Source organism: Schistocerca piceifrons, chromosome 1, assembly GCF_021461385.2.
Source record: "Schistocerca piceifrons isolate TAMUIC-IGC-003096 chromosome 1, iqSchPice1.1, whole genome shotgun sequence".
In the NCBI taxonomy this organism is placed as follows: Eukaryota; Metazoa; Arthropoda; class Insecta; order Orthoptera; family Acrididae; genus Schistocerca; species Schistocerca piceifrons.
In genome coordinates this window covers 310,525,399-310,669,577 of record NC_060138.1, presented here as the reverse complement: position 1 = coordinate 310,669,577, position 144,179 = coordinate 310,525,399, and the positions used below count along the sequence as shown (strand labels likewise).

Sequence of the window (144,179 nt, the reverse complement as noted above, 5' to 3'; positions counted from 1 at the left end):
TCGTTTACACATATGAGGAACAAAGTGGATGTAAGACTGAGTCTTGGGAATGCCATATGTGATTTCTTCCCAGTCAGAATTACGTCTTGGGATTGTATTGGTTGGATTAATAAGTAAAATTTTCTGCATTGTTTTGATTGGATATGACATTACTGTTGGTTGCATATACTATCAGTCCCATAAAACTTCAATTTATCCAGGAGAATACTGGATGAATGCCCTAGATAGGTTGCAGAAAATACTAGTTGATGCTATTTTTATTTAATGCCTGTAAAATTCGGTGAGTGATCATGTAAATGGCATTATCAGTAGAGCAAAACTTCTGAAACCCAAACTGTGATTTGGAAGAAGATATCAGTAGTCAAACAGGTTCGTAGTTATTGACATCTCTCCTATCACCTTTCATAAAGAGCAGTTTAAGAAAGCCGTATTTCAGTCTCTCCGCGAAAATGCCTTGAGTCAGTGATTCATTACATATTTCAGATAAGACCACACTTAAAATATGGGAATAAATATTAAGTACTCTATAGGAAACACCATAAAAACTGGATGAGCTTTTCTTTTTGAGAAAATGTATATTTTTCTTAATTTCAGAAGGAGAAGTTGGTGATCTATTCATATGACTGAATTTTACGAATGGGTACAAAAATATCGTTCTATAAACATGTATTTCAATGTATTCTTCTTGGAGAGATATTAATGTAGCCTGCAGTAATTATGTTTTTGTAGTTATTTCCGCTAAATTCACCTTCTTTGTCTCAGCATCATTCCCTTGAGACCCTGCAGTTTTTGCATATAATAACCTTAGCTGTAGTTCTTTCATTAACTCTATATACTTTCACATATAAATAGTTCCTTAGGTAATGCCATGCATACTCTTCCTTCTTGTATATAGTATATAGTTAAGTAGCTCACTGTGTAAATAATTAGTTTCTTTAGCTGTATGTAATGTGGTAAGTGGTTGTAGATGGCTCGTAGCTTTCCTGCTCATTTAACTGTAAGTTATATATTCTTTTCAGTGGTGGATAATTATACAAATGGTATGCTATGTGAAATGGAGGCGATATCTCGACCAATTGTTTCCAATCCGCAATAGGATTAAAACATATAGGTACTGTACTTACACTTCAAGGGGAAAACAAAGTAAGATGTAAAGAATCTTTACACAGTACAAGACATTGTAACTAAAACTAATAAAATCGTATGCTATACACATACAGCTCTGCAAATATCAACGTAGCTATGGTGATGTGATTCAGAAACATTACAGTCGGTTTTGCGAAAAGAAAAATATTCCTCTAAGGTATAGTTTTAATACTAAACATGTTTGCACTTAGGATTCACTGTGTGAACTTCCATAAGTGGCTAGTTTCCATATGAAAGGCATTACCCTGTCGCTATTTATATGGTCTCAAAACTACTATATACAATACAATAATTTAAATATTTTTGGGTGCAGCACTACTGCTTATTTCCCTTCCCTTCTATACGAAAAAAATCCCACAGTTCATGCAAATGTGCATCGATTTCAACAGAAATTACGTTGAAAAATAGCAGCAAGTCCAGGCGTTCCATCTGTGTATAATTCATTGCCAGAAAACATGTTTTACATGTGAAAAGAATTGGAGACTTTATTTTATGGACATGACTGAAACTTGTTAACAGTCATAACTCTGTTACCAATGTCTTTATCTTTTGTTCGATTTATATCCATCATAACTGAGTAATTGTTTTATCATACATAATTTCGAAGATCTTTATGTGGGAATAGGCCATATAACTTACCTGAGTAGGGCTGCTCTAATAAAAAGCAACCAGGATGTAGGATATCTATAATTAAAAATGGACCTGAGTATAACAATTGCACATTACAGTTTAATTGTTCTAATTTAGTTGATTTAGGGTAGCTTCATAATAAAACTTCATCTCCTTTATTGTAAGTGCAGGTGCGTTTTAACTGAGTGTCAAATGATTTTTCTTAATTGCTTTGACAATCAACATTATTACAGTTTGGCAAATCTTTCCCTCTAATGATTCATCGCCAAGTGGTGTCGAGGGTTATAGTTTAACTAATCCTTCTCACGAGACATAAGTTCGGTTGGTGTGAAACCTGTGGGTCAGTGTGGAAGGTTATTCACTATCTACTTGAAAGGAGCGAATATCTGTAAATTGTTTATTGATTGGAGCAAATTGCCAATTGGTTTGATCAAACTGCTCATCTTGATTTTTAAACTAAGTGTTCATTTGCTGACTATTTTGAGCAGTTTGTTGACTGACACTCTCAATCTGTTGATTTAACGTCTCAACATATTGTAATATTATGTCATGCCATTTCACATATCTGCCCATAGACCTTGTATTACCAGTAATGAGCGATTACTACTAACTGGATGTGGATTGTCTAACATGTGAATTGTGAGAACTTCTAATTTCAGCACTATTAGTTCATATTCATTTTATTCGTTGTATGAGTTTGGACTGAGGAGGCTTGCTAGGGTTGTCACTGCAGTTGTGCTAAGCTGATGTACCAGTGTGGTGTAGTGGTTAGTGCATCCACCTATAATCTGCCCAAAATTACTTCAGGATTGACAGAGAGGACAGAAATGGTGGTGGTGTTGGTGGGGGGGGGGGGGAGTGGGCGAGAGAACCCACACAGCAAGCCCTGGCCACTTTGCGCCAATACTACACTACCTGCAGTTTGCATCAAATTCTTGAAGTTGCCAAACCTTCACCCCACACAACACTTCCTGCTTGCTGTGGCCTTCAGTAGCAGCCAGCTTCCTGTCCTGTGTGATCCTTGTGCACTGTGACTTTCTGTGTGTTCATTTTTAAGTTGTTGCAGTTGTTACTGTTATTCATTGTTATTGCTACTTGGTACTCAACGGCGTCAGTGGGAAGTTCGTCAAAAGCTGTAAATGCAAAAGTTCGACGTCGTTCTTTTTGCCATGGGGTTGCCATATGAGGGCAGTCAAGAGAAATTGTTTGCGTGTTATGTGCCTACCTTGAGAATGAAAAACTTAATGATGACCGGCTGCTATCCGTTAACAAGGTGTTTGACAGAACTACTGCAGCTTTGAGTATAAACAAAAACACTGTTGTGAAGATGGGAAAGGAAATGGTCAACAAAGAAAGGGAAGCTCAAGAACATCGAAACTGAACACACCAAGGAAAAAACGTCATATGGATAAGCGGATTGCCGATATCGATTCGTTTGCAGAGGATGCGATTTGTCGTCACGTTTATGATTACTACCACAGGAACATCAGACGTTCAGGAAGTTGTTGGTCACACTCAAAGAATCAGGATTTTTTCAAATGAGCCACACATCCTTGTCCACAGTTTTACACAACCTTGGCTTTCACTATGGACATTTCTGTGACCTTAAGCTGTTGATGGAGAGAAAGGATATAGCTGTATGACAATGCCAATTTTTGAGGGTCATCCATAACATAAATATCTATGAAGTGGTGTGACTTGACGAAATGTTGTGGTCACGATGTCTAGCAGGGCTGGACAGAGGACACAGCTAAAGCAACAATGAAAATGCCTTCTGACAAGGGTGTCAAACTTATTCTTCTTCACGCAGGCACCTCCAGGGTTTTCTCCCAAACAGTCTCAAAGAAAACAGGAGATTATCACGAAGAAATGAACTGCGTTACATTTACAAAGTGGTTCGAAGATTCACGAATATCAAATCTTGGAAAAAGTCAACAATTGCAGTAGATAATGCTCCTTACCATTCAGTTGTTGTTGATAAGGCACCTACCATGTCAAACCGAAAAGAGGAAATGATTCATTGGCTCAGTGTCATAATGGCGTTGTGATTGATGACATTTAAAAGGTGGAGCTCATGGAAAAAACATCTCTCCATGAGCCACAGATCCCCTGTACGAAATCGACGAACTGGAAAAAAAATATTGGCAAACAGTCGGTAGGCTATCACCTTACTGCCATCACTTCAACCCAGTGGTGTTAATATGGGTCAAATTAAAGTGTTACATTGCCAGGAGTAATAATAATTTTACCATCGCTGTAGTTGAAGCACTTACAAGTAAAGCTGTCAGGAATGTCACCACTGAAGACTGGTAGAAAGCCATGAAACATACGCAGGACATCATGAAAAGGATATGGCAGATAGAAACTCTTTTGGAAAATTCAGTGGAGGAGATTACAATTTCACTAAATGACAACAGTGACAGTGAGAGTGACATCAGTGGAGTTCATTATTCCCGGAGAAATCGAGCACAGGCGGATCCAGCTACTGTACGTGTTTGGTGTGCACAGTTTACACTTGAAACTGCCAACACAACGAAATATACCTTCTTAAGTTTTCAAATTATTATAATAAGGCCTCAATAGCAACTAATTTAAAGAGAAATTCATCTCAGACACAGGGTCCAAAAGATATGTTGTACGTTAAGTAGACCCTAGATAGTCAATAAAATTACGCAATATTTTGTAGTGCACAGTGTTATTGACCGTCTGTAGATTAGGTTGAAGACTGTGCAATATGTTGCTGGATCTAATGAAACTAGAAAATGGGACAAATTGCTTAGATTGTATAGTCTCTGGCCAATACTGTACATATGTTTATCTTTTTAGTTCAGTGTCTTTTGCTAAACTATTTATTTTGCGCGATTTGGTTTGTTGTGAAATGGAAATGGCTTCGAAATCAGCAGCCTTCTTGTTCATTTGAGAGTTGTTATAACTAAATTGTGGTTTATCAGCTGTACAGTGTTTTAAATGAAACGAGTTTAGTACTCACAAAAGAAAAGAGAGAATTACAATAAGTTGTTGTCCAAATGAAGAGAAATGTACTTGGAAGCACGTAACCTTCCATTAGGAAAGAATTTAAATCTATTGTGGGCGAATTATAAGGGAGAACTTTAAAGAAATGTGAGTGCATCAAAATGTGAAGCTGTTGCTGATGAGCTACTGGAGCCAACACACTGACAGTTTAATGCCATGAAATTTTTGCAACTTTTTAAAAAATGTTGGATCTAAATAAATGAAAAACTTACAGAGATATAATCATAATTATAAATGTAACCATTCACTAAAGTACATCAAACGAACTAGGGCCACTCCTCAGGTATTTTTGATAATCATTTGGCTTATCTCAAATCACTTAGTAATTTTCATGTGCCAATATTCCTCTCTTCTTTACCACTACTTCTTCCATCTACACTTCGTATTTTCTTTATGTGAGCGCAAAGACAGCCCAAGAGCCAAAGAACAGCTGGTGTTCATGTCCACCATGTTTTCAAGTCTGAAATATTACACTAATATCGTACAATATCGATTCACTGTCTGAGTTAACATTATTTCCCATTATTATTGATAATCTAGGGACCAATTTAAGAGAATAGTAACTACAAAAATATCAGCCATTGCCACAAGCCAGTTGTAGCTTTCCTTAATGTTGTGTGCAAAACTGAAGGCAGATTAATGACCTTATTAGGAGAAACTGGCAATTGAATATGGGAGAACACACAAGTCTTTACTTTGGAGGTCTATAAAAAATAAATATTTGCCATCACAGCATACTGCTTGCAGCATTTATAGTAGATTGCTTATATTATTTCTTAAAAAAAGAATACAGAATACGAACATTTTAGAGAGACTGGCAATTAAATCACCACATAATACCTCCCATATTCAATTGCTGGTTTTTCCTAGTCATCTCTATTATATCGCTTCATTTTTTCACACAACACTACAAAAAATGTTTATTGTGAATACTGCAAGTGGTATCTTGTGACGCTGAATATTTATTTATAGCTCTGGTCAGGTATACTGACAGATAGTTATTAGTATACTGTTGCCAGACTGTAAGTCACAGGACTGTATAGTCATTTGCACCTCTATTGCGTGTTGTAATAGTTTCTACTTTCGTTAAAATCAACATAATTACGTTTTTATGGTGAAATATTAATATAGGTTATGTCAGTCATTTTCTTATGTAAGCGATGTACATGTGCATTACTTGAATTTAAAAACATTTTAAAAGCCTTGCGAGTCAATTCATTACTTGCAGTCTACATTGTGTAGAATTATTATAAGCATTAGGTATTGTAAGTATAAATGTACATAAATGAGTGATAAAAATGCATGTCAGGCTAAAAAAAATATAACCACTAGAATTTAAAGCAAATTAGCATGCTAAAGAAATTGCATAATAATTAATATGATACATTCTAAATGCATTATTGTTAACTCTATGATAGCTGAAATCTATTTCTGCAATAAAGCCAGATTCCTGTGTGACAGATTGCTGTAAATACCTGCCTTGCATTTCAAATCAAACAGTCGTTCAGCACACCAGTTCCCCATGGAGTCCAATCTGTTATCTGTATGGGTAGACTTGACAGTGTCTTAATCAGAGTAGTTTGATTTGCTTAAAGAGCATTGTTGTTTGGTATTTTTCCTGGGAGAATCGGAAGTTGGGTAATTTCCTTCAAGATGTAAGCAGCCTGTTTGTATCTTGGCAGCACTATAGACAATGTTAATATCGCTGACAAAGCTCTGTGCCCTTGGCAAGAGATTCTGTGGTTGGAGAGACTAGCAGTTAGCGAGTGGATAGAGAAGAGTATGGACATGTTTTTCCCTTAGTGGAGCCTCTGTGTTAGTAGGACATGCATTGTAAAGTGAGATGATATGTATGATGACATATGCTTGATTGGTAATGTCTGGGCAGTGGAATTATTGGCAGCTATATAATTTTTGGATCTGGATGTCACAGGAATAAGGTAAAAGTTTCTAAATGCATTGTTTGTTCTTCATAAAAATCTTTCTTTTGCTAACAATATGCCTCCTAGTAGTTAGAGTCTATAGTACTTAGAATCTTTTTATTTACCTGGCTATAGTTGCTGCTTACTGTAATTGCTTTAGTTTATGCTATGAAGATTTTCTGTGAGGTAACTGACAAAGAAATGGGGTTTCCACTATTGGGATTCGTGACTGAAATGAGTTGGAGGAATACTCATATTTCTTTAATTTCAAATGTTTTGAATTTTTATTATTGTTAGGATTTCTTGGAATTCAAGGACACACATTTGCGTTAATTATTGGGAGACATGTTGTCACTGTATAGCAATCAGATTACATTGCTCTTTATATTGTATGCAATAAATGAATAGGTTAAATTTGACTTGTCTTTGTCAAAGAAAATTCTGTAGGTCAGTGTTTGAATGATAAAAATAATTAAAGACTAAGTTTCACCTGCTGATCCTCAGCCAAGGATGCTTCACTGAAATCTTCTGATTTCCTTGTAGTCTGAATAATTAGAAAGTAGTTATTGTTTACGGCTAGCATGTAATTGTACGTACAGAATTTCCTTTGTAGTTGTAGTTTCTTATTTTTGTACTTTATTCTCATCAGCAAAATGGCTGTGGCGTTCATGTGAATTTGCACTAAGTATCTTGCAGTCTCTTTTGCAACTAATTAGATATTTATTATTTTCAGTGCTATTTTAGTGTTTCTTATTATTTTTGCTTTTCAAATGGTTTTTGTGTGAGATTGTGCAAAATAGTGTGATAATCATGGCGAGTGAAAAGCGTAACACTATGCTATAAATCAAATTGAGAAATGACAGCAACAACAAGTGTAACTTGTTAGCACCACCTAGTAACGAACTGACAAATGTTCAAGACGATAATTTGATATCAGTGGATAGAAACGTGGACCAGACAGTAACTAATGGGGCAGAAGTTAAAACAATCAGTGAACAGAGAACTATTGACGATAGATCGGTCGGTAACAGTTCGCATCAGGAATGCGAAATAACAGAATAAAATCTTGCAAATACTGTAGATTCAGGTTTTTGCATCAATACACTTTTCTCATTTAAGTCAAGACACACTCTATGCTTTTCAAAATACTAATATTGCCGGTGCAAACGCGCTGATGAAGAACACAAGGAAACATGTTTCAGTCACTAATGCATTGGTATTGCAATTAATTAAAAAATTTGATGAAACAGAGAAACAAACCCAGCAACAACTTCAAAAGTTAGACATAATTGACGAAATTAAACAAACACTTGAACAAACATGTGAATGTTCAACTGCAGAGATATACAGAATCGAATCGAAATATCAAAACATTTCAGAAGATGTAAAAACACAAATTTGTGAGCATTTTCAGCCTATTTTATCGCAACATGACGACACGTTACAGAACAATGAAGAAGCAACGAAAGAACTGCAGATCATTGTACACGAAAATCACGATACATTGCAGGCTAAAGTTGACTCTGTTGCATCTACTGATATGGTCGCACAACTTGTTAAAAAATCAGGAAAACTTAAAGGACACAGTAGATACGATTACAGCACAAATGGACACTCTAAATCTTGGTTCAGAAAAACACGTGGAGGAAATCAGTACATTATCGGAAAAAGTAACCGAACTTTCGGATCAGTGAACAAATTTATCAATAAAGGTAGATGATGATTTGCATGATACAAGAGGAGTACGAGACATTAGGAAATTTAAATAGAGTTAAAAACAAATTAATATGCAACACAAAGCAGAAATACGGGAATTACGAGACCAGTTTGGCACAGGTGACACAAGAATTACATATTTCAGAAGATACTCGTGTTCCAACACGGGAAGAGGGATTTAGAAATACTGAAAAGTCACACAGTAATAATTCATGGTATTTCCGAGATCTTGAAAAGAGTGAGCATGGTGCACTGAGCTTTGAAATGGAGCCACCAATACAATGTAACAATGAGTGATTTGCGATACTGTGACACGATGACTTCGACTAGAAGCTCTACATCACAACGCGTAAATTTAAAACATTCAAGAATTCTAGTAATAATATATGTCCACGAGATTCGCTTCATCAAATTTCTCATTCTTTTCCTCCTAATCGGTCATTAGAGCATAGATTAGAATTTATGTGTGGCTATTTAGAAAATGAACAAGCTGTAAGAATGCGATCGGTTATTCGCTATCTAAAACAATATACCCATGACAAACAATATCCTAAAGAGTGTGCATTATTTTTGATAGTATGTCAATTAGGAAACAGCTTGCGTGGAACAAGTACAAAAAAGTGTTTGCAGGCTATGTTGATCTTGGCAACATTGTGAATACAGATTGAGAAGAACAGGCTACTGAAGCTTTACTTTTTCAGATAGTGTCATGCACTGAAAGTTTTAAGTGACTAATTGCATATTTCTTTGTGCATAAACTATCATCAGAGATAATGACTGAAATTGTGAGAGTTTGTCAACATTCACACACTGAAAAGTCTTCAGTGCTCATTGAATCTGGATAATTTTGACCCTTACTTCAAGCATCCACACAATTTCCCTAATGTCCACACAATTCTTGATCCATGTCATGTGCTGAAATTATTTAGTAATACCTTAGCTGAAAAGAAAATTATTGACTGTTAAGCCGGATGTGAAGTGAGACTTTGCATTATTTACAAGAGTGTGAAACTTTAAAAATTTCCAATTTATTCTCTGGTTCACATGTGAATTTCTACAATAAGGAAAGGAACATCTCTTTAGGAGCCCAGACAATAAGTTCCAGTGTTGCTGATGCCATTTAATTTCTAGAGAGTTCCCAGCACCTAGATTTTCAGGAGGCTTTTGCCACAGTAGAATTTATGAGAATTATTGACAAACTTTTTGATGTGTAACTCTAGGAATGTTCAAGCTAAGGGCTTTAGACAACCATTGCGAGCTGAAAATGTAAATTATTGGACGGAATTTCTTTGTCACACAGAAAAATTTCTTAAAACATTAAGGGTTGATGGTGTGTCTGCATTAGTACATTCATGAAAAACATTTGTGCTGGGATTTTTGATGTGGATACATGGTGTTAGAAACCTCTCACGAGAGTTTGTGTTTTGGGATACTGAATGTCAAAAGTATTTTTTAACATACAAACTCTCACAAGAACATCTAACATTTTTAGATTTGCTGAGTGCAAGGAACTTATTACTATACCTTGCATGTAACCAACTGATCACACTTACTGTAAGACACCTGCGGCAAATCCAGCTGCCTTTACTAAGAAGGTTGACAGAAGTGGTTTGCTTCATCCATCTGTAGCAGTGTTTGAAATAGTGCAACATACAGAAAAATGCTTCTGCTCTAGTAAGATTTACCTTAAACTTAAACCATTCTTGTGACAGACTTATTAATTCTATTCGTTGTTTCTTTGGTGAACAACCAATGTATGTGGCAAAGCACGTATTCTAGGCTGCCAAAGACTGTGAAGACATGTTTGAGTCACAGTTAATACAATATATTGCTACTGCACACCTTCAGATTAGATTAAAGGCATGCACAAAAAAACCAACAGCTGCTGCACAAGGTAACTATTCTGGCATGAGGCAAAGGTTGGGGAAGCTAATTACTTTTGCCAGTGTATGACATGTGGATATATATAGTATGAAGAAAAACAATAAATTAAAATTAAAATTTGATGTTGACCACCTCATGCCTTCCCCAAAATTCTTGCCTGTTAATTGTTAACATAGTCTGTTAAACGATTCCTGTTAACATTAAAGGTATTTCCCCTGTCAGCAGCTGAAATTAGCAACAAAGCAATGGTTTAGCAGTTTTTTTCTAATGTTGTGTACAGATCTTTTATCGTTACACTTTCAATCATGTGTGTTATTGTGTGAAAGTTCTCCACATATGTGATGGGGTAACTATAATAAGAACTTTTTCATGTCAATGTTTTGGTCATTTTGAATACAGTTCCCCCATTCTGGAAATAAAACGCAAAAATCTTTTGCACAGAGGTAAGATTTTTGAGAATCATAATTTGTCAGCAGCTTTAGGGGCAGCATAGAAAATACGTATGTGAACACAGCAGAATAACTGTGAAATTGCACTTGCAGGGAATGGTTAGACGGTATAAGGCAATAGTTAACAGTGAGCTATAAACTAATCACACACAACGTTATATAGTGTACATAAATGATAACTGTATTTTTTCTGTTTAGCAGAACATGTGACACATTGTCCCGGTTTAACATGGCGACTGTGACCTCAAGTGTCATAGCTTTTCTTCATATAGTAGTCTCTCCAGTTTAGTATTGTGCTCAGTGGTTCACACACATAACTAATGTGATGCCACAGCTTGTATCTTTCCTTAATGGCACCCCACTACCATTCATACAGGATGCTAAAAATTCTATGTGGTTTCACAGTTTCCAATATGGCAGCAATTGGAATCATATGAGCGGATATTAAGCTGGGTTCACACTCACAACGTATGTGGCGCCACGGCTAGTGGCTCTTGTGTAATAGCTTCGCAAGCTACTGCTCACACAGAACACCACAAATTCTACATAGTTACACTGCTTTCAATATTGTGTCAATTGAAATCATTTCAGTGGGAATGGATGGTACAGTGTAGGTTATGGTATCGGAGCTGTGAAAAAAGTTAAATACTAGAAAGACAAATTTTGGATCCAAAAATAGATTTGGCACAGGGAAAAATCAGAGGCCACAAACTGATTTATAAAAGAAATGACGCTAGGAGACGAAAATGCTGTCTGGAGTGGAAACTAACCAACAGCTGGCATATAAGTATCTTCATGAGACGCTTCCAAGATTTTAGAATCTTATTCTATTAGCTGATATAGGCACTTCAGATATCTAACTTTTAGTTTAACAGTTACCACACCAAACTTGGGAGCTATTTTTTTGCATACAATCCACAGTTTATAAGATGCTTGGTCTCACAGATCATGAAGTTTATACAATTTACTTTTTTTGTTACATATGTTAAGTATATTTATTTATTCATCCAAAAATCGTTAAAGATTATGAGATGGGTCATTTATTTGTGTCAACACACACACACACACACACACACACACACACACACACACACACACACATTCGTACAAAAGTGTGCCCACTCACTGCTGCTGAAAATTAAACATAGGTTGTTGTTCTTCTACATTACATTGTATTACATTAGTACTTGTTCCATAGTTCATGAATAAGACATTTTGTAATGTGGTGGAAAATATCAGTTTAACATAAGTTTTCATTACACATTTTTTATGATTGCTACACTTATATCATCAGCAAAAATAGCTAGCCTTGCATCTTCATCAACATAGAGCAGCAATTTATTAATATATACACTCCTGGAAATTGAAATACGAACACCGTGAATTCATTGTCCCAGGAAGGGGAAACTTTATTGACACATTCCTGGGGTCAGATACATCACATGATCACACTGACACAACCACAGGCACATAGACACAGGCAACAGAGCATGCACAATGTCGGCACTAGTACAGTGTATATCCACCTTTCGCAGCAATGCAGGCTGCTATTCTCCCATGGAGACGATCGTAGAGATGCTGGATGTATTCCTGTGGAACGGCTTGCCATGCCATTTCCACCTGGCGCCTCAGTTGGACCAGCGTTCGTGCTGGACGTGCAGACCGCGTGAGACGACGCTTCATCCAGTCCCAAACATGCTCAATGGGGGACAGATCCGGAGATCTTGCTGGCCAGGGTAGTTGACTTACACCTTCTAGAGCACGTTGGGTGGCACGGGATACATGCGGACGTGCATTGTCCTGTTGGAACAGCAAGTTCCCTTGCCGGTCTAGGAATGGTAGAACGATGGGTTCGATGACGGTTTGGATGTACCGTGCACTATTCAGTGTCCCCTCGACGATCACCAGTGGTGTACGGCCAGTGTAGGAGATCGCTCCCCTCACCATGATGCCGGGTGTTGGCCCTGTGTGCCTCGGTCGTATGCAGTCCTGATTGTGGCGCTCACCTGCACGGCGCCAAACACGCATACGACCATCATTGGCACCAAGGCAGAAGCGACTCTCATCGCTGAAGACGACACGTCTCCATTCGTCCCTCCATTCACGCCTGTCGCGACACCACTGGAGGCGGGCTGCACGATGTTGGGGCGTGAGCGGAAGACGGCCTAACGGTGTGCGGGACCGTAGTCCAGCTTCATGGAGACGGTTGCGAATGGTCCTCGCCGATACCCCAGGAGCAACAGTGTCCCTAATTTGCTGGGAAGTGGCGGTGCGGTCCCCTACGGCACTGCGTAGGATCCTACGGTCTTGGCGTGCATCCGTGCGTCGCTGCGGTCCGGTCCCAGGTCGACGGGCACGTGCACCTTCCGCCGACCACTGGCGACAACATCGATGTACTGTGGAGACCTCACGCCCCACGTGTTGAGCAATTCGGCGGTACGTCCACCCGGCCTCCCGCATGCCCACTATACGCCCTCGCTCAAAGTCCGTCAACTGCACATACGGTTCACGTCCACGCTGTCGCGGCATGCTACCAGTGTTAAAGACTGCGATGGAGCTCCGTATACCACGGCAAACTGGCTGACACTGACGGCGGCGGTGCACAAATGCTGCGCAGCTAGCGCCAATCGACGGTCAACACCGCGGTTCCTGGTGTGTCCGCTGTGCCGTGCGTGTGATCATTGCTTGTACAGCCCTCTCGCAGTGTCCGGAGCACGTATGGTGGGTCTGACACACCGGTGTCAATGTGTTCTTTTTTCCATTTCCAGGAGTGTATTAAGAACAATAAGGGACCCAAGACTGAACCCTGTGGAACACCATTCTTGATACACCTTCAATTAGAGAACTCTGCTGATTTTTGCAGACTATCTGTACTGTTAATTTCAACTTCCTGCATTCTTCCGGTTGAATATGATTTAAACCACTTGTGCACTGTCCTACTCATACCACAATACTTAAGCTTATCTGGAAGAATTTCGTGATTCACACAATCAAAAGCCTTTGACTGATCACAAAATATCCCAATGGATGATGTTCAGTTAATTAGAGCATTTATTATTTGATCAGTGAAAGCACATATAGCATTTTGTGTTGAAAAGCGTTTCTGAAAACCAAACTGACATGTTGTTAGCATTTCAATTTTACAAACATGTGAAGCTACTCTTGAATACATTACTTTTTCAAGAATTTTGGTTAAAGCTGTCACAAGTGAGATTGGGCAGCAATCTTTAGCATCACACCTATCCACTTTTTATGCAATGGTTTAACAATAGCATATTTAGATCTACCTGGAAAAATGCTCTATTTCAGTGAGCTACTACATATGTGGCTGCGAATCCTACTTATATGTTGGGAACAAGCTTCTAGAACTGTGTTGAAAATGCAATCAATTGCATGTGAGCTTTACTTTTGAGTGAATTTATTATTTTCCTAACTTCAGTAGGAGAGGTGGGTTTAATTTCAATTTTATCAAATTGCATACCTATTGCCTCTTCCATATACAGCTCAGCATTTTGTAATGAATAGCTGGATCCTATTTTCTCTACAACAAATAAAAATGATTATTGAAATATTTTCTACTTCTGACTTTTTGTTAGCAAACTTTTCATTGAGTTTGATAGAAACACAATCTTCCTGTACTCTCAGTGACCCCGATTCCGTTTTAATAACATTCCAATCTTTTTTTTAATTCTACTGTCAGAGGTGCTAATCTCAGCCATAATGCACACACTTCTCGATTTTCTTGCAACAGTGCAGTAATTTCAATAATGTTTGTTTCTGGATCATTCCTCCTCCTAGCTATAAGATACATTTACCTTTTCTATTTTCAAGATATTTTTATCCCTTTTGTAAGCCATGGCTTTTTATATGGTTTCTTACAAATATGATTCACTATTTCTTAGCGAAACTGTTTCCAAATTTACCCACAAAGGTATCATGAAATAGGTTAAATTTTAAATTAGCATCAGGTTCTCTGTACACCTCGTCCCAGTCTAACTGTTGCAAGCTTTCCCCAAGATTTGCAGTTGTTAAATCGTTAATTATACACACTATTTTGGAGGACTGTTTTGTGTTAGTATGTGGAGCTATATCATATACTGTAATTATCTATACATCACGATCAGATAGCCATTCTTAACAGGAAAAGTTTATATTTTATTAAATTTATCTTGGTCTACAAAATCATTATCTATCAGTGTGCTGATTTCCTGTACCACCCATGCAGGAAAATTAGTAATTGGCATCAAATAATACTTCAAGGTCAAGCTTTCTATCGGTTTCTTTCAGAAAATCTACTTTGAAATCCCCACAAAATTAATTTGCTTGCCTCTCTCTGACAGATAGCACAACAAAGAACACAGGTTTATCAAAAATAGCTATAAATTTCCGAAAGGAGATCTACACACAGCTACAATTATAAAAGAACAATTATTTAACTTAAGCTCACACGCTTGTGTACATTGCTCTGCACAAAATTTTTAGTTTCTAAATTTATTACACTATGATAAATGTGAACATACATGGCAACTATTCCTCTCTCCATAGTGTCTCTACTTACATGTGCTGGTAGCTTCTATCCACCTACATTTCCCCTTTCCATGTCTGTGACTATATGATGTTCAGATAGGCATAGTGCCTCTGTTTCATCCTCAGTTTCTAAATATTCTAAACAAACAAGAAGCTCATCTACTTTGTCTGTTAATTCGCTGATATTCTGATGCAATATACGAATATTATTTCTCACTGTATTTTTATCGGAAGCTTGTGACATACAGACATCATTTTTCATTGCACTTTTATCGGAATCTTGTGATACTTGAACATCTCTAGTACCTGCCTGTCTGAGTTTCTCATTAAGCTTAATTTCATTCGATATTGAATCATTAGCATAAGAAAGAGGTACTCCCATGAATTTCAGTGTCGCCACTTTTAAAGATTTTGCTATCATCCCAGCCAATTTACCCTTTCCTTTCCTTCTGAGGTGCAGGCCATGATTTGTGAAGTTCCAACCACCAATAGTAATATCATACCGCAAAAAAAACAGGAACCAAGCCAACATTTGTATGGTTCGTTGTAGATGCTATGTTTACCACATCACTCTCAGTATTCTAACCCTGATCCCTATTAATACAGTTTCCCACTCCATCCACCATCACAACATGATCCTGCTTTGAAAAACCTTTGCACAATGATCCTCCATCCTCTATCACTTGGCTAAAACAAGCACTGGGCTTGAAAAAACTTGTGACCTGCTGCCTGTCGCCTAATTTTTCCTGCAAGATCTGGCAAACACTTCTTCCAGGGCTATTACCGAACAATGGAACTTTCCTCCTACTTTCTACTTTTTTTGAATCAGTTTGTTTCCAGGTGAAAGTCTCTTGAGTGTTAACTTCACTTACATCTACCGGAGCCTCTTCCTTAGTTAACTCAGGCAGTAAGGCAAATCTATTGTGTGTACCGTTAATGAAAGTGTCAGATGCTGTTCTCTGTCTGTGGCTCCTGTTCCTTGCTACTACATCCCACCTATCTCCAACCTTCTCTCCCCTTAACCGCATCAGTTGCTTCCAAGCACTACCCAATTCAGCCTTACAGGCCTTAATCTCCCCTTCCTGTTCAGCTATTTTCCTATCCATTGAAAATACTCTGCAAAACTGTGGAAGAGATTCATTTAGTTCCCCAATTCCCATGCCACTACATTCACCCTAATGTAACATTCTGTCACAAAAGCTGCATAGAACGCCAGAACTATTTTCTGTGCCACCTCAAACATTTCTCATTCATCGTTGTTCACGATATTTTTACAAAAGTTATCTAAATTATGACACTAATATTCTATTAACTACAGATTACAAGAGTCACTAAGGATACATGGAACACTAATATATGTGTAAACTATTAATATAGTAACGTAATACTCTTAAAGTAACGTTAAAACTCAAAACCTGTATACCGGAAAAATTAAACCTAAGATCACATATGCGCGATGTGGACTTCATGCATTTTAAAAAGAAATAAAAGATAGTACTTAAATAAAACCTTTAATTCTCCAAGCATGACACTACTAAATATATGCGTAACAAAACCGACCTAGATTCTACACTTAATACTTACGTAAACATCTTAAATTTTTATGTAAACCTACGTCTAAACTACATAGAAATTGGACCTCAGTTACGTTTTTCTTCTTTTTTTGTTCGAGAAATACTCTGAAACGAATGAAACCTTCATAAGTAATGTGGAATAGACTCTAAATAATTAATTAAATAATGCACATATTTCTGTACTTTTTAATAACTTTTCTTAATAGTGTGCAATAGTTTTTATAATGGTTAACTGTTTGGGGATAATTGCTCCATCTAGCTATAAGGAACGTTTCCCTTTTCTGTTTACAATTTTTTTTTATCCCTTTAGTAAACCATGACTTTTTAGTTGGTTTCTTACAATTACATTTCACTATTTTCTTAGAGACACTGGTTTCAAATATACTCACAAAGGTATTATGAAATAGGCTACATTTTAAATTAGCATCAGGTGATTTGAGAAGCTGCAAAAGTGTATCTGTCGACCATTTTTTCCAGGTTTTTCAGTAATAACATGAAAACTCAGTAAACATAATAGAGCACAGCAGCAATTACTCCAAGATAAATGCCACAAATGCTCATGTTTCGAAATCCCGCCACCAGGGAACAGTGGTGGAAGGAAAATGACAGTACACAGTACAACCAAGTTGAACTTTTTGTTGACTGACAAAAGCTGTGTCTCTTAAGTTGTACCATTAAGAACTGGGAGTTCACATATGCAAACACATTGCAACTGCAGTATGCCACTAGCTGTGGCAACAATTTTGTTGTGTATGTGAACCTGGCTTTAATGGTATTGTGCAGGGTCATACCATTAGAGCTGCATCAAGAGATACAGACAAGGAGGAAGAAACCCAATGTTGGATTGGAAAAAAATATTTCACTCAGGGATAAATAAATACACACAAACACATTTATATACGAAATAAGTTCTTTGCTATGGCAAACTAATCAACATCTGACGCGTAAATATCAACTGCAGACTTACTACTATTCCAACATTTTTGAATCTTATTATATCTACTGAGTAGGCATTTGCAATAAATAATTTATAATTTAACAGTTGGCAAATCACACTCATGGACTGTTTTCTCCATATAATACACAATTTATACAGTGCTTGACCTCACGAATCATGTAGTTTATATGACTACCATTCTGTGGTATAGGGGAAGATGTCATTGTTGAGTGGCTGTAGGAAGAGACAAGATGACTTAGACAGGATTTCTAGTTAGTGTGATGAATTGTAGCTTGGTCTAAATGTAGAAAAATGTACGTTAATGCAGGTGAGTAGGAAAAACGATCCCATAATGCTCGAATACAGCATTAGTAGTCTGCTGCCTGACACAGTCACATCGATTAAATGTCTAGGCCTAATGTTCCAAAGTGAGGCGAAATAGAGTGGGCTAGAAAGGATGGTAGTAGGGAAGGCAAATGGTCTACATCATTTTTTTGGGGGGGGGGGGTTAGTAAAGTGTAGTTCATCTATAAAGGAGACCATGTATAGAACACTAGTGTGACCCATTCTTGAGTACGTATCAAGTGTTAGGGACCCCAAAAGGTCAGATAGAAAGAAGACATTGGAGCAATTCAGAGGTGGACTTCAGATTTGTTACCAGTAGGTTCGATCAGCATGCCAGTATTATGAAGATGTTTTTCTTATCTCAAAAGGGAACCTCTGAGGGAAAGATGACGTTCTTTTCACGAAATACTATTGAGAAAAATGAGAGAAACGGTATCTGAAGTTAACTGCAGAACGTTTCTCCTACTGTTAACTTACATTTCATCTAAGAAACACAAAGATAAGAGAAATTAGGGCTTATATGGAGTCAGATAGACAGTCGTTTTTCCCTCACTCTATTGGCTACTGGAAGAGGAAAGTAAATCAGCATTTGCGCTACTGGGTACCCTCAGTCATACACTATATGGTGACTTGCGAAATATGTGTGTGGATATAGATGTATATTACCAGGAAAAATATATAGTGCGTGGATTTTGTCTGAAAATACTAGCATAAAAATACATGGATGGGTAGTATACTGCACATAATAACAGTGAAATTTGCACATACAAATGCAATGAATTACAGAAATCTTCTTGTAGGAATAATAAACATCCAATCAGTTTATTATTTAGACATGAACATTTCATCCTATGTTTGTTGCTCCAGCCACATACAAAATTTTAAAATCACAGAAAATTGTGTTATATATAATACATATAGGTGACATTTACACAGAAATAAATTCTGAGCTATGACACATTTCTGAAAGATATTCAATCATATTAAAGTAAGCACTTAATGAAAGGCACAGTTTGCATACAATAAATGAATCTAGTTATTTGCCAGACGTTTACTACATATACTCATTTGCAGTATAAAGCTGCTACTTATGAAATCTGAACTCTGCTAATTTCAATTGTTTTGCAATTTTGTACCCATTTTGGTTTATACTAAAGCCTTGTTTACGCTTTATGAATGACATTGCACATTCTAGTGTTGTGAGAATGATAATTTGGATGGTTTTGAAACTGTCAATGTACCTTTCTTTCTTAATTATACTTTTTTGAATATAGAAGTATGGAAAGGGTAGAATATTTAACTTTTGAAATAATTATTTTAAGGGTGTTAGCTTTGAACCATTAGTATTTATTCTGATACTCGTTTTTATAGCATAGTTAGTTTTCAGGTTTTTCTTATGATCCCAAAAGTTGAGGCCATAGGTGATAGAAGATGGATGTATAGGAAGTAGACAATTCTGCTACACTGTCTACTATATATATGGTGCAAATTACATGTAAAGTAATAGAAAGGGTGTTTAGATTGTAGTGAAATGAAAGATGCAGACTTATTGGTCCAAATTTTCGACGATAAGCACATCTAAAAATTTGATGACAGTTACCATTCCTAACCACCTACTTTGAATTCTGAGGCTGCAGTCATTATGTGACTTTTGTGTAATAAATATAATTAGTTTTTGAAAGATTTTCATTTTAACCCAGTTTTGTATGTCTTTGGAAACTATACTTGGGGCTGTTGTTAACACATGGCTGATTTCAAGTATAGTACTGCAACATTTGTGTCATCAGCAAACAGAGTTATGTCAGTAACATTGATTAGAATCCTGATATACCATCTGTAATACAAAATATCAGACTGTAGTATCATAATTAATTAGCTAAGTATTGCAGTAGAAATTTTTAATGACCAAATCCAAATTCATCATAGATGTTCTTGAAAGGATGTATGGTAAATTTTCAACTCTGCTGGGAAATGAAACAATTAGTATAATGTCATCCAAATATTGTATTTTTTTTACTAGTACCTAATAAAACAAAAAAACTTATTTTCTCTTTTTATAGAGTCGAATTTTTCACTGTTAAAGAAGTTTATTTAGTCTAATTGTTTCTTCTATTTACATTTCTATGTATGGACAATGTAGAGATTTTCTTTTTCCAGATAATGCAAAACCTAGAGCAGTTCTTGCTTTCATATATTTAGCATCTTCTGTAGAACAACACTCCTAGGAAAAATATACCTGTCCTTCTGCAGCTATCACAATGTGCCACAAAAAGACAGCAAACAATAAAATAAGGATAAATAATGCAGAAAATCATGCTATCCACCACTATACTGCAAGTGATCGATGAAAGTGTATGGTTTCTCTCAATGTTTGCAGATGGCACCACTTTTTCCCCACCAAAGTCAATGTCAAAACTTCCTTTCTCAGAGTCCTTGACGTTGACGTTAATAATGTCTTGAAGTTTTGTGTTTGAATGTCAAGTTCAGAATGCGCCGTGGAATGCTTTGATGTTCCATAATGCCCATTGTGAATTAATTTTTACTCCAAAGCTCATAATCTGTACATCATAAGAATAAACATAATCTAAACACTATGGCATGTATTCTTCCACATCTGCTTCAATCTCATTGGATTTTGTTTCACGTGGAGTGGAAGCCAATCTGTGACCAGTATAGTCAAAAACAGTCATACATATATGTTTTATGCTGTGTTATGTGCACATAGACTGAGTGATGATGCTAGACAACAGCTTTACTGGAGCATTAAACATGGGATAGCGCGCCCAGCCAGCAGTCCAACTAACCTGTAATGATTTGAGCAGTTGCAGTTCAGGTATAAAAAGAGATGAGCAAACAAACAATATAGCTTCAAATGTCATTTAATTTTTAAAGAGAATGAAATAATATTCGGCATACCTCCAGCACTGCTTCCAGCTTCTTAGGTGACCAGACGGCAAGCATAAAATGCTCTTGTTCTCACCTGACATGGTGTTCTAATTAGAAACAAGACTGATGAAAATTTCTAACTTAAACACAGAGTAATTTTTCTGAGTGTGCTGCAAAAGAATACTGCAGGGATTTCACCATACTGTTGAATACTGTAGTCTCTGAAGGTGTTAATTAGTCAGTTTTCTGATAATCTCTTAGCTCCTTCCTTCTCCGAATCGGAGAAATACAGTTTTGAAAATACACCTGCTACATTGATAATGAGCCTATCAACAACAGAATCCACGAAACAAACAAGGGGCCGCATTTTCTCCTCTTCTTTTATGACGAGCCGTTCCATATCCCGCCAGACATCGACACTGACCCATGAAAAACCAGAGTGCGTTAGTTCTAGTATGTCGGGCAGCTTAACAATCTTGTTATTTCTCGATCCATACCCCTTAACTTGGCTCCATATCGGTTCTCTTGGGTTCATATTGTATTGGTACAGTGGCAAAAGTAAAAATGTAGCATTTCTACAATGTGCTTGGTGCTGTGAAAATGATTGTTTTCCACGTTTCTACAACACTTATGAACATCTGTGGTATAAAACGATGGACATAATCCAAATAAAAGAGCTTTTGGTTTTTCATCTTTGCCTTAAAAATTAAACTGTTATTTATCCTTAATTTAACCAACTTTTATTAAAAGTCTTTCATAAAATATCGATAATTAAGAATTTATAGGTGGAATAAAAACAGGAATTTCGTGTGCAGTATTTAATTAGAGGTCGTGCATTATTTATAAAAAATGATCATCAGTTTTACAATTGCGAGATGTAGATATTTCAAATTGAAGGAGAAATAACAATGATACAGACGATATTTGAACCAACGAACCACGAACTGCCATACAACATACAATCTATTGCGCTACCGATTCCGCTATACGTCCAATGTGTATTTATGCCTCAACTGCTTCTACCACACGTCTTCGAAAACTTCAAAGCCGACTATCTCTGTGAATTTGTGAATAACAATGAGAACAATCTATTTCTCAGCATTTTTAACAGTGTTCCACACGCGTGTTTCACTACAGAACAGGAAGCAGCCTCAGTCATTTTCATACTGTTCATTAACAGTGTGACAATCAAGGTGCAACACTGCAGGGGCTGTGACTGTTCACACGTTTTGAAATAAAAATTACATAGCTAAAACTTGATTAAGAAAAACGTTGATGGCTACTAATACGCTTGAAATCTTAAAGTTTCATTTGATGTAACTTAGTAATAATATATCTAATATATAAGTATGACCTATTACCAAGAGTGTAACAACACCAGTGTACGTATGATATGGCTACTGATGAATCATCACGTCTATGTTTGTTTACACCAGGTTTATTTCACGGTGCTGGGCGACTAGCGAATATTGATGTACCAGCAGCGAGGCTCAGCAAGAACGCAACAAGACTCCATGCAAACAGGAATGCGCCAGCTGTGAGCAGCGAGGTGCCAGCAGCGTGGCTGGAGCATAAATATACCCTAAAGACATCGGCACACGACACGAGAAAACATAGGCGTGCATGCAGGCGAGATAACCCACATCACGTCACGCAACACTGTCGGCACATGCCACGAGCTTGTTAACGTTATTTTGCACACTCAGGGCTATCCAGAGGCGGATGTCGGCTTTATTTGGTTCACAAACCATACAGTTTGTTCACGAAAATGGAATCGCATAGAATTTCTAATACTAGTCATGTTGTTCTGTCTGTGACATACATAAATAAAAAACTTCAACATCCTGGACATGTAATAAGATAAAAAATGAGATACATTTCCACCCAGGATGGAAATCAGCTTAAAAATGTTCACCAAATCGAACAAACTCATCCCTGGCAGAGAGCACTCTTGCATTTACATAACATGAAGAATTAGAGAAATTAATTCTATTAAGTTCGTAGGAAACTCCCACAAAATTATAGAAAACGCGAAAGTGAAAGAAAAATGCCACCCACACCTCAGCTTCAGGTGGTAATACTTCAAACAACTGCGCTATGCTAAACGTCCGTCTTCATCCCTCCTCGAATTTGTATTACAGTGTTGTAAAAGCTTTAATCACCGAAATGTTATTGATATTTAATTCTAACAAATCCTAGCAAGAATGACACGTTTTCATGAAACGTCCTTCAATGGGTCGTTGCCTTGAAACAGCTTTCCTCCATAACATGAGAGTTATAACAACCAATTTGAAGTTTCCCATCATTTTGTTACAACAAATCGCACGAACAGCGATTTCTCATAACCTCCCCCTCAATCATTCAATAGCGATTCGTTCTCGAGACATTTATTCCTAGGGTTTCACGTTCAACATAAAAACCACCAAATACGGGTTTCTGCTGAACATGACAAATACAGTATGGTACCTTGCTTTCTACTTGTGACGCAGGGAGCGTTCTCGCTTCCTATGGGTTCGATTTTACATGGCACAGTGTCGAAATATCGCAGAACTGAAGCCAGGTTCACACACACATCTACTGTAGCGCCACAGATTGTGGCCTGCTGTAATGACGTCGTGGTCCACCATTATGGCCTTAGAGCTGTGGCAACAGTTAAATGGAAGGAAGACGAAACCCTAATGTTGGATACGAAAATAGATTTTGCACAGGAATAAATCAGTGAAAACAAACACATTTATAAAAGAAATAACTCTCAGAGACGAAAGTGCTGTCTGCAGTGGCAAATTGACAACAGCTGACATGTAAATATCATTGGCAAGCAAGACACACATACACACACACACACACACACACACACACACACACACATACACTGCTGCAGAAAATCATAGTTGCTGTTCTTGTAGTTCTAGAAGCTGCGAAAATGTACCTGCCGACCATTGTTTTTATTTTTTTTTCAGGAATAAAATAAAAACACAATGGAATCGAATGCAGTACAGCAGCAGTTACTGCAGGATAACAATAACAGAATGCTCACGTTTCGCAACACTGCCGCCAGGGAGCAGTGGTGGTATAAAAAAACAAAGCACAACCAAGTTGAACTTTTTGTGGCGCGACAAAAGTTGCGCTACTAAGCACTAGTGACGGCGAGAACAGAAACAACACTATCCCCACCATGTTGTCCCAGTTGTAACGAAGTGGCCAATGAAAAGTTAGAGCTTGTTTTCTTACTCTTTGGCGCACTGAAGATTTATAACAAATATGTTACCCTTGGTAGGATTTCTTATAATTAAATATCAACTAACGACACATCGACAAAGACATCTGGAGATCCTAGTACGAAAAAAAACCTTTAATCCACCATGTCCATAGTTCCATCTGGTCGTGTGGTTAGAAGCGTCAGTTTACAGTGTCGAAGATCGCAGTTTCAAAGCTAGTTGTAAGTATCCTGCTTTTTTTTATTAATTTTCGTAGGCAGCAAGCTTAAATTGTTGTTGATGAACGAGCAGCAGTGACATTTGCTAAGGAAAGTGCCTAAAAGCGGATTCTCATTTCGTTCTTTATTCAAAAAATAGAAAATAGTAAAAGATTGTGCTTTAAAAGCATGTAATATTTATTATGTTGTGTGCCATTTACAGTTTAGTAGTAGGAAATAAACGAAAAATTATTAAGAAAAAACTTTACACTTAGATAGTTCAAAAAGTAGCTCCCAAAATCGGATCCCATGTACAACTAATCAAAATAACACCAAACAAAATTAGAAGGTATTAAATCGGATAAAACATAATCTAGTTTCAAAGTAGGTAACTTCCAGATTTCTTTGTTTTTGTTTGAATCCAAGAGCCCTGTTATAGGATGTTCTTGTTGGATTTATTCTGGTAGTTTGGTTTTGTACCATGTAAGAACTAGCCTACATTTTCGTCTTTGAATGGCTGTTTGTTCAGTGTTATTTCTCTCTGATAGTTTATAGATCTTCTTCACAAGTCATTGCGATTAAACATAAAGGAAGAAGCTTCCATAGCAAGCCAACACTAAACCAGTCTTCTTCAAAATCTTCAGCCAAACGTCTCGGTCTAACTTTTGTTTTTGTTGCTTCATCAGGTGCACTGTACTTCTTGCTGGATACAATTATGAGTTGTTTCGGAACGTTAAACTGTCCACTGGCTTTCTTCTAACTCACCTGTTTTGTAACTACATCAGTAGCTTTCATCATTTTAGACAGACTCCACTTTCTTTGATTAACGTTCCCTATTATCTTCCTGGAATCAGCAAGAAAATCACAAGGGAAAAGGAGTGCATTTATAAAAGGTCCAGTTTACGTGACTAAAGCTTATATTTTATACAAGAATAATTTTTTACCAAACATATCAATGCATCAAAGCACAACAGATATGTGGCGTCTTCTGTCATCGTCCAGCGCCATGACACACGCGAGTGTCTGAAAGTACGGTGCCGCGAAACTTTCCCGCTGGACGCCAGAGACGCTATACACAAGCGACATTTGTTCTGTGATTTACTCTTTGATTGTTGATTTCTGTTCCACGTTCTACTCCCTAGCGAAAGCGTGAATCCAAGTGTGTTAGATACGGAATAATTTACCGTACTGAACTTTTCTCACGCCTTCGCACGAGTTATCGATTGCAGTGTATTATTGTCTGTTCCGACCGCAGGGTTTCGTTAGTAAATTATTACATCAAGCTGAGACAAGCCTACTTCTCTTATTCAGACTACAAGCACACGCAGATGTTAAACCGTCGATCGCGTATTTCAAACCGGTACCGACAGATATGCAGTGTGTGAAAACTGTATCAAACATTGCTACGAAAAATACCAATTTTCCATAAATGCGTTTACACTCTGTGTATATAATTGCACTTCAGGTAATTTATTTAGCGCCCCTTTGATAGCATTCACGAAATAGGGCTTGTTTTTTTACAATAGCGCCAATGTTCAACTACACCAAACATTTCAGAACGAAACTCTTCTAGAAGCTTCACATTTCAGTTCATTCACGAATAGTTTTCTAATTTCACTTTTTAAAACAGTAACACGAAAAAAGCACTGAACATAATTTTCACAAACAAATACAATTATTGCAATTAATATAATTTTCAGAGGAAACACTTTTCTCACACAAATAGGCAGATTTTCAAAGAAGCGGCAGTACTTAAAGCAGTAAACAAAAATCAGCTGTTTTTATAAGCACACGGGTGAAACGGCGCTTTCGGATGGCCGTCCAGTTTTTATTCTCATTGGTCGCGGGACAACGTGGTGGGGATAGTGTGTCGTGTAAGTTCTCGCGTAGAGGGTGTGTAGTACGTCTTTCTGGAGCAAAGCATCACACATACGTAAACAAATATATGTTTGTGGTTTTCTCTGATTTGCGGGCGGGTGATGCTTCGTGGCAACAAGATAATAGATAGGCGACAAAGGTATGACAAATCCACGTCGAATGCTGGATAGTGTTGCTTAAAAACGAAAGAGAGCGACATGGACTCTGGCGATTCAGCAGCAGCTGCTTGTCAGCGAAAAGTTGCGCTGATAACCGGCATTACAGGACAGGTACCATAGTGTTTTAATTGTAAGAAACAACATTTATTGAAATTTCGTCATGATGTCGGTTTGAACGTCCTGGATCGGAAATGGCACGAAATTATTAGATGTCCTGTTAGAGAATGACAACAGGACTATGCTGCAAGACATTCCAAGCACAATAAAAAAAAACAATATAATTCATATTTTAGGATAATGTACACCTGATTATACACTGATGTTTTTTTGGAGAGCCGTTGAAATAGAAAAATCTGTCTGTGCACAAAATAATAGGTGTCACGAAACAAAAACCCGTTTCTTTTTATGCAGAGGGTCTCGCGAGTGCAGCTATCTCTCTTCAGAGCTAATGAGAGAATAGTGAGTTTTCTTCAGTCTAAAACGTTTTTAGGCAAACTTCCTTTATATCTGTTTGATTTGTGCTGGCTATTATCTTCGCTTGCTCACTCTGCAGAATTCTGTTCGCTTGCTGTTACAGCAGTTAAGTTTTCCCCCCATCTGTAGCACAGCATGTTAAAATGAGCTTCAAAGCTGAGCATGGCTGTATCAGTTGTAATGTAAAGAAATTTTTGTGCTATGGAATACTTTTTTCTCGAGCGCGCAGAATAGCGTGTAGGAGCACTTCCGGGGACTTGGAAAATATTTACACAGCTGACTTTGATCATTTGGAAGTAGCAGCACTGGAAAAATTAATTAAACAATATCATCCTGCCATTAGTTGCTGTGAAGAGAGTAGATGAAGAGTAAATGCAGAATATTCTGAGTGCATTGTAAATTGAGGAATAAAAAGGAACATTTGTTGAGTCCATCACCACCCTTCCCCTCCACCTATCCCCCAAGCAAACTGCCCTATAGAATCTCGTACACCTACATGACTACTTTTATTGCCAACTCCTCCACTCTTGCCACAACTACATCCCCAAACACATTAGCTCTTGACACCTATTCTCCCATCTTCTTTTCTCATTACTCACTTGTCCTATTCACAACCTTCGCCTGTCTACCTGATGTCACCTATCAGTAACCATGCTTACTTCAAATGCAAACTTGTTCAGTCCACATAACATCCTCTTTGGGCAGGGTTGATGTGTTTATATTTGTGTGAAGTAATTTGGGCAGCTGTCAAGGACCTACATAAGGAGAGACAAACTGGGATTTGAGCTCCACTCCTCCCAAGCCTCTCAACTGTTGCACAGTGTTTTTTGTTGCTTGATTTAAATTTCTTTCTAGCTCATTTACATAAGTGTCAACTCCCCTCTTTACTAACTTTGTTGATAAGAGTTTAATTTACTAAAATTTTTGTTCTATTGCCCCATGAAAGAAAACTCTTTATTTCTGTCCATGTTAGATTGACTAACTTTTCTTAATTGCACACTTAAAGGAATACAATTAATTGATTTGTAATGGCTTCTTCCATTTCAACTTTCATTGTATTGAGTTAAATGTAATATGCATATATTCCAGTGACTTGTGTTCCCATTCTTTCTGATCAACTAATAACATTTTCATTCTGTGTATGAATACTTTAGTAAATATGCACTTAGACACTAATCATTTTATACATTAGAACACATGATGATGAGAGATTGATTGGTATTTGTATGGAGCTGATCTTAATGTGATTAATCTTTAGTCAACATCTATTACTGTAATGTGACTTCTGCACTGCTTGCCTATCCTGTTTTTATTCTTGTACCAATCTTCTCACATCTCTTAGACTTTCCTAAGCCTTCTATGATCCAGCTTCACTGTCCCCAATCCTTTTTTTTCATTTCATTGCCCTCTGGTTTGTTTGATTTGAAGTCTTTTACTTTTGTCAATGACATTATGAAGGCTCCATCGTCAGAGATATTTATTGAAAGGTCACAGTTAGCACAAACCCATTTTAAAAGTGGTTTTCGAAATTCAGTGTAGACTGAGTTGTTAATGAAAATCCAATGGCAGTGAGATGTTGCTTATTTACTGTTTAGAATGGTATAGACTGTGATGAACATTAGTGACACATTATGAAAATCGTGCTGAGGTGAGACTCCTTTCCTTCTGTGGGCAGTGTGCTACAAACATGAAATTTAAGCACATCTGATGGGTCAACTTAATGCTCCAACTTGTCACTGTTTGATGGTTTTCTATGAATTCGTTAATACCTATGTGCTGCCTGCCACTTCTAGTTTATTCTCAGACTATTTTGCAATTTCTGCCTTGAGCCATTTTCAAGTACCTAGCTACATTTGTAAGTCATTTGATCATCAAAATATCTGCAGTGGCAAATATTGCGCAGTTTTGTTAACAGAGTGTATCTAGGTACATAAAAATGGCTGAAGGCTGATATTGTACAGTACCATAGTACAAAAATCAACAATTGTAGACAGCATGAAGTCAATCAAAAATTACTGTAATTTATTCTCCGTGTATCATTAAAATTCCAAGGTCGTTTGCACACCGCTGTGGGTTTAACATCTCTAGAAAAATGGATTTAACAGTTAGAGAGTTGACTTAATCTCAGGCTTAGGAAATTTGCCAAGATGAAAGTACTATAGCTTTGAGCCTGTACTTGAGGTGAAGGTACATTTGGACTGCCCAGTGAGTAATACACTGACAGAGAAAGGTAGGGATTCAGGTTGTGGTACTGGTTTGGCACGCAGTGCTAAACATGTCACATGTATTCTATACAAGAACAATGTTTACATGGAAATTATGTCCTTAGAGTTGTTCATAGATATCTCTTTATTTACCTTACCGGGAATTTATTTTCGATTGTTATCTTTGTTTCAAATCATTTGTTTTCAATAAATTTTACATATGGGTTTATTTGTAATTTTGTGTAAATTTGGGTTAAAGCTTCACCAATTACCGTAATCCCTTTCTTTTACGGCGCAATGGTTAGCACACTGGACGCGCATTCGGGAGGACGAAGGTTCAATCCTGCGTCCGGCCATCCTGGTTTAGGTTTTCCGTGATTTCCCTAGATCACTCCAGGCAAATGCCGGGATGGTTCCTTTGAAAGGGCACGGCTGCCTTCCATCCCCATCCTTCCCTAATCCAAGCTTGTGCTCCGTCTCCAATGACCTCGTTGTCGACGGGACGTTAAACAGCAATATCCTCCTCCTCCCTTTCTTTTTGTTCTCTGCTCTTCCATTATTTGCTTCACTTTTTGACTTGCATGGAATGTATGTGTATGCAGGCTTTCTTCATGAATTTCATTGATGAAATCATTGTCAGGTATCAGCTGTGTTGTGAGATGTTGGTCACTGTTTCAGTGAGTAGGAAACTAAAATCATTTACAAGATAACACACCACATCACTTCATAAATGCACTGTTAAACAATGGAAAGTCCAGATTAGCAATTACGGAAAGGATAGATTGTTCCCCACTATAGAGGTGAACTTTGAGTTCCAGACAGGCACGACGTAAAGACTGTTACACAGTGAGCTTTTGGCCAAAGCCTTCTTCAGAAAAGAAAGGGAAACACACACACATTCACACAAGCAGGCACACCTCACACACACGTGATCACTATCTCTGGCCGCTCTGACCAGACTGCAACTTTTGGGTTGAATGAAAGCAGCAGTGGAGTGGGGCAGGGAAGGGAAAGGGGTAGCAAAATACAGATGAGGTGAAAGATGAGCACTGTTTGGTGGAAAGTGCAGGAACTAGAAGGTGGCAGGACAAGGCTACATTTTGCAGCATTGGAGGCCAAGGGGGGTGGGGTGGAGGGGAGCAGAAAGGGTAAAAGACTGGTAGGTGCTTTGGAACAGAACAGCACACAATGCAGATGAAAGGATTTGAATTGGGAGGACTTTACACGACAGATGTGCAGAAATAATAGGGTGGAGGATGTGGGGACAGTAGGTTATTGTAGGTTGAAGCCAGGATGATTTTGGGAGTGGAGGATGGGTTGTAAGGATAACTCCCATCCTCACAGTTCAGAAAAACTGCTGGTGGAGGGGAGGATCCAGATGGTTTGGGTTGTGAAGAAGCCATTGAAATCAAGCATGTTATATTCAGCTACATGTTGTGTCACGAAGTGGTCCATCTTGCTCTTTGTCTGAGTTTGGCGAAGGCCATTCGTACTGGTGGACAGCTGGTTGTAGTCGTACCAATATAAAAAGCTGTGCAATAATTTCAGCGTAGCTGGTATATGTCATGGCTGCTTTCACAGGTGGCCTGGCCTCTGATGGAGTAGGGTAAGCCTGTGACAGGACTGGAATAGGAAATGCTAGATGGGTAGATTGGGCAGGTCTTGCCCCTGGGTTTTCCACAGGGGTATGCTCGCTGTGGCAAGAGGCTGGTATTGGGAGTGGCATAGGGTGGAGTAGGATATTGTGGGGGTTGAGTGAGAAACGGAATAACACTTTAGGAAATTTGGAAAGGATCTTGAGTAGGATGTGCCTCATTTCAGGGCATGATAATAGATAATCAAAACTGACAAAGGATGTGGTTCAGTCCAGTTGTTCCAGTATGTGGTGGTATTCCGTGATGAAAAGCCTCATCTTCAGCCCTGCACTCACATTAAACAATGTTGGACTTTTCAGAGACCTACTCTCCCGATCCCTGCAATGGAAACACTTCTTTGCCACTAATCCCTCTAACCAAAGGCAACTTAGTCACAACGTTGAACCATGCATTTCCCAGCTCATACCACCATCCAATTGAGACACTCTCACAATTTTGAGAAAGTTTCATCTTTCTACGTACAAAAAGTTTTAGAGGGCATCACTGGGACGTTCAAATCAAGGGAGTCCCAGGAGGTTTAAACTACTAACAAGGGAACCTCCCCATTGCACCCCCCCTCAGATTTAGTTATAAGTTGGGACAGTGGATAGGCCTTGAAAAACTGAACACAGATCAATCGAGAAAACAGGAAGAAGTTGTGTGGAACTATGGAAAAAATAAGCAGAATATACAAACTGAGTAGTCCATGTCCAAGATAGGCAACGTCAAGGATTGCGAGAGCTTAGTTGCGCCGTGGTTAGCGTGAGCAGCTGCAAAATAAGAGGTCCTTCATTCAAGCCTTCCCTCGAGTGAAAAGTTTACGTTCTTTATTATCGCAAAGTTATGATCTGGCCGTTCGTTCATTGACATCTCTGTTCACTGTAATAAGTTTAGTGTCTGTGTTTTTTGACCGCACCGCAAAACTGCGCGATTAGTAGACGAAAGGACGTGCCTCTCCAATGGGAACCGAAAATATTTGATCGAAAGGTCATAGGTCAACCGATTCCTCCACAGGAAAACACATCTGATATATTCTATACGACACTGGTGACGGCAAGTGCGTCACATGACAGGAATATGTTGTCGACCCCCCTAAGTTGTGCACTTAGCGAATGGGTAAAAAGATTCTTCTACCTTGCCCAATTTAGGTTTTCTTGTGGATGTGATAATCACTCCCAAAAAAGTGATGAAAACATAAGAGTTTGTCACATAAGCTGCAACAAATGAAAGCAACAGTTTCACAGTCGCATCGGACCGACGGAGGGACAGATAATAATTGTCTGAAAATAAAAAATTAAACATTTCACTCGAGAGAAGACTTGTACCAAGGTCCTCTCGTTCCACAGCTGCTCACGCTAACCACAGGACCATGACGCTCCTGAGCTCACACTATCCTTGATGTTGCGTATCTTGCACATGGACTACTCAGTTTGTATATTTTGCTTATTTTTTTCATAGCTCCACACAACTTCTTCCTGTTTTCTCAATTGATCTGTGTTCAGTTTTTTAAGGCCTATCCACTGTGCCAACTTATAACTAAATCTGAGAGGGGTGCAATGGGGAGGTTCCCTTGTAAGCATATCTGGTGTGCTGAGGCCAAAAGGATCTATAGGGACATGCAGGCCCAAAAGTTCGCTACCTCCTTTGCATCTGTTCTTAAACAGGGAGCTCAGGTGACTGACGCTCTTCCACAAATTGAGGTAGCTAGTGTTAGCAGTAGCATCGGTGTTTGTCAGTGCACTTGTGCTGCTGCAGTTCTTCCGAAGCCTGTATTTCTTCCCAGACCAACAGACAAGGTTGTGGTTGTCAACATTGCAAAGCTCCCTGCTCCTCCACAGGTTCAGACTGGTTGTCCAATGCAACCACTACCGGCTCTGCAGTTGCGGCCCCAAAACCTCCCCAGTCAAAAACCCAAAATCTGAGATGAAAAATCAGCTTACAATGGAGATGAAAAGCAAGCAGTCTGACAATGTCGACATCACTCTGTATGGCATCTCTCATGACTGATCTACAGAGCTGATGGACCTCGATTTTGGTGTAGGGCACAGATCTTGCCCCATGAATGAGCCTCCACTCAAGCTCACTTCTGCAGCAGAAAGACAGACTAAAAGTGCAACCCCTATGGTAGATGGCTCCCATATTACAGCGAAGCATTAATGGGTTCAGGACACACATGAAGGAACTGAAACTATTAGTACAAGGACAACCCGTGTTCTTGTGTTTGGGGGAAACGTATTTCAAAGTGTCAGATGCTCCTGTACTGTACAGGAGTGTCTTCAAACAACGTTTGGAAACACCGCCCAGACAATGGCAGAGCATTTTGCAAAAACTACTGCCAATGCCAGGCAAAATCCAACATTTTGCCACTACAGTGTGACTGCAGAGAGGGGCAAATGGGACTTCAGATCCAACAGATCTGGCTTCTACAGCTCCTGTTTCTCCATGTGGGAGCTAGAATCGGAACTGTCTGAGACTCAAAATACTGTATCTCATCACAACAAAATCTGGTATTATATGTTTCAACATCTGCCTACAGCATCAAAGAAAATCCTCCTCTAGTGTTTTAATTTTATGTAGCAGGTAGGTCACTTTCCCAGCTCAGGGAGAGAGACAATTTTGAGCCCTCTCTTCAAACCAGGAAAGGACCGCACGTGTCCCAGCAGTTACTGGCTTATTGCCTTAACGAGCTGTGTAGGAAAGATGCTGGACAGTCATCTGGTCTGGGTGCTAGAGACCAGGCAACTTCTTAGTTGTTCTCAATGTGGGTTCAGGGCAACCTAACCTTGCTAGAGGCGGCTCTTCAGCAGGCTTTCTTATGTAAGCATCATTGTCTTGGTATTTTCTTTAACGTCAGTAAGGTGTACAATACCATTTGGAGACTCAGTACTCTCTTGCAGCTCTATCAGTGGGACTTTAGTGGCCACCTCTCCGTCTTCATATGGTCTTTTTGTGTAAGCAGTTTTTTTAGATTCTTCATTGTTGACGCATTGTCACATCATTTTGTGCAGGAGAGTGGTGTCCATCAGAGCAGTGTTGTAAAGGTTACAGTCATTGCCATAACCATAAAAAGTATTACATGTGTGGTACAGAGTCCTGAACGATGCTCCTTATTTGTGGCTGATTTGCTGTTTTCTGTTCCTCGTCCAGTGTTGCAACAGTGGCTCGCAAGTTCTAACTTACATTGCAAAAGTTCGAGGAGTGGGCTTCAAAGACAGGTTTTTCAGTTTCTGCAGGTGTGTGTGTGTGTGTGTGTGTGTGTGTGTGTGTGTAGATGCCAGGGCACATGGATATTGCAGGGAATGAAAGGTGCAGATGTAGCATCCGAAGAGGTGAGTCACAAACCTCAGTTAGTTCAGGGTGCTGTCCTCCTGCATGCTGTCTCCTCACTGTTGGTGTACAGAGTCATGTGTCAATGGGAAGATGAGTGGCTGGAAGTGACAGACAATAAGCTCTGTCTAGTAAAGCACACAACACGGTTGTGGCATACCTCCTTCAAACCACGTCGATGGGACAAGGTCCGCCTTACTTATTTTCACGTAGGCTACAGCCCTATGATGCGTGGCTTCTTGCTTGCTCTGGTGAGAGGATGCCTCTGTGTGTGGTGCTTATGGCATATGGGTAACTGCATCCCTGTGTCATTTTCAGACCAGAGGATAACAGCAGATTTGTCAGCAGACCTACACTCTGTTTTAAGTGACTTCCCAATGAATGTGGTAAGAGTTTTGAAGTTTTGTGAATTGTCCAACACTTTTCCCTAGATTTTAGGGAGATGATCTTAATTTGCTGCCAGGGTGACTGGCTCACCAGTGTTTTTTTTGGTAAGTGGTCAGCTAGTCACATTTGCCAATGCTCTTGTTTAAGCTCCTCTGTCATTTTACTTGTGTTTTAATTGCTGGAATAGCACCTTTCACCCTTTCTCCATTGTCTTAAGGCATGTGAGAACATGATTGTGTGAGTGAGTTGGCAGTGTGTGCATGAGTATCGTTCTGTAGGTTCCATCCCAATGTGTGCAACAATTTTAGTGATTTGATCCACATTCATTTCTTTTACAATATGTCTGGGCACTGATTGCCGATAACCTTGGCTTTGAGCTCCCATAAAGTCAAAACACCCACATGCACGCATACACACAACAGTTGGGTGGAGATAGCAGTCATGTGTGCATGAGGTGTGCCTGCTTGTGCGTGTGCGCGCGCTGTTTTGTTCCTTTCTTTCCTGAAGATGGCCTTGGCCAAAAGCTCAGTGTGCCTGTCTGCAAATTAACATGTTATGTTTATGGTGAGTAGCAATCTACCCTTTTCATAATTGCTAAAGGCATTAAAACACTTTCTTTCTCAAGCAACCAACTGACTGGGTTCCCTGTGCTTCAGATGGCTACTTTTCTTGCATCAGGTTGATCGTACATCAAATTGGAGACCCTTCAGAATTAGGTTTTTATTAGTTATCAAGATGTCTTGAGAGTTAAATGTCTGCAATCATATTTGTATCCTTGACACACTATCACTGAGTTTGTGACTTTCCTCTCTTAACTTAAGCTGAAACTAAATCTTCCACTTGCATCAGTGACTAAAATGTTCCCTAGTTTTCTTACATCATGTTGGCCATTATGATATAGGTAGCCTAATACACTTCATTACAATAAAATGAAAACTAAAGTTATTATGCCACCATACCCATTTTCATACCCAGTTGAGAATGGAGAACAGGACGGAGTAATGTTTTGTTCAAAATAGTAATGACAGATTTTATCTGGCGGCTATGTATGATAGATTCCTGCGAGGGCTCCTATCTAAGGTTACAGATGGTGACTTGATGGATTTGATGGCAAATGAAGCTCGTGATGTCAGTGGTAGTTATGAGAGAATAGTTAAAAGTTACACATAAGAATTAGAAACCTGATACAAATTTTCCTGCATCAAGGGGGCATTCTGGTCAGCATTTTCCTCTGTGTTAGAAATGGCTGTTTCATAAAATTCTGAGACTTGGGCTTTGGGTGGAAAAAGCACAAAATAGAAATCAGCCATTCAAATGGACAAATAAAAATGTGTGAAAGATTCTCTACTATGTAATAAATATTTTATGAATTTATTGTGCATGTATATCACAATTTTAGTTATTTACAACAAAAGTGCATTAAATGAATGTATACCTTGGGCTGCGTTATAGATCAAACTATTACCACAACCTTTATGTTGTAGTTACATTCATTGGTATCACCAACTCACAATTATATTGGAAACTTCCTGCATGACTTAGATCGTGTGCTATGCTACATAACAGTCTTTCATGACAGGGAGACCACTATCAAATTTGAACAAACGATTTTATATGGCTCTCCACAAGACCTGTGTAGATTTGATATACAAAATGATTCATGTCATTTTTCTCAGTGGCACACTATCTCCACTTACAACTTTATTGGTCTAGTAAAAACCAGAAACCAATCCAGGACACACAAATGAATTCAACAACCTATTATAGCAAAACACACGACGGCATTTATTTAATACAAGTAGAGTGTACAAATGCAAACATTACAGATACAATCTATGTACCTTACATCACACTTCGAAGTGGGGCCATATTGTTCACTAGACCAGAAACTATTTTAGCACACTGGACTTGCATTTGGGAGGACAACAGTTCAAACCTGCATCCAGCCATCCTGATTTAGGATTTCTGTGATTTTCCTTAATCGCTTCAGGCAAATGCCGGGACGGTTCCTTTGAAAGGGCACAGCCGACTTCCCTCCCCATCCATCCCTAACCCAGTGGGATTGATGACCTTGCTGTTTGGTCCCTTCCACCAAATCAACCAACCAACCAGAAACTGTCCCATGTGCTAAATTGAAAGGTGAATGTCATTACACTAAGCAACACAGTATGCTCACTGGAGTCCAGAGAGCCCAAATCAACATGCAGGAATAATGAAGTTGATGCTTTCTGGAAATAGGAATGAATACTGAGGAACTACATTTTATATGTGATAATACACATTCAGAAATACAGCAGTAATGTCTTAACTACTTGAAGTGTAGACAGTAAAAATCTTTCTCATATCGTTTAAATTTGTACAAGCGAATAACAAAATTAAATTCAAGGAAAAAATCTCTAAATATTGACTTCTGTTTCTCATACAACTCCATTCTTGGGATCAATGTTGCAAAGTTTAGTGTAGAACTCCCTATGCTGTTGAGGAAGAAATGGCAACATTGCCAGCAGATCTTTCTGTTTCGCAGCTGATAAACGTGGCTAGTCTTTCAGATGAAGTATGGGATGGCGCACATAAGCCATTGTCTTTACTTTTGCGTACACTGACTTTTCCATTTTGCTTTTTCACAGTAAGCATTTTAATAGCTGTTTGAGATGGGTGAGTTTGGGACACTTTGATCATACAGCATTTGGAGATCTTATGTACCTGCTTTGACAACAATGTTTAGCAGTATGCATTTTAATTGCCTAGAATGGGTTCATAGCTTTAGCTAATGCAACAATCTTGTGTAAATCATGTTAAGCAAAGACCTTGCTTACCTTTGTTTCTTTCTCTGTAATTGAAAAACCTTCCTTCTGTTACAAAGATGTTTTATTGATACACACAAAAGCTTACCACACAAAGTATGCGTCAACTAACTGTAGTAGTCGTTGATGCATGATACATACACACAAAAGCTTACCACACAAAGTATGCATCAACTAATTGTAGTACTCGTTGATGCATGATACATGAAACACTCGAGGGAATCACTGCTCGACACAGAGACCATGCACCACATATTCGTAACCCCCTGTGGGTTCGGGGGTAAGAATAGGCCCGTGGTATTCCTGCCTGTTGTAAGAGGTGACTAAAAGGAGTCTCAAACATTTCGGCCCTTATGTGAGGGTCCCCTCTTGGGTTTGACCACCATATTTCAAAATTATTCCAAAGAGCGAGCCAACTGGGGAAGGGCACCTTACTTGGTGCATTGTGTCCATCACACGTTGAGACCTTTAGCCAGCTCATTCATCTTTGCATTGCAGTCCCGCTCGCTCTCCATCTCTTGGGTGAGGATACATTCCTGGGTGTGATTTCCGCCATGCACTCTGCAGTGTTGCTTTCTGCACTGACGATGACCATGGACCACTTGCCACCTAATATCCAGCACAGTAGCCAGTCTGTTGTGGTGAGGCTGCCATGTACCCTGTTGGTTGTAGCCCCCTGACAACACAGGCATCGCTCTGCTGATGCCTGTGCCATCAACTCCCCACGTATGCTAAGGAGTAGATGCCTATCTCCCTGGGGCATCGGGACTCCTGCCAGGTGGCCCTTGCTGAGGTTGTGTGGCACCTGTGGGAAGGACCCTTGGCTGGAGTGGGTGGCATCAGGGCAGATGACCCAAAATGAAGTGTGGTACATTATCTCTTGCTGGTGGCCAGCCGCCAGCAGTCCCTAAGAGTTCTTGGGTTCAATTCAACACTCAGAAATACAATCCCAAATTGTTACCCTCCCTGGCCACATCATGGCAGTGACACTTATTTGCCCCAGTTCCTAGTTTGTCCGAGAGCTGATTAGAGTCTTTCGTGTCAACGAAGCCTCAATTCTTCATAGAGCATTTAGAGGACAAGTTTGAGAAGGTGGAGGGCTTGTCCAAAATGGGCTCTGGGTCAGTATTGATAAAAACGGCATCCTCTGCCCAGTCACGAAGGTTACTTGCTTGTGACAAGTTGGGGGATGTTTGTTACCATCACACCCCATAGGGGTTTAAATATGGTCCAGGGTATTATTTTCCATAGGGACCTTCTTTTGCAGTCTGATGACGAGCTGCATGCCAATTTAGAGTGTCAAGGTGTTCATTTCATCCGGCGCGTTCATCGGGGTCCGAAGGATAATCAGATTGCCACCGGTGCTTTCATCTTGGCCTTCGAGGGTGATACATTACCGGAGAAGGTCAACATGATGGTCTACCACTGTGATGTCAAGCCCTATATCCCTGCCCCGATGTGGTGCTTTAAGTGCTGGAAGTTCGGCCATGTGTATTCCCGCTGTACTTCCAGCCTCACATGTCGACATTGTGGATGCCCATCACATCCCAATACTCCATGTGCCCCGCCTTCCATCTGTGTCAACTGCAGAGAGCATCATTCCCCTTGCTCGCCAAACTGCTGGATCTTACAGAAAGAGTGGAAAATCATGGAATATAAGACCCTGGACTGACTGACCTATACTGAGGCTAAGAGGAAATATGAAAGACTCCATCCTGTGCGAATGACTTCCTCTTATGGCACCACTACGACAGCCATGATAGCCCCATCAGTTCAGCGAATTCCAGTCTGCTCACCGAGCCGTACAAGTCCACATGCCCCCTTGCCCGTGGGGGGCACTACCCACCCTGTTGCTCCTGCGCCACCTAATCGTGAGCAACATGCCCCCCCCCCCCTCCCCCCGCCTGCACCCATCGGGGACGTCTATCCCCACTTCTAAGCTGGAGAAGCGTCCAACTTCTTCGGCTCCTCTCTCTCGCACGGGGTCCCTTGAGTCCCTCCCTTTCCAGGTTTCCACAAGTGGGAAGGATGACGCTCGGCAGTGGCATAAGTGCCCACAAGCAGCTGATCGTAGGGATTCATGATCCTCCTCCATCCTGGAGACTGAATCAGTGAAGCCCTCCCAGCCAGTGAAACCCAAGGAGAAGTGAGAAAAGTCCAACAAGAAGACCTCTAAGAAGAAGGAAGTTGCGGTGGCATCCACACCACTACAACCTACAAGCTCTGAGGGTGAGGTAGAGATTCAGGCGTCTGCTGAGGACCTAGATCTCGCTGGACTCTCAGACACAATGGATGTCACTTGCACAGGTACTCAATTGGTGGCAGCAGGTGACCCAGTGGCGTAATCTGCCTCCTCGGTCCCTTCACGCCTTTCTCGGCCATGGACAATGTCATCCTCCAGTGGAACTGCAGCGGTTTTTTCCACCATCTTGCTGAGCTCCGGCAACTTCTCAGCCTTCACCCTTTCCCCTGCATTGCTCTTCAGGAAACTTGGTTTCCGGCGATGCGAACCCCTGCCCTCCGTGGCTATTGGGGTTATTATAAGAACCGGGCAGCTTATGAGTGGGTATCTGGTGGTGTCTGCATCTATGTCCTTGACTCCCTTTACAGTGAGTCTGTCCCTCTACTAATAGCTTTAGAGGCTATCGCTGTTCGGGTGTGGATGCCTCAGGCTGTTACTGTCTGCAGTCTCTATCTTCCACCAGATGGTGATGTCCCGCAGCATGTCCTGGCTGCGCTGATAGCCCAATTGCCGCCACCTTTTCTGTTATTGGGTGACTTCAACGTCACAGCATCACTCTTCTGGGTGCCATTGATGTGGTGGCTCAATCGGTCAGCCCCGGCATCATTACTGCTGCAGAATCACCCAAATCAAACATAAAAAAACCACAGACATAGTGAACAATGTAAATACTGTCTATTTAACCATATTATTTTCCATTAACGATTTCCTGTCTTTTGGTGAAGCTTTACTCATTCACATGTGAAGCAGTTTATTGCCCACTGACAATTCACTCAATATTAGCTAGGCATGACAAAACAGAAAAGAAATATGTTTACATTGAAGTTGAGCAGCCATTGTTACAGTGTACATTAATGAGATGCTGTTTGAAAATGAAAGCACCCTCATCGCTAGGGTAAATAGAATAGTTCAGTGAGTCATGAAATTAGAATGTCGTCATATTTTGTAGTAGTGCTCATTGGTGTGACAGCTGAGTGCAAGATGCACATTGTGAAACAGCCACCCCAACCATCTACTGAGATGTGTACAGTCCACTAGAGTGAAGTCACTATCAAAGGCAGAGACCACAAAGTAATTAGAAATCCATACATGTTCTTACAGAATATTCTTTTGAATTAATGCATTATTGAAGTTCTATTTTTGCTATTGATTTTATTTTGAAATATCTAAAACTTCATAAGCAAATTATTCCTTCAAAAGAAAAAATCAGAGGGAAAAGAGACAGTAATTGCTAGATTCATTGTGTGCTGGAGATCAGTATTCCAGAATCTGATTTCTGATGCAATCATTATTGAGAGAATCTACTTATTTCTTAGATATGGCAACTACCACTAAAATCTTCTAAAAATATGACTCCTTTTTCTTCAAGGAGAAGCAGTGATACAAAAAATGACTGTGATTGTGTTGGTTGGAGCCAAGGTACGATGAAGAACCTCTGTGAATCAAAGATGTTATCTGCATCCCGTGTCCTGGCTGGTATAACTTGGCTAATGACCTCCCCAATAGTTTATACAAGATCAATTTTTTTATTTAAAGAATGGTATCATGAAACCACCAAAAGCTTCTGCAATGTGTATTTATTTATCAACAACCAGCTTAAGTCAAATGACCATCTTAAAGTCACAGATACAGTTACATCAATTAAAGGAATGTTCCTTGGTTACAAGTACGTAACAATTGTCAGTTGCAGCATCTGTCGCTTAACATGTGTGTCCATTTTTGTTGCATATTTTTTTCCATCAGTCACGAAGTGCACACAAGTTGACAGTACATTGCACTGTTATGCACATTGTCTCACCAAAGTCGTATTATAGTGCTGCAAACTCACCAACCCCTCCATCCTTGTCACCTCCATTGATCTTTTGTGCATTTAACTCTCTCTCCAATCTCTTGACCTTGATGTATGTGGAGATTGTCCACCCACAGTATCACCAATCTATGCGTAGAATCTAGCCATCTGTGTGACGGCATAATGTCTGCCATCTGTGTGACTACCACCCAGTTTTAGTAGCATATGAGTAATGCCTGTTCTATTTAAGTCATCATTCATGCGATCAGGCCCAGTGGACTGTGCACCATCTGTCTCTGTCTTCTGCTATCTGTCTCCAGTTTTCCGTGACTCCCAGCTGCAACAAGTGTTCTTTCACTCCATCGATCCACCTCTTTCTAGGTCTTCCCACTGGTCTGCTGCCTGATGGGATACGGTCCATTGCAATTTTAGGTCACCTTGTTGCCTCCATTCTAACTAAATGTCCAGTCCATTGCAGTCTTTCGCTTCTCATCACTCCTAAGATATTAGGCTCCTTGTACAGCTCTTCTAATTCTGTGTTAAGGCGTCTTCTCCATTCTCCAGTAGGCTGATATTGGACTGGTCCAAATATTTTCCTGAGGACCTTCCTTTCAAATGTAAGCAGTCAGTTAAGGTCTTGTTTTCGAGTGCTCCAGGTTTGAGAATGTTATTAATGTCTTACACGATCATAGCTTTAGTTGAGAAGTTCAGTGGGAATTCCATCCTCTCCTGGACTTTTACCATTCGTAAGGTTTTTAATCTGGTTCCTTATCTTTTCAATGGTGGGTGAAGGATATTCTGGGTCCACTGTTACTGGGTCATCAAACTCTAGTAGTGTGGTCGGTTCATCAGAGTTTAGTAATTCTCTGAAGTGTTCCACCCATCTTCTCCCAATTTTTTGATCTTCTGTTAACATTCTTCTGCTGGCATCTTTTATGAATTTGTGATGATGGTATGTACCTTCTTTAAAATTTTCACTTTTCTATAAAGCTCTTTATACCTATTTCCATGGAAGTCTTATTGAGCTTCCTCCATTATGCTTTTTACATATTTTCTCTTTGCTTCCCTCAATGTGACCTTGTGTCTGCCGCTGTATTTCTTTGAACTTTGATTTTCCTTCTTCCAGCATATTACTTTGTATTCACAGTAGTTTGGCTTGTTGTCTCTCCCTGATAGCTTCCTCAACTCCTCATCGAACCACACTCTTTTTCCCTTAGTTTGCTTTGGGATTACTTCTTGGGCTGTTTCTTTAATGGTCTCTGCAATCACCTTCCAGTTATGATCTACCACAGTATCTCCTTCCTCTTCATTCAAAGCCTCAAAACGGTTTGTCAGTGCTATCTTGATAAGTTCTTCTTATATTATCTTTAATCAGACTCTCCTGGTTGTATTAAGTGACTCTTTGCATTCTTTCGCACTTCCTGGCTCTCCATATTGTTTTCATCCTTCTCCTCACAAGGAAGTGGTTTGATCCACATTCCGCACCTCTTGCCGTTTTGACATTTTGTATCCTCTTCTTTATTCTCATCTCTACAAGTAGGTGGTCAATTTGATTCACTGTCTTCCCATCTGGAGACACCCAGGTTCCTTTATATATTCCCTTCCTGTCGAAATCAGTACTAGTGATAAACAAGCCTTTTGCAGTCACAAAGCTAACCAGCCTAGTGCCGTTATCACTGCTCACATTATGTAAACTGTGCTTTCCAATGGTCCCCATGAAGGCTGCTTCTTTCCCTATTTTCGCATTAAAATCTCCGAGGATAATTTTGTAATGTTCACTTTGTACATTGTCTAAAACCATTTCTAATCCCTCGTAGAAAACATCTTCCTTGATGTCATCGCTTTCTTCGGTTGGGGAATAACAATTTATATATGTGAGTTTGTGTTTTCCTGTGTCTATGGTTAGGAATGAGATTCTGGGGTTATGAGAGTGGTACAAAGTGATTTCTTCACTACAGAACCAGTTCCTAGTGAGTGGCTTGCTTGTGAGGCTCCATGGAATATGACATAATTTTCCATATCTGTAGCTGTGGTTTCTGCCCACCTTGTCTCTTGCAGAGCCAGTAGATCTACTTGATACTTATCTGCTTCCTTTACTACGCATTTTGCTGCTGCAGGCTGGAATAGGCTTGTGACATTCCAGGTCCCTAGTTGTATTTCGTTCCATAGTCCTTGTTCTTGCTTAGGTTCTTTTACAGAGGTCAGTCCTATCCGAGGCCGTTCTGTGATGTTCGTACCAGTGATTATTTTTTCCTGGACGGATTGGTAGCCCACCGCCAACCCCCAACCAGGAGTACCAGGATTTTTCATTCGGGATTTTCTGCCGTAGAAAGATTGGCTTTTCCATGCCTATAGAGGTCTTTCTGCCCTTTTGTATGAATACCAGGGAATGACAGGAAAAGGAAATGGTGAGGACAGGTTTGGGATAGGAAAGGGGAGCGATAGGTCATTGTGGGACACACTTTGTCTGGCTCCTCCCCTTTGGCCTGTCCGGTTTGGGTGACCCTGCTGGTAGTTACGCTACTGCTGGCATAGCCCTCCAGATCCGGAGCACACAAACCTTCTCGCCTGCACGGACAGTGCTACGTTAGGCAGTGTCCTCTGTCTATTTAAGTAATCATCAATATTTTGTGTTTTATTTCTTGCATTAACGTCTTGGTATCTTCTTGTGAAAGTATGGCTTGTACATTTATGAAAGCCGTTCTCAGTAGAGCCAGGGATTCCTACTACCACCAAATAATGTACATCTGATGATCTCTGTTGTAGATCGAAACCGCTCATCCACAGGTAAAGTAACAACTTACATATGATCATGACTGTGTTAACTAAACAAATTATACATTGTTCTGCAGTGTGGTGGGGAGATGTCCTGTGGTAACACTGATCACGTTTTACGTCGCACTTCACTTAGTGTAGACCGGGACTGTGTCCTAGGCGTGCCCGATGTGAACTGACTGGGCATGGCCCTTGCTGCCTGAGTTGTTGTTGTTGTTGTTGTTGTTGTTGTTGTTCTGTCGGCAGAGGTCGCGTCCGAATTCTCGCGTGCCCTCTGGTGGACGGGACTCTACTTGCGGCAATTACCGTCTGTGACGTGCCGTGCCGATGTGGGCCTCCCGCGATTTTTCTGATGGCTACTGCATGTTCACAGCCCTACCCTCTCAGGAATGGGCCCGTAGCCCGTCAATTAGTGGCTAGTGTCCATTCAGCTGTCTGCAACAAGTCCTGGTACCCTGCTTTGCTGATGCCTGCACTCTGCGCTGGGCCCATGTCTGTGTTCCTTGAAACACAGCACTAATGTTAGTGGCACGTACTGGAATCTTGCAGAGGCAGCCCCTCTTTGATGAATGATCGCACCCAGCTGACCAAGGTGAGTGGTGAGAAAGCCACCCACAGCGTTATCAGAAGATGGCTGCTGTGTCCTGGGTCTGACCCACTTCCTCCTGGCAGCAGTCTGGCTGCTGTTGTAATGGACTGGCAGGCATGCTACACAGTGGCAACAAGTCCGGTGGACGGACTTGGTGTAGGAAGCAGGTATATTGGCAGAGACTCGAATGAGTGGCTGCGGCTGGCAACTCCACATTGTCTTGTTATCCAAAAAAAAAAAAAGAGTAATTTTTTGAAAGCTATATATTTTCAACTTGTTTGCCAAACAATCTTCCCCTTCCCCTTTGGGGTTCTCTCAAACCTGTCCGAGAGGTGCCCTCTTGGCTGACCTTCTTAATCAACTTAACCTCTTCTGCTTTAATGTAGGAGCACCCACATTCCTTTCAGTCTCCACACCCATCTGTTCCCATGTGGGCCTATCCTTCTGCACTGCCAAGCTTGCCCATTGTCTTGAGTGGACTGTTCTCTCTGACACATACTCGAGCCACCATTTCCTGTGTGTGCTATCCATTTGCTGACTCCTACCCCACCTTCATGCCCCCCTCCCCCCCCTTTCCCCCTCCCCCCCCTCCTCCTCCTCCTCCTCCTCCTCCTCCTCCTCCTCGTCCTCAGGGGCTCACCACTCATTTGCCGAGTATGGGCTTGGCGACAGGCTCCTGAGATGGGGACTGGTAGGTGCCGCCAGCCCTCTGTCACTGTAAGCTCTGGCCATCCTTCAGTGACTACCGTGCAGTGCAGCAGTGGAATGTTGAGTGTTTCGTAGGATGGGGGCCTTGGATTCACCACCTGGACCACGAGGAAGGTACACATCTCTATAAAAAAAACTCCTCAATCTCAAGGTGTGCTACGTGATGATGATGTGAATGGCTGTTGAGGTAAAACTGTCTCTAGCCGGCAACCTCTGGGGCACCTGCCACACCCTAGTTGTATAAGGCTTGCTCAGGCATGCAGGGCTCTGCCTGGGTCGACCGAGGTGTCCCTAGTGTCTCATAGGATCCCTATAGAATGGTCTCATCAAACTACTACTCTTGACAGGACGGGTGTACTGTCAGGTAGTACCTAAACCCACTCATCAAAGAGACCTCAGTTGTTCAGTCCTCCCGAAAAGAAGTCTCAGAATCATAGTAACAGGGCATTAGCGCGCCATAACACTTTCATTGTAATCAAGAGAACAGGGGGAACCTTTGAGAAGTCTCGCCTTTCTATATTCACAATGCTTTGAAAGGTATTGCTGGACCTCTAAAAAGTGTCAAACTACTTCGTAATGGAATGCTTGTAGTTGAAATTGCTGATTCAAACCAAACATCATAAGCTTTTGGGATGTGAGGCCTTAGGTGACTACCCAGTCGAGGCTGAGTTGCATAACACCCTTAACTTTAGTACCTGCTCCGATATAATGGAGGTGGAACCTGCAGAGTTATGCGAAGGATGGAAAAATATGGCCATCATGGAAGTGCAGAACTATATGAGGAGAGTCAGTGGCAAATTGGAAAAATTGGCAACATTTATTCTAACGTTTAGTACTCCGAAATTACCTGAACATATCCTTGCAGGCTATATCCATCTTAAGGTTTGTCCATTTGTTCCTAACCCAATGTGATGCTTCTCAAATGTCAAAGATTTGGCTGTACCACTATGAGATCTAATGGGAGGGCTACGTGTGGCAATTGTGGAGGCTCAGCTCATGAATCAGGCAGTGCTTGTACACTTCCTCCGAAATGTGTAAACTGCTCTGGGGATTATCAGTGTGGGGTAGAAAGTGTGCAGTTTACAATGAAGAAAGGAAAATTCAGGATTTGGAAGTAAAGAGATGCATACCCTATGGTGAAACTACAAAACCTTTCAAAGCTATGCAACCTCCAGTTTTTACTACTTCTTTTGCATCAGTCCTTAAGACGTCAATTGCCAAAAGTGATGCCTCCACACAAACTCCGACCACAGATTCAAGTACGAGCACATGCTCTTGTTGGCTGTTTCCATTGTTGACAGATTCCACTCCTCTCGTGTCCCTCTTACCATGACCACACAAGCAGTTGCCATGAAAGTTCTAGCACTCTTTAATATCACACGGTGTTCTTTGTATCTTCCACCTAATGAGGATGCAGATGTTCTGACGGAACTCGTCTGGGCGCTCCCACGCCAATTCCTCCTTGTGGGGGGACTTCAATGCACACAATGTTCTGTGGGGCTCCACTACCACTTCGTCCAGGTGTTGGATGATTGAGCGACTCATCCATTCTGGGAATATCTGCCTTCTGGACGCGAGTTGGGTGACACACTTTTTCACAGGTACAGGGTCTTTTTCAGCCACCGACCTTCATTTTTGTTCCCCAGCTACTGCAGACTCAGTTCAGTGGAACGTGGCTACAGATTCACATTCTAGTGACCACTTCCTAGTGTGGATCCATCTGCCAACTAGGACAGTGGCCAACAGGAGATCACGCAAGTGGATGTTACAAAGCGCAGATTGGTTGAAGTACAGTTGGTAGGCTATTTTTGAACAAAAGGTTTGTGCACAGGAGACGGAGGCCCATATCACTTGTGAGATCCAACAGGCTGCTGCAGAGTCAATCTCCCAGTCTAGAAACCACTTCAGACAATGGCCTGTACCTTGATGGAATGACAACTGTTGATTGGCATGGCCAGACAACAGCTCTATGAACTTCAAACACTGTCCAGCTACAGAAAATCTTCAAGCCTTCAGATCTGTGAGAGCACATGCGAGGTGAGTGATAAAAGAATGGGAGAGGGCTTCCCGGAAGGAATTCACGTCTTCCATTAATCGGCCCACTTCCACTGTGCAAGTTTCTGACTTAATAAGATGGATTTCAGGCAAGGGCTGCACAAGTCACCTTACGACCTTGTCAAGTAATGGGGTCTTGATGGACACGACAGAACACATGGTTCAGATTTTAGCTGAACACTTTTTTACTGTCACTACATCATCCAGACAAACTCCTGCTTTTGAGGTGTTCCGTAGGACTGCCGAGATGAGAAAGTTCAATTTCTTCTCGCATAATGAGAAACTATACAAGCTTGCATTCGCTATGTGGGAGCTGGAATCAGCTTTTTTCTGCAGCCAGAGACATTGCTCCAGGACCCAATGAGATCCATTATGCTATGCTTCATCATCTGTGCCCTGAAGCAAAAGGACAGCTCCTCTTTTGTTTCAATCAGATCTGGTTTTATGGACCATATCGCGTGACTTGGAAGGAGGCAATATTAATTCCATTCTGGAAACCAGGCAAGGACTGTAGCACCACTAACAGTTACTGGAGTGTAGCCCTTACCAGTTGTACGTGGAAGACTCTTGAACGCATGATCAGCTGCCGCCTCGTTTGGCTGCTTGAATCACGAGATTACCTATGTGCCACTCCCAGTGGAGTTTCAGGTGCTACTGTTCCACCCTTGACCACTTAATTCTACTGGAGTTGGTGATGCAGGAGTCCTTCTAATGCTGAAACCATTTGGCTTGTGTGTTTTTTGACCTCATAAAAGCATATGACACTACTTGGTGGTACAACATCCATTGCCAGCTTCATGAATGGGGACTATGTCGATGACTGCCACTTCTTATCCAGTCCTTTCTTAAGGGCTGACATTTTCGATGTCACATTGGCAATGTCTCGCAATCTTCTATTCTTCCTCTGATCTTAGAACGGCGACAAGGCAGCTATAGCTGACCATTAGGAGGCTGGGAACCTGGGCCAGGACAATTGGTTTTTGGTTCTCACCCGAGAAGACTACATGTGTCAATTTCAGCTGTGCTTGTCAAAGTTTTAACCAATGAGTGCTCACAATGGAGGACAATATTTTACGTTTTCGAGAAACTGTCCATTTTTTTGTGTTTATTATTTACCTCAAAATTGACTTGGTTCCCACACCTGAAATACCTATGAACAAAGGGCTTCCCGTCATTGAATATTTTGAAATGCCTTAGCAGAAAAACATGGGGAGCTGACAGGCCCAACCCCCTGCAGTTTTACAGAGCATTTGTTCAATCATGCATAGATTATGGTAGTGTGGTCTATGGATCAGCCTTAATGTACTTAAGAGATGGTAGACGCTGTCCACCATGAGGGCATTTGGATATCGACTGGAGTGTTTCAGGCCAGCCCAATTCCAAGTCTGTCTTCAGAGGCTGGTGAACCACCACTCTGGATTCAGTCACATATCCTTTTGGCTCATAAGGCACTGAAAATCTCAGCATCACCTCAGTCATTGGCATTTAATGCAGTGGTTCAACCCACCTTTGGATCAGTCCCATGTGACCAAGCCATATGGGATATTTGCTACAGGCTGTCTTGAGGATCCGGATCTATCAGGCATCAAAATATACAGCCTTGGTGTCTTCAGAGGCCCAAAGTGATTTTAAGCTTGACACAGTACAAGAAAACTTGTACTCCAGATTATGTGTTTACAACTTTGTTTTTGTCCATTTTAAGTACATACCACAGTTTTATCATTGCTTACACAGATGGATCCCGGCAAGAGAATGTCCTCAGTTGTTCTGCTTTTTCCCTGATAATTCTTTTACAGTGTGTCTTCTGGAACACTTCGAACTGGAAAGATTGGGAACTTGTATTGGCACTGGTGACCACAATGTTGAGTGCCCCACAAACCATCATCATGACCATCATCATCCTCCTGAACAATTTACAAGTTATGATGCGGAATTACATGGCATTATGATGGCACTGTAGAGGATTCAGAAACATCACTGTACAAGGTATCTTGCCTGTTCTGATTCGTGTAGTGCACTGCAAGCACATCACCAAATGTATCCAGTAGGCCAGATGATTCAGCTCAACCCTGACTCCTTACAGCGGCTCCAACACCATGGCAACGTGGTGATCTTTCACTGGGTACCTAGCCGCATTGGGATACAGGGAAATAGCATGGCTGACAAAGCCACCAAGGAAGCATGTCGGCGTGATGCTGTCCATCAATGTCCCATCCTGTTGCACACCATCATCTCATTTTCTGACAGACGCATCATGCTGAATGGTTGTAGGTGACAGAAAACAAACTGCGGCCGCTCAAATTGACCACATAGGCATGGCGGGCTTTGTCAGTCTCACCGCTGGATGGAGGTTCTGCATTGGACATAGCCCCTTAACACATGGCTTCCTCCTTCATTGGGAGAATGCCACACTTTGTGAAGTTTGTGGTGTGTCATTTTCAGTTCAGCATATTTTGGCAACGTGTGTCATATATATATTGATATTAGAGTGGACCTCAGTCTCAGTTGAGATTTGCCCATCACTCTTGCAGATACTGATTCCAATGTTAAAAGAGTGATGAAATTTGTGAACTGTCAGGCCACATCCCTAAATTGGTGGGGAAGGATGGCAGACTTTACTACATTACCAACTGCTCCACATGTGGGGACATCATTCATCCCCACCCACGAGATTGGCTTGCTGCCTTCTTGCCAGGGCACTGATGACCTTAATGTTGAATGCCCCTCGCCTCAAATCATCCATACACACCCAAATGGCAGCTTACTAAGGCTGACTGGAGGCTGTACTCTCCCTGGCGACCTTCAGCGAACATTTTCCCAGTTGTGATGACTAGGTGGAATATCTTACAAATGTTATCCTTACTGCCACATACTCTTCCATTCCTTGTAATTCCTCTTTACCGTGCTGTACTGGTCCCTTGGTGGACTGAGGCATGCCGTGACACAAATCCCGTGCGGAGACATGCTCTCCGCATTTTTAACCATCATCCTATGATGGCAAACTGCATTCATTATAAACAGATGCGTGCGCAGTGTCATCACATTCTTCAGGATAGCAAAAAAGCTAGCTGCCTTTCATGGACTAGATCTTTTAACAGTTCCACTGCGTTTTCCATCATGTGGGCCAACATCCGACAGCTCTCTGGGACCAAAATCCATTCCCCAATTTCTGCCCTGACAGTTGCAGACCCTGTTGCTATCTACAACACCTTGGGGTGGCATTTTGTGGAGATTTTGAGCTCCTCATACTATCACCCTACCTTCCTCCATCGGAAACAACTGGAGGAGGCTCGGCAATACCCTTCTCTTCTCGGAATAGAACCACGAGTGCTACAATGCCGCCTTTACTATGAGGGAGCTAGATCAGGCTCTCACTTCGTCCCGATCCTCCACCCCAGGGACATACAGTGCTCACATTCAGATGTTACAGCACCTTTCTCTTGTGAGCAAGCACTTTCTTTTTAATAGCTACAACCACTTCTGGGCAGAGGGCCTGTTTTCCAGATGCTGGTGTGAAGCCACTGTCATACCCATACCTAAGCCTGGTAAGGACAAACACTTTCCTTCTAGTTACCGCCCCATTGCTCTTACCAGCTGTGTTTGCAAGGTGATGGACTGTTTTATTCATGCCCATTTGGTATGGTGGCTTGAGTATTGCAATTTACTAACTACTGCACAATGTGGATTTCGAGTGCTCCATTCTGTGGTTGAAAACCTTATCACTTTGTCCACCCTTGTCATGAATGGTTTTCTGTGGAAATCCCAGACTGTGGCTGTATTTTTCGATTTGGAGAGAGCCTACTACACCTGCCGAAGGACTGGTATTCTCGATACTCTCCACAAGTGGAGCTTCCATGGCTGCCTGCCCTGCTTCCTTCAAGAATTTTTAAAAGACCGAGTTTTCATGGAGCATGTGAGATCTGCCTTGTTGGACACCTTTATCTAGGAAAACGGTATGCCTCATGGTTGCGACCTGAGCATCGTCCTCTTTGCTATTGCCATTAACCCTCTAATGGCCTCTCTCCAGCTCTCATTGACGATTTTGCCATCTATTGCAGTTCTCCACGGACTTGTCTCATTGTGTGGCATCTACAGTGATGTCTTGATTGTCTCTGCTCAGGGAGCATTGACAATGGCTGTCATTTTTCCACTGACAAAACTGTTTGTATAAATTTCTGGTGGCGCAATTTGTTTCTTCCACTGTCCTTACATCTTGGTCCTGTCGCTCTTTTGTTTGTTGAAACTGAAATTTATGGAGCTCATGCTCGATAGGAAAATTTCTTGGTCCTCCCACGTCTTACCTGGCAGAGCGCTGTGTGCTGTCCCTCAGTGTCCCACATGTCCTCAATAGTACTTCCCGCGGTGCAGATCGAACCACCCTCTTCCATTTGTACCGGTTCCTTGTCTGTTCAAAACTCGACTATGGATGTTTTGTTTATGCATCTGCACTTCAGTCCCTCTTACGCCTTCTCAATACTATCCACCTTGGTGGCATCCGTTTGGCTGCTAGCACCTTTTACACTAGCTCGGTTGAGAATTTGTTGTAGAAGCTGCCGAACTACCTCTGTCCTACTGCCATGACTCTCTCCTCAGCAGATAAGCATGCCGTCTGCCACGTGTGGCCACCCATCCTATGCCTCCTCCTTCAATGACTCCTTTGATCGCCAGTATGGGGCACATCCCTCTTCTCTGTTACCTCCTGGAGTTCGCTTTTGGCTCTTGCTCCGGCAGCTTAACTTCACGCACCCTGCACCACCTTGGCTTTGTTCAGTGGCCTGTGTTAATGTTGGCCTCCATTCACTTCCTAAGGACCCTACTCTAGCCTTTCTCTATTGCTTTCACTTTCATGACCTTCACATGGAATTTCGCGATAAACTTTGTGTACACCAATGGCTTGCAGACTGACCATGGTGTTGGGTGTGCCTTCCTCATTGGTGCCAACATTTTTTGTATTGGCTTCCAGAAAACCGCTCAGTATTTACAGCAGAGCTCTTCGCTCTGTATCAGGCCATGCAGTACATCTGATGGCATGGGCTTTTCAATTGTGTCATCTTCTCTCAGACTCTCTCAGCACCTTTCAAAGCCTCTGTGTGCTGCACTTCATTCATTCCTTAGTGCAATGGGTCCAGGAAAGATGTCACTTGCTCACTCTTGATGGAACCACTGTGATATTTATGTAGGTTCCTGGTCACGGTCACGTTAGTTTGACAGGAAACGAGGCCATTGATGTTGCTACCAAGGCTGCAGTCCTCATACCTCAGTCCACTAGTTCTTATATTCCCTCCAATGATCTCCATGTTGCTGTCTGTCAGCAGGTGGTGTCACTTTGGTATCACCACTGGTCCTCCCTTTGTGGGAACAAGCTCCGGGTTATTAGGCCTCTCCCAGCAGCTTGTATTACCTCCTCTCAACCCTCTGGGCACGGGGAGATCATTTTAACTAGGTTGTGTATTGGGCACAGTCTCTTTAGCCATTGCCACTTGTTGAGTGGTGCTCCTCCACTACTTCGTGCACATTGCACCCAACTTTTGACTGTCCACTATTTCCTTATGGGATGCCATTTTTTTAATCAGTTACATTCCCATTTGTGTTTGCCGTCTGAGTTATCGGCAGTTTTAGCGAACGACACATAGGCTGTTGACCGCGTTGTACTTTTTATCCATCGTAGCAATATGGCGAAGGCCATTTAATTTCTTGTTCTGGACCTCCGTTTCTGTATGGTGTATTTTATAGACCTTTCTCCATCTCCCTGTTTTTAGCTGCCTTCTCTTCCGCCGATTGTGATTGGCATGTAGTCATTTTTAATTCCTCTCTTTGTCTTCATGTTTTACAATTTTGACATGGGCATGTATGACACTAGTTGTTTTTGTGCACTAAAACAAAACAAACACACAACCTTATCCCCTTCAAAATACTCTCCATTACAATTAATACATTTATCCCACTGCTTGAAACTTTTTTTTGTAGCCATCTTTAGAGATGGCTGACAGCTCCATCCTTGTTTTTTTCTTGACTTCTTCAGTGTTGTCAAATCAGTGTCCTTTCATGCCCCCTTTGATGTGCGGAAATAAGAAAAAGTCGCACGGAGCCAGTTCAAGTGAGTGAGGTGCACGGGGCGGCGGAACTGTGCTATTTTTAGCTAAAAACTGTCTAACAGAGATGGCTGTGTGTACAGGTGCATTGTCATGGTGGAAGAACTGGTCTCCTGTCTGGCACCAATTGGGTATTTTTTGACGAACACTGTTGCACAATCTCTGGCAGTTGGTCAATTTTCTGTTGATGGTCTGTGAGCACAAGCTCTTGAATTTTTTTCAATATCTTTGTCGATTCAGGCAGTTGATGGATGTCCAGAATGATGTTTGTCATCAGTTGACATGTCGCCATTTTTATAGCGAGCAAACCACTGTACACTTGAGTTTTTCCCATAGTGTCATCTTGGTAAGGTATTTTCAACATTAAAATAGTTGCAGCAGCATTTTTACCGAATAGAAAAGAAAATTTCACAGCTGCCTGTTGTTCACTTAAATCTGCCATCATAAAAACAAAACAAGAACAAAACAGCCCTAGCAATAACAGTCACTATAGATGAACACAATAAGCCAGGTCAACAACACAAGTGGCACTGAACTGGGGGTGAGTTTCGCTATTCACCCCTAGCAGCAGAAATGCATACTACACAAGCTCCGCCCACGGCATTGTTATTCCATTTTTTTTTTTACCGTCTTGTGTGTTATGCTGCAGTCAGCTTGTACCCTCAGTACAACAGTGCACCATGATGTCACCAAAATGTTTTAAGAACACACCACAGTCATGAGAATGCTTGAATCCACCCTTTTACCTCTCTGATTAACTGATCTGCAACCTACTGACTATGAAGCATAGTTAGAATACGATCAACTAACGTTTGTGAACCTTGGGTCCAGTTTTCACCAATTTCTGACTTGTGGGCAGTGATTAATTGATCAAACATCACAATAACTTTTCAATACTTCTGATTTCTTGTGGAGTATAATCAGGAAGCATTGGTATTTTCATTAAAGTGAAAGTGAAAACTGTGCACTACTGGGTAGTAGGCCCATCTATGAGTCAGTTGCTGATGACTCACACTGCATACAGCATTCAGGTAGTTCTTTATATGCAACTTGCCTTTGTGTACATCTCCTCAGGTTTTATGCAATATAAAAAGAGATTTATTTCTAGTATGCAAAGAAAAATTGTTAAATGTTAAGGATGTAATATATGATATGAGATGTTTTAAAGTGAAAAAAATCATTATAGCTGATGGGCAATCTATTCAAAAATTAAGGGTTCTAATCTTTGATTTTCTGATGCCTAATAATGCCTTGTGAAGATTTGGTTGTAGCTTATTTCTAATTTAGTTTATACTAATAGCAGTCACATAAATTTGTTTTTTCTCGTACCGGTTGGTTATAATTGAGGTGGAGCTACGCAAAGAGGCTCAGTGTGGGATATGATCATCACATGACAGTGAAACTTCATAGGTATTCTGTGTTAAAGCAGAACAGATTTATGCTGGAAAAAATAATTCCAGTTTTGGACACCAGCTGCAGATATGGCATTGTGAATGCGGGACAGACGTACAGAAATCTTTCCAAATGTAATGGATTAGGAACAAGACATAGGTAGAAGGCAGTGAGAAAGGCAAAATGTTGATTTCATTATTAACCACTGCTTATACAATTTGTTCAATATGAGCACCAGAGACATCAGTGAAATGCTGCATTCATAAAATGATGTGATCGACTGTTGCTCACAGCAGTTCTGGTGGAATCCAAGCAACATTTTCCTGTATACTGGCCTGGTAAACATGTTCTTTTAGCTATCCCCAGAACCAAAAGTCACATGGATTGAGATCAGGTGATCTGGGAGGCCATGGATCTAAAAAATCTCTGGACATAACGTTTTTATGGAAGGTGGCATTAAGCAGATCTTTCAGTGGGTGAGCAACATGAGGTGTTGCATGAAAATAGTGGTTTCCACAGAGCTGCACTCTTCCAAAGCAGGAATGACATGCTATACAAGAAGGTCCCGATGACATGCAGACATTATGGTATAATGACAGGCCCTGTTGGTGTAATGTCTTCAAAGAAGGACAGTGACATATGGTGAGTGCAGTGGCTCTTCTTGCTTAACACGTGGTTTGACAATACCTCAGATTTGGCAGTTCTATGTATGCACTGCACCCTACAGAGTAAAATGTGGCTGGTCATTCTGCAGAATGTTGCCCAGCCACATGTTATCAACTCTGATCTGTGCCAAAACCAAAGAGCAAATTTAAGAGTATTGCTACTGATCATGAGGTTTCAGTTGGCGCATTGTTTGGATCTTGTATGGGTACCGGTGTAATATGGAACTCAAAAAATTTCCGTACTGTTGATCATGGGGTGAACAAATCTTGTGATCACTGCACAAGCACTAGCACTACCCAGGCTACATGCTGCATGGCCAGTTACAGCAACAGCAACCTCGTCAATAACTTCCAGCAGGATAGGACATCTTCCTCTTCCAGGTGCCACACCAAGCTCACTTGTGTTTTCAAATTTCATTATAATCTTCTTTAACTCATTTGAGGCATTGGGCCTCTCCTCAGACCTTTCAGCTGGAGATTCTCTCTCAATGTAGTGCTGCAATTGCTGCAGTTCACATAAAACAGTTTCACCAACAGCACGTGGTCTCTCTTGTTGGCACATGTACTGTTCACACAGATTATGGCTTGTAAAATGACTGTGGATGTCATACCATCAAACAAGCAGTGTACAGTGCCAGATCTGCACCTGGTGGCCAAATTGAAACTAATTTGTTTTCCAGCATAAATCTGTTCTACATTAATGCATTAGCACATCTACCAAGCTGCATTGTAATACAATAATTATAGCCCATTCTGGATCTCAGTGAATAGTTGTTATATTTCATAATTTTTGATTCAAGTTTTCGCTTGATTATTAAGTTGGAGGAAGGGATGATGTCTGCTGTAGCCATTACAAAAGTAAATTATGCTGCATAAGCCACTACTAAAAGAAAATATTTAGTTTATACACAATCTGATCGAAAGTGTCAAGACACAATTGTGCAATGGGGAATTGACCTCAAGATGTTATGAAAGCTGAACCTGGCAGTGTAAAAGGAGGCAGGGAGTATTGTGTTGTCAGTAGAGAAGCAGTAACAGCAGAATATGTTGGTCAGGAGAGCTCAGTGACTGAACGTCACTGGACGTTACATGAGTATCAAATCCATCAGGGGCATTTCAATCCTTCTAAAACTATCCAAGTTGACTTTTGGTGATATAATTGTGTCATGGAAGCACAAAGGAACAACCACAGCTAAACCAAGACCAGATAGATCTTACATACTGATGGGGAGGTCCTGTTGTGCATTGTGAGGGATGGTTGTAAAAAATCACATGAAATCAAGAGAATGAATCATTCATGAGGTCCAAAGTATTACCAGCAGTGCAGATAGTATAGTGACTGTGCATAGGGAATTAAAAAGAATGGTGTACGATAATACTCTACCAGCTTCTAATAAGCCACACATTTCTGTAGTCAGTCCTAAGCGTTACTTAGGAAGTGTAAAGAGCAGTGCCACTGAACAGAGGATCATCGGAAATGAGTGGTCTGAAGTGATGAATCATGCTGTACCATATGGCAATCCAATGGAAGGATTTGGAGTTGGTGTTTGCGTGGAGAATTTTGACTTGCATAACATGTAGTGCTGCCAGTGAGATAAGGTTGAGGTAGTGTTATGGTATGAGGGTGCTTTTTGTGGGTAGGGTGTGACCTCCTTACTGTACTTAAGCATGCAAAATGTGGAAGGATAGGAACACATTTTGCAGCACTGTGTATTGTTTACCACTGAGTAAAAGTTCAGAGATGATGTTTGTTTGTATCAGCTTGTAAATGCACCTTGTCATAAAACAGCATCCGTGAGGCAATGGTTCGCAGAGAATAACATTCTTGAATTGATTGGCCTGCCCAGTGTCCTGATCTGAATGCAATGGAACACAGGTAAGTAAGAATGTCTACTTTGCTCCAGATCCCAGTGCCCAACAGCACTACATTCTCTGGCTTTGGCTCTTGAGGAAGAATGGTCTGCATGCCCCCAAAGGCATTGAGACACCTCCTTGACAGTTCCATCAGCAGAGTTCAAACTATCATAAAGGCAAATGGTATGTCCAAAAATGAGTGTCTGGATACTTTCGATCAGGTGGTGTATTTATTAGAGATTATACAGGGTGTCCCATGAATTGTGGTCAATATTCAGAGGTAAGACAGGAAAGATCAATCAAAGCAGAAAAGGCCAATAAACATCAACTCAAAAATGCATATCATCTTACGAGCTCAGAGCACTTGTTCATCTTTGCTACTGTGAAGCACACCTCTTCTACTGAATGAGTGCTGACAACTCTTAACATATCCATTTTAGAGCCCATGTTTTCTTGGTTTGTACCTTACTATCTCTGCCCAAAATATGGAAAGCAAAGAGCTTGAAGTACGAGAGGTTTCACAGAACTGAAGATGTGGTAGTTCTCATAGTTCCTAAGGTATGCATTTTAGAGGCTATGATTAGTAGCCTTTTTTGCTTCACTCAGTTGTTTCTGTCATATCCGTGAGTACAGTTAGTGCAGTGTCTGTATAGTTCGATTCAAATGTCCTTCAGACATGCATTGAACTAGACATGCACTGTTAAATACAGACACTGCACTAACTGTATTTCATGCAAAAGCAAGGCTAACTGACAAGAAAAACATTCTCTCTCCTAATGCGGGAGAGCATTGTGGAATGTAGATACTATGACACATGGAAGCTTGGATCAGTTAAAAAGTGTGCACGAATAATCAAAATGATTAAGACAACTCCTCACAGTAAGTGGGAAATCTGGGTTCAGATCCTGGTCCGGCACAAATTTTCATGTGTCTCTAATAAACCATGCAGCTAATGTAATATCATATTTGCAGTTTGCAAAAACATTTCATATCCCTGAATACTGAATTCCTCCTAGGTCACCCTGTATTTGTGATCCCTTATTATTGTATAAAATTCTGATGCTCTTCATATTCCATTTTATTCATAGTTATTAAGGATTGTTTTATTTGTAGGATGGGTCATACCTTGCTGAATTTCTGCTTGCCAAGAATTATGAAGTACATGGGATTATTCGTCGGGCAAGTACATTCAATACTGCCCGAATACAACATTTGTATGCGGATCCAAAATCTCACAAACAAGGAAAAATGAAATTACATTATGGAGATATGACTGATAGCAGTTGCCTTGTGAAAATAATTAGTTCTGTGAGACCAAGTGAAATCTATAACCTAGCTGCACAGAGTCATGTGAAGGTACTTTACTAATACAAACTGTGTGTTGTGAATTGAGAACATGTATGTGCTTTTTTAATGAGCTTACAGACTTGTTTTTTTTCCTCCAGGTCTCATTTGATCTGAGTGAGTACACAGCTGAAGTTGATGCTTTAGGAACATTGCGTCTTCTTGATGCAATCCGGACATGTGGGTTAGAAAAGGCTGTCAGGTTTTATCAGGCTTCAACTTCAGAACTGTATGGAAAGGTACATGAAATTCCACAAAAAGAAACAACACCTTTTTATCCTAGATCTCCATATGGTAAGTTCTAGAGTGGTTTGTGTTTTCCACAATTTCTAGTGTGATATTTGATGTAAATCCTTAGCTCAACAATGTCAGCTGATGTCATCTTATGTTCCCAGCATGTGCTAAGCTGTATGGCTACTGGATTGTTGTGAACTACAGGGAAGCTTATAAAATGTTTGCATGTAATGGCATATTGTTCAATCATGAGAGCCCGAGAAGAGGTGAAAATTTTGTGACAAGAAAAATTACACGTTCAGTTGCAAAAATTCATCTTGGGCAGATGGAGTGTGTTGAACTGGGAAATCTTGATTCAAAGAGAGATTGGGGCCATGCGAAAGATTATGTGGAGGTAAGCTTTACAGTTAGTTGCCAGATCACCATCAGTCTTCTGCCCTAGGGTGGGTCTTCACATGCAGCTCTCCTTGCAGTCCTGTCATTTGCTACCCTCTTAGTTTTCTCATAATTGCTTTCTATCCTTATACTATCCACCATCTTGTATCTTCTTCTTCTGTTCACCATTCGTTCCACAGCACCCATCGGTAAACAATCTCTTCTCATCCAGTGTGCAAGTTGGTTGTGTTTCCTCTTCCTTATAGTTCCTTCCTCCCAGTTGCCATATATACCTACTGAGAATTGTTGCAAAAATTTAAAATGTGTCTAATGGGTGCTGTAATAGTATACAAATTTTCCTTGAGTTTGTAGGATGCATTTGACTTAAATCTTACTGATTTGTTGCAACTCTTTGTAATGAGAGGAACTTGTATTGATTTAAGAAGTGTGTTAATAGTCTTTCATTTTTACACAGTTCATTATATTTCTGTGTTTGACCCTTTTTACAGGCTATGTGGCTTATGTTACAACAAAATGAACCTGAGGACTATGTAATTGCTACTGGGGAGACACACAGTGTCAGAGAATTTGTAGAAGCTGCTTTCAATCATGTTGGTAAAGAAATTGTTTGGGAAGGAAAAGGAGAAAATGAAGTAGGCCGCGAGAAGGACACTGGTGTTATAAGAGTGAAAGTTAATCCAAAATACTTCCGCCCTACAGAAGTGGTAAGTCAACACTTTTGAATGTTGCATTTTTAACATTTCCACCAATACTTTGACTTCCTTTCATTGTTACCTGAAATATGAGACATCCTTCCCACCATTCCTAGTCAGTGAAATATCCTAGACCATTCTTATGTGATTTGAACCCCCCCCCCCCCCCCCCAATGCCACATTTGCCGTATCCCTCTCTCAAGTGCAAGACCTGTCCTATGCACCCCAGCTAGCACATCATATTTCAGTCCCATCACAAGTACAACTTACCTCAACAGAGGCAAGACTATCTATGGAAGTCATTCAGTCATATAGCAACACTGCATTAACTTACTCACTCATTCTGTTCTGTAGATTCCATCAAGAGAGAAGCTTCAGGCATACATTAAAAAAAGACAAGTGAATCATAAAAATTTAATCTCTATGCTGCATTAACATTGAACTATGCGATACAACTTAATACTATATTCTTATGCCCATAAATTTCACCTAGTAAAATGGAGAGTTACTACTTTCAGTGCAACTGCTACTTCCCTATTTATATTAAATAGCTGCTGCTTACATGTTTGTAGCTTAATATTTACTTGATTACATTGGTGGTTTTTGAAAGAAAATAGTTAACTTGTATACTCTTGTAAACAGACGCCTATTTACTATAAACTACTACTTGTCATGCAGCTTTACAATGAAGGTATCAGCTTACCATATAACTAACAAAAATTTATATTCCTTCAATTTAGGACTGATTGAGACATTTTTTTAAATTTTCTTTTGAATTGATTGGGATTCCCAATTTCTTGCTTCATCCTATGTGAGAGCTTTTTGAAAGTGTTTGCAGCAGAGGACAATTCCGCCCTATATCCTAGACAAGGAGGCAAATCTACAAAGGAAAAAAAGCCTGTATTGTGATTGTGTAAAATGTGGTTTAGCTGATATTTACTTTTATTATCAGCAACAGTAACCTTTGCACAGCCTGCTATGTGGACACAATCCAGCTGTCCAACCAAACAAATGGCCTTGTCAGGCTGTAACCAAGAGCAAAGTTGATAACCGTGTAGCAGAGTTTGTTACTGAGCATGTGATAAGTTGCAACAACTGCTTCAGAACCTACTCTGTCTGAATCATCACTCTCTTTCTCCACTAATGGCAGCTTATCTGAATTGCATGGATAAGAATTGTCCTTACAACACATTCTGTGTTTCCCTGGCTTCAATCTTTGCTAGTCCATCTCCCACACCCACCTACACTCATGTCCTCATATCTCAATATTCACTTCATTAATCTGCACCTACACTGTTCTCTCCACTGTCTCCCTCATCCTCTGTTCTATTGTTCTATCTGATCTCCCCCAAACCTACTCCATCACATCATCATTTTGTGACCCATTTAACATCCCCCACCTTTGTCAGGGAGGGATTTCTGGTGCCACATTCTATGCCCCCCCCCCCCCTCCTCTCTGTTCCAGACATTAGCCTTCCTTCCACTCCCAACCTCCCTGTTTCTTTCATTTGTTTCATCTGACCTAACACAGCTTCTTGCCTCCTCACTCTTGTCAAACTGCTGTGCTGCCCATCAATTAGTCACTGCAAATACACATTTCAAGAACCCGTTCAGTAGGTAGTATACATGCCTGGCAGTCAACAAAGACTTCAGATTGACTGTATTTTAGTAAAACAAAAATTCTGGATAGTCTGCAAGAGTTGTCAAGTGCTTATAATGCTGACCTTTACTTAGTGCTAATGAAATGTCAGTTGAAATTTGAGATGTTGAAGAAGAAACAGCAACATTAGAACCTAGACAAGTTGAAGAAACTAAAAATACAGATTGCCCTGATCACCCAGTGATGATCAACTTACTCATTGTGGTGAACTATAATGGCTGCTTGATGACCAAAGCCATCTGTGACAAAAGAAATCACAACGTTTCAGAAGAAGTTAGACCAATGAAAAGTAAGTACATGCAGAAGAAGACGATTGAGGAGATTAAATACTTCCTTCTAAAAGCTTTATGTGAAAGACACTGCAATGGTACAAGAACCAAAAATAATGAAAATTGTACCAGAGTTGCTCACTGCCATCACTGATATTTCTTATTTTTTTTTATAAGCAGTGAAGAAAGGGAAGGATTATCTTTAATTGGGAATTGTCTGTCACAGACAGAAGATCAGCACGTTACAGTTTGCTGATGACATAACAATGGTCCCCAAAAGTGAATAGGAATTGAGTCTGGTGCTTAATGAACCAAAAGATGTTCTAGTTGGGATTGTAATACAGGCATGGGGGGGGGGGGGGGGGGGGGGAAGGAGACAAAACTACAGTAGGTGAACAGACAGGATGGTTATTAAAGAAGTGGACAAGTTGTGCTATCTTGACAGTAAAATAGATAAAGAAGGGATAGACAAGAAAGGTATAGTAGCAAGTATTACATAAATCTTTCTGTTAAAAGAAGCAGCTGCCTCAAAAAATATAAACTTGATTCCAGCAAAAGATTCATGGAAAACTTTGTGTGGGTTGTGACCAGAGTGTAAAAAAATAGAACAATCAGTGAGGAGCACAGAAATGATACAATGTGAAGCATTTGAAATTTGTTGCTACAGGAGTCTGTTGAAGATCAATTGACCTGGTTGGATAAGGTAGGAAAACATCCTACTGAAGGTAAACATAAAAGTGCCTAATAAAGAATGAATCAATGTTTGGGCACATTTTGTGTCATGCGTCATTGCTGAAACTATATTTGAACCGATAGTGAATGAATGAATTGCAGAGATAGGCCTACATATGAGAACATAAATCAGATCAACAACAATGTGGAATTTAGCAGTTATGCGGGAATGAAGAGGTTAGCCAATAAGCGACAAGAATGGAGTATTGGATTCAACGATTCCTATAGTTCATGGCTGTAACATTTGGTAAAGTTTTCATTCTGTATTGTTTTAACCCACTAGACAAAATACTGAGACTGTACATTATCCTGATTTCATACTGGATATGATAACATGCAGAACTCGAGATGTTATTGTGGGTGGAGAATGAACATTAGTGTAGTGTGTATGATGGTGTTCCTGCTGTACAGCCGTAAATTTAGACTTTTGTAAATGCAAAACTTATTTATAACAGACTGATATAAAATTGGACCCTAACAAGATTTCAGCATTCTGTAAAGAGTGGCAGCTGCTTCTTTATGCTCGGAAATGTAAAGTTGAACACTCATCTAAAGAAGCAAAATGATCACATAAATGCAGATCTGAGCAGCATAGCTGAAAGACTTTGGTTCCCTAACAGCGTTTTAGGAAACAGGAGTGCAGCCAATACAAAAACAAAATGAAGCTACAATATTTATTTGAATAAATGAAGGTACATGACGCTTCTGTTTTTGCTCAGTTATGTATTGCCAGATACCAAAAAAATTTCATACAGTTCGAAGAGCTGGTCAAGTTGTGTAGTGCTCTCACAGCCTTCCTTTCATATAGACTTTTTAATACGTATTGCCTAACTCCTCCTACTTCACTTTCACGATTGGAGGAATGGTAGATGTAAAAGACCATTAAATTTGTTGACCTAGTTTATATTTCGATATCTGATGCTTAGCACAAATCCGTCTCTGCAAAAATACAAAATTATTTTGGTTAAGAAATAACCCCACAGTCCTACCATTGACAAAGTAACAGGCAATTTCGAGCATTGTAGCTATTTTTGTTAAAGTACACTAAAAAATAAGGTGCACTACGAAGGAACTATCTGAATGCGATGATGGAAACTGGTTGAAGTGGTGTACATGTACATACAAATAGATGATTACAATTACAGAAAAATTCAAGAAAAAGAGCTCCACAAATTGAGCAAGTCAATAATGTGTTAGTCCACTTCTGGCCCATATCGAAGCAGTTATTTGACTTGGCATTGATTAATAGAGCTGGAAGATGTCCTCCTGGAGGATATCGTGACAACTGCTGTCCAGTTGGCGCATTAAATTGTCAGAATTCTGAGATGATTGGAGGACCCTCCCCATAATGCTCCAAACGTTTTCAGTTGGGGAGAGATCCAGTGACCTTGTTGGCCAACATAGTTAGCTAAGAACAAAAGCCATTGGTAGAAACTCTCACCATGTGTGGACGGGCTGAAATGTATGCCCAGGGTAGCTTACAAACAAAGAAGGGCATAGAATATTGTTGACATACCACTGTACCGTAAAGGCCGTAAAGATGCCACAGATGACAACCAAAGAGGTCCTGCTAAGAAGAAATGTTATCTTAGACCATCACTCGTGGTTGTCTAGCTGTATTGACAGTTTGGTAAGCTACCACTGCTTGGAGCATCTCCAGACATGTCTTCGGTGGTTGTGGTGGCTAAGATCAAAATGGGACACCACTGAAGACAATTGTATTCCAGTTAGTGAAATTCCAGGGATGACAACCAAGAGTGATAGTCCAGGGTGCAATTTCTTTTCATAGCAGGACCCTTTCGATTGTCATCCACATCCTTGCAGCACAGCAGTATGTCAACAATATTCTTCGTCCCTTTTGTTGCGCTTCATGGCAAGCCATCCTGGGCTTACATTTCAGTAAAATAATACCCTCCTGTACATGGTGAGAGTTTCTACTGCTTGTCAATCCCTACCTCGGCCAGCAAGGCCTCTGGATCTCTCCTCAATTGAGATCATTTGGAGTATTATGGGCAGGGATTTTGTTGATATAAAGCACCAACTGGAAATAATTTAGCATGATATCCCTGAGGAGGATATCCAACAATTTTATCAGTCAGTGCCAAGCTGGATAACTTCTTGCATAAGGCCCAGAGGTGGGTCAACACATTATTGACTTGCTCAATTTGTGGAGCTCTTTCTCTTTAATAAATCATCGAATTTTTCTGAAATTGTAATCATTTGTCTGTGCATACATGTGCATCACATCTATTGATTTCTGTCCCATTTGGATAATTCCTTCATGGTGGGTCTTTTTTTTAATCTTGGATTGTGGTCCGGAAAGGTTGTTTAGAGAGAGTCAGAGAGAGAGAGAGAGAGAGAGAGAGAGAGAGAGAGAGAATGAGTGTATTTGTTTATGTCAGTGGAAAACTGTTTGTGTAAAAGGACTTCATTTTTACAGTGAAGAATATGTGAAGACATGTCATTGTAATGACTTTGGTTCATTCATTCATTCATTCATTCATTCACTCACTGTGTTCTTTAAGGCCCATTGTGAAATAGGATCTTTAATCTATGTATTCATTAACAAAAGAGAAGCTGGTGTTAGAAACTAAACTTGCAAGATATGTTAACAATGCACTGCATTCAAACAGCTGCTGATTTCCTTGCTAAATATTAAGTAATTGCTGTTTATGTCTCACTGCTAATGTAATATTTTTATGACCTCATTGATATTTATCAAAAAACCCATTAATGATGCTTGTAATGGTGAATATAGTTTCATGTATACCATATAACAAGATCCTCAGCGATTGAGTGTGGATAGTTAAATTAATAAAGCACATTTTAAAAGTTTTTAGACTTTTAGGTATTATCCAGTCCTTGGTTTTTCCAATGGGACCTTGTTGATGAACTTTCTGCTGAAGTATAGAACCCCACTATGATCTGTAAGTGAGGGAGAACTATCTGCATTGAACCTATTTTTGAACCATGTATTGTGATTGTGTAAATCACAATTACACTGAAACTTATTTTTATCTTCAAATACAGTCATCTACATCACACAATCCTCTTACTACTCATTTTAACTGAATAAATACTTTCTATACTTCACCTGCACTATCCCAGTCAATAATTCCATAAATCAGGGAATGAAATCATGCGTGTAAGTCAGTGCCCTGATCTTTATGCCAGCACTATGAGGAATACTTATAAGTATAACATTCTGAACTGAGCTTCTAGATAATTTTGTTCATGTATTGACAAACTCCAAGGAGTTTTACATGTAGGCAAATCTTTCATGAACCCATAGAGGTAAAACACAAGTTGAGTAACTTCAAAAGTAAGTTTTTTTTGAAGCATTTCTGCTTTCTAATGAAGTAGAGCATCAAGGTATGAAAATAAATGAGGACTAATAAAGCTTCATGAGTTGACAGAATATGGAATTTCACATTAATACTGATTCCCGTAAAATGAGATTAATTGCTAATTTCTTCTCTGATATGTGTAATAGTGACCCAATTTCTAACTGATTTGGAAAGACAAAGATCTTAGCTGTCTTAAGCCTGGAAAGCAAAGGAATAGAGCACAAAGTTATTGAGCAGTTCTACTCCAGAAGGAATGCTATAAATTCTGGGAAAAAGTATTTATAGCAAGAATAAATGAGAAGATCAGTGAACGTACTGTTATCATATCGAGCTGACGAAGCTGGCTGCCATGTGAGAAATAGCTCCAAAGATGTGTGTTGCCATCTAAATGAAAGGGAAATTTTAAGCAGGCCTTGAAACATTGTCAGCATGGTAGATCTAATGGCACCATATGGTGCAATGTGTAACCATGGACTAAAGATTTTTGCACATTATATTGAATAAGGTATTGGCCCAGTTATTGAATCATATGCTGGTCAACATACGTCATCAAATTGGCTTCCCTTTTCAAGAATTCGTAGCATTCACTCTGGAGTAGAACTGGTCAGTAACTTCCTGACCTATTCCTTTGTCTTTAATTAACCGTGGCAAGAGCCGGAACAACAGGTGTAGATGTACTATAGCATGTATAACAAATCCAAAATACTGTTTTGATAATTGCTAGTTACTTACTTAAATCTGGATCTGCTCTAATAAATCTAGAATGGAAACGATGACTGATTGCTGCTTTTTACTGTTTTGAAAATTGATCATCATACTATTTCAAGAGATTGTGTGCAACGATAACGGAAAAGTGAGACATTTGAAGAAAGGCTTGCCTCTAAGCTCCATTCTGTACATGTAAGTTGCTGACAGGCCAGAAACCACAACAGTACAGTTTGACTAAGCTGACAACATGGACATAGCAGGCAGATGACGTGTATAGAAGAGCCCGTGAAAACATTATTAAGTGGTGATCTCTGAACTCTGGGAACGTAAACATTTCATTTTATTTAATAGCAAGTGGACTTACTAGCCACTGAATTTCTAAGATACTTTTCTTAACATTATCATATAGTTCAATTCTTTTATCTTGGCGGCTCGCGCATGCCCGCCCAGACGCGGGAGATTGCTGCGTTGCCAGTTGCACACGACGCACGCGCCAAGAGAAGCACCGCCATAGTATAGCATAGTTCGCAAGCTTACGTTTAGGGGAGCAGTTCATGAAGTAAAGCCACCACGGCCGCATTAACCCTTTAGCTGCTACAGAGACGTGCTTCCTGCATTCCGCGCTGTGCGCGATTTTGTCACTGCACTGCTCGCCTGTGCAGACACATGGTGTTTTCCAATGCTTGGACACTCATATCATTCGATTCCACAAAAACTATTTGGCCCAAAAATTATATTTTTACACATCTTCTTGACTGATACCTTCCACCCATAAATGACTTAATTTTGTTTCGATGTTCAACGCAGTTATTGTGCAGCATTAAATATAGTAAACCATTGCAAGAAATTTTGAAGAGTTTGCAGAGGTAAAAGTCCGTAGCGTATACTTTCCGTATAGTCGATTTTAGTTGCCACAATGTTAAGAATGAAATGTGGACAAGATACCTAAATTTCATATAAGTTTACTGTATAACAATATCTCATTTAATTTAAGTACCACATAGGTATCGTATGTAATATTGAGAAATATTCCATCTTTCGCGACTGTAACAAAAGTTTTATTTACACTGGGCACGTTTGGCTTTATTTTAAAGCACTTCAATCAATCAAAAGGAGGTAGACAAAATACATTAAACAAAACTGTGGACTTGCAAAAACATTAGGACTTGAATATACCATCTGTCAGTGAAGTGCTCTGAGCTATGTCAAATATAATTTTTGTGTGTGGCACACACAGACAGCATTTATTTGCTAAAACACTGTTCAGCCGACACAAACGTTGAATATTCTGTTACCGCAGCACAAAACTATGAAAGGTGACTTGGCGATGGAGGAGACAAAATACTGTCCACTGGAGATGCTTCAAAAGAGAGAAGCGCGTCTGGTCTAAATAAGTCGCTTATTACAGTTGTAGAAGAGGAATATATTTCAATACCATTGGTAAAACTGCGACTGTGGAACAAAAACAAGAAAGAGAACATAAGTACCATTGTGTATGTGCTATACCTTTCATTGATTGAAGTGCTTTAAAATAAAGCCAAACACGCCCGGTGTAAATAAAACTCTTATTACAGTCGCGAAAGATGGAATATTTCTCAATATTACATACGACACCTATGTGGTACTTAAATTAAATGAGATATTGTTATACAGTAAATTTTATATGAAATATAGGTATCTTGTTAACATTTCATTCTCAACATTGTGGCAACTAAAATCGACTATACGGAAAGTATACGCTATGGACTTTTACCTCTGCAAACTCTTCAAAATTTCTTGCAATGGTTTACTACATTTAATGCTGCACAATAACTGCGTTGAACATCGAAACAAAATTAAGTCATTTATGGGGGGAAGGTATCAGTCAAGAAGATGTGTAAAAATATAATTTTTGGGCCAAATAGGTTTTGTGAAATCGAATGATAAGTGTGTCAAAGCAGTGGGAACACCATGTGTCTGCACAGGCGAGCAGTGCAGTGATGACAAAATCGCGCACAGCGCAGAATGCAGGGAGCACGTGTCTGCAGCAGTGAAAGGGTAAATGAAGAGACAAAGCACTAGAAATTTCAAAAAAATTGCATACAAACGAATAAAATTCGTGAAGTAAGACACTTCGATATTGTTTTTAAATAAAGAAAATATTAAGCACTGCACAAGGCTTGAACTCATAGCCTTTCGCTTAGTAGCCAAACACCTTCACCATTACGCTAACATAGCTCGTCTCATAACGTAACTTCATGAGTGCTTTAACACGTCACGCAAAATACTGACAAACACTGTTGGTATGACTATGAATTACTCACACTTCGTCGAAGTACAATAGGAAATAAACAATTACCGCTGTTCTTTATTGCGAAAAAGCGGTTCGTGAGATTGATACAAACACCTTTCCTTGTTATCGCCTGATTTAGGAGTCTTATTGCTTGTTTGGTTTAATTAATTAATAGAATATGAAGCAATTGGTATAAAAGATGCTTTTTCCAAACTTTCTATAAAAGAAAGCCTTCTATCAAGATGTTGCTTTTGTTCTATTACTTTATTTATGACTGAACGTTTCTAAAACTGAAGACACTCGTCCGTGCTCTGCACTGCAGTCGAGATCTGGCAACGTCGTTCTCTGTTCATTGGCTGACTGTGTTTTGTGACGTCAGATGCGCAGAACTAACCTAAACTCGGCCGCCAACATAAATGACACGCACTTTACCACAAAATGTATGGAAGTTATTCTGTATAGGTCTTTGATCTTCAATCAATGTCTTATCAACATTTTAGTTGGTATCCATAAGGAAAATCATCTTATAGACTCTGTGATAACAATTGCAAACAGCTTGTGCTGCTCAGCTTTAGATATTGTCCACAAAACAGCAAGGTGTGCAGCACCTGTGTGGCTGCACGGCAGGCGTATACAAACACTTGACACCTATCTGAACTCAACAGTCGAAATCATCACAAGCTGTACTCAGTCCACGTGTATGTTCCACCTTCCAACAGTCATGCATATTGCTCCTCCTCTCTTTAGAAGATGGAAAAAATTGGTACAACAGTTCAGGAAAATATCAGGCCAACTACTTCCAGTACATGAAATCCTAGATAGAGCCACTCCTCAGACACTTTGGTTCTGAAAAGCATGTATTAGAACCTCAGTGGATCTTTGTATGAGTGGGTTTGATTCACAACACAAATGAGAGGAGTTATGGAAGCAAACTTTTCTGCTGGACATACCTTCTAAAAGAGCAATGGTCTCTCTCGGCAAATATGGAGACTGCTAAAAGTATGTGCACTGGGCTCGGAAGGAGTGTATGTATGCTACATAAATAGAGCCAGTTAGATTTCAATCAAATGTTGTTGTGAAGTAACAACAAAGCAGGTCATATCCAGGACACATTTCACTCTCCTGTATGACTAGGTCAAGTGGTTCAGCTTGGAACTGTAATACAGATAATATGATCATTGTAATATTTTTTAATTAATGTATTTTAGCATTTTTATTTTTTGACTTTGCACTGTTACCATTCTAATGAAAACCTGTTGTTGCAGCTCTATTCAGTTACCATAAGTTTTTTGTCTGGGGTGGTTCTGTTTGGGATCATCAACAATATGCTTGTGAAATCAGCAGATATTATACATCTTGCATAGTTGTTTAAAGTCATTGGACGGCAATTTACATAGGTGAAGAATAGTAGCAGCTTCAGTACCAAAGCACTTTGGACTGAATACTTTATGCTTTTCACTTGTTGAATTTGGCTTTAATTGTGTAGTTCATTTTGTTCTTATGACCATCTGCTATTTGTTTTGAAGTTAACTTTTTGGGAGAGTGATACCTATGATGCCTTAACGTTTTAGTTTATTGAATAGAATTTTATTGTTCTCAAAGTAAAGGGCTTTGCCAAGATGCGGAAAGTACCAAGAGGATAAACATCTTTTTTAGCTGTGCCAGACTGTCGTTTGTGATTTCACGTATGGCTTCGCTTTTGAGAATCAGTTATGGAAGCCAAAGTTGGATGCAACTTACAAATTGTATGCAGAAAATTGAAACAGTTTTCTGTTTTAGGCCACGTTCTGGTAGGAAAAGACTGGATGGATTCAAATGTCAGTGTAATTGGAGGATGACTTGCTCACCTCCACTTTTGTAGTAGCGTGTTACTATGGTGTAGTTAAGCCTGTCAGAAATGAACATTGCCATTGACTAATAACAAAGATTGCTTTAGGGTGGTCACATCAAATCAGCATAAGATTTTAATGCTTTGCTAGAAACATTGTCTTTGTCAGAAGAATTTGTAGTTGTTAACAAACATATTATTTCGTTACTCTCCTTATGTGTGTTTCTTTTTAAACAAAATTTCTATCAGTGGTGTATATAGTGACTGTTGAAGTAAATCTAATGTGTCTTTCATTTTGTTGTTTATTAGTTGGTTCAATATTTGTTACAACTGTCAGTAAGTAATCATCGAATATAGTGGCAAATGGTGACAATTTGTTGTCATTTCTGCCTCAGTTATTGCTGTATACAAGCTCACTCTCATTCACCTCATGGGTTTTGTTCCCCCCCCCCCCCCCCTTTCTTCTCTTTTTTTCTTTTTGGTGTTTTATTCGTGTATGGAAAGTAAATGTTTCAAATTTTTAAATAAAATACTATAGGATTTTACAATACTGATGATAATGAAGTTTCACCTGTTGATTGCAGTTTTTACTCTGAATTATCTACACAGTACTTCCATTTGAAAGGGCAGAACCATCAGGCCATCCAGATCTAGATTTTCTGTAGTTTTCCTAAAATCTAAAATGTTGAAGTTAATTGCTGGGATGGTTCTTGTGAGAACCTCAACCTTAGCTTATGCTGAGACCGAACTGTCAATGAAGTGGTAAACCCAGATTTTCCTTATGTATTTTCTATCCTGAAGACTTATCCATTGGCCAGGTTTGCATATAATTTTCATTCTTATTTATTTAGTAGAACCAATTCAAAATGGTATAAAAATTTTCAAAATGTATTTAAATGTTGTGCATAGTTTGGTGAACCTTGTCTCAGAGTTATATCTGCAGTGTTTTCTCAAAACACAGCAACTGAATTGTTGTTTATGGTTCTGTTGTAACATTTTTCTTTTGTGAACTATACTTAACTTTGGATTGTTTGGTTTGGAGTTTGAACATCATGGTCAGAACAACCATTTGTCATTGCTGTTATGTCTAAATTGCTGAACATACTAAGCACAAAAAAGGCATTCAGTGGTTGTGTCTCCTTTCAGGTCTGAAAATGTTTATTGAAACTCTCTCTAAATGTCTCATAAAATTGTATGATGTCATTATTGTTAGGTTGGTGTTTACGCACACACTGTTGTGGCATAGATTTCAAAGTACTTTCATCACAATATTCATTACCCACCAGGACGTGTGCATTAGCTCTGAATTTTGTATATGTTGTTCGCTGTTATTAACTGCATCACTCAGTTGACACGCAAATTGATTAGATAGTCGCTATGCTCCAGTGAAGAACAAAATATTAACAGCTGCATGAAACAGTTTTCCATTTTTTATATGTTACTTCGCTTGACAGAATTCTGTTCTTAATGAGTGTGTTGGTGCGTTCTTCCAGTTATTATTTTCACCACATATACAACTTTAAATCATTGTTCCTACCGTAAATATAAAAGATCATACACTTTACACAGAGGAATGTTCCTCTTTGTCATAAAACCAGCAAGGTATTAAAAAGAGAGAAAATCAGGAACTGTTTTCAATATTTGTGCTGCTGCATTATAATAGTTTATGACAAAGGTTACTGTATAATAAGTATTTCGAAGTTAGCTTCAAATGTTGGTATAGATATTAACAACGGATTGAAAACTTAGGTTGTTCTAGATAATCTGTTGTCGTGAAACATGGCCATTATGTTGTCATATGTCTTTCATTGGTTAAGAAACTTTTTGTTGTATCCTGAATAAAATGAAGCTCCTATTAGCATTGTAGCATGTTTTCTTAGAAACTACACAGAATGTCATCATTGGTAATAAAACATACCATCATGTTGACGTCATTTGGAAGTAGCTTTCTAACACTTTTTGTACCTGTAGTAGGAAAATAATATTACCAAAGAATTTTGTATTAAAAAGTGTCAATGCCATCTTGCCTTATAACCCAGTTGCCAGAGAAGAAAAAATTTTCAACAATTTGAGAGTTATTAAGGTGTCATGAACAAGCCATCTTGTGGCAAATATTAACTTCACTGTGTAGAATTCTTTTTATCAGAACATGAGTCTCAAAACATATCTGTTTACTCTGTACTTATTTGCAGAAAGCTCTGCCCAGCCATCTTGTTAATGGTACAGTGTAATCTTGCACCATCTGCTAATGTTTACAAGCTCAAGCTTAAGTGTGGTAAACATGTTTGTCCCTTCATTAATATTCAGTCCACGAAAGTTTATCATGCATTAAAGAACTCTAATCTTGTTTGTTAATGTATGTAAGTAAATTATGACAATTTAATAATTATTAAATGTTGGTTTATGTGGAATATGAAGTAAACTAACTTTTTCTGTATTATATTAAGGCTTTTTATGGCAGGCTTGTACAGGTAAATCTCTTTGTAAAAGATAATTACGTTACGCAGAATTGCTGTGCCCACTGAATTTATGTAAATTGAGAGTCATTTTGTATATAAAATATGGGATTAGGTTGTCATCTACCCACTTATTAAGTTTGAAATAGAAGAGTTTACCAAAAATAAACATTTCTGAAACACATTTTAATACGATTTATACACTTAAATATTTAATAGTCAGACACACAGCAATACACTACAATCACTTCCATTAAGTCCACCTATGTCCTAAATGGGCTGTTTTTCATGTACATGGGAAGAGTCTATGGATGCTATAGCCAGTTCAGTTTCCATGTCAAATTTCCGTACATTCAAATCCTTTGTAGGTAAAGTGCTCTCACTAGGTGCTTGGCATTCATTTTGTAAAGAAATGTTCATCAGTCTTGTAGTCTTCACTGCCAGTTTACGTTACAACTCTTTATAACATTTAAGTTAATGTACAACTTTGTGCTTCACTATTGTATTCCTTACATCTTCAGGATCATGTTCTTCAAAAATTGTCATTGGAGCATTGATCATTCTGAAGGCCTCCACAAGTCTCTTAGTTATTTGTCAGCTTTCTAACAGGCTAACATTCTTTGACTTCTGTTCCTTCTTAATTTTCACTGAAAGCTACCTTGAGTTCTTTATATATTTTATTCCATTTAACAATGGCTTCCACTCTTCTGCTCCTCCAATGGGAACCTTTATCCTTTTATGTAGGTCGTCCTCTGTAAGAGAGTTTCTGGCAGACCTAGGATTGAAGATGATATTCTCTTCTTGCATGTCATGTACCAGGGATGCACCATTTTTATATATTGTAATCTGTTTTAACCTTAGTTAGGCAGCCTTTGTGGACTTACATTTTAATGTGTGTATAGGGTTTTTTAAAAGTATTTCTGCTGGTTCTCTTTAGATTTACTATTTTAACCATGTATACAGGTATTGTTGTTCTTTTAAAAATTCTGCAGATGCACCTGACGATGGGACATATGTCCTAAAACCTGGTAGCGCTTTCCATTTTAGAAAGAAATAATTTTTACAACTGTAGCAGATTTTATTGTTCACAATGAGTAACAGTTGTGTATGTCCCATGAAGAAAAACATGTATCAAATCTTCCTTGCTCAGATCCTCAAATAGAGAACTGAGGCGGTCACGCACATCCTCTTCATCAACATTAATGAATCCAATCTGCCCGTGCTAAGTCTCCAATTTCTCTCGTTGAAACGGTGATGTGAAATGAATGTAGAAGTAACTCCCAGGTCCATGGATTGCAGGACAGATGTAGTGTTTGATGACAGAAACTGGACTTCATTGTTTTTATTTGAACCAGTAATGGAAAGTGAGTGGCTGTGAACATTATCAAGGAGGAGAAGAATTTTGAAAGGATTCTTTTCTTTCTCACAGTAGGTCTTCAATTTTCTGTTCATTAACAAATAGTCACTGAAAATAACAGATGTCATCCAACCTTTCTCATTCCATCTCCAATAAACTCCCAGCCTGCTCTTATCACAGTAGTATAGTGCGCTAGGATTTTGAGAGTGATAGGTTGTAACGGGTTTTAATTTGTAATCCGATGCAGCATTTCCAGTGAAAAGAAGGGTGCAACAGTCCTTGGCAGCCACAAATACAGGTCCTGTTTCGTCCTTGTATAGAAATGAGTGCGGCTAGGTGTTTGTTTCTAAAATAAGTTTGTTTCACCAAGGTTGAAAACCTACTTTGCCATATAGTCTTTTTCTGTTAGTTTCTTTGAACCTCTTCATAATTTCCTCAGCTCCAACCTTAACTGCTGCAGCCACCTCTTCTCATTTTAAAGTTGTGAAATCAAAAATGATGCTTGAAGTGATCAAACCAATCTGAGCTGCCCAAGAAAGGTGCTGGGTCATATTCTTCTTTCATTAAATCTGCATACAAGCTTTAATTTGAATAGTAGATCTAGAGAGATGCTTGTGCTGTTTGTTGTGGTGCTCAATCCAAGGGTTTAGATTTTTTACGTTCTTTCCATTGCCTCTGAGCAAGATTTGATCACTGTACTGTCACTGAAGCCAATTGAAGTTTTATGAATTGATTCTGCATGCTCACAAATAGTTCGCACAGAAGATTTACTACATCCCAGGGCTCTCTGGATGTCAACAATACCCTCATTTCTGTCACAGTGATCCAAAACTTCTAAAATTGTTTCTAATGAATATGACCTTCGTACACACCTTTCCCTCGACAGGTATACTATCTTTCCTTTTACCTGACATTTTAAATACAGACCCTGTCCAGTACAACTTCACATCTTTACTGTCATGAACTGACAAAATACATCTTGACAAAGGTGAGAGAAAATGCGCATTTAGATGTGCTAAGGCTTTACTGCTTCTGCATACTACTAACAGGTGACAATACTGGATGTAAAATTAAAATTGCATATCTTTGAAAATGCAGGTAATGGGTTGTGCTTGTACTGTGGTTTCCCTTTTTTGTAGCATAATAATCACAATTTAGGCTTTATCTAATAGTATAACATTTCCCCATAAAAAGACCATCTATCTTTCATGAAGGAAAACATGTCTTCACTGTTTTCTCCGGAGTCTCAGATGCTGGATAATTCAGGTGCAGTTGTAAATATTTTATTTGTAAAAAATGAATTGATCATTGAAAGCATAAGATTTGTAGGTTTGGAACAATATGAAGTGGTGTAGCATTAAATACACTGGTCTAATACCAGTTCCCAGTGTTGTGATCACGTCGTATGACAGAATACAATGGCTTTAACATATTCTACATTGTGTTCTTTGAAGGGCTTAGAATTCTTCTGATTCCAAACACCACTCTCTCCTCGTTTGAGCATATTGTCAAAATCGGCTATCATTTGTGGGTGTGACGCGTATATTTCCTTTATCCATTTAGTGTATTTTGACATACTCCTTCATGCTATTCATCCTCTCTCTCTCTCTCTCTCTCTCTCTCTCTCTCTCTCTCTTTCTGTCTGTCTGATTACTCATTCAATTTGTACTGGATCTTTTGTTCGTTTGATGTTTCTGATTCAAGAATGATTTGGAAATTATATGAGTGGATACAACTATTTTATTACAGGAATCTGATATCAACAGATAATTAATGTCCAAGCTGAGACCCTGTGATGATTGCTTTCATTCATCATGAATTGTTAAGTGTCAGCATTTCACATGTGACCCAGTCCCTTCATCAGATATTGGATAACTGCATGTGAAAAGAAGCAAGGACATGGTAAACACAAATGAATGAAAGTGTCCCTAAGATGTCAGTATATGAAAGAAAAATTGAGACCAGCAGCAATGAACTGATTGTAATATAGTATTTTACTTACAAATATACATAATGATAACATGCTCATTTAAGGAATATGTTTCCATTATAAATAAATATAATATTCTAAGTGTATCATTACTGTTTTCACAAATCTCTCATCATCTCCAGTGTACTACTCTGTTCTCATTTAAAGCATATAAATGAATCACACGAATATGTCATACATTTTATTTAAAGACTGAAAAGAAGTGCAAGAAAATAAATGGTGATAGAACAAGAGAATAATTAAAATTCCAAAGAAGGCTGTTTAATAATTCACGAATGCAATATACTGGCATAAATTGCTTACAGATGAATGGAAAAATTGGTGGAAATTGACCTCAGGAAGGAAATGTAGGTATATGCAATGAAAAGAATGGCAAACCTATGTTTATAGCATTTGTAAATCTGGAGAAAACTTTGACAATATTGACTAGGTTACACTCTTTGAAATTTTAGGTTCATCCATAGATGATCTAATGCACTTTGGATCCAGTGCTAATGCACACCCATCTGCTGAAGGCCCTTCTGCTGTCATACAGTTTCTGGTTCTTTCCTCATCTTCAGGTGTTCTCTTTGCAGATAGGTCCATAGATCTTTCTCATGGTTTTCCATTCAAAGATCAGCAGGTACCCTTAATTTTCTTCTCTTTTTTGTCCCATATAACACCACCAATACTACCCTTTCAGACTTTTAAGTTTGGTCTTAACTGGCAGATTTTTTGTCAACATTATCTGCTTCAGACTGAATCCAATTCCGTGAATTTGTTCTTTTGTCTTGTTGTGCTCAGTTGCTGTGACAATACCTAATATCTTCTTATCTTGTTTTCAGTTCAGAATTCCTGTTTTCTTCTGTCCTTTCACACAGGTCACCACGTTCTAACACATTGGATGACTTAAAGTGGTGAAGTATGTGTGTAAACTCCCACTTCTTTAATGACACGACCTACTTGAGATGGTAAGCCAATGTTCCTTGCTGGTTAGCTTGCTGCTGCAACTCCCTTTTCTCTTCTTCTCTGAAGTATATCTGCTAGGAACAGGAATTTCTGAAGACTCTTTCTACTTACAAAAATAAGCAGATGTACGCAGTTTCTTTTGCTTCATTTCATGACATATTTGAACATCAAACTTTTACAAAACTCATTCACCACATCAACAAACACTATCAAGTAAGTCTCTTCGCATGTCCAAAGGTTAAAAAACAGAGTTCATTTACACATAAGAAAAGGTTGGCTTAAAACCCAAGTCCATTCTCATTCTGAATCTGAACACACACCTTATTCTCTCCATGTCCAAAATGAACAATAATCAACAATATTTGAACTGTTCTTTTTTTTCCACTACAACAGTCAAAGTTATAAAACAGCATAGAATACACAAACACTCCTTGTTCTTTCACTAAGGCTTCCATGGCGCAACCAGTAAACACTTGTTGGTGCCGTTTGACCGCCATATCTATGGTTTTCTTATTACACACTTTGGACCTGCGCAGACAGACAGTCAACTCACAGTAGATAGGCTCTCTCTCACTTATATTTAAAGTATCATGTGTTCGAGATGGTAGAAGGCCGAGTGATTCTAGATTTTACGCAGAAATTCTCGGAGCACTACAATGTCAGTAGTATATTATATAACAAGACATCAGTGATTCATGTGGTAGACGGTAGAACTGAGTATGAAGGCAGTTGACTCTGACTGTGTGGTGTTAGTATGTGTATGTATCTTTTACTGCAGATTGGAAAAAAGGCACCTTTAGTGACAGTGTATATTGTGTGTGGGTAAATCACAATTGTGACAGTGCCATTCGAAAAACAATTACCATGTGATGTAAAAGCAAAAATTGGTATGTAAAATGAAATAGGACTTTCTAATCATCAAATTGCCAAGAAGTTGAGCTGTTCAAGTACAGTGATTGATAATTTCGCTAGATTGGTGTCATTATATGGACAGAACAGAAAATATGGGCAGAGTAGAAAATTATCTGAAACATAGAAAGGGTTACTTTTGCATAAAGCAAGGGCCACAAACTGATATTCTTCTCAACTTGTTACTGACTTAATGTTACCACTAACTGCCAAATGTGTATGACTAATTTTGTCTCATGACAAACATCTTGCATTCAAGAAATGACTGCAGAAACCCAGTCTAACACCCAAACGTAAATAGGCTGGAATAGAGTGTATTGAAAAACATGCATCATGAACTTCACATTGAGATAAAGTGATCTTTAGTGATGAGAAGTAGTTTAATTTAGGTGGTCAGAATGGATTTCAATATTATTGGCATGATCTGAGAACAGAGCAGCAGGTAAGAAGTCAAAGAAATTTTGATGGTGGAAATGTTATGATTTGGGCAGCCTCCTATGATAGAGTAATTCACAAGTTCCATGGCTGAACACTAGAATCATCTCTGACACATACGATAAGATGCTATAGACAGAGTTGATTAGAATGTATGAGGACCTAGGGGACGAAAGTCTAATGTTTTATCAAGATAAGGCATCTGTGTATGTTTCTGGTTTGAAGATAAAGATATCGATGTCTTGGCCTGTCCTGCACGTAGCCTGGATTTGAACCACATGCAAAACCTTTGTGGAATACCAGTAAGGTGTGTTATCGCAATGGAAGTCAATTTGAGGTCGTATATGAGCTGAAAAGAACAACACAAAAAGAGAGGCTGACAATTTTGCTGCAAGCATCACCGACTCTAACAAAATCAATGCCAAAGAGAATTGCTGAGATAATTAGCAAGAAGAAAGATTGGACAAAGTGCTAACAGTGCAGTAACACAACAGGACAGTGGGTGCCTTTATACCAATTTCCAACCAGGAAATGCAGATGCCTTATGCAGTTACTCATGTTATGAAAGAAACTATGTAATTCTGTCTTGATTGTTTGTCTTATATGTATCTACTACTTTCATAGCAAATCCGATACATGTGTGGTTCAGCTTTTGTACTATTACCTTTGTGGTACCATGCCTTTATACTGATTTCTACTACTATAGTGAGACATGACATAGTCTTGCTGTTTGCACTGAAACTCTTCACTTGGATTAACAAACAGTCACTCACTACAAATGCTGTTCCATGTTCATGCCTTCCATTCTCTCTGCAGCCTCCATAAAAAATTACTGCTTTATTCTCTTGTAATATTCCTTCTCGACACCATGTAGCTTCTTGTAATGCCGAGACAACAACTTGATATTCCTCAAACTCTGACACTGCAATTTTGACAGACCTCTAACATTCTATGTGCTGATGTCTTAACTAACCTGTCTAGCTTCCATCCTTTTCTTAGGCATGCTTGTAAGATTTTTGGTATTTATAAATGCCCCCTGGTGACCTTACTGGCACTGCGCAGGTTTCTGCTCCTGGGCTAGCAGGATTTGCTCTCAGGATTTTTCCCCTAGGAGGATGGATTTCTCTACACTTCCAGAGCTCCCCCTGCCTTATAGAAGACAATAGAAGCTTTTGAAATGTGGTGCTAAGGCAGGATGAGACTAGATGGGTAGATCTAATAACTGATGAGGCTGTACTGATTCAGGTGAGCTGCATCAAACCGTTTGTACTGAAGACAACAACAACAACAGCAGCAGCAGCGGCAACAGAACAAAGAATCCCACTTTAAATTAATTCAAAATGGAAGAACTCTGTGATAGTTTGAACTGGTTTTGGCCACAGAAGCACAAAATTTTGTCATTTGGTATAATTTTTTTATATGTGGTGTACAAGCTCTAGTGTTGATGAGTTGCAAATATATATACAAATAAGAGGATAAAACAGATTTTTGATTTTGTTCCCTTGCATGTCACTCAAGATGCCCTGGGCTACGTGCTCTGTTCCTTATTGTAAGACTAAGTGGCCCCACTCTGTAAGCATCATGCTGTGTATTTACTATTTCCTGCTTATAATGGGGGAGGTGTGGTTAATTATCAGAGCCTTAGTTGTTGCATGAAAGTGATAACAAAATGGTGGTCCAGAGGCAATGTGTCTAATTCTAAGTGTCACTGTAAATCTTCATTTCAAACTCTAGAAATGGTTGCAAACATTTTGCAGAAAATTACTGCTACTGCAGAAATGTCTTATCAGGCAGATTTCACTACTGTCAGGTGTTAAACATACATCTTATCCTTCTGTACTTCAGTTCTTTCATCTGAAAGACATTACTTCCATTTGATAAAGAAATGAGAGTTAAGTATTGTGAGAAGCTTTAAAAATATTGTGGCTGGTGAACTTTATTATACAGTGTATTTTTATGAGTGATGAGGCTTGATTTCACCTTCAAGACTGTATGACCCAAACAGGCTTTGATCTTAGCTGCACCACCATTCATATTTTTCAAACAACTTTTTCTTTTCATTTTTGTATCCTGAAAATAAAAATTTTGTCTTAGAAGCAGAATTTTGTTAACTATTTTTCTGTCCGCTCTACCTTTGCAATTTGTTTCAGTGTGGAATAGTTTCCTATAAATATGGATATTTATTATTTACTCTCCATCAAGATGAAAGTAACTGAAATGTAGAGATTTCACATTACCATTTATATTATCAGTAATTAGCCAGATTACTATATGTTATTTGCCATTATGGGAATGGCATCTTTGTCAGACCAAGCTCCAGTTTGTCAGATATATGAGCATCAAAACTTTTACACACATTTTGGTTAAGAATAACTTTTCTGTGGCACCATGAAATATTTTGTGGAAATAAATTTGTTGAAATTTTAGTTTAATAATTGAAACACTTACAAATTAATCCAAATCTGGATGCATAACAAATTATTTCTTTATTATATTTGAAGAGCTATGATCTTTAAGCCAACCTCCCATTTGATGACAGCTTTATTTCCTGTATGTTAATGGTGAATTGTTTTGCTTGGCAAGTGATGATCAGTTTCCTTTCACAGATTAAGTTACTTCGAGAAGTAGTATATCATCTTTATGACATATTGTTTTGTTTTGTCATTTTATTAAATATACCTGATATTGTCCTAATTTAGAAGTGCATTAAAACTTTGAAACTAAACACTTTTAGATGTGTTTTGTGTTCTTCCTTACAGGATTTACTCCTTGGTGATCCTAGTAAAGCTCGAGAGAAATTTGGTTGGAAGCCAAAAGTCACTTTCAAAGTAAGGTTAAAGCTGTTAAATTTACATATTGTCATAGTTATATGTTACAATGAAAACATTCCTAAAATACCTTTTTTGTGAGCCATAATTTATATAAAAAGTTTGATTTTCCCAGGTACATTTTAACATTTGCTACATAAGCAATGATTACAGTTAACACATCATGTAAAAAAGACTGATTGCTTTCCTACCAAAGCATTTTCCTTCCTCCCTAACATACAGTTCATGCAGTCTTCATTGTAGTCTAGTCCTTTCTAATATCTTTACTTGTGGAAAGGGTAGACTGAAATGTGATGAAATATATAAAATCATTCTTTCAAAAATGTTGTTTCTGTTATTAGTGTCCCAGCAGGTATGGAAGAGATGGTGAAGGCCCTCCACATTTTTCTTGACATACCTTGTTTAAGATTCACACCTGAAATCATGTACTTGTTCAGTTTGAACAAATATGGCTTTCTAAGTATATTGGGCCAGAATTTCTAAATATTTTTGACCTGACCAGACTCTCAGATTAACTTAATTTTGCTTATGTTATTTCTCATTTGAAGACATGATACAAATATGTCAGGAATGTAATGCAAGAGACCAGAATGGGTCCCTCCAGTGCAAACTTTCTTATGTTTGTATAAGCGATGGCAGCTGGAGACCTTTGATACAAGGAGTCACCTTCATTCTGCCAACAACTTTTTCAAAGAGGGTGAAGGAGAAGACACAAATTTGAGTCACTTTTTTGCCCTTGGGTGGGAAACTGTTCTGAAAGGCACAAAAATCAATAATGTTCAATGGCTTGAGGTTGCAGTAGGTAATGGAAACAACTGCATTAAAGAACAAAAGGTGTATACACAGGACATGTGGCCTGTAATTGAAAAAGTGTCATAATGATTTCTCCATTGGGAAAAATATGCTGGATTTGTCCCGCATTCGGACCTCCAGGAGGGTACTGCGAAGGAGGAGGTAACCATGAGAAAAAGACTGATTAACAAATAAAAGAATAACATTATATGAATAAGAGTGTGGAATATCATAAATTTGAATGTTGTAGGAAAACTAGAAAATCTGAAAAGGAAATTCAAAGGCTGGTTTTAGATATAATGGGGAGTCATTGAGGTGAAATTGAAAGAAGATAAGTATTTTCTGGTCAGTTGAATATAGGGTAATATCAACAGTAGCACAAAATGGTATAACAATAGTGGTATTAGTTACAAATAAGAAGATGGTTCAGAGAGTGAGCTACTGTGAACAGTTCAGTGACAGAGTTGTTCTTGTCAGAACTGACAGGAAAGCAAAACTGATGACAAAAGCTGAGGTACATATGCTTATGTCACAAGCAGAAAATGGAATAGACAGGGAATGTATATGAGGATTGAAAAGATTATTAGGTTTTATGAAGATGACAATAACAATTGTTTGATGCCTGGCGAAAAAGATTAGTATTTGTGTGAAAGAAAATGGTACTAGGTTTAGAGAAACAAAAGCTTAATATTGTGTAATTTAAATGAACTATTCACTGAATTCAAAAAAGAAAACCCTGACATTAAAATTGAAAGGTTGAAATTTTACAAGTTGTTGTAGCGGCATCTGCCGCCCATGGTGTTTGTATCATCAGAATGTAAAGTTGATGATTCTCCTCGTGTTGTCGAGGGTGACTGTTTTTGGACTTTTGAAGGTTTTTGCTCTTTTCACTTTTTTAAAATGCTTTTTCCCCCTCACACACGTTGGATTTTTGTATTCTGGTCATTTTTTTGGATTCGACCTCCACTTTCCAAATTTTACAGAAGTGGAGGCCATTTGATGAAAGGCGCCTTAATGTGGTGCGCTACCTCTCCATTGTGTGCTGTTACCTTTTGCATTTACCAGTCAAATGGATCTACCTCTGCATCCAAAATCCAGCATGGTAGCAAGTCCTTCGTGGTGGGATTGTCATGTACCCTCTTGTTGGTAGCACCTTCACAATGCAGGGATCGCACTGCCAATGCCTGAGCTGTGACCTCCATGTGTTAGCCAAGAAGTAACTGCCTGTCCAATTTGGGGTACTGGGACTTCAGCCAATGGCTACTCTGCCAGGTGGCCTTTGCCTTGGCAAGGTGGTACTCAGGGGGAGAGCCTCTGATCGGAGTGAGTGGCATCGGGGCACATGATCCGCAATGAAAAAGTATTGAACTTAATGGTGACCATGCCAACACAGCCATCTCATTAATCAGGAACAGTGATTTTAATGTAGAAGCTTACAATCCAATGGCATTTCTGTCATTGTCCATGCCTCAAGACGAGAGCTGGGCAAGGAGAAATGGAAATGGACAGTTTGCCGAGATCTTGGTTTGTTCCCACACTGACAGTGGCTCTTTCGCTTCAATGAAGCCAATGTTTTTTGTTGAAAATAGTGAAGATCGGTTTGAGGAGGTTGGAGCAATAGAAAGGATCTTTTGCTGACCAAAACATCACACATGCTTCAGGCCTGTGTCAAGTTAGGAGATATACCAGTCATTTCTTCCCATATCAAGCTCAATAGAAATCATGGTGTTAACTGATGAAGAGCTGCTTACTAATTTGGCGCAGTGTGGAGTCAGTTTTGTTCTCCACTTGCAGGAGGTATTCTAGGATAACAAAGCAGACACTGGAGCTTTTATCCTAGCCTTAACTGGCAACATGTTGCCTGAGAAGGTCGAAATCATGGTTTGTAGGTGTCATTTCAGACCTTATTTTCCTCCTCCAATGAGATGTTTTAAGTGCCAAAGGTTCAGACACATGTGCTTCAACTGTGCTAATGAGGCTATCTGTAGAGCACGTGGATGGGCGCTCCACGAGGGCATCCCTTGTGACCAACCCCCTCAATGTGTCAACTGTCCAGAACTGGATCCCCCTTGTTCACTGCAATGCTTAGTGTTCAAGAGGGAGAAGAAATTTCAGGAGTCTGAAATGCTTGACCGCCTGTCTTATCGATATGCAAGGAAAAAGTTTTAAAGACTTCATCTGACTAATTATGGTCTCCAATTTTGCGACTGTAATGTCACAGTCCACACTTCATGCAATGACACCTCAAGGCCCTGTTCTTATTCCACAGCCTGCCCTCTAGGTGGAGGAGAGAGCATCAGCTCCTTCATCCTCACACTGTCGGTGCAGCCAAAGATGCCAGTCATCCTCTGGCATCAGGGACAAGGACATTTGCCAACATGCCCCCTCTCAAGACAAGGACCAGCAGCCACAAGCTGCAGGCCAAAGAAAAGTACAGTTCTCTTCGTTCCTAGAAGATAAAGTGGGGAAATCATCACAGAAATTGAAGTTTCAAAAGCATAAGAAGGATAACCAGAAAGGTAAACTACTTTCTGAGGCTTTGGATGTTCTGCTCCAACCCTGCAGCAGTCGAGCCTGTGCACATGGATGACGGATTGCACGCAGTCAGGTGGACCATGACCTGGTAGGAAGGTAATCACATCCATATTTTCCATTTGACACTTTCTCAGACCTGGCACCAAAGCTCATTCAATGGAACTGAGCTCCTTCAATGGAACTGTAATTACTACTATTGCTGTTTTACCGAACTCTGTCATTCAATCGCTACTTACTCTATAATTGGCATAGCGTATCAAGAAACACAGTTTACAGCAACACATCTCCCTGCTCAAAAAAACAACCAGCCCTACTGTACCAATTACATTAATGTTCAGAGAGTGTTCAGTGGTGTCTGGACCTTCATACACTCTGATATTTTCAGTGAGCTGGTGCTCCTTACCACTGCACTGTCAGTTTGGATGACAATATGTAATGTTTATCTACCCCCAGATGGACCTTTCCATTACCGACAGCTGTTAGAGTTACTGACACAGCTGCCTGCTCCCTTCCTCTTACTAGGAGACTTTAATGCCCATAATCCTCTGTGGGGTGGCGACACAGTCTCACAGAGGCTGAGTATTAGAGCACCTCCTTTCAGAATTGGACGTTTGCCTTTTCAACACTGGAGCTGCAACCCATTTCAGTGTGGCTCATGGAACATTTTCAGCTATTGATCTTGCAGGTTGCAGTCTGACTATCTTACCCCTGATTCAGTGGTGCACCACAATCTTTGTGACAGCGACCATTTTCCTATTGTTCTCGTCCTCTCCACTCACAGACATCTAAAAGATGCTCCACGATGGTCGCTTCAGAAAGCTGATTGGCAGGCTTTCTCCTCTGCAGCCACTTTTGCAGCTATTTGTGTATAGTAATGTCTTGAGTCTAGGGCCTCCCGTTCGGTAGACCGTTCGTGTGGTGCAACTCTTTGAATTTGACGCCACTTCGGCAACTTGCGCGTCGATGGGGATGAAATGATGATGATTAGGACAACACAACACCCAGTCCCTGAGCGGGGAAAAATCTCCCACCCAGCCGAGAATCGAACCCGGGCCCTTAGGATTGACAGTCTGTCACGCTAACCACTCAGCTACCGGGGGCGGACAGCTATTTGTGTGATGGATATCGACATTGTTACAGAATACTATTGATACTATTACTCATGCTGCAGCAGCAATGATAACCTACTCCTCCGGTTCATCTTGATGACTGCCGGTGCTATGGTGGTCTGAAGACATAGCCACAGCTATCAGGGAATGCCGCAGGGTGCTTCAACAGCATGAGCACCATCCTTCTATGGATAATGTAATAGCATTCAAGAGACTCCAGGTGAAAATGATATTTTTAATAAAAAAAAAAGGAAGCAGGAATGTGAGCAGTATGCCTCAACTATGCGATTCCACATTCCATCGTCCCAAGTATGGACTAAACTGTCCTGCATTTGTGGCCATCCACCACCCACGGTGGTTCCTGGCATCCGTGTCAATGACAACATCTGCACTGACCCTATGGTACTTGCCGAATGTTTTGTGGGACACTTCACTGAGGTGTCCGCTTGCAATAATTACCGTCCTCATTTCCTGGCCCAGAAACACCTTATTGAGTGCCACCCACTGTCTTTCCATGCACATTTTAATGAATAAGAGCTTTGCAGTGCTTTGATCCCTGGACCTGACAAAATCCACAACCAAATGCTCAAACATCTTCGTGCCAACAGCATGAAACACATCTTCTGGCTTTTTATTTGCATTTGGCAGGAGGGAGTATTTCCCTTTCAGCAGCGGGAAGGTATTTTTATTCCTGTCCTGAAACCGGTAAACGACGCATATATTTTAACTAACTACTAGCCAATCTCCCTAACGAATGGGCTGTGTAAGCTATTCGAACAAATGGTCAACTGCTGTCTTTGTTGGTGTCTTTAAGCCAGGTGGCATATATTATGATCACAAAGTGGCCTTCGGACTGTCTAGTCCACACCACAGATACCTGTCCCCCCCCCCCTTCCCCTCCGGGGTCCCACAGTCCTTTTGTGGGTATGTGTGTGGTGTGCACGGGGCCCTGAGCTATTGCAGTCTCCTTTCCTTTGTTTGAAGGCTGCGTTACCATCCCATCCCTGTTCCTCTTCCTCCCTCTCCTTGCTCCTTTGTCCCTGCCCCCACTTTTCCCTCTTAGTGGACTTCTTTATGTCCACCTGGCTATCCTCCTGGCTTTTTTTGGTTTGTGCTATTGTTTAGTTTGCTGTTTCCATCTCCTTTTCGGCATTTGTGGTCCCCTTGGGGTTTGACCTCCATTTCCAAAAATTTTCCGTTCAGTGTGAGCCATTTGCGGATGATCTCCCTACCCAGCTTCCATGGTGCAGGTTCCTCTACCCCTCCCCTCCCCTTCCCTTTGCACCCTGCCCCCCCCCCCCCCCCCCCCCCCTCCTGCTTGGTCACCAGCACGGTTGCCAGTCCGTATGGTGGGGCTGTTTAGTACCCACTTGGCTGAGCCCCCTAAAACCACAGGGATCACTCTGCTAGTACCTGAGCTGTTAACGCCTCATGTATGCCCAGGAGTCGATGCTCATTGTTTTGGGGCACCAGAAGTCCTGGCAATGGACGCTGTGCCAGACGGCCCTCGCTGTGACTGGGTGGTGCCCACGGGGCGAGCCCCTGATCATAGTGGGTGGTACTAGGGCGGATGCCTTGCACGTGAAGTGACAAAAGCTTTACCATCCTGGCCATTCTGTGGCCGTCTCTAAGAGTGGTAGCAGACGTGACACTCCTTCTGATCCTTCGGCTTTCCCTCCCTGGCCACCCCCTGGGAGGAGGGGTAAACTCGCCGGCTTAGGTTGAAATCTTTCCCTTGGTACCTGGTTTGTACCAGGACGGATGGCGGTAGTTTTCCCATGACTGAGCCTTTGTTTTTCGTGGAGACAATTGAAGATAAGTATGGCGAAGTTGAATCGATGAGTAAAATGCGGTCTGGTGCATTGCTCATCAAGACATCTTGTGCTGCCCAATCTGATGCCCTGCGTGCGTGTAACAATCTCAGTGACGTCCCAATCTCTGTCATGCCCCACCAATCTTTGAACTCAGTGCAGGGCATTATTTTCCACCGAGATCTTGTTCTGCATACTGACGAGGAGCTCCGTGCTATGTGCAGCGAGGCCCTCCAAACAATCGCATCGCTACAGGTGCCTTTATCCTGGCCTTCAAGGGGGATGTCCTCCCTGAGAAGGTCAAGGTGATGGTGTAGCGGTGTGATGTAAAACCTTATATTCCACCACCGATGAGATGTTTTAAATGCTTAAGGTTTGGACAAATGTCTTCCCGCTGCACCACTGATCCCTTCTGTGGCAACTGTGGGCACCCCTCCATGAGGGGAGTGCCTGTGCTCCCCCACCAATGTGTGTAAATTGTAATGGACAGCATTCTCCACACTCGCCTACATGCCCAGTGTTTGTGAAAGGCAGAAGAAGCCAAGAGTACAGAACCTTAGATCGGCTCACCTACACTTGTTGTTGTTGTTGTGGTCTTCAGTCCTGAGACTGGTTTGATGCAGCTCTCCATGCTACTCTATCCTGTGCAACTTCTTCATCTCCCAGTACCCACTGCAACCTACATCCTTCTGAATCTGCTTAGTGTATTGATCTCTTGGTCTCCCTCTACGATTTTTACCCTCCACGCTGCCCTCCAATGCTAAATTTGTGATCCCTTGATGCCTCAAAACATGTCCTACCAACCGATCCCTTCTTCTAGTCAAGTTGTGCCACAAACTTCCCTACTCCCCAATCCTATTCAATACCTCCTCATTAGTCACCTACACTGAGGCTCGTAAAAAATATGACCGGCTCCATCCCGTGTCTGTGACCTCTACTTTTGCTTCAATTATGTCCATTGCCCCTCCTACCCCCTCCTCTTCCCAGCCCCACCCCATTCACCCCATGCCTTCAGCCTCCTCCTCCTCCCCCGCTCTTCCCACCCCCCTCCCCCACCACCCTCTCCCACTCCCCCTCCCCCTCAGTACCCATACCCACCCCTTCTGGTGCTGCTCCCCCTCCTGCACCGGAGAAGTGCTCCCCTCGTTCGGCAGCCACCGGTACTGGAGCTCCCTCCCAGGACTCCTCTTCCCAGCACCCCCCTGAAAGACGATCTACTGCTCTACATCGGCAGTGTGATCCGTGGCTGGTGGGCGCCAAGATGCCTGGTGTAATTCCATGCCTGCCCTCGCTGAAGTCTGCCCTTCTCTTCCTTCCCAAGAGAAGAAGCAGAAACAAGGGCAAGGCCTCTGTGGTACCCCCTGAGGTGCGGCCTTCCTCTCCTACAGTCAATGAACCAATGGTGTCTGACCCCACCTATATGGATATTACCCCATCCTTATCGGTGACGGATAGTGACTCGGTGGCATGACTGACTCTGGTACAATCACTTCCACTTTGGACTCCGGCTTGAGAATCCTCCAGTGGAATTGTATTTGATATTTGCGTCACGTTCCGGAGTTGCAGCCTCTTCTTTCCTTCTACTCTGCCGCTTGTATTGCGCTCCAGGAGACCCATTTTGTCAATTCTTACTCACCGACCCTTCGTGGGTTCCACGCTTCCTGTCTGAACAGAATTGGCCCCTTGCGGGCTTCTGGTGGTGTTTGCACCATGGTCCGCAAGGATATTGTTAGTAAATGGGTTAACCTCCATACCACTCTGGAAGCCATTGCTTTCAATGTCCATCTGGCCACTCCAGTCACAGTCTGTAATCTTTACCTCCCACCTGACAAGCTGCCCACATCCCATGCCCTCACCACCCTTCTTCAACTAATCCCTTCCTGTTATTAGGGGCTTTAATGCTCAGAACCTTCTTTGGGGTAGTCATATGACTACTGCCCTGGGCAGGACAGTTGAAGCTGTTCTGGCAGGGCTTGACCTTTGTTTACTAAACACAGGTGCTCCCACACACTTTAGTGTGGCGCACGGCACTTTCTCAACCACTGACCTCTCCATCTGCAATCCGGCCTTCTTCCCTCCATTGAATGGGGTGTCCATGATGACTTATCGGACAGCGACCATTACCTGATTGTTTTGACCTTCCTTCAGTGTCTCTCGCTCCGTCACCTTCCCAGGTGGGCCCTATCTAAGGCTGATTGGGGTGCCTTCTCCGCTGCTCCCATTCCCCCTGTATAGCCACATGACAGTGTTGATAAATCTACTCAGACCTTGACTGCCTCCATCCTTTCAGCAGCTGTTTCAGCAATCCCTTCTTCTTCTTCTTCTTCTTCTTCTTCAGGTTGCCCCTGCCGGAAGATGGTCCCTTGGTGGACTCTGGAAATTGCTGCGGTCATAAAAGACTGCCACCGTGCTCTTCAACACTTCAGGCGGCACCCTTCTACTGCTCTTCTTCTGGTCTTTAAGCGACTCCGCGCCTGAACCCGCTACCTAATCAAATTTCAGAAACGGATTTGCTGGGAACGATATGTAGCTGCCATAGGACACCACACCCCCTCTTCACAAGTCAGGGCGAAACTCCGGCGAATTTTTGGCCACCGTCCTCCCACCGGGGTTGCAGGAATTTCTGTGAATGGTGTTGTCATTACCAATCTGGACTTTGTGCCAGAAAATCTTTCTCAACACTTTGCTCACGCTTCGGCATCGGCTCAGCATCCACCCACGTTTCTTCTCCTGAAAGAGTGTTTCTCGGTGCTCAGAACCATATAATGCCCCATTTAGCGAGTGGGAATTTGCCAGCACCCTCGCCCTTTGTCCTGACACAGCTCCTGGACTGGATCGGATACATAATCAAATGCTCCAACGCTTATTGGTGGCTGGCCACCATCATATATTGACCTTCTTCAACTGTCTGTGGGTTGAGGGTGTATTTCCTGCCCAGTGGCAGGAAAGCCTTGTTGTTCCGGTGTTGAAGCCATGGAAGCCGCCTCTTCAGTTGGATAGCTACCGTCCAATTAGACTTACTAACACCCTCTGCAAGCTCCTTGAACGCATGATGAGTCGGCGGCTGTTTTGGATCCTTGAATGCTGCGACCTTTTGTCATCGAATCAAAGTGGTTTTCGCTGTGGCCGCTCTATGATGGATAACTTGGTACACCTAGAGTCTGCTATCCGGTCGGCTTTTGCCCATCGGCAACATCTCCTTGCAGTCTTCTTTGATCTACATAAAGCCTGTGACACCACCTGGTGCCACCACATCCTCACGACCCTCCACGAATTGGGCCTTTGTGGTGCTCTGCTCGTTTTTATCTGTAATTTTCTTTCTTGTTGCTCTTTTCGGGTCCAGGTTGGCTCCTCCTACAGCTCTCCCCATTGGCAAGAAAATGGGGTTCCACAGGGTTCCGTGCTGAGTGTCCCTCTCTTTCTCATAGCCATTAATGGTCTAGTGACAGCTGTTGGGCCGACAGTGTCCCCTTCTTTGTATGCTGATGATTTTTGTATCTACCTCGCCTCCTCTGTAATGGGCGCTGCAGAATGTCGTCTACAGGAGGCAATCTGTCGGGCCCACTCATGGAGTCTCTCCCATGGCTTTCAGTTTTCAGCGTCAAGACTTGGGTCATGCATTTCTGCCATCGCTATACAGTCCATCCCTATCTGGAACTGTTCCTCGATGGCCAGCTCCTCGCGGTGGTGGTCACCCATCGCTTCTTGGGTCTGGTCTTTGATGCCCGGTTGACATGGCTCCCACATCTTTGCCGGCTGAAGAGGACTTGCTGGTCCCATCTCATTGTTCTGCGGTGTCTGTGCAATACCGCCTGGGGTGCAGACCACTATGTTCTCCTGCGATTGTATCAAGCGCAGGTCTAGTCTCGTTTCGACTATGGAAGTCCTGTCTGTGGTTCTGCATCACCTTCGACACTGCAGATACTAGACCCGATCCACCACTGAGGGGTGTGACTTGCGACTGGTGCCTTCTGGACTAGCCCCCTACTTAACTTTCTCGCAGGGGTTTGGATTCCGCCACTGTGAGTTTTGTGCCAGCAACAGCTGATATCTTATGCGCTCCGCATTCGCTGCAGCCCAAAGCACCCTAATTATGGTCTCCTTTATCCAGACACGGAGATCACCCTGCCACAGCGGCGGCCATGATGTGGGCTTACCATGGCTGTCTGCATTCAGTCGCTCTTTTCTGAGCTCCAGCAATTGCCTTTACCACCCCTCTTCCTCGCTCACACACACACCCCTCCATGGTGCGTCTCTCAGCCGCAACTCTGTCTTAATCTCTCAATCGATTCAAAGGATTCTGTCCCTCCGATGGCTCTTCGCCACCAGTTCTCCTGTCTCCTCAGTTCCTTTCAGGGTTCAGAAGTGATCTATACTGGTGGCTCCATGGTTGATGGCCGCACTGGTGTTGCTTACACCTATGTGCGATGCACAGAACTTTGCTCCTTGCCAGATGGCTGTAGTGCTTTTATTGCAGAATTGGTAGCCATCTTGCACGCACAGGACCATATCCGCTCCTGCTCAGGACTATCCTTCACTATCTGTAGTGACTCATTGAGCAGTTTGCACGCTATCGGCCAGTGCTTCCCTCGCCACCCGTTAGTCATCGCTATCCAGGCCTCCCTTTCTCTTCTCTCTCAACGTGGATGCTTGGTGGTTTTCATTTGGACCCCGGGCCATGTTGGGATTCATGGCAACGAACTTGCCAATTGACTGGCTAAATTAGCTACTAACAGGCCATCTCTTGCTATTGGCATTCCAGAGATAGACCTTCGCTCGGCATTACGTCATCAGGTTTTGGGCCTTCGGGATGCAGAATGGAGCACTCTTTCTTTGCCGAACGAGCTCAGGGCAATTAAAGGTATTACAACTCCATGGCAGTCCTCCTTACGGGTCTCTCGTAAGGCTTATGTTGTCCTCTGCTGGCTCCACATCGGCCATACTTTTTTGACCCACGGTTATCCCCTCCGTCGTGAGGATCCCCCTTGCTGTTGTGGATTGATGTTGACTGTGGCTCACATCTTATTGGACTGCCCCAACTTAGCCACCTTACGATGGACTTTTAGCTTTCCAGAATTGCTACTCCTGGTGTTGGCTGATGATGCCTCAGTGGCAGATCTCGTTTTACATTTTATTTGTGATGGGGGTTTTTATCGCTTTATTGAAGGGAGGGGCCTTCCACCTTATCGGCGAGTGGAGGGGATGGCAGGTGTTCATGCTGCCCCCCTTCACCCCGACTGGATTGGCTTTAACTGGGCTTGGTGGTTCACCCTGGCCTTCCCACTCCTTTCCTCTTGGGGTCTGTTATGTCCTGAGCATCTCTCGTTTCCTGTGCTTCTTCCTTCATGCCCCTATCATTAGTCACTTTCTTTCCCTCACCTCATCTTCTGTCCTTTTCCTTCCTTCCCTGTCAATAGTTATCATTTTATGGATGTTGTAGCTCCCTCTTTTAATGTGGGATTTTACCGGTTTTAGTTAATCTGAGGTCGGAGGGACTGATGACCGCGTAGTTTTTTCCAACCAACCAACCAACCAGATACCTGGTTTTTTTGGAACCTGCAGTGCACAATGCTTCTGTGCATCGCCAACACCTGATTGCTGTGTTCTTTGACCCACAGAAGGCATACAGTACACTGCACCAGTCGGGTTTCCAGTGCAGTTCACCCATTGTTATCCAGAGTTTCCATATCTCCCCAGTTTTTTCAGATCTGGATAGGTTCAGCTTTAAGCAACCATTATTTAAAGGAAACGGGAGTCCCTCAGCAATTGGTTCTGAGTGTAATGCTATTCACTATCGCCATCAGTGGTATCGTAAATGCAATGGGCCCCAAAGCCTCTCCATTACTGTATGTGGATGACCTTTGCCTGTACTACGCCTCTGCATCACTGCACACCACTGAATGCCTGCTTCAGGGAGCTGTCTGGAGAATCCGGGACTGGGCCCTGAATCACAGCTATCAATTTTCCCCTGCAAAATCAAGAGTTATGCATTTTTTGTTGACTGTGGACTGTGCACCTACACACAGAAATTTATCTAGATGACCAGTTACTTGAAGTTGTTGAAACTTTCAAGCTCTTAGATATTTTATTTGACCACAAACTATCTTGGCTGCTGCATATCTGCCAGCTCAAGGCAGCTAACTCGCATAAAGGAGCTGAATGCTCCCAGTTTTCTTAGTTACTCCTCATGTGACGCATACTGCACAGTTCTTCTGAGATTTTGTACAGCCCTGATTTTATCCCACTTGGACTATGGATGTGTAGACTATGAGTTGGCAGCACCATCCGTACTGAATCTGTTGGACTCTGTTCACAACCCTGGCATGCAGTTGGCAACTGGGGCTTTCCGTACGAGTCCTGTTGACAGCTCCTGATCAGTTAGATGACAGCAGCTTCTGGCAAGTTCTGCAGTCGCAATCTGTCAGATGCCTACCCACCCATGTCAATCAATTCTGTTTTACAACCAGCAGTTCAGACTGTTTGTGAATTGTCCAAAACTGGGATGACCAGCTGGGATCCGACTCTATATTCTACTGAAGGACCTCCAACAGCCTCTGTTAGCCTGTGTTCCTAGAGATCCCTCTTGACATCCCCTGTCCTGTGATACAGATGGACTTCTTTTGTGGCCCCAAGAGGGATGCTGGTCCTATACTTCTGACACTTGTTTCTTTCAATCTACCACAATTATTCTAATTTGGTACGCATGTACACAGATGGATCGAAAGTCAACGACGGGGTCAGTTATGTCTTTGCACATGCTAGGGGACATGAGAAGCACACTATGCTGGGTGCCTGCAATTTATACACTGTAGAGTTGGTTGCCATCTCTCAGGCTTTGCAGTATGTCAACTCTTAGACCATGACGAACTTTCTGACCTGTAGCGATTCAGTGAGTTGCTTAAAATCCATAACCCTGTGCTATCTTAAAAATCTTGTAGCTGCAAACATACAGGACCTACAGCTGAACTCTACAGCTCTGGAAAAACTGTGACCTGCATGTGGACAATGAGCCACATAGGCATTCCAGGTTAGAGAGACAATTACGGGAGGTCAACTTGACATTGGGATACCTGGCCCAGACTTAAAATTACAACTTTGGTGCATATTTTGAGGATCCGAGAATTGGAATGGCAGGCTACTATGGCCCATAACAAGTTGAGAGCAATTAAAGGGTCCACTAAAGTGTGACACACGTCTTTCCAGGTGTCTCCAAAAGATGCCATTGTGTTGTGCTGACTATGCATTGGCCACATGAGACTCTTCACTGCAGCTGTGATAGTCCACTGATGATAGCACATATTGTTGTTGAGTGTGCCCTGCTGGCCAATCCGCGGTACACTCTTGGCTTTCCTACCACACTACCTCAGATGCTTGCAGATGATGTGACAGCCATAACCAGTGTTGCATTTCCTGAGGAGAGTGGATTTTCTTTTACCTATACTACTCTTCTAATTCCAGAGTGGTTGTGGGGTGAGAGCCTCCCTCCCTCCACTCCCTCCCTCTCCTGTGGCATGTACCCACCAAGTGACCACAGATTACTTTCTTTCCCCCTTACTCTGTTGTGCCTTTAGCCCCGCCCCCCTCCCCTCCCCTTTATGCAAGATGCTGCCTGGGTTATCTCTTTTCTTTTACCTATTGTGGTACAACTACTGCCATGCCCTTTTAAACTGTTTGATTTGCTTATATAGTTTGAGCAGCCAAGTCACCCTTTCTTTCACTTTTGACATGTTTCTCTCATGATAACGAGGGACTGATGACCCACTAGTTTAGTCCTTTAAATAGACAATCATCATACAGTTGATGATAGATGGGGTCAGTCTTAGGAGTTGACTATAAATACGTTGTGGACATTAAAGTTTGCGATATCAACAGCTCCAATTGTTTGATCATGGGAAAATGTCAAGACTGTCCAGGCAAACAAGCTTTACTTGGCATGCTTGAAAAATCAGAAGACGACGATTTGATATGTGACAATATAGAATGGAAACGGTGACAATTACAAAGCCATGAGAAGTAGTTTTTGAAGTGCTGGTAGCTAACCTTGAAAACCTGAAATGCCTCATTATTTTGCCAAAGCTCAGGGTAAATTTCTGAAAGACAAAAAGCAAACCTTAGCAGGTGATGAATGCTTAATTCTTGCCGACTTTTCTGAAAACCATTCCTTTTATGTTCAAGATGAAGTACAGGGGCACTACTGGGTAGACAAACAGGCCACATTTCATCCATTTGTGTTCTGTTATAAAGATCAAGCTAAACTAGAGTGTCACAGATTTTTTGTCATAAGTGGCTACCTTGAATAGCTGTGCACACTTTTCAGCAGCAATTAACAAACTACATAAAACAGCACCATCCTTCCACAAACTGATGTACTCTTCTGATGGTGTTGCAAACCAATATAAAAAAAAAAAAAAAAAAAAAAAAAAAAAAATTATTCACATCTCCTTTCGAAGGAAGACCATGGACATAATGCAGAATGGCGCTTTGTTGCATCGTGCCATGGGGAGAATGGATGTGATAGCATTGGGAGTACAACAAAGTGAGCTGTCACAAAAGCTTATTTGCAGTGGACCTATGAGAATCACATCTTGACAACTCAAGAAATGTTCAAGAACAGGTGAAAGGGATTACCTATGTTGTTATAAAATGTGGGGAAAGGCAACAACTGTACATCAATGTCGTGGAGGAAAAATTCAACACTTATCTTTAGATTAAAGGAACCCAATGTGTTCATTGTTTTATACCTCAGTCACACAACTTGCTCAAGTGTAAGTTCATATCAGCATCCCTCGATAATGAACTTCTTAAATGTGAAAAACTTGTACCAATGACACTTCAAAATATAGACATAGTAGCTTGTAATTGTGGTGAACATTGCTGGATCACCAAAGTTGATAATATTGATTGTCAAAATCAAGATATGCATGTTACATTTTACCACCCACTGGGCAAGGATCTTGTTTAAAAAAAGTTGAAAAGGATCAAGTTCTGATACTTGTTAAAAATGTACTGAACAACGTAGTAAAATCAAATAAGGTGAGAACAAGGTAATATAACACGATGGCTCACTTTAAAAAGAGGTGCTCACAGATATCTTTAAATTATGTTGCTGATACACTTTATCCATTAGTCCAGATATTGCAGACATTAAGAAATGTATTTTTGACTCATATTTGTAATTTTTTTTGTAACTTCCCATTGAATCTCAAAGTTGAAACTTACACTAAAGTCTATTAATTTATACTGAAGTCTATTAAGTGCATAATTTTTGGATTTTTGTGTGGTCCCTTGACAAAGATATTGCAGGCCAAAGAATGAAAAAATTAAAAAAAATCTGTTTTTTAAAATAGTGTGTTTTTCAAGTATAAGCTTCTCATCATTGATAAGCTATAAAAAGTAACTATACTATGTAATGTGTTGTTGTTGTTGTTGTTGTTGTTGTTGTGGTGGTCTTCAGTCGTGAGACTGGTTTGATGTAGCTCTCCATGCCAATCTATCCTGTGCAAGCTCCTTCATCTCCCAGTACCTTCAGAATCTGCTTAGTGTATTCATCTCTTGGTCTCCCTCTACGATTTTTACCCTCCACGCTGCCCTCCAATGCTAAATTTGTGATCCCTTGATGCCTCAGGACATGTCCTACCAACCAATCCCTTCTTCTAGTCAAGTTGTGCCACAAACGTCTCTTCTCCCCAATCCTATTTAATACCTCCTCATTAGTTACGTGATCTACCCACCTAATCTTCAACATTCTTCTGTAGCACCACATTTAGAAAGCTTCTATTCTCTTCTTGTCCAAACTATTTATTGTCCATGTTTCACTTCCATACATGGCTACACTCCATACAAATACTTTCAGAAACGACTTCCCGACACTTAAATCTATACTCGATGTTAACAAATTTCTCTTCTTCAGAAACACTTTCTTTGCCATTGCCAGTCTACATTTTATATCCTCTCTACTTCGACCATCATCAGTTATTTTGCTCCCCAAATAGCAAAACTCCTTTACTACTTTAAGTGTCTCATTTCCTAATCTAATTCCCTCAGCATCACCCGACTTAATTCGACTACATTCCATTATCCTTGTTTTGCTTTTGTTGATGTTCATCTTATATCCTCCTTTCAAGACACTGTCCATTCCATTCAACTGCTCTTCCAAGTCCTTTGCTGTCTCTGACAGAATTACAATGTCATCGGCGAACCTCAAAGTTTTTATTTCTTCTTCCTGGATTGTAATACCTACTCCAAATTTTTCTTTTGTTTCCTTTACTGCTTGCTCAATATACAAATTGAATAACATGGGGGAGAGGCTACAACCCTGTGTCACTCCCTTCCCAACCACTGCTTCCCTTTCATGCCCCTCGACTCTTATAACTGCCATCTGGTTTCTGTACAAATTGTAAATAGCCTTTCGCTCCCTGTATTTTACCCCTGCCACCTTTAGAATTTGAAAGAGAGTATTACAGTCAACATTGTCAAAAGCTTTCTCTAAGTCTACAAATGCTAGAAATATAGGTTTGCCTTTCCTTAATCTTTCTTCTAAGATAAGTCGTAAGGTCAGTATTGCCTCACGTGTTCCAACATTTCTATGGAATCCAAACTGATCTTCCCCGAGGTCGGCTTCTACCAGTTTTTTCCATTCGTCTGTAAATAATTCGTGTTAGTATTTTGCAGCTGTGACTTATTAAACTGATAGTTCGGTAATTTTCACATCTGTCAACACCTGCTTTCTTTGGGATTGGAATTATTATATTCTTCTTGAAGTCTGAGGGTATTTTGCCTGTCTCATACATCTTGCTCACGAGATGGTAGAGTTTTGTCAGGACTGGCTCTCCCAAGGCCGTCAGTAGTTCTAATGGAATGCTGTCTACTCCCGGGGTTTTGTTTAGACTCAGGTCTTTCAGTGCTCTGTTAAACTCTTCACGCAGTATCGTATCTCCCATTTCATCTTCATCTACATCCTCTTCCATTTCCATAATATTGTCCTCAAGTACATCGCCCTTGTATAGACCCTCTATATACTCCTTCCACCTTTCTGCTTTCCCCTCTTTGCTTAGAACTGGGTTTTCGTCTAAGCTCTTGATATTCATACAAGTGGCTCTCTTTTCTCCAAAGGTCTCTTTAATTTTCCTGTAGGCTGTATCTATCTTACCCCTAGTGAGATAAACCTCCACATCCTTACATTTGTCCTCCAGCCATGCCTGCTTAGCCATTTTGCACTTCCTGTCGATCTCATTTTTGAGACGTTTGTGTTCCTTTTTGCCTGCTTCATTTACCGCATTTTTATATTTTCTCCTTTCATCAATTAAATTCAATATTTCTTCTGTTACCCAAGGGTTTCTACTAGCCCTCGTCTTTTTACCTGCTTGAATCTCTGCTGCCTTCACTACTTCATCCCTCAGAGCTACCCATTCGTCTTCTACTGTATTTCTTTCCCCCATTCCTGTCAATTGTTCCCTTATGCTCTCCCTGAAACTCTGTACAACCTCTGGTTTAGTCAGGTCCCATCTCCTTAAATTCCCACCTTTTTGCAATTTCTTCAGTTTTAATCTACAGTTCATAACCAATAGATTGTGGTCAGAGTCCACATCTGCCCCTGGAAATGTCCTACAATTTAAAACCTGGTTCCTAAATCTCTGTCTTACCATTATATAATCTATCTGATACCTTTTAGTATCTCCTGGATTCTTCCATGTATACAACCTTCTTTTATGATTCTTGAACCAAGTGTTAGCTATGATTAAGATATGCTCTGTGCAAAATTCTAACAGACGGCTTCCTCTTTCATTTCTTAGTCCCAATCCATATTCACCTACTATGTTTCCTTCTCTCCCTTTTCCTACTCTCGGATTCCAGTCACCCATGACTATTAAATTTTCGTCTGCCTTCACTACCTGAATAATTTCTTTTATCTCATCATACATTTCTTCAATTTCTTCGTCATCTTCAGAGCTAGTTTGCATATAAACTTGTACTACTGTAGTAGGCGTGGGCTTTGTGTCTATCTTGGCCACAATAATACGTTCACTATGCTGTTTGTAGTAGCTTACCTGCACTCCTATTTTTTTATTCATTATTAAACCTACTCCTGCATTACCCCTATTTGATTTTGTATTTATAACCCTGTATTCACCTGACCAGAAGTCTTGTTCCTCCTGCCACTGAACTTCACAAATTCCCACTATATCTAATTTTAACCTATCCATTTCCCTTTTTAAATTTTCTAACCTACCTGCCCGATTAAAGGATCTGACATTCCATGCTCCAATCCGTAGAATGCCAGTTTTCTTTCTCCTGATAACGATGTCCTCTTGAGTAGTCCGCGCCCGGAGATCTGAATGGGGGACTATTTTACCCAAGAGGACGCCATCATCATTTAACCATACAGTGAAGCTGCATGCCCTCGGGAAAAATTATGGCTGTAGTTTCCCCTTGTTTTCAGCTGTTCACAGTACCACAACAGCAAGGCTGTTTTGGTTGATGTTACAAGCCCAGATCAGTCAATCATACAGACTGTTGCCCCTGCAACTACTGAAAAGGCTGCTGCCCCTCTTCAGGAACCACACGTTTGTCTGGCCTCTCAACAGATACCCCTCCGTTGTGGTTGCACCTACGGTACGGCTATCTGTATCGTTGAGGCACGCAAGCCTCCCCACCAACGGCAAGGTCCATGGTTCATGGGGGGACTGTGTAGTGTAATAGCATGAAAAATATTAAGGCTGAGCAATTATTCCTTCTTTGGAAAAATACTATTCAAAAATTGAGTTTTTTTGATTTGGAACCAACAACATTGAGCCACTTAAAATGTATTAAGGAATACATTCAGATAGGTGATCATAGTTTTAATTTATAGTCCATTGTATGCTGAATGAACTGCTTCTTCTTTGAAAGTCTAGGGCAACCCATTTCCAAATAAGTCAAAAACCATAGATGCTTGTAAATTCAAAAGAATGCTTGTGGCCTGAAACAAAAACGGCCACTATTTCGAAATGATAACCAATAAAAATTCTTTAAAAATAGTTTCGAATCCACCAAACATAAAGGAATTCACCCAGCGAATATCAATTTTTTCCGAGATGGTCAAGCAACAAGTGCTGGACCACTTGGTACAGTTCGACGCATGTGTTTTGTTTTTAGACTTTCCCAAATTGTGCAGTTCCCAATATCATATGAAAAGCTACTATCTGCCAGCAACAGGATGCAGACAGGTGGCATCTGTCCCTAAAGTCAGCTCTCATGTACCACCATGAGAAATGGACGGAGGCCCTTCCCTTGGTCCTTTTAGTCTTTACGTGGCATACAAGCTAACATCAGAGCATCGTTAGCAGAAATGGTGTATTTAGAACTGCTACGGATTCTGGCACACTGTCTCGCACTTATACCAATGCCATCCCCAGCAGAACTGTCTCAGGTGGTGGAACAGCTCTGAGACTATGTAGTCAAGATCCAATGACTGCCTGTTCTTGCTAGGCGAACACCCTGTTTTCATCCTCAAAGCTTTGGACGACTGTATTCGTGTCATACTATGCACCGATCTCATCAGATCGTAACTCCAGCAATTGTACACCAGCCCCTTTCTGATAATATGGCTAGGAGGCCACACCATGGAGATCTTGTAGAATGGCAATGTTACAGGGGTCTCTTATTGAGTGAGTCAAACCAATGTGGATTGTGTACCGTCATACTTACCAGACATCACACCAATGCTTCAAACCTCACGACTCCAGGAGACAACTCTGATGTCCTCACTTGCAGTTACCACCCACTCCATCTGCAGCTATCATACACTCCATCAGCTAGCAAGCTATAACATCACCCAGCCAACATCTGCAGCAACATTGCAGCCAGCAGTCTGCACAAAAGCTGGCCGGCAAATTAAGTTTCAATTCCTGTACATTCAAGGTGCTCCACATTGTTGGGGAAAGGGGCTATGTGGGCATAACTGATGTTGCTTTTGGTACACAGTTCTCTCTCTTTGTTTCTTGGTGTGTAGGTATCCTTTATTGTTGACAAATGTGTATTTAGTGCCGTGAGAAGTAAAAGTAATTCTGTGCACTTAAATGCTGTGTACATTATTCTATGTGATGTATAGGTTTTATCCACTAGGACAAAATAAACCAATGTATTGACTTAGCTGTGTTGCTTTGCTGTATCCAGTTTCTTCTATACATAGTACAATGTGCTAAAAATGGTTGGATTGCTGCATAAACAAAGTTTCCTCGTTTTTAGGAAAATGTATGCCATACACAACTACATTTAAATATAAATCAGTGTCATTATGATTAATAAATGTATTTTGTTTTATAGGAACTTGTTAAGGATATGATGGAGGCAGACATAGAGCTGATGAAGAAAAATCCTGCTGCATAAATTTTGAATCAGCTCAACAGTTGTGCACCTTAAGTAATCTGCTTATGTCACTCACTTTTTTTGAAAGAAAAGTGAGAGCTTGTTTGTGTATATTTTGTAATACACATCTTCCAGCACCATTGGCCAAGACCAACAGTTCTGTATTTAATATTGATCATGGGAAAACATTTGAGTGCCATTTATTTTTACATTTAATGCAGACAATAGCATTACAAAGTTACATTTTGTCTTCCACTTCTCCTGATCCATAAATATTCCTTGGATTATATTGCTAGCACATACATTGTATATCTGTGTGATGCAGGAAAACACTCTTAACCACCATGTGTAAGTGGTGTGTTTTGTTCACTAAGTTAAAGGTGTCCTTGCACTAGGTGAACTGTCTTCATTGAACAATCAGAAATACCTACTATTCTGGACACCATCTTATGATCACACATTAAACAATTGACAACCTAAAATAATATCTCATGATTTTTTCATTTTGAAAATTACTTTTTCTATAAATTTTTCAGGTATTAAAATAGGACCTGTTCATTTAATCTTCATAATCATCATGTTCCTTTGAGATAATGCCAGTTCAGCCACATTAGGCTACATAGTTTTAAAATAATGAAAGAAGAAAGTTCTAAAACCTTGTAAACTTTGTTCCTCATTTGTGAAAATGGACTTTCGTGCACAGAAGGACAATAGAGAATTATAAATGTGAAAGGAAATTGTTTATGGTAGTTGTAATGATTCTGATTAGAATATAATGGTAATGGTTTTGGTTACAAAACCAGTTTCAGTACCCATTCCCCTTGGTTACTTACTCACACAGAATTCTGATATATATCCACATATAACTTGGCTGAACTCAAAAATTCATTAATTAATATTCATAGGTTTCATAAGCAGGTGGTCAGGTAACTGCTACTGAAGTTTATGATCATTTGGAAGAGTGATTTCCTTATGGGACTTAGATATAATGACTGGTGTGTACAAGGCAATGTAACCATTTGTACCTAGGCCTGACATTCCTGCTTGTTATTGAATGTGAATATGCTTAAGGTATTCTGACTAGAAGCTGTTTTTTTCCTGAACTGTTTTAGAAATTTCTTGTTTTTCTTACTTCACTATCAGATTATTGACTTGTATGCCACACACATTGGAAAATAATTACCATGGATTTGTGGGTTCACGTTCGGGGAAGGCCTGGGTTTCTTCATTTACAAGTTGACATCTTCTGCAGGAGCTGTGAAAGTAAAATTTTTTGCAAGCGGTATTTTTACATTATGTTAATGCCAATTTTAATATTAATTTGTATATTTGTCAGACTCTCTCTCTCTCTCTCTCTCTCTCTCTCTCTCTCTCTCTCTCTCTCTCTCTCTCTCTCTCTCTCTCTCTTGCTGTCTCTGTCTTTTTAGTAAATAATGACCAGCATTGAATGCCTGTTATTTTTTCTCATGTGATAAATCTTTTCCATCCTTTTTTTTTTTTTTTCTTTTACATTGGCATCTTGCACTGTTTGTTCAATAATGATATCCTGACAAGAAAAATTTCTGTGTTGTATTTTGATAGATGTTAGCAAAACATACATATGTGAAGTTTGTGGTCAGTATTAACAGAGTGCATATGGTAATACCATATACTGAGTTGATGTACGATATGTGTTTGTCAGATCATTCCACAATAAATATGTTGTAGATCAATAATTATCTTTGTGACTAGTATCTCTTTCATTTGGAGTTTTGAGTCAGTTCACTTTTTATGCCGCACCATGTCACATCACATCACATGATGCCAAATGGGGATGTGTTCACATGGAACACAATGTCAACATGATTACATTGCTCATTGCAGTTGTGGCGACTACCGACCAAGTCACATATAACATCTTTGTCTTTCAAGCTCTTTGTGAGCAGTCTGTGGTTGCACGCGATACACTAAACGCGTGTGTACCAGAATCAACAAAATGTGTAAAATAGTGTGTATTACAAGTTGTACAGTGTACATCATTGGATCCAGCAATCCTGCAACATGAAACCCATACTGGTGACCCCGAATTTATTCCCAAATGCTATAACAAACTTTTGTTCCGTCAAGCAGCACACAATGGATTGCTTGCCACCCACTACACCGCACACTTGCCAACTAGGTTTTCCAACGGATGCTTCGGCATCGTTTTCCAATTATCCACCTTGTATTCACAATAGTTTGACACAGTTTCTGAACATACCGGCTCGACAGGACAGTGCTTCTACATTCCCACAGCCACGTGTGCCGGCATCAGGCACAAACAATAACTTCTCGTTATCGTACATGAGTCAGCAGTCATGTGGGAGTGTCCCATACCAACAGAACATTTTTTGTGCACAGAACTTCACATGTGAATTTTTTACGTCGAATGTGAACTTTCCACATGCTCAGAGTGCTCAGCAACGGTCAACACAATGTGCTCAAACACTAGTGACTCTGTTTGTAAGTTTCCCAAGTGCCAGTGTGAACTTTCCAACTGGGTCAGGGGCGGTACAAATTGAGTGTTCCTGCCATGTCTGCCACATGTGTTCCGCAAACGTTAGGTGATTTTAACAATTTTAATACACCTGTAGGGGAGGGGCTCGGAATCTGTACTCCGTTGTTTTCCACACATCAGTCAACTGCGGTTGACTCTTCTGCGCCGGTCCATTCTACGCCTGTTGGCATTACTCCGACGAACACTGGACTCGTTGATTGCTCGACCATGGTCAAGCCAGCCATGTCTACCATGCTGCGTGCTTCGTGCTACTGACAGTGTCATGAAGTGCTACACCGCTACTGCATCCGAGCCAGTTACGCTGCAGAACTCCAAACTAATAGCGTGACCCCGCTCAGGTGCTACGGGCCGCACTGCATCACACAGACGTATGTCTCTTAATACTTCTTCACCTCATGCTACAGGACGCTTGCACGTGAAAAATGCAGTGTCTTGCATTTCATTCCTAAGCAACATGGTAGCCGAGGTCAGTGCCATGCCTTTGTCCACAGGTAGTAAATTTGGGTGTCAACCTTGCCCCCCACTTTGAACCACCATTCATTCCTTGATCCAATCTCATGGCATAACCAATTTGTCTTAGACTGCTGGACATTAACACTCCCTTACAATGGACTTTCGTTGTTGCCAATGTGGATGAAACCATGCTCGGGGTAGATTTTCTCTCAGCCCATGCTCTTTCACCTAACCTACAATGAGGTACACTAATCTTTAACTCGGTAGACTATACCGCCGGTTCCAATATTTCTTCCCTCCCATCTGAGAGAGCCACTCTATTGTGCAAGCTAGCTGACGCCGCCGTTACAGTGCTCTCTCTTAAATTACACAACGATGAGCTTTGGGACAACAACAAAGCCATTCGCTTCTGCATCATCACGATAGAAGCCAAGCTCACGGTTGCTCGTAAGCAGGTTGCCCAGCTGTCACACACAGCCACGCCCTCAGCCCCCGCACCACCTCCTCATACCTGCTGTCGACACTGCGTGACTTTTCTACTGCCGAACAGAAGCTGTGTTCTTGACACCACCGAGTACCCCACTGAGCGCCACGACAAGGACTATCAGGGAATCACTGTCACTTCTGCTGTTTCACCGGCTGGCGACACAGAAGCGTGTACATTACAGGTCAGTCATACTTAATTGGGTGCGGGTCCATCACCCCTGTCAGTGTTTGCAATCAACAATGGTACTGTTCACAGAATCAATACCATGGAAGGTCTACGGGGTGCACAAAGGCTAGGCGTTTAAACATGGGAGAACTTAAATATGCCAAAGCGATTATTCAGGAAATTTTAGACAGTAAGACTATTCGCCCTTCTTCTAGTAATTGGTCGTCACCCATTCATTTGGTGCCTAAGAAAGATGACACTTTCTGCCTCTGCGGTGACCATCGGGTGCTTAACACCAGAACAATTTTAGATAATTATCCCGTCCCAAATATTCAAGATTTTGCTTCCCAACTTCATGGGCTGCAAATTTTCAGTGTAATCAACTGTCACAAAGCATACCACCAACTGTCAATTGCACCCGAGGACGTTGAAAAAAACCGGCATTATCACCCTGTTCAGATTGTTCGAGTATCTGTTTATGCCGTTCGGCCTTAAAAGCGCTGTACATACGTGGCAATGGTTGACTTGTTGGTGGGAAAACTGGACTTTGTGTATTCGTACCTGGACGACTTGTTAATTTTCTCTTTTTCACTCAAGGAACATGAACTCCACTTACATTCAGTGTTACAACTATTACAAGCAAACGGTGTCATAGTGAACAATGCTAAGTCACAACTCCGTCACACTAGCGTCACTTTTCTGGGTCATGTGGTTTCTGCCGACAGCATCCGCCCCCTACCCGAACGGGTTGGGGCTATTAGTATGGTGTCTTTCTCTAAAGACTTTTAGGGCCTCCACCGCTTCCTAGGAACTGTAAATTACTACCGCAAACACATTCCTCATGCCGCCGATATAGAAGCCGCACTGACAGATGCTCTCACAGGAAAAAACACTTCAGAGTCTCAGGCAGTCACGTGGACTCCAGACATGTGATGTGCATTTAATAACCACAAGTCAGCCTTACAGATGGCCATTACGCTCGCTCATCCCATCTCTGATACTCCGGTCGAGCGTACTACAGACATGAGTGATACAGCAGCAGAGGCGGTACTTCAGCAATCCGTGGGTGCTGTTGTACAGGTCCTCAGAGTTTTCTCCCACAAACTGTCTGCTTCCCAATGTAAATTGTCAACCTTGGACTGGGAACTATTTTCTATTTACGCTGCTTTCAAATATTTACGAGACGATATTGAAGGTTGCTACCTCACTGGTATAAGCTTTCCGTAACCCAGGCAAGGACTTGTCCCCAAGAAGTTCTCGTCAGATGGACCTCGTATGCTAGTTTACGACTGACATAAGTTACGTCAGAGGGGCAGACATCATTATCGCTGATTTTTATCTTGTGTGTTGGTATTATCTTAACAACTGGACCTCAGTGAACTCCATAAATTGCAAACAGATGATACTGAACTCGGCGCATTGCACTCCAATGCTAAAACAGGGCTCAAACTAGAGTTTTGGACACTTTCTCGGTTCTCGTCGCCCATCTGGTGTGACATTTCAGCAGGACGCATATGTCAGGTGATTCCTGCACCTCTCTGCTGGGACATTTTTAATAGTATTAACAGCCATGCACATCCTGACAAACGCGTCACTGCACGTCTGGTATCTGAACGTTTCGTTTGGCCCGGGGTGATAAACCAATGTCGCAGTTGGGCATGAGTGTATGTGACTCATTAGCACACAAAAGTAGGATGCCATGCACAGCCCCCCATGGGTACTTTCGGTGTGGCAAAATGAAGGTTTCAACATATACACATCAATATTGTCGTGCCCTTACCCCCTTTGGACCCCTTTCATTACATACTGTCTGCAATTGACAGGTTTACCCACTGGGTAGAGGTAATTCCCCTCACTACTATCACAGCCGATGCGGTGTCCCGAGCCCTTTCATTAATGTAGATCTCACGCTTCAGCTGCCCAACTTCTATCACCACTGACCAGGGGCACAAGTTCGAATCCGCCCTCTTCCGGCAGCTTTGTGAACTGTGCAGGGTGAAACAATTTAGGACAACAGCATACCATCCCCAGAGCAACGAGCTTCTCGAACTCTGGCACCATATGCTTAAAGCTTCACTGATGTGCTACGGAGGCAAATGGGCCGACGCCATACCATGGGTAATGTTTGGCGTTTGGGCTGCCTACAAAGAGGACCTTGGCGCGTCCCTGGCAGAAGTAGTACGCAGAGAACCCCTCAAACTCCCAGTTGTCAAGCCTTCACTCCCCCCGGATCAAATCTGCGACTCGACGTTGGTTGGGCATGTTAAGCAGCTTATCACTAACATTTGTGTGCCCCCTCCTTGGCCGCACTCACTACCCCCTGCATTCCTGCCTAAGGATTTCATGTTTTGCACTCAAGTCATGGTGCACGATGACACTGTTCGACTGTCACTCAGCCCTCAATACTTGGGCCCCCACAGAGTCATCTCACAGCGTAACAACACGTTCGAAGTGCTCATTAACGACACACCTCAAACCGTATCCGTGTGTCGCCTCAAATCTGCGTGGTCGCTAGGAGAGCTGCTAGATATCCCACCCAGACAGTCATCATCTCCTGCTACACCTGCCTCGCATGAGGTATCTACCGACGGTCCACGGGTGAGTGACAATTATCCCTGCACGTGTGATGTTACCTACTCACAGTCGTATGAAAATGCTGCAGGTAGAATGAGCCAGCTTCCCCAATGACAACATGATCCACAATCACCTTCTCCAGTCTGTCCCCTTGCTTGTTGGTACTATCAACGGTGAAAGTCCTTGGTATCGCTACAGGCATCCAGGTTCGCTATCCTGGCTCCTCACAATCCACCGCACCCTCTCCAAATCCCTCCACTGCTGATGAGGATTTGCCTGGTCGGGCAGGACCATCCGTCCCCCTCGAAGACTTCATTTACTAATGTAATATAATGTAATGAATTGTTTCTGTTTAAACACCCTCTCCCTCGCCCCTGGGTGCTTCATTGACATGTATGCCCTCATATTTGTGTTTGTGCTCTACAGTCCAGGGGTGAGGGAGGGGGGGGCGCTAATGTGGTGACTATCGACCAAGTCACGTATAACATCATCATTTTTCAAGCTCTTTGTGAGCAGTCTGTGGTCGCATGCGATATGGTAAACACATGTGTATGAGAATCAACAAAATGTGTGTGTGTGTGTGTGTGTGTGTGTGTGTAATCATCCTTTCGTCTTTCCCTCTCCTTCCCTCTTTCCTGATGAGGCAACAGTTTGTTGCGAAAGCTTGAATTTTATGTGTATGTTTGTGTGTCTATCGACGTGCCAGCGCTTTTGTTTGGTAAGTCACATCATCTTTGTTTTGATATATATATATATATATATATATATATATAAAAAAAATAGAGGGAAACATTCCATGTGGGAAAAATATTTCTAAAAACAAAGATGATGTGACTTACCAAACGAAAGCGCTGGCAGGTTGATAGACACACAAACATACACACAAAATTCTAGCTTTAGTAACCAACGGTTGCTTCATCAGGAAAGAGGGAAGGAGAGGGAAAGACGAAAGGATGTGGGTTTTAAGGGAGAGGGTAAGGAGTCATTCCAATCCTGGGAGCGGAAAGACTTACATTAGGGGGAAAAAAGGACAGGTATACACTCGCATACACACACATATCCATCCGCACATACACAGACACAAGTAGACATTTGTAAAGGCAAAGAGTTTGGGCAGAGATGTCAGTCGAGGCGGAAGTACATAGGCAAAGATGTTGTTGAATGACAGGTGAGGTATGAGGGGCGGCAACTTGAAATTAGCGGAGGTTGAGGCCTGGCGGGTATCGAGAAGAGAGGATATACTGAAGGGCAAGTTCCCATCTCCGGAATTCTGACAGGTTGGTGTTAGTGGGAAGTATCCAGATAACCCGGACGGTGTAACACTGTGCCAAGATGTGCTGGCCGTACACCAAGGCATGTTTAGCCACAGGGTGATCCTCATTACCAACAAACACTGTCTGCCTGTGTCCATTCATGTGAATGGACAGTTTGTTGCTGGTCATTCCCACATAGAAAGCTTTACAGTGTAGGCAGGTCAGTTGGTAAATCACGTGGGTGCTTTCACACGTGGCTCTGCCTTTGATTGTGTACACCTTCCGGGTTACAGGACTGGAGTAGGTGGTGGTGGGAGGGTGCATGGGACAGGTTTTACACTGGGGGCGATTACAAGCGTAGGGGCCAGAGGGTAGGGAAGGTGGTTTGGGGATTTCATAGGGATGAACTAAGAGGTTACGAAGGTTAGGTGGAAGGCGGAAAGACACTCTTGGTGGAGTGGGGAGGATTTCATGCAGGATGGATCTCATTTCAGGGCAGGATTTGAGGAAGTCGTATCCCTGCTGGAGAGCCACATTCAGAGTCTGATCCAGTCCCGGAAAGTATCCTGTCACAAATGGGGCACTTTTGGGGTTCTCCTGTGGGAGATTCTGGGTTTGAGGGGATGAGGAAGTGGCTCTAGTTATTTGCTTCTGTACCAGGTCGGGAGGGTAGTTGCGGGATGCGAAAGCTGTTTTCAGGTTGTTGGTGTAATGGTCCAGGGCTTCTGGACTGGAGCCGATTCATTTGCCACGAAGGCCTAGGCTGTAGGGAAGGGACCGTTTGATGTGGAATGGGTGGCAGCTGTCATAATGGAGGTACTGTTGTTTGTTGGTGGGTCTGATGTGGACGGACGTGTGAAGCTGGCCATTGGACAGGTGGAGGTCAACGTCAAGGAAAGTGGCATGGGATTTGGAGTAGGACCAGGTGAATCTGATGGAACCAAAGGTGTTGAGGTTGGAGAGGAAATTCTGGAGTTCTTCTTCACTGTGGGTCCAGATCATGAAGATGTCATCAATAAATCTGTCCTCCTCTAAAATCCCAAATGAAAGTGCATCTGGAAAAGGCAAAGCGACACTGGAAGGTATCAATTTAATTATGTTATTGTTAAACAAAGATTTAAAAACAAGATACAGCATTGTTAACCATACCAAGATGATATGGCACAAAATATTACTCTGTTAGGAAAAGGTATGAAACTCTTGACAGCACCGGTTACGGTGGGGCTTCAACATTTCAACAGTAATGTTTTTCGGAACAAATCCAAACAGCATTAACTAGCTGAAAAATCAGATTATACGGAGAAGTGTGGAATGGCGTTATGCACATACTAAGGCATTAAAAGTTCTAACTTGAACAAACTTATAATGTTTGCTAATAGCTGAGTGGATGGGAGAACATTTGCCACATAACTGAAGTAATGACTGTGAGTTGGCCAAGTTCTGTAAAGACTGGAGCTTCTGTGACAGAAATAAATGATAAGAGTCTGGCCATCTGAAGCACAACCACAGCTCTGAGATATAATTATCATCCAAACTATCCACAAGGTTTCTGTAACAGTAAAGTTTCCACATCATTTTCACAAGGAAGAAAGGAAGTGAAATTTTTGAATCATGCTACAGGGATGGAGGGAAGCGAAGTTTTTTCCTTTCCTCAGGCAAAACATTCCCTGATAACCATGACAAACTGCATAATTGTTGCATAACTCCATGTGATGACTGAGACAAGGAGCAGTCGCTCCCTTTCTCACTCACCTACGAAAAACTTACAGCTTACAGAAAAGTAAATTGTTTTGAATGTGTTACGGGTGCTGTGGATGGCAATGTGATCCTTAACCACAACACCAAATTCAAAAGCGAAATTTACAATAATTTGAAAATTTCCCAGATTCCTCATGTCCACAAAATTTTGCCACAAAGCTTTCCAAAATATAAAGAAATTCCAGTTTTAGGAAACACAACTATTCTTGAAGCTCGTGTCTTTTACTCATCTGTCAGTCAGCACTTTCTAGTGCCAGAGTTTATTGTGCTGTGGTTGTGCAGTAATGTTTCACATCAACCGCTTGTGTTGCTTTTTCACATAGATACTGCAATAGTAGTGGTGACAGTAGTTTCCAGCAGACTAGAGGCAGTCAGCATGGTGCAGCAAAAAAAGGTAAGTACCATCACAATATCATTGAATTATGTGGATTGCCAGATTTGCCTGTGGATACAGAAAGTGTGCTCAGTCTTTGAGTCGATGCAATTCATACTGCCTTGGCAGACCTGAGAGTCCGAAATTAGGTAGAGAAATTACTTGGGGATTAAAGGATGTTACTATTGCGACGGATTTCAAAGCAGTTAAACAATTTAGATGGGGATCTTGGAGAGCTGACAGCAAAATTTAATTCACATAATTCAGTACAGATGATGTGGTTCGCATCAAAATCATTCTAATAGTGACTCATGGAATTATGACTCAAATCAGTGGCACAATGATAATAAGGTAACACAAGTGCAAAATTGGCACCAGGGCAAACCACATAATTCTCAGAATTGGCCAGCGAATAATTTCCAACATGATCACACTAATAACTACAACAGTAATGAAAACTATGGACGTCAAATCAGCAACAGAATTTCATAAAACTAGGCTGCACCACTTCCAGGGCCCAGGGATAGAAATAACTAGCAAAAGAAAAACTGATTTCATTATTACAAAACAGAATGACAGAAGTGTAAGGGATGGAGAAAGACAACGATTGTGTCATTGATGCAATCCTGGGTGATAAGATATGGAGAAGATGAACTGAACATTACAATAGGTTTGAAGTATCTGAGGAGAAACTTAAAAATTCTGTGGTAAATAAGAAAGGAAGCAGATGGAATGACATGAATTTTCAGTGCAGCAAATCACTGGAAAATTTTGATTAGTCGCTCTTCCCAAATTATGTTTCCGATCTAAAATTGGAGGCAGAACTGATCAGTTCACAAAGCGAGTGTGGTGGGTTGTTGTCAGAGTGGATATACAGTAGTAAAGGTGATAGTGAACAAGATGAAATAAAACAAATTTGAGCTGTTGGTGGTTGCATAGCTGCTGGATGTGAGATGATTGTCAGTAGGGGGCAGGTATATGATGTAAGTGGCAATGAAAGTCGTGTGTCATACCATGAATTTCATTAATGATGAAAAGATGCTGTCGGGGACAGGACTCGCTTTTGAACATACAAGTGAAGAGTTATTGTCATTGATACTGCCAAGGATGGAGTCACCACATTTCTTTGCATAGAGGGAGGTGAACTGCGAACTTTTGACAGGTGTGTGAATATGACATGGATATTGAAAAATGAATAAGTTTTCAGTGTGGTAGATTGGAGATCTTGTGTCTTAATGAATACAGATTTTCTTCCTAATTGGTGGGAAAACAATAAGCATAGAACTGCTAGAAAATTTGAGAAGTACAAGAGTAATGGTAAGTTCAAGTGGTGTTCTGTGAGTTATTTACAAAGGATAGTAAGATAGATGGTGCAGTTTTGATGAGACATGTCTAATGGAAGCAGGTAAACAAGGTCATGATATAGAAAACAATAATTTAGAGGATATATATTAGAGTAGAGAGGATCAGTGTCTGGGGGCGGGCAGGCAGGGGGGGAGGGGGGGGGGGGGGAGAGAGAGAGAGTTTTTGAACGAAATATCGACTAACAATTGACATTCTACCATATACAGGTATAAAAAGCCTGTTACACAAGACATTTTTTTTCCTTTTTTAACCAAAATCTGATTGTTCACAAAATTAAAACCACAGTGAAAATTTGATGAAGCTTCACAAAAGTGTAGTAGTAGTAGTAGTAGTAGTAGTAGAAGTAGTAGTAGCAGCAGCAGCAGCAGCAGCAGCTGCTTTATTCATGGCCCACTGCCCCCCCTCCCCCCCCTCCCAAAAACGTTGATATGCTTAGATACAAATTTCATAATAATGTACGGGAAGCATCAGGTTGTATATAAGGCCATCCAGTAAAATTTGATGAAGTGCAAACACAACTTCCTTTGCTAGGCAATGTGACTGGTGACAGTGACCACAAATGCTTATGATCAAATGGAAGACTATGAGTTGCAGAGCCATCATTGCTGCAATGATCAAGCATAGAGAGAAAACTAATAGAAACTGTTGATGATATTCTCGCAGACTTCCAAACTGAATTAAAACCTTAAAGGGTATCCTCAACAATTACAGCACCTGTTAGACAAAATAAATAAATAAATAAATAAATTTGGTCACTTTCTTTTGGTCAGGCCAAACTCGCAGGTAACAATGAGGAATTAAGAGTGGAAAATGAAAGACAAAGAAAGGAACCTGGGGTCACCAATGCCCCTGATGCATCGTTCAGAATTGCCATACTAGAAGCGGAAATCAAGGCACCCAAGGAAGAGAATTACAAACTCCGAATGGAAGTGCCAAACGTTCCAACGTATGCTGCTGTAGCTTCTGCTCCTAGTGTCATGAAACAAAAAAAAAAAAAAAAAAAAAAAAAAAAAAAAAAAAAAAAAAAAAAAAAAAAAAAAAAAAAAAAGACATGGTTAGCAAAATTGAGAAAGTAAAGGCAAACAAGAGTTCTGCTTTTTAAGAACAACGAACAATCAGGAAACAAGGGCAATACAAGGTACATCAGGATAAAATCGAAATAAAGGGGATCAGATTAACAACAAACACAGAGATTATCTAAACCAAGATTAAGATGGATGCCATTCAAGCTGTAGAGAAAACATCACAGCTTAAGAACATAAAATGTGAAGAGGCCCAAAAAAAGAGACCACTAATGGCCATATAAGAAGGGAATAGAAGCTTTCGAAATGTGGTGCTACAGAAGAATGCTGAAGATTAGATGGGTAGATCACATAACTAATGAGGAGGTATTGAATAGAATTGGGGAGAAGAGGAGTCTGTGGCACAACTTGACAAGAAGAAGGGACTGGTTTGTAGGACATGTTCTGAGGCATCAAGGGATCACAAATTTAGCATTGGAGGGCAGTTTGGAGGGTAAAAATCGTAGAGGGAGACCAAGAGATGAATACACTAAGCAGATTCAGAAGGATGTAGGTTGCAGTAAGTACTGGGAGATGAAGAAGCTTGCACAGGATGGAGTAGTGTGGAGAGCTGCATCAAACCAGCCTCAGGACTGAAAACAACAACAACAACGGCCATATACAACACCCCACGTCCATTTCAGACAAGGATTTAATGGAGGAACTGCACAAGATTAACCTCATTGAGGACATCACCAAGGAAATGGTTGACAAAGAAGAGAAGCTTAAGTCTAAAACAAGAGTGAGAAACAAGCCTATGATGAACTACCTTAATGAAGTTAGCCCTCAAATGTGGTCTGTCCTTATGCAAAGAGAACAGGTATATACTAATTTCGAAGCACTTGGGATAAAAAACTTCATAAGGGTGCAGAAATGCTACACTTGCCGTGACTTAGGGCACCCAATAAAGCTCTGTAGGCGAGACGCAGCAGTCTGCTACAAATGCGCCAAACCGGGACACGTCCAAACTGATTGCACTGAAAAGGCAGTTGGTTGCATACCATGTATGTACAGAAACTGTACTTGCAAGAAAGCAGGTGGTCCAGAATGCCCCACATACAAACAGTTACTTGAAAAACTGATTGCTAATACAGAATACAATTATGAAAACTATGTCTACTAAGACCACGACATGTCAAGAGGACCTTAATTCCACATATCGCGACAGTGAATACGAAGACATTCACCACCGGAAACACAAGTCTCCAGCTACCAGGCCTAGCTCATGGCACTGTGCGGCTGCATGGTGGCAACAAATGGGATTCCTCACAGAGATGTTCAGTGATACTGAAATCCTTCTGTCACTGGTTGCCAGTGATGCAGTTCATCATCATTACTTACAGATCTACTTCAAGGGGTGGAGGATCATGCATTTATATCAGAACAGAAATGCAGTTCAAATCAAGACATGACATCAGTGCTGTAAGTGAAGAGAGACACTTTGAATGATCAGCTATTGAATTAACAGTGCTTGATATCACCAAGAAATTAATCGTTTTGTGTGTGTATAGATTTCCCAGTGGTAGTGTGGACACTTTTTTCAATAAGTTAACAGAAGTTCTAGATAAAGTCTCAAGTCCAAAGGTCAACATAATTCTGTGTGTGGGCATTAACATCAACACTAACATCATAAATGAATCCAGAACACCTTCATAAACTTCCTTCAAAGTTTTGGCATGTCCCTATTGGTCAATAGTGCAACAGGGGTTACCACAATGACTTCATCAGTAATTAACCATATCGCCACAAATATAGACAGGGAAAAATGTGATGTAGCTGTAAAAGATCTTGGACTATCGGACCATCTCTGTCAAATAACAACAGTAAAGTCAGGCATCAAATCATTCCCTAAACTACGAGCCTACAAATGACGCCTGTCAGAAATCACAATAAAAGACTTTTCAAAAGAACTAGAAAAACACAGCTGGGATGAAGTGTATATGAAATCCTCTAAATTCTCCACATTGTTTAAATTGAACTTTGAAAAGGCATTTCCAAAAGTATGCATGTCTGTATCAACATCTCACAAAAGCAGATGGATAACAGCAGGTATTAAGAAGTCCTCCCAAACACTTAAACACCCCGTTCCATGAAAAAGATTCACAATGATCCAGAATTCTTAAATTTCTATCATAGATACAAAAATATCTATAGGAAGGTAGGAAGGTGGTGATTGCTACAAAAAAGGCATTTAATGACAAAATAATATATAATGCAGAGAATAAAAGCAAAGCAGTTTGGGATGTTATAAAAAAGGAAATGGGGAGAGGCAAACGCAGAATAACATACTGCTAAGGGAGGGGGATAAAGTAATAAGTGATCCACAGCATTTAGAAAACTATTTAAACGAGTATTTTTCAAGTATTGCAGAGAAGTTACAGCAAAAATTCCCCCAAACAAATACAACACCTGTAAATAATGTTTCACTAAATACAATGATGTTACCTCCAAACACAGAGAATGAAGGGCCAACCGGATTGGCCGAGCAGTTCTAGGCGCTTCAGTCTGGAAATGCGCGACCGCTACAGTCGCAGGTTCGAATCCTGCTTTGGGCATGGATGTGTGTGATGTCCTTAGGTTAGTTAGGTTTAAGTAGTTCTAAGTTCTAGGAGACTGATGACCTCAGAAATTAAGTCCCGTAGTGCTCAGAGCCATTTGAACCATTTGAAGGGAATGAAGTCAGTAAAACAATTCAAAAGCTAAAAATAAAAAGTCAGTAGGCTTAGATGAAGTACCAGTGTGTGTACTGAAATAATGCATAGGGGTTACACCAAGGCCCCTCAACTTTCTTTCTTTCCTTCCTTTGCTTGTGCCGTTTTCCCACAGTGACGCAGGGTCGGCATGGGGATGCTCTTGCCCCCCCCCCCCCCCCCCCATCGGGATGGAATTAGTGTACCCCAACTGTCTGCGTCTAGTGTAATCCATGGAATAGTGTGAATGTGTTCAGATGTCTGCGAGCCATGTAACTGAGGCGGGACATGGGGACCAGCACGGTATTAACGTAGTGGGATGTGGATAACTGCCTAAAAACCACATCCAGGCTGGCTGGCACTCCAGTCTCCATCGTTAATCCGTTGGGTGGATTCGATCTGGGGCCGGAGCGCCTACTCGAGTCCAGGAAGCAGCGCATTAGCGCTCTCGGCTAACCTGGCGGGTCATACAAGGCCCCTCAACAAATATAATAAAAGAATCCTTCACAAAAATTACTGGCCCATTTCCCTGTCAGCATTCTCAAAAACAATAGAAGCAATTATGAAAGACAGACTAATGAATTACCTGAATAAATACAATCATTTAAGCAAATCACAGTTTGGTTTCTGAAGTGGCAAAAACATGGAGTCAGCCCTAGTAGAATTCACAAAAGTTGTGCTTGATGGTCTTGGTAAAGATGAGTGTGTCACAGGCATATTTTTGGATCTTTCTAAGGCGTTTGATACAGTTGACCACAAGATTCTATCAAATAAATTAGAAGCATTAGGAACAAGAGGGGTAGCTAATGACTGGTTTCAGTCATACCTAACAGATAGGGTACAAAGAGTAGAGATAACACATACTTCAAATAAATCTAAACATTTAGTAAAGCACTTATCAGAACCAAAATACATTAATATATGGGTTCTGCAAGGCAGCATATTAGGATCAATACTGTTCCTGATATACATCAATGACTTTACCAGTAGTGTTACTCACGGTGAAAAAATCCTCTTAGCTGATGACAGCAATATTATAGTCACTGAGAAAACAAGAGTAGTCCTTGCTGAGAAAGCGAATGAAGCTCTCAAGGAAGTTTATGATTGGTCAATAAGCAATAAATTGACATTGAACATAAAGAAAACTAATGCCATGAATTTCAGTTTGAGAGGAAAAATGGCAATGTTAAATTAAATGTAGATGGCACCTCTATAGACTGTGTAACAAATGCAATTTCTAGGAATGAATATTGATTCTCAGTTGAAGTGGTGTGAACACACAAAGGTACTTGCAAACAGAATGTCATCAGCATCAGTAGTGTGTAAGTGCAGTGTCTTCTAGTTACATATTATTCATATGTAGACTCAATTCTTAGCTATGGAATTCTTTTTTGGGGAACAAATGCACAAAATATGAACACAATTTTCAAACTCCAGAAAAGAGCCATAAGAATAATAACCTAAAACACTAGTGGAGCTCATTGTAAAGATCTGTTCAGAACACTGGGGATTTTAACTGCTCCATGTGAATACATTTACTAGTCAGCTGTAGACATAAAAAATAACATTGGTAATTACTGCACAAACAGCTCTGTCCATGACCATGCAACAAGACATAGACTCAACTTACATTTACCAAGAAAAATAAACATAAAACTCAAAACAGCATTTTCTACCAAGGAATAAAACTGTACAATAAATTACCAAAAGAGATTAAAGAAATTGCCAAAATACACGTATTTAAAAAGACAGCTAAACAGTACCTGTTATACAATACATTTTATACATTGAAGGATTACTTAGCTAAAAGAGATAGGGGTTTGATGAAAAATGTTATACAAATAAATAATAATAATGCATGTGCGCATGCGCGCACGCGCAGTGACTGATAGTGAGATATGAGTGAACAATGTGGCATTACATTATGTAATAAGTTATTTGTGAAAAAAAGTATTGTATACTAGGAGTAAATCTAATGATTATCTCTAACTAGATGTCTGTAAATATATGTGTATACGAATTAGCTTATTTTAAATTGATCTAAATTTTTTAAATACTTTGACATGTCATGTATCCTTGTAAAAAGAGATCTACAGATGAATAAAGATACTACTACTACTACTACTACTAGACAATGGAACGCATCGATCAACTGTGTATCCAAGGTGCCATGGACTACGTGGTAGCCAAGCTCATAAAATGTGAAACGTACCAGTGAGCTACCATGCAGACATACTTACTGTTGAGAATAGAAGAACTAGGAATAGAATTAGTTATTAATGACTGTGGAAAGCATAGACATCATAAACAAGAACAAAATGAAATTAATGGTGAAATGTGCACCAACAACTACACATCTCACGAAATTTGCACAGACACCGAAGGATACAACCAAAACACAGACATAGGAAAAGCACTGTGACAGAACAGAAACACTCACAGCCCGAGCATACAACAAGAGAATGATCAGACCCAGATAAAGAACACAGAACTTGGGGAACAGGTGGCATTTTAAAGCTGGAAGAAATTATATGCCTTTCAAGGCAAGAAAACAGAGAGACCTTTCAAACAGCACTGGGACTTGTGTCTGGAATTGGTGACTAAGCAGACTGACTTTTGGTGAAATCAGTTAATATAATGACAGACATTAAAGAACTGACTGCACTACTATACAAAGCCTGCACAAGAAGGTGTGAAAAGCCCATTCTAGAAAATGTATACAAAGTCATTGCGAGGATCTATGGATGAGTATACTTTGATTAGAATGAAGAGGGATCTATGTATATACCAGACATCAATGAAACTCTTACAGCTGAATGCAAACCACCAAACACTATTTAGTATGGAGCTACCTAAACTAGTGGATGAAGCGCGTGTGAATGTGGTCTGCTTGCAGGAACCATACACCATGAATGGCAAACTAGTGGGCTTTAACCACAAACAAATCATCATAACAGGTTCATCCGATGCGAAGGCTGCAATCCTTGTCACAAATCGAAACTTTACTGTTTCACAGATAGCCAATCTATGTACCAAGCACCTTGCAACAGTGGAAATAATGCACAAAGGTGAGAAGTGAATTATTGCATCGTTATATGTGCAGTACTTGCACAACATTGAACCATATCTCAGTTACATCAGAGACATTGTTGAATATGCAAATAACAGAAACTTACTAAAGGCTGCAGACATAAATGCTAGGTCGACTATATGGCACTCTGACACAACAGATGAATGGGGGCACCAAGTCCATGAGGTGCTAACTGAACACAACCTACACATTGTCAACAGTCTGAATCAGCCACCCACCTATATAGTGCCATCAGGAGCCAGCAGCAGGACTGACATAACAATTGCAAATGCACTTCCACTTATAATGATGTGGGAGGTCATTGATGGCGTTGCTCATAGCAACCACAATGCCATCATCATGATCACAGACACACAAATACAGGGCGTTTCAAAAAGAAAGAGCAGATTTCAAACATTTATTTCTCAAAAACTACAAATGATAGAAACACAATTCAAACGTTTCTTGTCAGAGAAAGGTTCAAAGTTTTTCAATGGTCCGCGCAGAAGTTCCATGCAAATCCGCAGTGGCGCTGGCGTTTGTTTGTAGGAAAATGGCGACGACACCACAGGAACGATCATTTTGTGTGCTGCAATTTGCAAAGTTAGAGTCCATTGTTGGTGTGCAACGTGCATTCCGCCGTCAATTCAACAAACAGCCGCCTCGTCATAAGCAAATTTATGAGTGGCATCACAGATTCGTAGAAGATGGTTGCATCTGCAAGCGAAAAAGCACGGGTCGTCCACGCACATCGGATGAAAATGTCGAGCGTGTCCGTGCAGCTTACGAAAGGAGCCCTAGAAAATCCACGGCACGGGCAAGTCACGAACTAAACATGTCTAAAACAACGGTATGGCGCGTTCTGAGTAACCGTCTGCACATGAAGCCGTACAAACTGCAGTTATTGCAAGCATTGCGTCCTGACGACCACAACAAAAGGTTCGAATTTTCAACTGCAATTCTACAGGACATGGAAGAGGACAATTTTGCCGAACGATTAATTTTTTCAGATGAATCAACGTTTCACATTTCTGGTAAAGTTAATCGGCATAACGTACGAATTTGGGCGAGTGAAACTCCGAGGGACGTTATTCAACATGAAAGAGACTCACCAAAGGTTAACGTCTTTTGTGCAATTTCGGTAAACAAAGTTTATGGACCTTTCTTTTTCATGGAGAAAACTATCACAGGAACCATTTACCTGGACATGTTAGAAAACTGGCTATTTCCTCAACTTCAGGAAGATTCAAATCACTTCATCTTCATGCAAGATGGCGCCCCACCACACTTCTCTGAACCTGTACGACGGTACCTAAATAACACCATTCCAGGACGGTGGATTGGAAGAGCAGGAGCACAAGATCAATGTCATCGTCTGTGGCCTCCCAGGTCACCAGACCTTACTCCCTGCGATTTTTATTTGTGGGGGTACATAAAGGACTGTGTTTATGTCCCACCTATGCCCGCTACTCTTCAAGAGGTACGACATCGAATTGTTGCGGCCGTGAATTCGGTAACTAAAGACCAGTTGCGTCGTGTGTGGCAAGAAATGAGATACCGGTTTGATATTTGTCGTGTAACAAATGGTGCTCATATTGAGGTACAGTTTTGATATTTGTTGTGTAACATTTGGTACTCATATTGAGTGAAGGACCGTTGGAATTGTGTTTCTATCATTTGTAGTTTTTGAGAAATAAATGTTTGAAATCTGCTCTTTCTTTTTGAAACGCCCTGTATACACACCTACACAGGACAGACATAAGTGGTTGTTATTTCATAAGGCAGACTGGGAAAAACTAACACAGATGATAGAGGTCTTCCCCTTACATGCAGTTCAGGGTCAGTGGATTATAAAGCACACATTTTGACTGACTTACTACAAAAAGCACAAAGGGCTGCAATTCCAACTGCTGACGCAGGACAAAAGCTAAACAGTCTAGAAGACTAACAAGGTTGCATGAAGATGCAAGAAACAAATGGAAATGGTATCAAAGAGCAACAACAGCAAGGGACAGAGATGTCAGACTCGTACAGTTCAGGGAAGCAAAACAATGCTGCAAACAAGAGATACAAAAAACTCGAGAAGAACATTGGAACACACAGAGTGTCTGCAGACACCACTAGTCTTAGCAATGCTGAGACAAGATGATGGTACCATAAGAGAGGGATGGAGGAGTTCTATGGAATTCCTGAAAAACAAACTACTACCCACTGACAAGCAACAATCTGATGGACAGATTAATACTGGGCAACAAATCTTAATGAACTCTTGCTATGAAAATGGTACAGTCATTAGTCCCTTGGCGTGTGAGGAGGTCACACTGGTGATTGCCAATCTAAAGAACAAAAAAAGCTCCTGGACCTGATGGTATCCCCTCCAAGACACTGAAAATTGTCGCTCCACAGATTGTTCCATACCTGACGGATATACTCAACAAAGCTTTACAGCTGTGACAGGTACCTGCAGTCTGGAAAACAGCAAGTGCCATGACAATTAAAAAAATCAGAGGACAAGGATCCTCCAGATCCAAAAACATATAGGTGTATATGCTTAAATAACACCCTGGTGAAGGTCTAGGAATGACTTCTGTACGATCGCTTGCAAACGAAAGGGGAGCTCCTTGGCCTTAGTTTGCACCAATTTGGTTTCAGGGTGGGAAAATCTATAGATGAAACACTAAATAAGGTACTAACCACTGTTAATAACATAGAAAACAAACACAAATTTGCTATTCTTATAGACATTTTGGGCACCTCTTTGATAATCTCTGGTGGCCCACAATGTTTGCAAGACTCAGAGATATGCAGGTACATAAGGCCATCTACAATTGCCTCTCAGACTAATGCAGAAACAGGGTGGTTGAATGGCGTACGGGAAATCAGAAAGTGATTAAAAGAATCACCAAAGGTTGCCCACAAGGCTCAATCTATGGCCCTGTCTTTTGGGATATCGCATTTGAACCTCTCCTCCATCAACTGGATGGGGATAACTACGCGAATAGGGTGATAGCATACACAGATGACACTTCTGGTGGTGGTCTCCATGGACTCAAGAACACAACCTGAACACCGATCAACACAGCTACTCACAAGCATCAGCCAGTGGTGCAAACATAATAAACTTAAGATAGCTCTGCACAAAACAATTTATATACTACTCAAGGGAACACTATAAAGTAATCCTACCATAAAACTACATGACATTAGCATATGACGACAACGGAAAACATTAGATCTTGGTGTGCAACTTGACAATCGACTGTCATTTGATGAACACATCCGAATAATGACTGACAGGGCTGCCAAGATCATCCCTAAGTTGATCGGACTCAACACAGCACATATCATGGTACCATTACATACACTGAGAACTTATCACTGTGTGCTCTTTGAGTCTGTGATCTGTTTTGCAGCCCAGTTCATGGGCCTACCAAGTATGTCTGGTGATGAATCGGAACTTCATGCGGCAAGGGCAGAGAAGTGTCCTGGAACTTTCAACACTACATCAGTGGAATCACTCTGCGGGGTGCTTGGAACCTCCCCTATCGACGTAACCATTCTGTTTTGGGGTCAATGTCCTGGCTGAGGAGGGAGAGACAGGAGAAGGTAATCGAGATTACCGGACTGGATATTACCGAGAAGCCCCAACTCGTTAAATGGCAGGTGGATACCTGGCAAAGGGAATGGGAGGCAAGGGATAAGGGCTGTATGGTATATCAATTCTTCCTGGACATCAGAGAACATCTGAGACTGAGCCATATCAATCCTAGCTAGGGTATGGTTCACTTTCTGACAGGTCACAGCCCTTACCCTGTGCAGTTACACCACATAGGCCACAGCCAGAGTGCTGATTGTACATATGGGGAACATGCATCCCCAGAACACATACTTTTTCACTGTCGCTGATACAGGGCAGCACACCAGACACCAACACAGTACAAGAATGATATGATACGGGCAATAAGAGACAAAGACGAGTGGGAAATAGGAAATAAAATCACTGATGATGTCTCAAGGACATTACATGACAAATACAGACTGACACAGCCGTATAACAGAACACTGCAACACACATGAAGCACATAAGACAGCAGTTCCAATTCGTGCACCAACAGAGACAGCAGTACCGAAACACACACTCACGCAAACAGCAAACACTTTCACTGACATGTACCACAGACATACTTACACAACATCTTAAATAATTAAACTGCATCAGAATAAACAGTTTAATGCAGTCGGCCTTGTAAATCTCTTCTAGCCTAAATATAAATAGCAGGCAAATCCATCCTGCAGTCATTACACCACTGTTGGGATGTAACATTTGTAACTGAACACTTAGTATATAAGCAACATAACAGGTAAAATTCAAGACACATAATACAGGAACTGAAGGTTAATTAATAACCCCAACAAATAACATACTTTACACTCACAGACCAATGTGCTTTCCACAATGTAAGTAATAGTTGTAGTGTTTTTCTAAATAGTGTTTAAAAATACTAATCTGTAAATTAAACTGTAGTGGTCCAGGACTGCAAGGCTTGAAGTAGTTCCATGGCTTTCCGACCAGGCTGGGTCAGACAGAGTAACGTGTCTCTCTCTCTCTCTCTCTCTCTCTCTCTCTCTCTCTCTCTCTCTCTCTCTCTCTCCCTCCCCCTCCCTCTCCCCTCTCTCTCTCCCCCTCCTCCCTCTCCCTAAGTCATTCCTATCATCTATCATCATATCTTTTTAATATTTGAATATTTTTTGTGTTTTTTTCCAATTTCTAACGTATTTTTAATGCATTATTACTTCCATTGTAATTGTGAAAAATTGGTATTTGTAATGTGGAATATGTTTTGTAATCTACATGAAAAACTGTAAAATGAATGACCTGTTATAAAATGTAAGGCAACAGGTATCTAAATGAGAAAAAAATCAAATCAAATCTTGTTAAATCTCTTACCGAATGCAGTTTACAGGAGAACTGCTCGGATCCATGTATGTCCTATGGTGAAAACCTGGTAGTGCTGTTTTACATTGACGATAGACTGGCTATCGGCTCTATTGATGCAACAGCTAAATTTATTGAACCGTTGGGTAAAGATTTTCTGATCATTGTAGAAAAGGTTTGTTATTTCCTAGGCTTACAAATGAAGAAATCTGACAACTGCATTCAATTAACTGAGTCTGTAGATGTGAAGAGAATTTTAGAGAAATATGGTATGATGAATGCAAACCAATTATCCACACTGGTTAAACCAGGATGCATACCAGTTGGCATGACGTTTGAGAAGAATGAAGACTCTAATATTGAAGCATATAGTGATAATTGTCATGGTAGGGATACACGTATAATACAATCAACAAGTGGCACTCTACACAAGTATCACGGAGATTCAGTTATGTGGAAAAATAAATTACAGCTCGTTCTCCAATTGGGTGGCTGCAGGTAAAGCTTTCAAATCATTTGTGTGGTAAGATTGAGTTCTAAAATGAATTACAGCTGTCGACTTAGTCTCAGTTCTTATTTTACAAAGAAACAGATGGTGGAGTTAGTTTGTGTCGTGTCTACCTCACGATGTATATATAACATTATGGGAGATTGCAGTGTGCAGTTTTTCCTTTTAGCATTTGATAGGATGCCCTAGTGATATGTATGTGGCAGTTTACCTGTATGTAATTTCTGATTACCTCCTTGATGTATCTTAAAAGCAAATTAGAGATAGAGTGTATTTACAGAATAATACTACTGCATATACTTGCATTTCAGCTTATAGCATTTGGTTGAATACACAGTACAGATGATACGGCTCCTGCTGCTGAGACTTGATCCATTTATCTCCATTGAAGCAATAGGTCCATCTATTGAAATAAAAACTAGGTTTGAAAGTGTCGCAATCTCTAAATGATTTCTCTGATCAGTCAGTGTTAAAGTCATAGAACATTCATGTTCATCCATAGATATAGGTATAATATAGACTGCTTTTACAATTTGTTTCACAGAAGTGGGAATGTATTCAGGATTTTCTTTACAGATTTGAAAATCTTCAACTAGTCATGCATATACGCTTGTACTGAAATTAAAATCCACTGATCCATGGGGGAGTTGCTGCGCCAGTGATTCTCTTATATAGCAGGGGCAGTAATCCCATTCATTCTGGCATGCACATTTTCTCGTTGGTTTTCCTCTTCTGGCCACTATTTAAGTGTGGTGCTTCTGGCAATGATTCGATTGATTTTCCTCTCTGGGGCCCTAGTGATCATGCTTGCCCGTTGCTTAAGCATATGTTGTGTTGGCGAGTCATGGAGTGAGCGTTACAGAGGAGCATTGGTTGCTTGCGGCACTGTGCTATGATATGTGGAGTGTGTCAGCAACGGGCTGGTGGTGATGGCCTCCAATGCACTAGCAAGTGTGTATATTGTAGTACCTGATGCTGGATGCCTATGTATGCTATGTGGATTCTCGTTGTTTGCTGCTACTAACGGTGGCCATCTGCTATTTCTTTGAAGTTGTGTATTGTGATCAATCTGATTGTAATTTGTGTTCACAGCCAGAAACAGTAATTTGTATATGGTTGTCCCTGCCTTGGCGGGAATAAGGAATTCACCCTTGGTTCCGGTGTATGTCAAGTACCGGTGTTAAGAGTGTAAAACGCTGCTCAGTGATGGGAGCACGAGCCATTCTAGGACAGCATGCCAGATATGTTTAGTGTTAAGACAGTGTGCTTGTAATGTTACTTGAATAACTTATGATTTATTCTGTGGTCTTCATTTGAAGGGGCCATGACTTTGGTGTCTTGTATTACGAGTTTTTATGCTCTTGATTCAGCAGACCATTAACTTCTCCAGGCTTTATACTTGTTATTGGGGTCTACCTGTAAGCGTAAAGAATTATGAGCTGTAAGAAGTGAATAATTTTCTATTCTAATGCTTTGAGGTCTTGCATGTATTAAGTATATTAAATTTAAGGAGGGGTGGGGGGGGGGGTGGGGGAGGCATAACTCTGAAATACGAGGGTTTGAGGTGTGTCCTTTGGTTTCATTGTCTGTAATTTGTCTTTTTTTAAATGTTACAGTGTACTACAAGTTGTGGGCACAGTCATTTCCAGATTGACCAATACAAGGGGCGGAGCCTTGATTGAAATATGTTTGGACACCTTTAGCTCATCCCACTACATTCTGGTGATGCTCATCACTACTTGGCTGTATCCCTTCAGAGTTGCTGCTCGCCCCAGTAGTTGACAGAAGTTGAGTATTCTCTCTTGTAATTATTTTGAGATTCCTCTCGTTAATGTGTTCGGGCTGCGCCAAGGTGCGTCCCCTGTTCCAAGTACTTTGATCATTCTTGTATTAGAGTGGGTCATCCGTTGGGGTGTGCCTGCTGTTGCATGGAACTTAAACTGACTATTAAGATAAGTGTCTTTTCTGCCTAAATATTGTTGTTATACTTGAAAGGGATTTCACGAGTAAGTTAAGTGGAATAACTCACTACATAATTGGTGGAATTTCATTGTTCTGTTATCTGTTTATTGGTCCAAGGTTCCCGTTGGAGAATTTGCTCTTTTACTTAAAATTTGTTATTTAATATTCTGTACTGTTGCTTGTTTTACTAATGGGAATTTAGTCCCGGTAAATTCCTGTTAATTTTTTGGGCTATTATGCTTGTCATCTATATTTATCTTGGGCTATTTGTTATACAGTTAAAAGGAAGGATCTTAACTTGTTTCATTCCATATATTCTTGTAAAGACTGTGTAAGGTTTTTAATTATATTTGTAATTGGTGGCTATTGGAAGGCTGGTTTTGTAAAAGATTTTGTAGAACTGTTTTTGGGGATATGTGAAATAAATCTTTGTAAACTACAAGCCTGTGTTTGTATTTTCTTGAGGTTGCCCTTTGTGACCAGTTTCAGGATTGTAAATTTCGTGTCCCATCCACCTTTCACATAAATAAGAAATTCACAAGTCACCATAAAATACAGGTTGATACTTGTCTCAAGGCCTTGTGTCTGAATTTGATACAGCTGTATTAAAAAAAAGTCTTTGAAGTCTTTTTATATTATGTACCGAAGACTGGAAAAGTTTGAAATTTGTTATACTGATTGTAAGATGGTTCTTTAATTGTGACTTGTCTGACTATGCATTCTTCCTCCAACTGATGTACTGTGATCCTGCTGTGTGACAAGTCATTTGTTTACAGTGTTTCAAGAGGTTTTACAGCCATGTCAATTTCTTGCTTTGTTTTAGGGCTGGAGAGTTACTGTTTTCCATTAAAAATAATAATACCCACAGAATGTGTGGGCCCTCATGATGAACAACTAATTCCAATATAAGCAACAACTTTGTGAGATATTTTAGCAGCCCTTCAAATTTAGATTTCTCAAGAGTTGACTGGGAACCATCATGACTAAGTCATTCAAAAAGATAGATAAAAGTACGGGGACTCTCAAGAAGAGGCCAAGCAGCATTAAATGACACACTCAATGGCATGGGCTAGTTTTAATAGCTGAGAGGAGAATTACTGTGAAATGTCTTGCAATTGTCTTTGCTTTTTGGGACTTTGAGAAAACACAGAATACAAGGACTCTAAAACAAGTCTGCCACGTCATTCAGAACATTATGGACAGTTAGATCCATTTTGTGGTTCATGCAATGCACAGCAATTAAATCCTTCTATAAGTAATTATGCAGTAGAGTGGATATGCCTTTGTAAAGTGCAAGCAATGTTGATGCACCATCTGTTACGATACATACAAGGTGGTTTTTTTAGTGCATTGTATCTAACGCTATACTTTTCAAGAGCAGCTAACAGTGTACTGCAAATATCTTCTCCTCCCTGCATTCTAACTTAACTATATAAAAAAAAATTGCAAACAACTGTATCAAAGGACAAATTACATGTTTTCTCATTGTCATTATTGTTGTTGTGGTCTTCAGTCCAAAGACTGGTTTGATGCTACTCTCCATGCTTCTCTATCCTGTGCAAGCCTCTTCATCTCCTAGTAAATACTGCAACCTTCTGAATCTGCTTAGTGTACCCTTATCTTGGTCTCCCTATATGATTTTTACCCTGAGCACCTTCCTCCAGTACTAACTTTGTGATTCCTTGATGCCTTTGAATGTGTCCTACCAACCGATCCCTTCTTCTAGTCAAGTTGGGCCACAAATTCCTCTTCTCCCCAATTCTATTCAGTACCTCCTCATTAGTTACATGATCTACCCTTCTAAATGTCAGCATTCTTCTGTAGCATCACATTTCAAAGGCTTCTTTTCTCTTCAAGTATAAACTGTTTATCATCCATGTTTCACTTCCACACATGGCTACACTACATACAAATATTTTCAGAAAAGACTTCTTGACACTTAAATCTATACCCAATCTTAACAAATTTCTCCTCTTTTGAAACACTTTTCTTGCCACCAGCAGTCCACTGTTTATATCCTCTGTACTTCGACTATCATCAGTTATTTTGCTGCACAAATAGCAAAACTCATCTGCTACTTTAAATGTCTCATTTCCTAATCTGATTACCTCAGAATCACCTTATTTAATTTGAGTCCATTCCATTACTCTTATTTTGCTTTTGTTGATGTTCATCTTATATCCTCCTTGCAAGGCACTGTCCATTTCATTCAACTGTTATTCGAAGTGCTTTGCTGTCTTTGACAGAATTACAATGTAATTGGCAAATCTCAGGGTTCTTTATTTCTTTTCCTTGGATTTAAATTCCTACTCCAAATTTTTATTTTGTTTCCTTTACTGCTTGCTCAATATACAGATTGAATAACATCGGGGAGAGGCTGCAAGTCTGTCTTACTCCCTTCTCAACCACTACTGTCCTTCCGTGCCCCTCAACTCTTTTAACTACCATCTGGTTTCTGTAAAAATTGTAAATAACCTTTTGCTCCCTGTATTTTACACCTGCCATCTTCAGAATTTCAAAGTGAGTATTCCAGTTACCATTGTCAAAACTTTTCTCTAAGTGTACAAATGCTATCAACATAGGTTTGTCTCTCTTTAACCAATCTTCTAAGATAAGTCATAGGGGCAGTATTGCCTTGTGTGTTCCTACATTGCTACAGAATTCAAACTGATCTTTCCTAAGGTTGGCTGCTACCAGTTTTTCCAGTCATCTGTAAAGAATTCGTGTCAGTATTTTGTAAATGTGACTTATTAAACTGTTAGTTCGTTAATTTTCACAGCATCTGCTTTCTTTGAAATTGGATGTCTGAAGGTAATTTCACTTGTCTTGTACATCTTATTCATCAGATGAAGGAGTTTTGTCATGGCTGTCTCTCACAAAGGTATCAGTAGTTACAGCGGAATGTTTTCTACTCCCACTAACTTACTTTGACTTAGGTCTTTCATTGCTCTGTCAAATTCTGCACGCAGTATCATATGCCATCTCATATTTATCTATGTCCTCTTCCAATTTCATAATATTGCCCTCAAGTACATCACGCTTGTACAGAGACACTATATACTCCTTCCACCTTTCTGCTTTCCCTTTTATGCTTAGGACTGGTTTTCCATCTGAGCTCTTGATGTTTATACAGGTGGTCTCTTTCATTTTCTGTAGGCAGCATCTATCTTACTCCTAGTGATATATGCTTCTACATTCTTACATTTGCACTCTAACCATTCCTGCTTAGCCCTTTCGCACTACCTGTCGATCTCATTTTTGAGATATTTTTGTTCCTTTTCGCTTGCATCATTTACTGCATTTTTATATTTTCTCCTTTCATCAATTAAATTCAGCATGCCTTGTGTTGCCCAATGTTTTCTACTAGCCCTCATCTTTTTTTATTTACTTGATCCTCTGCTGCCTTCACTATGTCATCTCTCAAAACTATCCATTCTTCTTCTACTGTATTCCTTTCCCCTATTCTTGCCAGTAGTTCCCTAATGCTCTCTCTGAAACTCTCTACAACCTCTGGTTCTTTCAGTTTATCCAGATTCCATATCCCTAAATTCCTACGTTTTAGGGAGTTTCTTCAGTTTTAATCTACAGTTCATAACAAATAAATTCAGGTCAGAGTCCACATCTGCCCCTGGAAATGTCTTACAATTTAAAACCTGGTTCCTAAAACTCTGTCTTACCATTATATAATGAATATCAAATCTTTCAATGTCTCCAGGTCTCCTCCACTTACACAACCTTCTTTCATGATTCTTAAACCAAGTGTTAGCTATGATTAAGTTATGCTCTGTGCAAAATTCTACCAGGCAGCTTCCTCTTTCATTCTTTACCCCCAGTCCATATTCACCTACTACTTTACCTTCTCTTCCTTTCCCTACTATCAAATTCCAGTCCTCAATGACTACTAAATTTTTGTCTCCCTTAACTATCTGAATAATTTCTTGTATCTTATCATACATGCATTGTTAAACAGATTTTATAGGAAATTATTGCACTTTTATCCATCATGATACTAAAGTTCGTATCCTATTCCATAAGGAAATGAGCAACACTCTTTTTCATTTTTTCTCTCATAAACACAATATATATCAGTGTGCGTGTCCAGAATGATGCATATTAATGCTTATAAACCATTAAACTTTTCCAGTTTGATTACTGCAGGATATGATTTGAATGATAATTTCTGATCAGCTGTTACATATGCACATCTGAACAACAAAACAGTTGTGATTACTTTTTCTGACATCACTTTCCCCACAACATTACACTTTCACTCACACATTTTTTTATACTTTGCTTTTATTTGCAACATATTGTTATGCCCCATGATACTATCGATGGCGGTCACTAAAAATTTGTGCAAGTTCTACCACGGCAGCTCTCAGATGGTGACCAGCAGACTGCCAGCTATGGGGAAATGCTGACTGAGTTGCTGCAACACAGAAGCTATCACAACAAGGGGGAATGACTGAGTGTTGGTCTGCAAGGGAAGCTTAATAAAATCACGGTAGCTGAGAGATACCATCGTACTGGAGACAAAACAGAGTCTCGTAAGGAAGGCTAGAAGTAATGCAACACTAAGTTGAAAAGAGCCTCTGAAAGATGAATTTGCGAAAGTTTGAAGTCATTAGGAGAACTGACAGCAAGGGAAAACCAGGACACATGACGTCTGGCCATCCCCACTGCTGCAGAGTGCGCAGAAAGCACCAACATAAATACCCCACTCATCTTAACAAATGTCTGATTGCTGAGTGCTGAGCATATTCTCAGCACTTGAGTCAGTGCCCGGTATCCAGTGAGAGGGAGGCTATGGAGGTTGACCCTAGGCACACCTAGCTATCTTTGATCACCTATGGAACCATGAGCCCAGCTGGAAGGACACTGCACTACCAACTTCCAGGGCAATACTGATAGGGTGCAGAGGCCACTGTCACTCTACAGGCCTACAGTAGGTTTGACATGCTTGACCTGGATGCTGCCCATCATCCATCTTTGAGAGGGGGGAACACTGTAACTGCTCATCCCATTCCTGTGGCAGATGCTGATGCTGCTAGCTCACGTCTCCTAAATTTGGGCTGAGAGCTGACACCTGTGAGCCAGTGAGTGCTTCAGGTGGACCTGGGATGACACTCCTGAGTGCAAATCTTTGACATCAATGAGTCCACTTTGAAGATTGATATATAGAACTGGAGGCTGCTGGAGTCTGCTGGAGTCTGCTGGAGTCTGCGGGTCGGTGGCTGCCCCCTGAGATAACAGCTATCACCAGACGCTTTGCTGCCCTGGTGGTACTAAAAGTTGAGTGCGTGCCAGCATTCTATTGCTGATGAGGTGCTGCTCCAACAGCCCGGCGGCGCAGTGCTTTCTCAGACAGTCCTGTATTATTGCCTAATTAATGTGTTATTGTCAATTTTTTCTCGGCGCTCTCAAGTGTAACTAGGTCCTTACTACTGCATTCCGCCTGGCTCTCTCCTCACGAGTGTAGGAGTCTGGGACTGGACTCCTATAGTATGATTTTTTGAACTTCATGTGTGATTTGCACTTTGCATTATCACCAATTTTATAATTTAGTTATTTTTGGTGTATGCAGCAGAAACGCCAGCTATAAATGCATTAGCGATAAGCAAAGATCCCATGCTTTCCACATTAGTTTGTGGCGACTATCGACCAAGTCGCGGTTAATATCTTTGTTTTTGGCAAGCTCTTTGCCCCAGTCTGTGGTCACGCGCAAAAGTGTACGGACGTGTACCGAGAATTCAGAATGTAAATAACTGTATATGTGTGCTTACGAGAAATAAAAATAATGTTTATTACATGTGGTGTAGCGTGCATCATTGGATTCGGCAACCCTACAACGCCTACCCATACTGGTGACCCCGAATTTTGTTCGCGAGTGCTACAACGAAATCTTATACCGTCGAACAGTACACAATGGAGCGCTTGCCGCCTGCTACACTGACCACGTGCCAACTAAGTGTTCCAACGGACGCTTCGGCATGGTTTTACAATTATCCACCGGGCGTCCGCAATAGCTCTATGCAGTTTCCGAACACATCGATTAGCTGTACTCAACGGGACAGTGTTTATACAATTCAACAGCCACGTGTTCCGAGTGCTCAACAGCCTACACAATGTGCTCAAACCCCAGTGACTATGTTTACAAGTTTCCCAAGTGCAAGTGTGAATTTTCCACCCGAATCAGTGACTGTACAAATCGAGCCGGACGCTCAAGACAGGAGAGTTCATATTTCTGCCGGAACTGCGGATTTTGCACCAACCCCCCCTACACCACCAGTGTCCGCTTTACGAGTGTTTCCGACGGCACATGCCGTTCCTGCCGCGTGTGTTCCACAAACATTAGGTGATTTTAACTATTTTAATGCACCTGTAGGGGAGGGGCCCGGAAACTGTATTCCGTCGTTCGCCGCACATCGGTTGACTATGGTCGATTCTACCACGCCAGTCCATTCTACGCCCGTCGGCGTTACTCCGTCGACCGCTCGATTCGTTGATTTCTCGACCAAGGTCGAGCCAGCCGCGCCTACCGTGCCGCGTGCCACTGACAGTGGCGGAAGCTGGTGCACCGCTACTGCACCCGAGACAATTACGTTGCAGAACTATGGACAGGGAGAGACAGTTTCTGATAAACATTTATGTCAAGACTTTCCCACCCGTTGGCCGAAGCTACCACCCCTTCGCCGACGACAATTCGAAGTTCCTATGCTTACTGTGTCACCTCCATGACGAACTGGATCTGATCTGTGACATTGTGGCTTCGCCCCCCGCTACGGACAAATATGCGTTCGCCCGACGCACCATCCTCGAGCGACTATCCACATCGACAGAGGAAGCTATCCGCCTCATCAGTCAGGAATCGCTGGGATCCAGGTCCCCGTCGCAACTCTGGTGTCATCTCCGCGCTATGATTGACACGCATCACATGCCGGACATTACACTTTGGACCATCTGGTTGCTGAAACTTCCCCCGAAAGTTCAACTTCACCTTCTACATGTAACTTCGGCCCCACTAGATGCCAAACTGAAGAACGCAGACCAGGTTTACAACATTCTGCCCCCCCGCATGCCCCCCCCAGGGTGCCCTCAGGCCTCAGGGGTTGGCACACCTGCGCGGCAGTTCCCATCCTGCAGTACAGAGTGCGCACGACTCGCTCCACGCATGCGCGCGGAGCCAACGCCGCCTGGCAACCGCCGCAGTAACTCCTCTCCTACCAGCACTACTGCAGCGTCGCCATCGGAGGGAACTACAAACAAGTCCCCCTCCACTGCCACTTCGACCTCAACCAGCACGACGGGCGACGCCACGCGCCGCCCCGCTTGGTGTTATTTCCACTCCCGCTTTGGCGACGCGGCTAAGAACTGTCGTTCTCCATGCGCGTTCCCAAACTAATAACGTGACCCAATTCAGGCGCTACAGGCCGCGTTGAACCGCACAGACGCCTATCACTAAATACTTCTTCTCCTCACGCGCCAGGACGCTTGTACGTGAAAGATGCAGTGTCTTGCCTTTCATTTCTAGTCGACACGGGGGCCGAGGTTAGTGTGATACCTTTGTCCGCAGGTATTAAATTCGAGCTTCAGCCTTGCCCCCCGCTTCGAGCCGCCAATAATTCCCTGATCCGCTCTCATGGAATAACGAATTTAAGCCTTAAACTGCAGGACATTAATACGCCCTTACAGTGGACTTTCGTTATCGCGGATGTGGATGAACCCGTGCTTGGGGTAGATTTTCTCTTAGCCCACGCACTGTCACCCGACCTACAACGAGGTACACTAACCTTTAACTCGGGAGACCGTACCACCGGTTCAGATATCTTACCCCTCTCATCCGCTCTCATGGAATAACGAATTTAAGCCTTAAACTGCAGGACATTAATACGCCCTTACAGTGGACTTTCGTTATCGCGGATGTGGATGAACCCGTGCTTGGGGTAGATTTTCTCTTAGCCCACGCACTGTCACCCGACCTACAACGAGGTACACTAACCTTTAACTCGGGAGACCGTACCACCGGTTCAGATATCTTACCCCTCTCATCCGAAAGCGCCATTCTGCTGTGTGAGCTAGCGGAAACTGCTGTTGCAGTGCTTTCTCTTAGATCACACAACGACGAACTTCGGGACAGCAATGGGGCCCTCCGCTTACGCATCGCCGCCGTGCAAGCCAAGCTCACGGACGCGCGTAAGCAGACCGCCCAGCTGTTGCACACGGCCACGCCCCCAACCCCCGCACCACTTCCTCGCACCTGCAGCCGACGCCGCGTGACATTTCTACTGCCGGACGGAAGCTGTACCCGCGACGCTACCAGGTATCCCACCGAGCTCTTCGACAAGGACTACCAGTGGATCACCGCCACTGCTGCTGAACTGCCGGCCTTGGACACACACACGTGTGCATTACAGGTTAGTCACAGTGCAACGGGTGCTGGTCCAGCATCCCCATCGGTGTGCGCGATCAATAACGGTACTGTCCACAGAATAAATACCACAGAAGGCCCACCGGTACGTGCAAAGGCTAGGCGTTTAAATCCGGAAAAACTTAAACACGCCAAAGCTATTGTTCAGGAACTTTTAGATAATAAGACTATCCGCCCTTCTTCTAGTTGTTGGTCGTCACCCATTCATTTGGTGCCTAAGAAAGATGACACTTTCCGCCTCTGCGGTGACTATCGGGCGCTTAACGCCAGAACAATTTTAGATAATTATCCCGTCCCAAATATTCAAGACTTTGCTTCCCAGCTGCATGGGGCACAAATTTTCAGTGTAGTCGATTGTCATAAGGCGTACCACCAACTGCCAATGGCACCTGAGGACGTTGAAAAGACCGCTATCATCACCCCGTTCGGGTTGTTCGAGTATTTGTTTATGCCATTCGGCCTTAAAAATGCTGCACAGACGTGGCAACGGTTCATCGACTCGCTGGTTGGAAAACTGGACTTTGCATATGCGTACCTGGACGACTTGTTAATTTTTTCTTCCTCCCTCGAGGAACATGAACAACATTTAAATACAGTGCTCCAACTATTAAAAGCAAACAGTATCGCAGTGAACAATACTAAGTCACAACTCCGCCGCACCAGTGTCACTTTTCTGGGACACAGAGTTTCGGGCGACGGCATCCGCCCCCTAACTGAACGGGTAGAGGCCATTAGTACGGTGCCTTTGCCCAAAGATTTTCAGGGCCTCCGCCGCTTCCTTGGAACGGTAAATTACTACCGTAAACATATTCCCCGCGCCGCCGACATACAAGCCCCACTGACGGATGCCCTCGCAGGAAAAAACACATCAGGGTCTCGGGCGGTCACGTGGACTCCAGATATGCGTCGCGCATTTGTTAATCTAAAGTCAGCCTTACAGACAGCTGTTACGCTTGCTCACCCCATTCCTGATGCTCCCATCTCGCTTACTACAGACGCAAGTGATACAGCAGTGGGGGCAGTACTTCAGCAATCCGTGGGTTCTGATGTACAGCCGCTCAGATTTTTCTCCCACAAACTGACCGCTTCCCAACGTAAATGGTCGACCTTCGACCGGGAACTGTTTGCTATTTATGCTGCTATCAAATATTTCCAAGACGATATCGAAGGTCGCCATCTCGTGGTATTTACCGACCACGAGCTATTGGTTTACGCTTTCCGTAACCCAGGTAAGGACTCATCCCCGAGACGTTTTAGGCATATGGACCTTATATGTCAGTTTATGAATGACATACGTTACGTCAGAGGCGCAGACAATGTCGTCGCTGATTTTCTGTCTCGGGTGTCGGTTTTATCTTCACAACTGGACCTCAGTGAGCTCCCTAAATTGCAGACAGAGGATACTGAACTCGCAGCATTGCGTTCCGATATCAAAACAGGACTCAAACTAGAGTTACGGACACTTCCTGGGTTTTCATCACCCATCTGGTGCGACATTTCAACAGGATGCATACGCCCGGTGATTCCTGCACCTCTCCGCCGGGACATATTTAATAGTATCCACGACTTGGCACACCCTGGCATTCGCGCCTCCGCACGTCTGGTATCTGAACGTTTTGTTTGGCCCGGGGTGATAAAACAGTGTCGCAGTTGGGCACGAGCATGTGTGGCTTGTCAGCGCGCAAAAGTAGGACGTCATGCACAGCCCCCCATGGGTACGTTCGATGTGGCAAAAAGAAGATTCCAGCACATACACATCGATATCGTCGGGCCCTTACCCCCCTCAGGCCCCTTCCGTTACATACTGTCCGCAATTGACAGGTTTACCCGCTGGGTAGAGGTAATTCCTCTCACTACTATCACAGCCGATGCAGTGGCCCGAACCCTGCTGTTAATGTGGATCTCGCGCTTCGGCTGCCCAGTCTCTGTCACCACCGACCAGGGCCGCCAGTTCGAGTCTGCCCTCTTCCGACAGCTTTGTGAACTGTGTGGGGTGAAACGATTTAGGACTACAGCATACCACCCCCAGAGCAATGGGCTTGTGGAACGCTGGCACCGAACGCTTAAAGCTTCCCTGATGTGCCGCGGAGGTGAGTGGGCCGATGCCTTACCATGGGTAATGTTAGGCGTTCGGGCCGCGTACAAAGAGGACCTTGGCGCATCCCTGGCAGAGGTACTGTATGGAGAACCCCTCACACTCCCAGCAGAGTTAGTTGAGCCTTCACTTCCCCCAGATCAAATCTGCGACTCGACATTCGTCGGGCAGGTCAAGGAGCTAATTGCTAACATCCGCGTGCCGCCTCCTCGACCACACACGCCCCCTCCCGTATTTCTGCATAAGGACTTGGCGTCGTGCACTCACGTCATGGTGCGTGATGACACCATCCGACCGGCACTCAGACCTCCATATACGGGCCCGCACAGAGTCATATCACGGCGTACCAACACGTTCGAAGTGCTCATTAACAGCACGCCTCAAACGGTATCCGTCTGCCGCCTCAAACCTGCATGGACTCTGGGAGAACTGCCCGATACCCCTCCCAGTCAGACCCCATCCCCTGCTGCACCCACCTCGCATGAGGCATCTACCGACAGTCCATGGATGAGCGACGCCCATTCCCACACGTGTGACGTTCCCCACTCCCAGTCGTGTGACAGTGCTACAGGTGCGTGTGACATTCCTAGGCAGAGTGATGCATGTGATGACTTACCCTCCTACAGGCAGCCCCTCGCCTCTCCCCTGTTAGGATTCAGTGATGTATCAGGGACCAGCCTCAGAGCTTGTGATGTCACCGATGACGACTCGTGTGGAGATTCTGTCAACCCGTATCAGGAAGTGGTAGTGAATGTCAACACAGATCTTATTTGCAGCTCTAATGTGTTTTTTGTTATGCAGCCGGGTAATGTGTACATCTTCTACGAACAAGCCAGCTTCCCCAGTGACAACTTAACTCACATTCATCTCCTCCAGTCTGTCCCCTTGCCTGTTGGTACTGACCCATCAACGGTCAAAGTCCTACGTACCGCCACAGGCATTCAGATCCGCTATCCTGGCCCCTCACAACCCACCATCCCCTCCCCAGATCCCTCAACTGCTGTACGAGGATTCACCCGGTCAGGCAGGACCATCCGCCCCCCTCGCTGGCTCGAAGACTTCAATTACTAATGTAATGTAATGTAAGGAATGGTTTCTGATTAAACACCCTCTCCCTCCCCCCTGGGTGTTCCCTTTACATGTATGCCCCAATATTTATGTTTGTGCTCCACACTCTAGGGGGGGGGGGGGGGCTAATGTGGCGACTATCGACCAAGTCGCGGTTAATATCTTTGTTTTTGGCAAGCTCTTTGCCCCAGTCTGTGGTCGCGCACGAAAGTGTACGGACGTGTACCGAGAATTCAGAATGTAAATAACTGTATATGTGTGCTTACGAGAAATAAAAATAGTGTTTATTACATGTGGTGTAGCGTGCATCATTGGATTCGGCAACCCTACAACGCCTACCCATAGGTTCATGAACTTTTGAGCATACTATGTGTATCACAACAGTTTTGTAATCCACAGACAGCTATGGTTTAGTCTTCTGTCAGTTTTGAAAACGTGGTAACTCAGTACAATGTTGTTGTGGTCTTCAGTCCAGAGACTTATTTGATGCAGCTCTCCATGCAACTCTATGCTGTGAAAGCTTCTTCACCTCCCAGTTCCTACTGCAACCTACATCCTTCTGTATGTGCTTAGTGTATTCATCTCTTGGTCTCCCTCTACGATTTTTACCCTCCACGCTTCCCTCCAAAACTAGATTGGTGATCACTTCTTCTAGTCAAGTTGTGCCACAAATTTTTCCCCAGTTCTACCGTATTCTGTACCTCCTCGTTAGTTATGTGATCTATCCATTTAATCTTCAGCATTCTTCCGTAGCACCACACTTCGAAAGCTTCTATTCTCTTCTTGTCCAAACTATTTATCGTCCATCTTTCACTTCCATACATGGCTACACTCCATACAAATACTTTCAGAAACGACTTCCTGACACTTAAATCTATACTCGATGTTAACAGATTTCTCTTCTTCAGAAACGCTTTCCTTGCCATTGCCAGTCTACATTTTATATCCTCTCTACTTCGACCATCATCAGTTATTTTGCTCCCTAAATAGCAAAACTCATTTACTACTTTAAGCGTCTCATTTCCTAATCTAATTCCGTCAGCATCACCCGATTTAATTCGACTACATCCCATTATCCTAGTTTTGATTTTGTTGATGTTCATCTTATATCCGCCTTTCAAGACACTGTCCATTCCGTTCAACTGCTCTTCCAGGTCCTGTGCTGTCTCTGAAAGAATTACAATGTCATCGGCGAACCTCAAAGTTTTTATTTCTTCTCCGTAGATTTTAATTCCTACTCCAAATTTTTCTTTTGTTTCCTTTACTGCTTGCTCAATATACAGATTGAATAACAACGGGGATAAGCTACAACCCTGTCTCACTCCCTTCCCCACTACTGCTTCCCTCTCTTGGCTCTCGACTCTTATAACTGCCATCTGTTGTCTGTACAAATTGTAAATAGCCTTTCGGTCCCTGTATTTTACCCCTGCCACCTTCAGAATTTGAAAGAGAGTATTCCAGTCAACATTGTCAAAAGCTTTTTCTAAGCCTACAAAAGTTAGAAACGTAGGTTTGCCTTTCCTTAATCTATTTTCTAAGATAAGTCGTAGGGTCAGTATTGCCTTACATGTTCCAACATTTCTACGGAATCCAAACTGATCTTCCCAGAGGTTGGCTTCTACCAGTTTTTCCATTCGTCTGTAAAGAATTCGTGTTAGTATTTTGCAGCTGTGGATTATTAAACTGATAGTTCGGTAATTTTCACATCTGTCAACACCTGCTTTCTTTGGGATTGGAATTATTGTATTCTTCTTGAAGTCTGAGGGTATTTCGCCGTCTCATACATCCTTTGTTAGGGCAGGCTCTCCCAAAGCTATCAGTAGTTCTAATGGAATGTTGTCTACTCCCGGGGCCTTGTTTCGACTTAGGTGTTTCAGTGCTCTGTCAAACTCTTCACGCAGTATCATATCTCCCATTTCATCTTCATCTACACCCTCTTCCATTTCCATAATATTGTCCTCAAGAACGTCACCCTTGTATAGGCCCTCTATATACTCCTTCCACCTTTCTACTTTCCCTTCTTTGCTTAGAACTGGGTTTCCATCTGAACTCTTGATATTCGTGCAAGTGGTCCCCTATTCTCCAAAGGTCTCTTTAATTTTCCTGTAGGCAGTATCTATCTTACCCCTAGTGATATATGCCTCTACATCCTTACATTTGTCCTCTAGCCATCCCTGCTTAGCCACTTTGCACTTCCTGTCGATCTCATTTTTGAGAGGTTTGTATTCCATTTTGCCTGCTTCATTTACTGCATTTTTATATATTCTCCTTTCATCAATTCAATTCAATATCTCTTCTGTTGCCATAGGATTTCTACTAGCCCTCGTCTTTTTACCTACTTGATCATCTGCTGCCTTCATTATTTCGTCTCTGAAAGCTACCCATTCTTCTTCTACTGTATTTCTTTCCCTCCTTCTAGTCAATCGTTCCCTAATGCTCTTCCTGAAACTCTCTACAACCTCTGGTTCTGTCAGTTTATCCAAGCCCCATCTCCTTAAATTCCCACCTTTTTGCAGTTTCTTCGGTTTTAATTTACAGTTCATAACCAATAGATTGTGGTCAGAGTCCACATCTGCCCCTGGAAATGTCTTACAATTTAAAACCTGGTTCCTGAATCTAATATAATTTCAATCCTAATGTTTCTCCCGTTCCTACCTTGAGACTTCTCACAATATTTAGTACCCGAATATTTATCTTTTTTAGCACCATTGTTACCATTTTCGTTTTTAGACTCAACGTCTACAGAGAGGTCCAAAAAAATGTACCCACTGTTTAAAAGTCCATAACTTGCAAATTGACGTAGATGACTCATTTTTGGTGAAAGCGTAGCTTAGAGTCCAACTTAAAGATAAGACTGTATGTGTTCGAAATGGTCACCATTAACATCAACACACAAACGATGCCGCCGAACTGCAGCACGAACTACTGACTGCAACGTGCTGAGTTGGATATTTGCACATGAATGTACGATGGATTCTCGAAGTTTATCCAATGTGCGTGGCTTTTGTCGATAAACGACGTCCCTTAGTGTTCCCCACACGTAAAAGTCCAGAGGAGTTAGGTCTTGGGAACGTGGTGGATACCCCACAGCACCTCTACGGCATATCTATCTTCCTGGTAGATTTTCATCGAGATACGCCCTAACAAGATTTTGGTCATAGGCTGGGGCACCATCTTGTTGAAAGCAAACTCTTCCGCCTCCATACAAGTCTCGGATGGCAGGTAAATGGATGTCTGAAGCTTCTGAAGCTACACCTCACCAGTAACAGTGCTGTCAAAGAAGAATGGCCCAACCAAGCCCGGATAAGACAACCCACACCACACACATTTGACAGCACTAGGACAAACAGCTCTGTCTATACGCCACAAATTATTTAACAAACTTCCACAAGCTATACAAAATTTACCAGAGCAACAATACAAACAAATACTTTATGACTGGTTAGTTGTAAACCCATTCTACAATATAAAGGATTTCATGGCCTGTGATATTAAACTGTAAAGTTCTTAACAATTCTGTTCTTTTATAGCATGTACTGTACTGTATTGTATTATGTGTATGACTTTGTTGATTGCTGTAATGGCTTAAAGACAATAAAATTATTATTATTATTATCATTTACTTCTGGCAAATTCACGGCCTTGTCTACATGGACGTTCGGATTTTCGGCGGCCCAGTAGATGAAATTGTGGCGATTTACTGTACCATTGAGTTTGAACTGTGCCTCATCAGACCAAACAATCATCTCTGCAAACTCTTCATCATTGCACACCATGTTAGTAAACCATTCGCAGTACTCCATTCTACGATCTGGGTCGTCCTCGTTCATTGCGTGTAGCAATTGTGGGATGTACAACGCTTGTGTGGCGATTGCCGGAACTACAAACTATTACACTGCCAAAGATGAGACAACTCCGTCAATTAGTTTGCCAGTTATGGACTTTTAAACAGTGGATACATTTTTTTGGACCCCTCAGTATGTTAACTCTTGTACCATCACTGTTAGTATTGTGACTGTTAATATTTACATACATTTCTGGGAGTGAACTGCTCTTAAGGAATGGAGAAATTGACTTTTGCAAACAGACAATAATTACATTCTTCGACAAGAATAATATTATTTCTGGATGTCAACATGGCTTCAGACCACAGAGATCAATTGAAACTGCCACTTTCAATCTGATAAACCATGTCTTAAATGCAGTGGACAACCACAGAAATATCTCAGGTTTATTCTTGGACCTAACAAAAGCTTTTGATGTGATTGATCATTCTATACCCCTGAGGAAGTTCAAATGGTATGGTGTAAGAGGTGTGCCAAATCAGTGGATCAAATCATATTTGGAATATCGCTCTGAGGTAACTGAAATTAAGTACTCGGACGGAAATGAACTCCAGGTACACCTTTCAGAACCGTGTGGACTAACTCATGGTGTTCCACAGGGCTCCATTTTAGGTCCCTTTCTTTTTTGTCTACATTAATGATTTCCCATCACACATTATGGATTCTGAATCAGTACTGTTTGCAGATGACACCAGTCTATTGATTGAAGGGAATAATGAGGAAAATCTTACTGCATCTGCAAAAGATATTACAAAAGGAGTGTCTGAATGGTTTACCAGAAATAGGCTAATAGTTAATCCCCAAAAAACGGTACTCATGAATTTCCACACTGATCGAAATAAAAATCCGGCACAACCTGTAATATGTATAGATAACCAAAACATTAGTTCTGTCAATGAAACTAAATTTCTTGGGATTCAAATCCAGGTAAATCTTAAATGGAACACTCATATCACAGCCTTAAATTCAAAACTAGCAAAAATGAGCTATGTGGTAAGAATTCTCTGCAACAGTACTAGTGCAGAAACAGTTAGGGCTGTATACTTTGCTCGTGTACATTCAA

The 144,179-nt window shown here is 41.1% G+C and overlaps 1 protein-coding gene across 3 annotated transcripts; it reads left to right on the top strand.

The window, feature by feature from the left end:
• The first annotated feature begins 26,363 nt into the window (after positions 1-26,363).
• LOC124798077 (GDP-mannose 4,6 dehydratase) lies at positions 26,364-104,172 on the top strand. 3 transcript variants are annotated; one of them, XM_047261333.1, is made up of 7 exons: positions 26,364-26,481; positions 58,605-58,847; positions 58,937-59,129; positions 59,231-59,463; positions 59,954-60,169; positions 81,828-81,896; positions 102,448-104,172. In XM_047261333.1, the coding sequence occupies exons 2-7, from the start codon at positions 58,740-58,742 to the stop codon at positions 102,508-102,510; spliced, it is 882 nt and encodes a 293-aa protein (XP_047117289.1). In that variant the 5' UTR covers positions 26,364-26,481; positions 58,605-58,739; the 3' UTR covers positions 102,511-104,172. The 3 variants fall into 3 exon arrangements, with proteins under 3 accessions (XP_047117289.1, XP_047117283.1, XP_047117276.1); XM_047261320.1 differs by having other exon boundaries at positions 26,372-26,611; XM_047261327.1 differs by lacking the exon at positions 81,828-81,896 and having other exon boundaries at positions 26,371-26,611.
• The last annotated feature ends 40,007 nt before the right edge of the window (positions 104,173-144,179 follow it).

Coding starts and splice junctions, on each gene's coding strand:
- LOC124798077 (XM_047261320.1), top strand. CDS start 26,540: ATGGACTCTGGCGATTCAGCAGCAGCTGCTTGTCAGCGAAAAGTTGCG. Junction 26,612..58,604: donor TAACCGGCATTACAGGACAG/GTACCATAGTGT, acceptor TTTTATTTGTAG/GATGGGTCATACCTTGCTGA. Junction 58,848..58,936: donor CTGCACAGAGTCATGTGAAG/GTACTTTACTAA, acceptor TTTTTCCTCCAG/GTCTCATTTGATCTGAGTGA.